This window comes from Pituophis catenifer, unplaced genomic scaffold (genome assembly GCF_029215685.1).
Source record: "Pituophis catenifer annectens isolate HBS135680 unplaced genomic scaffold, rPitCat1.0.hap2 SCAF_2, whole genome shotgun sequence".
NCBI classification, from domain to species: domain Eukaryota; kingdom Metazoa; phylum Chordata; class Lepidosauria; order Squamata; family Colubridae; genus Pituophis; species Pituophis catenifer.
In genome coordinates, this window is record NW_027256882.1 from 90132639 (window position 1) to 90276817 (window position 144179).

At 42.4% G+C, this 144179-nt stretch overlaps 1 protein-coding gene across 1 annotated transcript; it reads right to left on the reverse strand.

Moving 5' to 3' along the window:
* Nucleotides 1-261: 261 nt before the first annotated feature.
* UNC5A (unc-5 netrin receptor A) lies at nt 262-96879 on the reverse strand. Its single transcript, XM_070933796.1, has 16 exons — nt 96777-96879; nt 21890-22111; nt 21494-21637; nt 21137-21240; nt 20582-20762; nt 19722-19889; nt 18768-18932; nt 12720-12908; nt 10170-10469; nt 9695-9782; nt 7277-7445; nt 4972-5205; nt 2972-3121; nt 2257-2421; nt 603-781; nt 262-427 (listed from the first exon to the last, which is right to left on the reverse strand). Exons 1-16 carry the CDS (start codon nt 96877-96879, stop codon nt 262-264), a joined length of 2727 nt encoding a protein of 908 aa, XP_070789897.1.
* Nucleotides 96880-144179: the final 47300 nt, after the last annotated feature.

Here is a 144179-nt window from a genome sequence, read left to right on the forward strand (position 1 = left end):
GCCTACTTGGTAGAAAAACAGACCTACCCCAACCAGTTCCAGAACTGCTTTGGTAGCAGCAGAGTAGGGATTTGGTAGCCTTTTCCATGGCTTCTGGAGACTGAGCCCAGTGTGTTTGCCTTCTGGCTGAATTTGGCACAAGGATCAGATAGGGCACACAGGCATATTCAAAGCAGGACAAGTACAGATGCTGTGACCCTTGAAACTGAGGTGCCCCTCATCATCTCCAGACTGAGGCCTGTGTTGTCCCTGCCTAGGGCTTTAGCACTCAGCTTCTGAAACCATGAAAAGGGAGCTGTCCTGCTTGCCCACTTCAGCCACAGCAGCAGCCAGCTGGTTGAGGTTTCCATTGGGGAAGTGACGTGCCTCCCATAAGTTCAAGATCATGGCTGTTGGGCTTGGTTTTGAAGCAAAGTAGCTGAGATGGCTGTGGAAAGAGGGAAAGAATACAAATAAAAAATGCCAGCATTTCTGTGATTGCAAACCTCCCCAGCTCTCTTATCAGAATTGCACAGCCCACATTACTACCCAGCTCACATATTTCTGTACCAGCAAGTTCCATCTTCCATACTACTACACTTTTATAGAAAGAATCCTTATACCTGTCAAGGTGCAGGTTCTGGGCTAATGCCCTCCAGTCAGCCCCACGGGCCACTGGGGCATCCAGACTACTTATGATTTTCTGGCGGATAAGAAAAGGAATCTTGAAGGCACTGGGGCCCACCAGGGCAGGAGAGCCAGCCTCATTGTCTGGGGGTAGCCAGTCCGAAAACCGTGCATCCTGAGAAAAAGAGACAATTATTAGGTCCTACATATACTCTCTTTGTGGTAAGTATTCTGGGCTGAAAGAAAGAGCTAAAAGTATATAATAACATGGCTGTTTATTCTATTTGGTCAGATACAGGTTTTAAAGAGAATGAGGGTTCCTAACTATAATGTTGTTTCTTTCCAAATATCCTCTAATTTGGCAACTCAGTTGGCTTTCTCAAACAAAAAAAAAATGAAGTTATCCGACCACTCCTCTAGCCATTGAAATTTCAGCAAGCACTAGTCATATGCTTTCAAGCATTTCTCCATATACTCTAGGTTATTAGAAACCTCTTTATATGAAAGATATAAGTTCCCCAGCTTTATAGGTCAGAGTTTATGAAGCTAGGAAGGAGCAAAAAAAGCTATATGGCTCTTCCTTGCACTTCTACTTGTTTGTTGGCTATTAGTGCAGAGATCTGATTTGACCAAATCTATTATTGTGTCTGGCATGGGACTTACTGATTTAAGGTTAATTCACTCTACAGGCTATTAAGTAAAAAAAAAATTAAAATATGGCTGAAATTCTGCATTATAAATCAACACTAAATTGGTGTTCCTTGTTTCTGGCAATACAACAGTGGGTATGGGTTTGGGGCTGCCCTTATCCAGGAACTGAAAATTTCCATCTTTGGTTTTAGATAGGATAGCAGTTTCCCACTTGGACCCAGTGTGCAATTTGGGAGTCCTGTTAAACTCATAGCTTCTGCTTAAAGAACATGTGGCAGCCTTGGTCAGGTCCTTTGTGCATCTAATGTGTTAACTGCACATGTTCCACTCATGCCTTAATCACTTCTTGGCTAAACTACATGGGGCTGCCCTTGAAGACCATGTGGGAGCTGCTGCTAGCTCCCAGTAGGTTTCAAGATGCAATTCAAGATGCTGGTTATCACCTACAAAGTCCTATATGGTACAGGGTAGCCTGTTTCTGGTTCTTTCATTTCACTCCCTATGTTCCAAAAAAGTGGGCATGACACATGAGGAGAAAAGGGACATAATATAGGTGAGAATGCAGTCCTAACAATCAACCTGGTTCATGAACTGTTAACAGGAAGTCAGGAATATTTGCCAGAACAGGTCTGTAATTTATTGTTTTCTGAGCACACGGATGGCTTGGCACTGGCTTTTACAATAAAAAAAAATAACAGGTAGAAGGATTGTATACAAGACAAAATCCTGTGACACAAATCTGCTCTGACGTCTACTCTTAAGTATGTTCAGTAGGACCTCTATGAGATCATACCCAATATTCTAGCTAGAAAGCCACATAAGGAACATGAAAGCTATTCAAAAGCTAGGTAATAGGTACTCAGTAAAATACCTGCTGAGCTCCACTGTATGGTTAACAGGGCTCATCCAATCTAATCCCTCCTCTGCCAGCACAGGAGACCCAGCCAAGAAGTTAACAGAAGTTCTCACAATCTCCATTCATTGTATTCTACCCCTTACCTTGGCAATATTGAAGTCAATATTGAAGCTTTGCCCATCACCCTCCACCTGCCAGATCCAAATTTTGCATGCCAATTGGCATGTGTTGGTGCTGAGTCGCTCCAGTGTGAAGGTACAGTGTAGATAGGGCTGCAGCCCACTCCAAAGATGGTAGAAGGGAATTTCCTATAAGGAGAAAGGCCAGATGCAAATTACAAGATGATGTTTTTCTAAAGGATTGTGAAAAGGCTTCTTGGCTGAAGTTACAAGCAAATGCCAACAGCCTCAGCTGAACCAAATACAGGTTGGTACCAAATAGCAGGTGCATAACTGCTGTCTGTTCCCAAATTGACTAATAACTGGATTGTTCAGCAATGCGGATTCAAAGGGGAATTATGTATGCATTCACATTGCATTTCTAAACAATTATTTGAAGAGGCTGAATCTAATCCAAGAAACAACATGGTTGATTTAAGGAGGGAGTAACAAGTGTGATGTGTGCTGCTCATATATTCCAAATCACTTTTCAAACCACTGCAAAAAAGAGAACAGTCAGATTTTCTTGGCTTCAGAAGTGATATTCCTGGCCTATAGATAGGTTGGTTGTTACAACTCTGTTCAAGTGTTGTAAAGAATATGGGCATAAAAGGGCAAGAGTAACTAGCAATTTCAGACAAAGAACCAGTATTGTCTTGCCTTGGAAAAAAAATAACCCCAGGATTAGTAGAAACCTTGCCTGGTAGCTGACTAGGAGCTTGCTCTTCCACAGTGAACTGGGCACATCATGGATGGAAAGACGCAGATTGTGATAACTGTCCTTGAAGTGCAAGATTCGGGGAGCACCGATCAGCTGTCCACCCATCTGCTTCTCTATTTGTACCACTTCCTGTAATGGTATGAACACAGGGGACATGCCTAACTGAGGGGAATTAAAGAAGCAAATACTATCCTGTGGTTACTAAGCTACAGTTCAGGCCTTCAGGGGGGACAATGTGTGAGAAAATAGTGGTGGTGATGGTGAAAAAAAATGTGTACATGTAAGTGTCTGTGTGATGGCATTCCATGCATGTCTAAATGCAGAGGGATTAAAGTAGTTGTAGATATTATGTGTGGCTCTCAAGGCTGAAATTTTTGCCCAGTGACTGAATAGGCAAGGGATACTAAACCTGAGCCTTCAAAGATGTATCAAAACCCTAGAATCTTTGGATTTTGGAGTTTATTTATTCATAAAATTTATAGATTGCCCAATGACTCAAGTGATTTATAATTAAAAAACTACCCACAAAACACTAAGAGAGCCACAATTAGTCCCAGAGACATTATATAACCCAAGAAAAACCAGCGGAGACTTAACCTTTGTTCTACCTTAGGGCCTCGGATAAATAGCCAAGTTATTTTTGCAATTTTTTCTAGATTTCTTAAAAAGTCCATTCTTAATGGGACCGTAAGTGGAAATTACTAAAAATGGGGAGCAGCTTTATTAATGCAATCAATTTTTATTAAATATAAATATAAAACAAATTACATGCTTTCCTAAACCTGTCTCTTTTCTGTAGTCTGGTCTATAGCATACTACTGCTGAGTCAACCATTGGCTTGAAATACAGGATTCCTAATAGAAATTCACCAGTGGAGCCAAATTCCCCAAGTGATGATGCCCTCTCTTCATTGGATGTTAATGTAGCCATCCATCCATTAGGGATGCTTTAGTCTGGATTCTTGCACTGATTATGGGGTTAGATTGATGAGCTAGAAAGACGCTTCCAGCTCTGTTATGTTGTAGAGTTCAGTAGCTTAACTCTAAACCATGGAGATTCTGCATTGTGGAAACAAAATTCCTGGATTGAAAATATTAGCACACTAGAAGAAGATACTAGGATTATTAAAAGCTTTGGTGGTGCAGCAGACTAAAGCACTGTTAAGTAACACCAGCTGCCTGCAATTACTGCAAGTTCAAATCTCACCAGGCTCAAGGTTGAATCAGCCTTCCATCCTTCCGAGGTAGGTAAAATGAAGACCCGGTTTGTGGGGGCAATAAGCTGACTTTGTATAAAAAAGAACACCGCTGGGGGGGGTAGGCAAAAGCCCTACTAAGCAGATATATACAAAAGTATGAAGGCTATTGCTTAACGCATTGTAAGATGCCCTGAGTCTCCGGAAAAGGGCAGCATATAAATCGAACCAATAAATAAATAAATTATGGGAAAGGCTGAATAATTGCATAGGGAGAAAATAGGCTTCCTGTGTAGGAAAGTGTGGATAATGAACAATTTCCCTTTGTAAATGGCTTCACTATATATTGTCTCTACCATCAAGGTCAGTCAGTTGCCTGAATTAACCAGTCTTCTCGCTAAAAAAAGCTTTGGTGTGTGTTACATATACACTGAAACAACCACTACTAAGGGAAGCAAAAGGCACACTCATTCAAGTACTTAAAAAGCACGGCACCATTATGCTGTGCTGCACTGTTTTCAAAGGGGCTCTCTGCCCCACCACCTGATGAAATGAAGTACTCCACTGAAGATCTGCAGAGCCTTAATCCTGCAATTAGGCTAGGATTGTTTTGTTAAAAGTTGTGCTCTGGCTACGTGATCAAAAGTACTGAAACGACTCAAGTACAAATGAACAAATAATGAGTCCTTGAAAAGTAGTAAAAAACATTGTACTCCAACATATGTGAGATTTAAGGAAGGCGGCTTCAAGGGACTGCACGTGAAAGAGTTTCCTGATGGAGTACCTTAAGTGCATCACGGGTGTCACTGAGGCAATATACACGGACATCATATTCCAGCCCAGTACAAGTTGTGGGTGCAAAGAGAACCAGTTTCAGGCGCTTTGAAGCAGCCATGCTGAGTGATTCTCCCACCAATGCAAAGCGGCCCAATTGCTCTGTGAAGATGTAGCAAGCTTGGGGTTCCAACTGGCAATGGAACAGTTCAGAAGATCCTGGGTCTCCCAACTGCAGTACATCCTAAAAAGGCGGAAAAGGAAGACAATTGCCACATCAGAAAAAGAGAAATGGCAAAAGAGCAGAACATTCACATCAATATCAGAGAGAGGGAGAGAAAGAGAGAGAGAGATTAGGGCAGTGATGGCTAACCTTTTTGCCATCGCGTGCCAAAAGCGGGGGGAGTTGCGTGTGCGCGTGCCCACACCCATAATGCACCCCCCCCGCACATGCATGTGTGACCCTCCGCACTCTCCCCTGCTTTTGGCACACAATGGCTCAGTGGGCCTGCTAGGCCCATTTCTCGCCCTTCCCAGGCTCCAGAGGCTTTCTAGGAGCCTGGGGAGGGTGAAAATGGCCTTCCCCACACACCCCGGAGGCCCTCCGGAGGCCGGAAACAACCCAGTTCCCAAGTTCTGGTGGGACCGGAAGGCCCAAAAATCGGTTGGCCGGCATGCATATGCATGCTGAAGCTGAGCTAGGGCAATGCTCGCATGCCCACAGATATGGCTGTGCGTGCCACCTGTGGCACGCGTGCCATAGGTTCGCCATCACGGGATTCGGGCAAACCCAGAGATAGTGGAAGAGAGCACCCCTAATGAACATGTGACAAAGAATGGCAGGTTGACATATCACTTGGCACAGATGGAGTCACAACAGTGCTTCACCGGTCTATCTAGTAAGGACTGCAACTTAAGCCTGAGTGGAACAGGGTGGTAGTGGTGTTTTTTTTCCAGCATCTCTACTGCTTGCATTCCATTCAGTTGCTCTAAGGGCCCTGGCTGCATCCCAATCCTCACTGCAAGGCACAAAGTAGAACTGCCTCCTCGGAGAAGCCTGTGAGATTCTCTCTTGGTCTTGTGGATCACGCAACCCATTAGATTGAATCAGTAGTGTAACAGGGCTGTGTATATGCTGCAAAAAATCAAAACCATACAGTGGAGCACTTGAGGCAGAATTTAGGTGTTTTTTTTTTTAGAAAAACAAGGCAAAGACCTGGCTTTGGGAATGCGAAAATAGGCTTAAAATTATATCCAAGGAAACCAGACAAATGATTGATTCATGGTATTTGGGGTGGGGGTGGGGGGAGAGTGGGGGGTGTCAGTGCTATTCTTGGTTGTTTACTTAATTTATTTGGATTAGTTCCGAGTATCTCATCACTGGTGTTATCTGGCAGAAGAATAATCATACATACAATGCAAAACGAGAAATCAATGCATAAATAATAACATAGCACTGAAGACAAATCCACTGAAACAATAACACAGAGATTTAGAAAAAAAAAAAACCTCTTGTAGCAAAGCAGGCCAATTATATTAAAGCAATGATTAAATAATTAATATCCACTTGAGGATATTTTGACATTAAATTAAGAAACTTAGAAGAAGAAAAGGACTTCACCTGGTGTGAAGATATATTAATATAGGCCCCAAGCAGCTTTTCCAGGGAGAATTCTGAGCGGCCATTATCGAGAAGGCCCTTACTGTTGTGGCTGCTTTCCAGAGTAAGGAGACTCTTGGATTTTACCATTAGATGAGCCTAGGGCCCAAGTGCTAGGAACTACGTAGAAACAACGTATGTTTTGCAAAGCCAAACAGGACAGGCTGCTGGATTTTAATATATTTTATAGGTTGCTAAAAGTAGTGTATTTGGCATGACATTCATCTGTTTTGCATAAAATACAGGTAGTCCTCGACTTACAATCACAATTGAGCCCAAAAGTTTTGTTGCTAAGTGAGACATTTATTAAGTGAATTTTACCCCAACATATCCACCGCAGTGATATGTTAGTAACCCGGCTCTTAAGTGATTCTGGCTTCCCCATTGACTTTGCTTGTCAGAAGGCCACAAAAGGAGATACCCAGGACACTGCAACAATCATAAATGTGAGTCAGTTGCCAAGCATCTGAATTTTGATCACATGATCGTGGGGATGCTGCAAGTGTGAAAAATGGTCATAAGTCACTTTTTTCAGTGCCATTGTTACTTCGAACGATCACTAAATGAACTGCCGTTAAGTCGAGGACTACCTGTCGTCCGAGTGTTGCGACAACCCGTGAGTTGCTCAACATGTACACTCCAGGCTAGGCCTCACCTCCCATGTGCCCTCACAGGACTGTTTCTTGAGGCGCAGGTTCCAGGTCTCAGGATTTGGCTCCACACAGTGATCTATGGCTAGGATAACAGGTCTGGTGAGCAGCACCCCCGGAGGGCCACAACTAACAATGGGGCTCAGTAAAGTCTGGCAGCCTGCCAGCGGAAGCCTTGGCAAGAGAGAGAAGCATCAGTAATACAAGGAAGGGTCTTAAGAACTCCCCCACCTCCATGATCCAGTCATCGGCTACTTTCTCTTGACCATAATCCCAGTTAAAACAGAAAAGGAACAGGATCTGCAACCCCATTAATTCAGGTGAAGGTGGTGGTGGTGGAGGGACACACAGCATGAAGAAATAGAATGGGATTAATATCAGCAAGTATTATGACAATAATACACCCAGAGATGATTCTTTGGTTTTAGAGATTAGGAGTTATCAAGAAGTGCATCAAAGATCAGCATTAATACAATAATCCTGGCAACAGCAGAACTCTCTCCTGGTTACGGCAAGGGATTATCACTGGGGAATTTCTGCCAAGAAGAAACTCCAGAAGAATTTTGACAATACAGCAACAAATGGCACCATTGAGCATCTTTCTTCCAGCAGAAACTGGGAAGAAAAAAGGGATCGGGGCATGATTAGTAGTTAAGGTCTGGTAGCCAGTTCCTCGACTTTGGGCAGCCTGCAGGGTGCTTTCTGCTGGCAGCTCCACTACCTTTTTTAAACAAGGTGATTATCCTGAATGCTTGAGGGCAGGCCCAATTTAGACATCCCCATCAAATCTATCATCTCTGCCCTTAGACAGCACCAAGGGGATTCTGGGAAGTAAACAAGCCCGCATGGCAGAGGGCGACCTATGCTTGTTGCTGACACAGCCCTGAGCAATGAGAACAAGGAAGAATGAGTTGCAAGGAGCCAGGAGACAAACATTAAAGAAAATAATATTTTTTAAATATCATGGACACTGCAGCATAAATACCTCTAGAAATGGCTTGGTGGTCCTAATAAAGGATGTATCCTCTTTATTATATTATCTTCCCCTATGAGCTTGATGCAGGGAACATTTCCACTTCTTTCAATGAAAACTATTTTCATGCTCTATCTTCAAGACTGCCTCTGTCCCTATGAACTCATAAGTGAATCTACTGTTTACTTTACATCACTATTTATTTCAGGCCATACCATGGTAGGCTTGAGAACACTGCCTGGACCACTGCAATGCTCTCTACATGGGGCTCCCCTTGAGGAGCACCCGGAGGCTCCAGCTGGTCCAGAATGCGGCCGCGTGGGTGGTTATGGGAGCGACGTGGCGCTCCCATGTGACCCCCCTCCTGCGCGAGCTGCACTGGCTCCCGGTGGTCTTCCGGGTGCGCTTCAAGGTTTTGGTTACCACCTTTAGAGCGCTCCATGGCTTAGGACCGGGGTATCTACGAGACCGCCTTCTGCCACCAGTAGCCTCTCACTGACCAGTACGCTCCCATAGAGAGGGGCTTCTTAGGGTGCCGTCGGTCAAACAGTGTCGACTGGTGGCCCCCAGGGGGAAAGCCTTCTCTGTGGGGGCACCCGCCATCTGGAACGAGCTTCCCCCGGAGATACGGAGGATCCCGGATCTGCACGCTTTCCGCCGTGCCCTCAAAACATTCCTATTCCAGCAGGCTGGCCTGGCCTAACCTCTTTTTTAAACTGTTTTTAAATTTTTAAATTTTAAATTTGTCTTATGAATTTGGGGTGTTTTAAATTTTGTTTTCTGGGCCAAATTATTTAAGTGCATTTTAATGGTTTTTTAACATTTGTATTATATGTATTTATCTTTTGGTTGTTCACCGCACTGAGTCCTTCGGGAGTAGAGCGGTATACAAATTCAATAAATAATAAATAATAACACCAACAATACAAAGGGTTGAGAGTAATTACCATTAAAGGAGACAATGTTATCTATATACAGTGGTACCCACTACATCAGCAGAGACAACTCTTGGCATGTCCGTCTGCAGGACTGCAGATTAACAAGACCATGGCATATTATCAGTTGGCAGGTACCCACAACATCCTTTGACCAGGGATGAAATGCTCCCGGATTGGACCGGACCGCCCGATCCGGTAGTGATTTTTCCCTATGGTTCAGCAATCTGGTAGTGATCGCCGCCCAGGTGTCATTACTTCCTGGTTTTAGCACACGCGCGCACATGTGATGCGTGTGCGCTTCCAAACCAGTAAGGAAGGTAAGTAGATTTCACCCCTGCCTTTGACTCTCACAGGGGTATATACATATACCTGGTTTCAAATTAGAGGACAGAAAGGGCATAGGCCTGTAAGGGTTCTCAATGAAGTTTTACAAAAACGGAGATGTAGGAGCACATTGTGGGCATGATAAATGACAGGTAAGTATAGGTAGGTTAAGGAAATGAGCTATGTACCTCACGTCCTCTTGCTTGTGCAGCGTTAGGTAGATTTCATAGATTTTCCCCCGTGGGATGGCATCAGGTGGGATGAGCAAGCTGACACCTAAAAGACAAAGGCGAGATGGCTCAAGGGGTACCACCCACTGCTTGCAGGCAAGCTGCCTTCCAATTTCACAGGCAAGCTGACACTGAAGAACAGGTTTTGGTAAAAGGCTGCTTAGCTAAAAGAGGCAGGGAAGAGGAAATGAGTAATCCCCTCCTCATAAGAAATCCCAGGGGGAAACAATGTATCTTCTTGTGTTCAGTTTATCTATGGAAATGTTTCTTTTCCCATGTAGGAATCCAGCCAGAAAGAAAAACCCTTTCCCTTGGATGCCTGTGCTTAAGTAATGATCCAGAGGAGAACTAGAGCATCAGAAAGCTTTGCTGCTCCCACTGTAGCCACCCTCCACATTGTCAGCCCTATATTTTCCCTACTTGTCAGCCTCACCTGTGTTGGGTATCATTAAACGTCCACCCAAGAAGTTGAATGTTCCATACGCCATGTTGGCACCACCCCTGGGCAAGGAGCGGAAGAAACTCTGGGTAGAGAATCGTGAGACAAAGTCTACCGGATCAGCACTGGGAGAGCTGTGGTGAAGTGTGTGGCGTCCGCTGCCCAGGGGACTAAGCAGGTGCCCATTGCCAATCTGGAACTTGCCCGGCCCATCCTGGCGTGGACACAGTGAGCCTTGGTAGGTCATGGTAGTGGTGCTCAGATCAGGCTGGATGGTCAATAAGTGGGAATTATCTGTGTGAGAGAAAGATGGAGATGATAATGGGATCAGTTGAGGTGGTAAAGACACACATTCTTGTTTCAAAACATTAAAAAAAAATCTTCCTTGGCAGAATGGAAAACCTAGCTCGTTCTTAATATTGCAGAAAGCTAGATTACTTTATAGATGCAAATGCGGATATTTTGAGTCACCTCAGGTATGTAGCAGCCTAATCACAAAACATTATCTCATCAGACAGTATTGCATAAAATACATTAACCAGCAGGGGTAACAGACTGTTGCAATGACCCGAGAAACAAAGATCTTTGTTCAGACCATCATTTTCTGCATTAATAAGGTTATGCATTTTATTTCTCAAAGACAGCTTTTTAAAGATGCAATGTAATCTCCTTTTTTAGACTCAGAGTTTTGGGTTAATAGAGCTTACAGAAACCATCTGTGCAGTCCAAATGTAGATCAACAGAATACACGTGTTGTTTTAATATCTTGTCACTTATCAAACTGTAAAAAGGAATGTTTCTAAGGCCATGAGTCATAATATGGGAGGATGGTGTAATAAAGGGATGCTTCCTTGACCTGAAACTAAACTGTCTATGTGTGTGAACATATGTGCTTGGTTCCATAAGGTCAAATATTTGTCTTGATGGATGTGTGTGTGGGGGGGGGGCATTTTGTATAGAGGACTCTTTGAAATTTCACCTATCTTACAAATACTGGAACATTTGTCTATATTTATTTGATTCCTTCCCTATGGTTTAGTCTGGCATTCACCGAGAGAAAGAAAGGAGTATTTGACTAATCAGCATAAGTGAGATATACCAGAGTCTTACATATGTCATTTCTGCAACTACTTTACACCAGAAGTAAATGTTCCTTATCTAATGGAAAACCAGCTTTCCTAAACTTGTTCTGAAAGACTGGAGTAACATCTAGCATGGTTTTTGGGTGGTGAGCAACCAGAAGAAGGTTCTTGTAGCTTTGCGCAGTGTCCCCTTTAGAGAAACTCTTAGAGACAGCAGGAAACAACTACATCCGTCTTCCCCAGACTAGCAACTCTTAGTGGCAAGGTAATGGCATCTGCAAAAGCTACACCTAAGTCCTTGGAAGACTGTAGACAGGGCATGGCTGCCCCATCCATGATAAAGGCTCCTGACATGCCAACTTCTGAAGTCTTGGTGGTATACCTCCTTGGTAGTTCTGGCTTCCAGCTGGCAAGAATTAGGATAACAGACATTCAAGAGCAGAACAAAAATGGGTGAGGGTTTTTTTCACTCGAAAGCTGCACTTCCATCTGGGTTGTATAAGGAGGCATGTCAAAAAAGTTGGAAAAATTGGTGGGGAAAAAGAAGTTAAAATGGGTAAGCCAAATCAAACTCAGTCCACTTCCGTTTTTCCTTTCCTTCTCACATGTTACCGTGTTTCCCCAAAAATAAGACCCTGTCTTATATTTTCTTGAACCCTGAAATAAGTGCTTGGCCTTATTGCCATGCACTCAAAAAGCCTGATTGGGCTAATTATCAGGGGATGTCTTATTTTGGGGGAAACAGGGTAGGAATGCAGTTTGGATTTATTAAAACCTATCTGCATCATGAACTTTCATAAGTCGTCTAAAGTCACTTCGGTGAGATGCATGGCATGCAAGTTTATTACACAAATAAATAAATGAAAAGGCTTCAAAACTGAGAAGCCTGCATCCCAGCTTGGAAGCTCCTTAAACCATGCTGTTTTAGGCTTAGCTTTTGTTTTAGTTGACTACAGTAAGATACACATGAATTTTGAAGGAGGCAGTGCACCATGCTGAAATTTAACTTATGTAAAGCTTTTCACTTCAGCTATTGGAAGACTTCTTTCAAATCTAATTGGTATAGTTATGATGAAGAAAAAGGTCAGGTGAGCAAAGTCCACCTGTATGCCAGCAATCCTCTACCTTCAACAATTTATCTCTCATCCGCAAAGCAGCTCTTCCTGTATTTATCCTGCACATTTCCACTGCTCATGTTCTTTTTCTACTGATATAATAAAAGTTTAGAGACATGGTCAGAGGCATTGTGGTTACATCTGTCCTTACTGCTACAGAAAGATGAATGAAAGAAAAGCCACCTCTCTAATAAAACCTGACAAATTTACAGAAGTTTTGAATGTGGTTCCAAACTCCATAACTGCTTGCCCAAGTGGTACCCCAAGTGATACATTCCTGAGCCCAAAAGGATTAGTATCTACCATATAGCACTTAGAGAATGTGCCAAGAGCAGATGGATACTCACCTGCTTTGGTGGGCTTGATGCCAACTGGTTGGAAGCCAGCGGTGAGAATAGAAGAGTCAGCTACATCTGAATCCAGCCCTTCCTTCTTCCGGCAGTAGACAAGGGTTACCACTAGAAGCAGCAATACCAAGCACACAGCTACAGCAATCAAGCCAACATACAGAGCCACATCCTCAGAGCCACCAGTTTCTAGAAAGGAAAACAGAGGAAGGGTGCACATTGAATCCAGTGCCAAGTTCTAGTATGCAGTAGGAAATAATTGTGCTTGCTCTAGAAGAATGAACCTAAGACTCATGATGTGCAACATCTGTTATCCATGGATTCTGCCAGGAAATGGAATTTGTAGGGAAGAGATCTGGACTGGAGTTCATTGCTTCTCATTGGGCTGATATATGGCCCATCAAGGGTCTTGCGCTGTACTCTTGTTTTACAGAAGAAATTCCTGGTTGACCGCTGTCAAACTATTTACTAAGTCTGCACTACTATTAATCTTCTCATCGTTCCCATCACCCATCTCCTCCCTCTTATGACTGTATCACTGTAATCTTGTTGCTGGTATCCTTACGATTTACATTGATATTGTTTCCTGGTTGCTTATTTGTGCCCTATGACTATCATTAAGTGTTGTACCTTATGATTCTTGACGAATGTATCTTTTATTTTATGTACACTGAGAGCATATGCACCAAGACAAATTCCTTTTATGTCCAATCACACTTGGCCAATAAAAATTCTATTCTATTCTATTCTATTCTATTCTATTCTATTCTATTCTATTCTATTCTATTCTATTCTATTCTATTCTATTCTATTCTATTCTATTCTATTCTATTCTATTCCTTGCAGCCGTAGGTCTGCAGGACCTCCAGGACCCAAAAGCTTAATTTCAGTTTTCAACTTAGAAAGGTAGGACTATATTTTCAGGAAGGCTCTTAGAGAAATTCAGATGGAAGCTGCAAAACAAGCAGTATATTTTAGGAATATTTGTAATGCTTTCATAATAACTAAAATAATGCTATCAACACAGAAGATGGGGGGTGGGGAGAGAGATTCCCCTATGAAATATATTGTCAACGTATTTAACACATCATCCTATTTAATTATATAGCCTTCCCTAACATGATTCTTTTCAGATGTGCTGCATTTCAACTTACCTTGTTTGGGGAAATGTTGACAGTGAAACCTACCATATCTGAAGGGCAGTAGTGGCTGATTTATAATAGTAACCAATGTTAGTCAGGAATCTGTGTGTCTCAAACAGAATCCTGGATTGGAATGTGAAGCAGGGAAGGCTCCTGCTTCCCTGTTCTCCCCCAACTGTTCCAGCTGAAAAGCTTTTGTGATATTATGAAAATAATGTATATGCAGGCTCTTATTCTCATAGAAACAGATTATATATTAAGGAAAGAATGGAACCACTATACACCAATGCCTTCTACCAGCCTCCTTAGTTGTCCAGGACATCAATATGAGTTACTGAAAGGTCCAATGGGTCTAGGAGAGATGCATAATCTCCATTTAGATACAGATAGATACAGATACAGATAAACAGAGTTGGAAGGGACCTTGTAGATCATCTAGTCCAACCCTCCACCCCCCCGGCCAAGCAGACCCTATACCATTTTTGACAGATGGCAGTCCAGTCTCTTCTTGAAAGCTTCCAGTTATGAAGCTCCCACAATGTCTGAAGGCAAGCTATTCCATTGGCTGATTGTTCTGTCAGAAAATTTCTCCTTATTTCCAGGTTGAATCTCTCCTCAGTTTTCATCCATTATTCCTTGTTTGGCCTTCTGGTGCTTTGGAAAATAGCTTGACTCCCTCCTCTCTGTGGCAGTCCCTCAAATATTGGAACACTGCTATCATGTCTCCCCTGGTCCTTCTCTTCACTAGACTAGCCATGCCCAGTTCCTGAAACCATTCTTCATATGTTTTAGTCTCCAGTCCTGTAATCATCTTGGTTGCTCTTCTCTGCACTCTTTCCAGACTCTCAACATCTTTTTATAGTGTGGTGACCAAAACTGGATGCAGTATTCTAGGTGTGGTCTTACTATGGCTTTATAGAGTGATATTAGTACCTCACTTGATTGTATCTCTCTGTTAATGCAATTTAGGATTGCATTGGCTTTTTTGGCTGCCGCCGCACACTACTGGCTCATATTTAATTGGTTGTCCACTAAGACTCCAAGATCCTGTTAAAGATCAGACATCCCTTCAAGGTAGTCTAGATAGGAACCCAAAACCATGAGTATGATACTACCTTTATTGTAAGATTACAGTAAGTGAAACCCTGTGACTCCTTGTCTAGTTTCTCAAAGTTACTCTTACAGTCCATTACAAGACCACCCACATAAGCAATTAATGCCATTTCCATTCCTGCCCAGAGTTGAAACCTGAGTGAAAAGGGTGCAGGTAATCACTTCCTCTAAAATGCTCTGTACTTGTACACAAGTAGCAGGAGGATAGCAGGAGGATAGCAGGAAGGATAGTTGTCAAGTACTGATGGACCCAGAGAGAACCTCTTAAGGAGGTGGCACACCACAGACTTTGTCAGGTCTGTTGGCATTATCCCCACCTAAAAGGAAGCACATTTTGGAGCCCACATGACATGCTCTCCCATAGGCCATAGGAGGCCACAGGTAAGCTACAGTCACCTGAGACCTAATTAAATATGGTAAGATATTGTCCCAATCGGTCCATCACGTTTTGCCCATGAAAAGTCAAGACTTCAGCAAATCTGAAGTACTTTATGGGAAAAGTGCTGTGCTGTGTTGTGTAAACTGATCACAATGGCCAGCATCATACCCTCCATAAAGGGGTTGTTCATCCTAGATGAAGCCATTAACAGCCTTTCAATGAAATAAGGCAGAAGAAATTGTAACAATTCACCTCAGTTTCTGCCACAAGAAGACTGCAACTTGAGCTTCTACCTGTGCTCAGTAAAAATCACTTTTCATCTTCTTCCACTGGGTGCTTCATGTGTACTTCTGCCGCTTCATCTCCCAGAGCTCCCTGCTATTCAGGATCAGCAAACAAAGAAAGCCTGCTCGGAAGCAATCACAACAAGTGCCTAGTTTTCCTCATGATACTGGTGGCTCACTGCATACTCAGTGGAACTGCCTGCAAGGTCACAGGGAAAACCCCTGTGTCTGGAACTACTCCTGATCTAAGACACGTTGGGATAATCACACTATTCACCCAACATGGACCCAGATGACGGTGTCTGAGATGGCATAAGGCTCAGAGAGGCAAGCTCTGTATTCAGATCACTGCATCGCTGCTTCAGGGCAAAAAGCAAGATTCAACATGTGGCTGTTTATACATGTCAAGCTTGAGATTTCCTTGGACAAACACAAGGTCTTCATGCACACCTAAGCTTCACCTGACACACATCCAAGAGCCTTGAAATTAAAATCACATAACAGGCAGGGAGACTCCAACACTAGTCCCATGAGAGGGTTGTGCAGTTTGGGCAAAGATTCTGTCAGGCAGCAGGGTGACCTTGACATGAGCAAGATCCCTGACTTGTTCCTCTGCCCCAATTTAACATATAAACATTCACACATGGCCACCTCTAAAGTAGAATCCTTGGTCACAAACAAAATCAGCACTGGCTTGGGGGTACACCTGACAGGTGGAAAAGTTTATCCATGAAGATCATAATTCTCACTTCATTGAACCAGGTCTGTCTGCTCATCAACTACCAAGTTGTGGATGAACAAGGTCTTATTGCAAGTTGACTTGGTGTTTATCACCAAGCCAATCTTAATCAGCAATCCTATTCCTGAGGTCCAGATATGAGGTCACAGGCTCAAAGTGGGAATGAGCAGCAAGTTATCAATCACCCTTCTCCTGAAACCATAAACCTGGCGATTCTCATCGTATCACCAGCAATCCATCATATATACCTGTTCACCAAAAACTGAGATTGTCCATATTTCAAAGAAAAGCCTCAGTCATTTCAGCTATAATCACAACCACTTCACAGAACCATATAGTTCTAGATTGCCACAAAATGCAATTTAATCTGCCTATGATGCTTAATGATGCTTAAAATACTATTACTTGAAATCACCAAGTATTCTTAATCATACTGATTATCAAACATCATCCAGGCAAGCCAATTATCTTCAGTTGTGGGTGGAGATATGCCACGCCATATCTCAAGCAGGGGATCATAACAGGCATCACAGCAGAGAATGCCATTAAGGATAGGCAAGTGAAATCGGGTTTAGAGACACAACATCCACTTCCATGCAGTAATTTCTGAGTAAAAGCAGTAAGTCTTTATTTGGGAGAATGGATTATTTGCTCCTTGCCCTTCCCCATGCCCCCTTTTGTTTGGTCATGAAGATGAACCAAATGTTAACTACACAAGAGAAGATGAGTGCAGACTGTCCTTTGAAGCATCCACTGAGAGGCAGACAAACAAAAGAGTAGAAAATAGGGACTATTTGGGAGTGGTGAGCAGGAGGATATATTGTACAAGAAAGCAACATTTCTGTGTTACAGAAACAACCAAATATTCAAATAGCAGTTTATAGTAGTTTAAGAAGCAATGTATGGGAGGGAAGGAAGGAAGGAAGGAAGGAAGGGAGGGAGGGAGGGAGGGAGGGAGGGAGGGAGGGAAGGAAGGAAGGAAGGAAGGAAGGAAGGAAGGAAGGAAGGAAGGAAGGAAGGAAGGAAGGAAGGAATTTATGTGACTTAAATTTTTGCCCTGCTCTCCTTCTAAATTCTGCCCCCATCCCTATCACCAGTTAGGTCAAACATTCAGGATGAGCTGCCCCAGGAGGGAAGATGAACACTGCTTTCACTTCAACTCTGAAAACGTTAATTTTATATAAAAGGAAGAGAAAAGCTCTAGGAGACCTAGCAAGCTCGTTAGTTAATGAGCCAGGATGGGGTCTGTCACTCATTCTTTCTCTCCCTTGTGCCTGCACAGAGCTCTCCCTCCTGCAGTCCAACTGGCTATTCTCTAGGGTGACTAACACACCAGGCTTCAAATAAGGAGCTCATCTGCCTTTTGGGAGGCAATTCTGAACTGTCATCTTGGGAATGAGGGAAGAGAAGGAGGGAAGAGGGAGATGTGCTGGTGTGGCAGGGGTGGCCACAATTAAGGCGGATACTTACTTTATTGCCTGTGGCCACAAGCTCATGTTAAACTAGGCAGCAGAGAATCGGTCTGCACAAGGCAATGAGCTGTTTCTTCCTGCGTGAGTGGGTAGGCGGACTAGAGTTGACAGGCTTGGCTGCCTTGATATCTCAATCTGAATGTCCAGCCACTCAGAGCAAACCTCAGCGGGAGGCCCCGGTCAGCCTTCTGCCTCCTGAAGGGGTTTTTCAACATTCAGAGCACTCCCTGCCTCTATCCAAGAGGGCAGTGTTCTGTTTGAAGGCATCTGCTAGTCTGACTGAGAGGTTGCGCTGCCTGTTTTTAAAGAAGAGGAATGTGGGCCCTTGAAATTTCCCATCAACAATTTGATGATCTATTAATTGCCCATTAGTAATAAGCGTTTGGAAAGTTGGCATACAAATAGTCTGATCGCAGACTTCCCAGGTATGACAAGCTGGTTTTGTGTGTTTAAACTGTAATAATTACTAAATATGTAAGCATACATCAGGGGTGAAATACTCCCGGTTAGGCCCAGTTCGGCTGAACAGGTAGCGATGGCGGCCAGTGGTTCGGAGAACCTGTAGTGATGACGGCATGAGGCTCCGCCCACCCGCCCGGTCATAGTTACTTCCTGGTTTTAACCAGGAAGTAACCTCTTTTTTTTTATCCTCTGCGCATGCGCAAAGGTCCAAGCGTGCACGTGATGCACACACACGCAGGTCGCGTGCATTTCCAAACCGGTTGGGAAGGTAAGTAGATTTTACCCCTGGCATACATATAAATTAGTATAGGCAAGGGTTATGTGGTCTCATCTCTCCTCTCTGATTATGCTTTTTTTTTTCTTGCCAATATGCAAATTGCTACCCTGCTCACCACATCCTTTACATCTCCACTAACAGCAATTGTTCCCAAAGATGAAGAAAGAGGCAGGGACTCACCATGCGTACACAATTCACTGGTGCAGTTGCGGGTCTCCAGTTCAGGCCCCTGGCACTCATCCCCACCATTACGAGGCACTGGATCAGAGCATTCACGGCTGCGCCAATGTGTACAGTCAGCACCACATACTGACCACAAGCTCCAGGCTGACCAACCACCAGGTACTGCCAGTTAGAAAAAAGGAGTATAAATACTTACTAAACAAAATCTAACTCAACAGTTTTCTTACACTCCCCCCCCCCCAGTAAACTCTACATCTTCCCCTTGTTCCACCCTACCCCACCGCATCCCAGCAGGCATCGCTCTAACAATCTCACAATCCATGAGAATGCTCTTGAGCTATGTCTCCTTGGCGGAGAAAGGGCCAGGATTCTACATCTTGGGGCAGCCACCGAAGCTACCCTACTGGGGGGGAAAAAAGAGTTCTACTCAAATTTGTGACGTGCCTCAGAAGAATTACGAAATAGGAGAGGACAAACACAGACACATGGATGGGTTGAAGCAGACAGGTAGAGCAAATGGGAGGGAGAGGAAAGCAAGGCAAGGCAAGGCAAGGCAAGAGCTAAGTGCTTTTGAGCTGTTGCTTCCAAGAGTTGAACACAGGCACACTCAGCATTCTTTCATATTCACAATCAAAACAGCTGGATTTTTGAAATAGGGCAATGGGAGAGAGAAAGTATGGTTGAAGTAGCATAGCATAAGCAGAACTGTGTGAACAGGGAGCACCCCACATCAGGGGATGGTGGTGAAACAGAGAAGAAGTCTAGAACCGTGAGTGAGGAAGATTAGCAGAAGTGGATGGATCAGCTCAAATGATTACAGGCTTCACATATGTTGGCTTCTTAAGCATTTCTCCACTGTTCTGGGCAGGGATTTGGGTGAGGGGCTTGGAGTCTAAGGAGCACAGCAAACTGAACCATGGGAGCAGGCCCATGGGGTGGCAGGGGCAGTACCTGGGCACAGGGTGGCGCAGGAACTTTTCTGCACATTCTGGCCCTCACAGAAGGCCCCCCCGTTGAGTGGCGCTGGGTTGGTGCAGCTCCGGCTCCGCTTCTGCCAGCCCCGTCCACAGCTGGTGCTGCAGGCTGACCAGTCCGTCCACGTCGACCAGCCTCCATTCACTGGGGGGAAGGGACAGCATCAGCTAGAGCTTGCAACGACTGCTCTGGGAGAGCTGGTCGGGAGAGTGAGCTGCCACCCCCATTGGGAGCAGAGTGCTTTTCAGGCCTAGAGGGGTAGCCAAGCCTTTTCATTGTCTTGGGGACAAAATTGCTGGCTCCAGAATTAGGGATTCCTTGGTGTATTTGTGTGTATGAACAGTTTGGGGAGAATACACAAGAAAACATGGGGATATGCAAGGAGGCGTCACAAGCAGAGGGGCAAACACTTAGAGGAACAGGGAAAGGGTCATGTTGCTTTCCTCTGTTGTATTCTGCAAGAGCATAACTTGCTCCTTAGTCATATTTACAATTCAACCTTCCTTCTCCTTGTCTGAGAAGGCACGATCTATGACCCTCATCTGCAGTAGAATTCCTTCCTTCCAAAGCTCTTCTTCACATCCCCAAAACAACTGGGTATAGCATAACCCAAGTAGAAGTAAGGTCTCAATATTTTGGGCACTGTTACCCCACAACCAACAGAAACAAAAAGAAAAGCTGAAAGCGTCCCACCCTATTATCACCCATCTTCCCCCTTCCTCTGCAAACCGAACAAAACTTGGAGCAGGGTGGGATTCATGCACAGGAGAGGTTATAAAACAACATGTGCCCCTTTTTCTCAGGGTCACCCTCCCTATTCCCTGAAGAGGTCCTACCATAGACAGTGACAGCAGCAGGTGAGCTGCGACGGCGAGCCACTATGTTCTTGGCCACGCAGGTATAGTTGCCCGTGTCAGCTAAGCGAGCTTGTTTCACCACCAGGCTATGTTCCAGCGTAATGTAGTAATTGGGGTCTAGTGTTGGGTCCACAAGTTCTTCATTGCGCAGCCACTCCACCTTGAGAAAACACAAGAGTCACACGTGGTTCTGATCTGATTTGGGTCAGAAGCCTTAAAATATAGTGGCTGAAATGTGTTCCAAAAGAAAACATGTACAGACATTGACCAAGGGAGGGACAGAATCAACGCAAGAAAGCTTAAAGAAGAGAAGCTGCAGTCTGTCAAGCAGCAAGTAGGGAATAAGCAAATAGGATGCACACCAAGAACCCAGCCTGGGTCACTGGCAGGAGCTGAAGATGCCAAGGGCAAGAGGAATGGTATGGCATCCTATCTGGTGGTCCCATCCAGCTGCTTGGGATTTATTGTATCAACTGGACTTTCAATAATTTCCTCACATTGGTCAAAAAGAAGAATGTTATGTGCAGTACTCACTTCAGCAGGTGGAATCCCCTCTGGAGGGCGGCAAGGCAGCACAATTCCCTGCTCAAGTGAGACTTCTTTGGCCAGTGGCTCCTGCTCAAAATTCTTCCTCAAGTCTAGAAAAAAAGAAACTCAGAGTGGTGTAATGACAATAATACAGACTTCCCATCATGCCAGGCTGCTTCTTTAGTGGCACGGACTCATCTGGTCCCTGACAATGTCACTGTTGCACCTGTGATCCTTAGTGCACACATACAGTAGCACTTGTGCCATGACTGTTCCTCACTGGAGCCAAAGAGCCCGCTGGCAAATGGATGGAAAGCACCAGGAGAATTGAGGAGAAAGATTCCAGATAGAGAAATCACTCACACGCAATGCGCACAAAGGCCTTCTGGCTTTTGGTGGTGCCGGAGGAACTCCAGGCCACACACTGACACCAGTACTCTTCCAAGCCAAAGATCTTTTCCACTTGCTGCCTTGAGATATCTATCCGTACCTCCATGAGGGGTAGGCCTGCCAAAACATCAAGCAGCAAAAAAAAATTAGGAAGAAAATTTAATTGGTTACAGGGGCTCCAAACAGAGTTAGAGACACATCACAACTCTGCAGAAGTGCAGAAAACAAGAGAAGCTGCTAAATTTAACATATGCTGATACCCAACAGATTTCCTTATGTTACTCAGCTCAACATTTATATGTCCCACCTACAGTAACTATCCTTTTCCTTCTCTTTGATAAACTGTCCCAATGCCCTTTCAGCACTCACCGGTGCTCTTATCCTTGCTGCGCTGTATGATGTGATCACCTTGGTGCACCCATTCACCATTGCATTTGAAATAAATTTGGGTGGCCGGCACGGCCTTGCATGTCAAAGTCACAGGTTTGTTTTTGACAATATAAACATCCTCAGGTTCTAGCAGGAAATGGGGGAGCAGTTCAGAGCCAGAGCCAGGCACAGGAATGGGCACGGTGGCACTTTGTTGAGCATCTGTATTGGGTGAAAGAAACAAAATAATTAGAAACTGGTGTAGAGCAGGTGCTGAAGAATCAGAATTACATCCTGCATGGAGGGAGTTCGTGGTCTTTGTGAGATGTATTCAGAAGCACCAATGAATATTGCTTAGTACAGGTAGTCCTCAAGTTATGACCACAATTGAGCCCAAAATTGATGTTGCTAAGTGAGACATTTGCTAAATGAGTTTTGTCGCATTTTACGACTTTTCTTGCCACAGTTGTTAAGTGAATCATTGGAGTGGTTAAGTTAGTAACACAGTTGTTAAGTGAACTTGGCTTCCTCATTGACTTTGCTTGTTGCAAAAAGGGATCACGTAATCCCGAGACATTGCAACCAGCATAAATATAAACCAGTTGCCAAGCATCCGAATTTTGAAGACGTACAATGGGAATGCTGCAATGATCATAAGTGTGAACAATGGTCATAGGTCAGGTTTTTCAGTGCCATTGTAATTTTGAACAGTCACTAAATGAACGGTTGTAAGTCAAGGACTACCTGTATTCCTCAGAACAGGACCCTAAAGAAAGCTTTGAATACAAAACACGTGGATCAGATATAGAGCTCCATATGTGCCATAGCATGGCAACATCCCTCTACGAAGGTGAAAAAAAGATAGGTATAGGGTGATGCTGATTTTTAGTGATGTGATTTTCCAAAATTGCACACTTCATGTCAATACTTGAGTTTAGTTTGCCCGTGTCCTTCCTCCACCGGATACATCAGCATCTAAAATGAAAGCTCTGTGAAACAAGGTTTCACCTTTTTCAATGTCATCAAAATGACAGCAGCTCTTTAGTGATCTTTGATCAACTACATATTGAACTGCTCTGTGAGAAAAATAAAAGCCACGGCAGCTATCATGTGGTCATCCTGTTGCTGCCTCAGCGAATACAGGTGCTCACACTTCTAAAACAGCCCAACCTCCACCATAGATGCACCCAACTCCACAGACAGCAAAGGGTCGGAAGAAAGACAGTATCGTTTTTTCATTACACAGTCAGCCAGATGTTCAGAAAGGATTTGTCATTTTTGTCCACCTATTGTGGCCTTCCCAAGGATGTGGGATAGGCAGACGTTGATGTTTGATGGTGTGACAGATATCTTATTCCTTTCATCACATGTCAACACTTCTCATTCGCTGATATTTACCAGTAATTCTTAATGGAAAAAGTTAAAAAAAAAAACCCAACACCTAAACTGAAGAGAGATAACAAGCATTTTGAGATGCATCAACAAGGTAAACATATATGATCACTGAACATTACCTGCTTATTATGCATACCAGAGATGGTGTCACAGCTATAATGATTTGGTTATGTTTATGGTTCTATTTACTCTCTTGGCATAGAAATGATGGGATATGCTGTCTGGTACATTTCAATTATTATACCTACTGATATGGATACTTGACAGCAATACTTTCCTAGCAGGAAAGATACTGATGGCATGCTGCTGGTTCAGTTCTGTAAAAATAGATTATGGATACAAGCCTTAGAACAGAAGGCTTCTGAATATGAGTCACCCTTTATCCATCCCATCTCATAGCTTCACTGATGTTCTTAAGAGATTATTAGGATTTTCTTCATGGTGTAAGTCAGTATTGTTGTGATGTGTGGGGGAAAAAAACCCTCTGCCTTAGGGTCAACTCTTTACTTGTAGAGAATTTAAAGTTCCCCCTGATAATAAGCTGAAACCAAGCCATAATGTCATTCACACTGATTTGGGAATGATGAGTTACAACCACCGCTCTGGTTATGAGATTCAGCCATCTCACTAAAGATGATCACATTCCTTCCAACTGATATAAATATTCATTAGATAAAAATAGTTATGCTGATTCTGTACTTGCCATAGGCTTTTCTTGGTCTGGAATACTGGAAACCTATCAAAATAAACTGCATTTTGTAGTCATTGCTGGGCTCTTCAAATCACATAAGAGTCGCTGTGAGTTGAGCAGCCTATAAATTTGATTTATAAACAAACAAAAACTAATGCAAAATTTGTCATGCACAACTAATAAGCAACTTCACTCAGATTTGGTGGTTAATCTCTTTATCACTAATAGAGTTAGCTGCTATGATTCAGACTTGTTGATTACCACTTAAAACTAAAATATTAATTTAGTTTATGTTCCTATATTTATTTAGTTAATTTATTTACCAAAATATATAGCCACTAATTCTGCCACTTTTACCTGGTTTACAGCACAGGAGATTAAACATCAATAAAATAATAAAATCCATTCATATGTCCAATAAAAAATGAAAAATACTAATAATTATAAACAAACCAAAATGAGTTTAAATGCTCTATAAAAGTGTTTTCATCATCTTTCAAATATCATCAAAGTAGGTAACCTCTAATCTTAGAGAGAGAGAAGGAGTGGGGAGCTGTTCCAGAGACAGGGGACCATACTACAGAGAAAGTCATTCCCTCTGTCCCATCCAGAGCTAGTATTCAGCAGGTTCTGACCTGTTCTGGAGAACCGGTAGCGGAAATTTTGAGTAGTTCGGAGAACAGGTAAATAACATCTTTGGCTGGCCCCGCCCCCATCTATTCTCTGCCTCCCGAGTTCCAGCTGATTGGGAGGAAATGGGGATTTTGCAGTATCCTTCCCCTGCCACGCCCACCAAGCTACGCCATGCCACACCCACCAAGCCACACCCACAAAACTGGTAGTAAAAATTTTTGAATCCCACCACTGGTCCCAGCCCCCTACCACATTCTGTCCCCGTTTCTTTCAAGGTGAACTTCCTCTCCCTATTAGATTCAGTAAGTCAGGAAGACGCGTGGTGAAGAAAACAGTCCACCCCGCAAGGCAACAGGCCATAGTGGGAAAGAGCTATATAAGTAAGTATAGGTAGTTCTCAACGTATGACTACAATTGAGCCCAACATTTCTGATGTTAAGTGAGAAATTTGTTAAGTGAATTGTTGCCCCATTTTACGACCTTTCTTGCCTCAGTTTTTATTGGTTCGATTGTATTTATTGGTTCGATTTTATATGCCGCCCTTTTCCGGAGACTCAGGGCAGCTTACAATGCGTTAAGCAATAGCCTTCATTCTTTTGTATATATCTGCTTAGTAGGGCTTTCGGGCCCCCCCAAGCGGTGTTCTTTTTAATACAAAGTCAGCTTATTTCCCCCACAATCCGGGTCCTCATTTTACCTACCTCGGAAGGATGGAAGGCTGAGTCAACCTTGAGCCTGGTGAGATTTGAACTTGCAGTAATTGCAGGCAGCTGGTGTTACTTAACAGTGCTTTAGTCTGCTGCGCCACCAAGGCTCAGCCTTGGTGTTTGGAAGTAAGTCACTGCAGTTGATATGTTAGTAACCCTGATTCTGGCTTCCACGTTGATTTTGCTCGTCAGAAGGTCCCAAAAGGGGATCCCATGATTTTGGGACACAGCAACAGTCATAAATATGAACCAGTCGCCAAGCATCTGAATTTTGATCACATGATCATGGGGGATGTTGCAAAGGTCATAACGGGGAAAAAAAAGTTGTGTCACTTTTTTCAATGCCATTACAACTTTGAACGGTCACTATACAAACTGTTGTTAAGTCGAGGACTGCCCATAATCGCTGACAGCTTGAATTGGGTCCAGAAGCCTACCCAAAACCAGGGCAGATCTTGAAGAACAGGAGTTAGTTTTCTAAATAGGATAATACAGATCAACAAACAAGCCTCTGCCATTTGAACAGCCCTGTATCAAACAAATTGCAGTAGCCATTTGTCTACCCAGTTTATTCTAGTAGGAGCTACTGTTTAGTAGACATATGGGATTATATTATTAAATTCTTGGGCGACAGTCCTACATTTTCTTCCCCATGTATCTGACATTCAGAATACTAATTAAGGAGTGAAACAAAACCCCCAATGGCTCTCCTTTCCTTTCTCAGCAGCCCCAACCAGCAGGACCAACAGTGAGAGAAGCCAGCTGTGGTTCAGCAGTACAGGTAGTCCTCAACTTACGACCACAATTAAGTCCAAAATTTATGTTGCTAAGTGAGAAATTTGTGAGTTTTGCCCCATTTTTACAACTTTTCTTGCCGCATTTGTTAAGTGAATCACTGCAGTTGCTAAATTAGTAACACAGTTGTTAAGCGAATCTGGTTTCCCCATTGACTTTGCTTGTCAGATGGTCGCAAAAAGTGCTCGCAGGACCCCGAGTCACTGCAACCGTCATAAATGCGAGTTATCAAGCATCCAAACGTCAATCAAGTGACCATGGGGATCACTTGATTGACATTTTGGGTTGCTGCAACGTTTGGGGATGCTGCAATGGTCATAAGTGTGAAAAATAGTCGTAAGTCACTTTTTTCGATGCCGTTGTAACTCTGAATGGTCACTAAGTGAAGTGTTGTAAGGTGAGGACTACATGTACAGGGAGGTTTGCAGTTCTATCCCAGGGCCAAGAGAATATGATTTCCGGTTTTTTTTTTTTAAGTGCAGAATATACTGACAAGGTTTTTAGATTCAACCCTGAATTAATGAAAGTGCCAAAAACGATAACCTGCCAGTTATATTTCAAAAACTAGGGCAGCAACTAGCAGAGAGGGATGAAAGTAAATGGACAAATAAGAAACCTATTCCGGAGATACAATGTGTATAATAAACAGTCGTCTCCTCTCCACTCCCCAGACCCCCAATTACAACTGTGACCCCCATCCTTCCATTTTCACCAAGACTTCGAAATATTCGTCGAAGTTAAATTTTCCTCGGCTCTCGTTGCTGCCATCTCCTGGCCGTCCGGGATTTTAATACCGCCCGTTTAATCCTTCCAGAGGGATGTTTCTCGCCGCTCTTTCTCTTCCCCGCTCCTATCTTTGGCGAGGCAGTACCTTTCGGCTGCCCCTCTTCCAGGCTTGCAAGGCCCGGACCGCTGACAACCGGCCCCCGCCCTCCCACCCCACGCCGGCTGCCGGGCCTCCGCTGGGGCTAATCCATCACAGCAGGAAACGCTGCACGGCGCGCGCCCAGTGAACCTGCGCCGATCCCTCATGTCTGCATTTAACTGCTAATGAAAAAGAAATGTAGTGTGACCAATAAGGGACATAGCTCACTTCTCCGGGGGGCCTCGTCTCGTCATGCCACGCTGCACTGATCCCGCTCGCTCGCTCGCTCTTTTGCCCGCGCTTTCCCGCCTCCTGCTAGGCCTGGCGTCTCTGCAGAGCTCCGCTGCAAGGCAGCCACCTGGCGGGGCTAAGCTCTGTCCTGTCCGGATTGCCTGGGATGGCGGTGGGCTAAAAGCAAGGGGAGGGGGACCCACAACGAACGGGCCGAAGACCCTTGGGAAGAGCTTGCTCGGACGCCTAGAGAAGGGGGAGGAGAGCATATTTTGACGGCTAAAGCGACAACGCAACCGCTACCCCTGCAGGGGGCCGAGTGCCGACGGCCCTGCGGCTTCTCAGAGCCACAACATCCGCTCTCCTGTCAAAAGCCCGCAGCTGGTGCTTCTTGTTGACTTCAGCAACGGTTGCTACGACAGCTTCTATCTGCTTTATATTTAAATATTTCTCTCCCTCCTACCTACCTACCCCTTTGCCGTCATTGCTTTCTCTCCAGCAGTGGGAAAACTTGACCTAGTATAGTGCAAGGTTCCTGCATCATCCGATAAATTTAAATAAACAAACAAATAAACAAACTTTTTTGTGGTAATGATATATTGCTGTAGCATGGACAATGCAGTGCAAAACTGCACCAATACTTAAAAGGCCTCCCCCACCTTCCATCACTCAAGAGTAAATCAGTAACTTCTAGGTGTGGTGGTGGCTAGTTCAGACTTTATTCCAGAATAAATTAAAGCAGAGCAATCAGAATGTGTTGCTTCTTTGTTTAGCTGTCTCTCAAAGATGCCCAAAGTAGAGTTTTGTTTTTTTTTTTTAAAAAAAAAGGGGGGGGAGAATAAAAGCAATTCATATAGCAATCAACAATAACACAATTTAGCAGCAAAGAATTTTTTTTTTAGAAATATTCAAAATGCAACAATTAAAACAATAATTCACTTTTAGAAGGCAGTCTTGTCCTGAAAGTGCTTGAATGAACAAGCATGCATTCAAAAGGTATTCAAAACTAAACTGGGATGGAAGGAGGTTCATAATCCGGGCATCAATATAAAGAATGCCTTAACTCAGGTAGAGCATTCATTGGCCATAAGTGGGGTCTTAGTGCCCAAGTAGGTTGGTATTGGGCAAATTAGGTTTTAAGATAGCTGCATTTTTCCCTGGTGATATTTAGAACCTTCTAGCTCCCCTTCAATGGGACTGCAACAATTTTCCACACTGCTATAGAATATTCCTCTAGCCATATTTATAAGACTGATAGTGAAGATCTTTCTTCCAGATGCTCATATGACATGTACATTTTTTTTCTCTCTTTGTAGTGATCAGCACCTTTATATAAGGGGAAAGAAATAGAAAGCAGATAATCTTTTCTTGCAGTGCTGTAGCCAAAGTCCCAATCAGGTATCTCATAGCAAGATTTGGCCTTTAAAAATGGTCACAAGTGATTACAGATTTCCTACCATCATATCTGCTTCAGAAAAAACAGGACACATTCACATTCAGATTCTAGGCATATTGTGTGACCCTGGGCCAGGGCCTCTCCATCAGTCAACCTTATCTTACAGATTTATACTAATTAAAGATTAGAATGAACTGGTCAGTCACCATGATTTTTTGAGAAAAGGCTGAAATAAAAATGTGATAGAAAAAACAACCATTAAAGTTTATGTCATCCATATTTGTAAATGCCTTATGAAATTATTCTTCTTTATCCCAAGTGTGCAAATTAGAAGATGAGGTTTAGAAACAAAAACTTCTTTAAGTTCATGCAGATAATCCACATGCAGAGAATCCACAGTGGAAAGGGATCCTAAAGCTTCTTTGGGCCTGTCAGTCCAGTTCTGATATTATTCTAGGTCTGTACGCTTAAATGTAAGTAAACAATCATTCAGTAGCTATAATTGTTGGTTAAAACTTTATTCTAATTAAGTTGCTGGCTGATTGGTCTGCAGTTAAGAAAGCAGAATTTCTAGCCCAGGAGAATAGGAAATGCAGGGAGAATTAAGATAGCAAGGATAAAGGTTCAGAGGTCATTCCACCTTTTGAGAACACAAAGATTTAAAGATTAGCCAGCATCTAATTGCTCACTACAGGTAATCCTGTACTTGCAACAATTCGTTTAGCACCAGTTTGAAGTTACAATGGCACTGAAAAAAGTGACTTACAATCTGTCCTTTCATTTAAGATTGTCGCAATGTTCCCAATCATGTGATTAAAATTTGGGTGCTTGGCATCTGGCATGTATTTATGAAGATTGCAATGTCCTGGGGCGATTTGATCCCCTTTTGCAACCTTCCCAGTGACTTCCAATAAGCAAAATCAAGGGGGGGGGGGAGAGGAGCCGTATTCATTAATGGCTGCATGATTTACTTAACAGCTGTGACAAAAAAGTTGTAAAATAGGGTGTGACTCACTTAACAAAAGCATTGCTTAGCAATGGAATTTCTGGTCCCAATTGTGTTCATAAATTGAGGATGGACAATATAACCTGCATCAAATGTACTAAAATCGTCATCTCTGTGGCTAATAAAATGAAAAAGAACTTGGAAAATTAGCTTCCTTTTCCTCATTCTGCCTGGTAAACAAAGTGAGTGTAAGAACTGCATTCATGGTGAAACCTTTTTGGCCCCGACTTTCTCTTTAGCAGTAGTGAGTCCACAGTAGCAGTAGCACAGAGCGAATATCAGAGCCAATGTATCTTTTAGATTTGTATCTTTGGCACTGATTGGATTTGAACTTATTCATTTCTGAAGCCATATTTTTGCTCTAGCGTGTTGCTGTCATACAGAATACTATTTGCTGGGCTGTCAGACTGAAGAGAAAGAAACATTAAAGACGGCTTTTTCTTCTAGTGATGAATGGCAGTCGGTTTGTTTATTAAAATGTAAGCAGCTACGCATTTAAAAGAAAGGACACCATTTTTTCATTATCCCCAAAGGCTCTAAAGAGATGCTTTGATCCCACTCAAGACTATTTAATCACTCTGCTTCCAAGTCACAGACATGTTGCCCCCCCCCCCCAAAAAAAATTGGATGTGTTGTCAGAGCAATCCTAGGGCAAGCATATCACACCTTTGCTAAAAAAAAAAACCATATGTGAATGCTGCTTAGAGTTGTTTTTGTAGTTTTATACACTATTTTAATGCTGCATTCAGGTGGTAAATCAGCCAAAGAAATTATTTATGGTAATTTGGAATGGAGAAGCTATGACCAATCCAATTATGAAAATAAAATAAATAATACAAGTGCACTCTTCTACTGGAACATCGTAATTCTACTTTCCTCTCATATGTGGTCTCTGTAATTCTCTGATGAGTTTCCATGTCAAGATGCACAAAAGACATGTAAAGCCACTGCATACATTATCATAAAAGAGAAGTGGAAGGATCAATTTCCTGCTGATAAGTTCCATTAATATCTCTTTCCGGTCCTTCCTTGGCTTTGGGTATTGAAATTTGATTGAAGAGTGCAATTGCAAGGCAATGCTTAGTTGGAGACAAGAGCTGAGACTCTCCATTCAGAGGCCCCTACAATATCCCCCCAATATTTAAACTTCCTTTACAAAGCAATCCTGCAGAGAACCAGATTGATACCAAATCAGATTGTTTGCCCACACAGCTCCCTCCCGCTAATTTTGTCTGCAATGGCACAAGGACTAGTCCCTATCATTGTCCTTCACAGGACTGGTCCAAGATATTTGGCTCCTTGACACAGAGCTCAAATGACATCCTCTTCTCTCCACAAAAGCGAATAGTTGAAAAAGGCTCGTAGTGCTATTCTCATGTAGCAATTCCTGCTTCCCCATTCTCTCTCCCTCCCTCCCTCCCTTTCTGATTTATTTCTTTCCCCACCATCCCCAGAGCTGTTGCCTAAAGTAGCCCACTTCACCTGCAAACCCTGTTCTCTGGAGATTGAAACCTGAAGAGTCTGTCTGCAGAGCAGGTTGCCACAGGCCCAAGTGATGGGTGAAGACTTCATCTCCCACAAAGCCCTGAAGGGATGCCATTACAACCCGAGAACTGATGGATGCTGTTGCTTAGTTTTTCATAGGTGTGGAATGATTAATCTTCCTAAGGGAATTCTCCCGGGGTGACAGAGATTGAAAGTCCCAAAGGAGATAACAGCCTAGGGCAAGATAGAAGGCTGAAGTTCTCTTCCCCACCCAGTCTGAGGGATCGGGCTCTCCCTCCAGAAACAGCTAATAAAGCAGAGTACTAAATAAGCATTTGATTAACAAATGCTAAAGCGGCAATTGTGTCACTGCACGGAGCTGTAATTGCTGCTGATAATTGTCTGCTTAGAATTTAATAAGCAATTAAACAGAATGGAATGCAGGGGAATTAATGCTGAGCATGCTCCCTGCCTGCTCCCCGCCCACCTGCACACTCTCCACCTGCTCCGCACATATCCTGTTCCCTACATGCTCCACACCCACCAGCATGCTTCCCAACAGCTCCTCACACATACTGCCCCTCACGTACAACCTTCCCACGTTCTCTCCTTGTGCCAGAATTCTTACACGCTCCAGAAGTTATTGGAAAGCTAGCAGCAGAGTGATTTCCTCACATTGTCAAGCTTCCGGGTTTTTTCTAGCCACCCACATGCTTCCTCCAGGTTTCCCATGCCAGACTTCTCACATGCCCAATGCAAATATCCCTGATTCACCAGCCTGTTTCTCCCTGCTTTTCTTCCACCAGTCTGCCCATATGTTCCAAAATTCTCTTTATGCATAAACGTCTTTAAGCCCCCTCAGGTGAAGATATTTGGGTTCTTGTTCCTTTTTCGGTTGGCAAAAAATGGTTTTGCTCAACCAGTGAGTTTTTGTCTGTCTCACACTTTTTCCCCTGCCAAATGAATTGGTTTGAGGGTTATTGATCAATGATTGGCAGTTATCTCTGCAAATGTATATACCCATGCTGTAATCACAACAAGGATTTCACACCTATCGATTGTGTCCGTGACAAGCAAAACTTTTTGGGATGTCAGATTTCAACACCATTGGTAGGCAAAAAAAGAAAAGAAAAGAAACAAGAGCTGACATTAGTTCCAACTCCAACTTTTAACGATACATTTCTTAGGCATTCTGATCTCACAATCTTTCTGCACTTTCCCATATCTCTGACTCAGCATATACAAGGTACAAGTTTTTGTCTGATCTCTACACTAGTCTCTGGTTCATGTTTTAGAGGTATTCTTAATAATTATTTAACCATACCCAATTATAGTATAGGACTGATCCTACACTATAATTGGATATAGTTAAATGATTAATTAATTGACTGGAAAGTCTTGGGTTCAAATTAGTGATGGGCAAACTGATTTATTACATGTAGAGAACCACAGAGATGATTTTGGGGAAAGTATATGGGAACTCATAACAAAACATGAATTAAGCCCAGGAAGGGAAGAAAGTACTATTTATTTAAAGTGACCCTGCCTTGAGTTTCTTTGGTATCAGAAGCTTCTGTCAGAGTTTCAAGCTTCTGCTCGAAAGTCCATATCAATAGTAGAGTTCTTGCAGAGTCCGTGTAAACACTGACTTGGCCAACCTCAAAGGGCTAACATTAATTATGAAAGCCTGATTGCATTTCCCTAGCCCTCCCTCTTATATCAAAGAGAGACATAGTGAAATCACTTGCATTTCTCGCTAATTCAGTCTTCCCTTCCTAGGATTCATTCATATTTTTCTAGCAGTCTCTGCATACTTTCCCAAGGCCATCTTTATGGTGCTCTATCTCAGTGGTTCTCAACCTGTGGTCCACGGACCACTCGGGGGGGGCATGATATCACTACAGAGGGTCCACGAAGGCTTGAAGAAATGTTATGATTTTAATCTTGAGTTAAGTCTTGGGGGTCCATGGCCACAAAAGGTCTTTAAAGGGGATCCATTGTGAAGAAAAGGTTGAGAACCACTGCTCTACATTATAGTCTGGAAATCTAATCTGCAGACAAGCACAGAGTTAGCAGTGATGAAGTCAGGGAAGATCTATCTTGTATTACCAGGTTTGGATGCAACGGTGAATTTACATTTATGAGCATCACCAAAATACATCTAGAAAATGTGTTAATTAGAGCAAGATACTGCTTTTCCAAGCTGTGCATTGCATTATGTGTGCTAACACACCATTTTCTGATTGGCCATTGTGCTGGAGGCTGAATCATTCTAAGCATACACAAACTATGGACATTTTTATTATTTTCAGTGAGAATGAAGTAATAATAAGAAAATTTTGGATGTTCTACAAAGATTGTTCAAGCACCAGTACAACATACACTTACCCAGGCACAAAAAAGAGAGACACACTCATAACAATTGTCCAGTAGGAATTTTTTTTTTGATTTTGTTGAATCAAAGTCAGAATGCGAAATACAAATAGGAATTATCAAATGTAGTGGATCATGTCTATAATTTTGATATAATTGAGTTAATCTAGTTTATTGTTATGATCCAAAGATCATCATATAAGACCAACAGAGCTAACACATATATACCGTGTTTTCCCCAAAATAAGACACTGTCTTATATTTTTTTGAACCCTGAAATAAGCGCTTGGCCTTATTGCCATGCACTCGAAAGCCCAATTGGGCTTATTATCAGGGGATGTCTTATTTTTGGGAAACAGGGTATTCAATGTTTATAATTCTACAATAACCTTATAGCCCTAGAACTTTAAAAAGTTTAAAAATAGGATTGAGATCTTTTATAAATCTTAGCTATCTTAAATCTTGCTCTACTGCAGATGAAGCATGAAGCAGTGGCAAATTGCTGAAGGTATTCAACCTTTGGTCTGATGGGAGATAGGATATATAATTCAGACTCTACCTAGAAAATATCTTAAGAGGGACAAAACCAGTATATCATAATGTGTTTATAAAAAGTAGACAATAGAAGAATATTGTTCACTTTTTTCCATTTCATGAGTTTTACAACTTCACTTAAATGCTATTTTTTAATGTTTCCCATAATTATCACTCAAGAAAAAGCACCAAATCAAGCTAGCATAAAAAACCTGTGGCTTTCAGCGCTGTGATATTAGAAGGGTAAAGAAGGGTAAAGCGAAAGCTGTTCTTAGCCAATCTTGCCACAAATTCCTATCCCTTTGCACACTGAATCCTAGGTACATTATCTGACTGTTCTTGTGGACTTTTCAAATCAGCACTGTAATGAATTCTGGAGTTCATACGCAATAGATTTGGATTTCTTCAAAGTTCTCTTCTGTGTAGATCTAAATTTGTCTCCTGCAATTAAATGGGTAAGGCAGCCAATCTGAAATTTTAGCCAAAGATTTAAGAACCAAACCTGCGCTTCCATTAAAACCAGGCATGTCTCCAATTCTAGTATTGCGTTTAATACACATCTGGAACTCCAGGAATCAAACAGAAGATGATTTGGAGCTTGTGTAGCATCAGATAGAGGTATCTTAAGTTGATTCTTTGATAGATCCCTAACCCTCATCATAACCTACTTCATAGATTGTTGTAAAAATAATAAAATACAGGTGGTTCTCGATTTATGACCACAATTGAGCCCAAAATTTATTATTGTTAAGCGAGACGTTTGTTAAATGAGTTCTGCCCCCATTTTATGACCTTTCTTGCCACAGTTGTTAAGTGAACCACTGCAGTTGATAAGTTAGTAACCCGGATGTTAAGTGAGTCTGGCTTCCCCATTGACTTTACTTGCCAAAAGGTTGCAAAAGGTGATTGCATGACCTTGGGACACAGCAATGGTCGTAAATATGAATTAGTTGCCAAGCATCTGAATTTTGATCACATGATCACAGGGATGCTTCAAGGTCATAACTGTGAAAAACGATCATAAGTTCACTTTTTTCAGTGCCGTTGTAACTTTGAACAGTCGCTAAATGAACTGTGGTAAGTTGAGGACTACCTGTAAAACAGTGGAAATTCTATGCTCCTTGGAGGAAAGTGTGTGTGTGTGTGTATGTATGTGTGTAAAGAGACAAACAGAACATTCTTAGAATGACAAGTTATTGTAAGTATAATAAAACGACTGGATTATCTTTTTTAAAATCAGAGGCAATCATCACAAAAATATGAACATGCATATTGCCCTTAAATTCCTAATCCCATACAAACATCCTGCTGTACAGGTTCAGTTCAGTTCAGTTTGTATTCATCTAGTCCTGTGGTTTTCCCTAAGCAGTAAAAAGTTGAGGACAGATTTAATAAAACCTGTTTCTTTTAAAGGTGAATGAACAATTATTTTCAGCCCAATGTTAGTAGTTCCCTTGGAAGACATGCTGAGGAGGTGTGGGGCACTTTAAAAAATGAATATGATACCATTTGATGGTATTTATTTGCACATAAACTAAATTAGTTATTTTAAATACAAATTAACAATAGCTAATGTGATTACTCTCCAATAATATATTTAACTATTTCTTTTCTGTCTATCAGATTAGAAATCATGATTTTGCAACAGCCTCTGGAGGTCTCCAAGGATTTCAGTCAAGGTCTGGAGAGAGACCACATCTGTCCATGGGATCTCTGGTTCAGTACCATAAAGTCAACTCCTGGTGACTTTTTTTTTTTTAATTTGATTTATATGCCGCCCTTCTCCGGAGACTCAGGGCGGCTTACAATGCGTTAAGCAATAGTCTTCATACTTTTGTATATTTATACAAGTCAGTTTATTGCCCCCACAAACTGGGTCCTCATTTTACCTACCTTAGAAAGGATGGAAGGCTGAGTCAACCTTGAGCCTGGTGAGACTCGAACTTACAGTAATTGCAGACAGCTGGTGTTAATCACAATGCTTTTAGTCTGCTGAGCCACCAGGCCCGTCTCTTTAGGGAATGATGTTTTCTTGGCATCAGTAAAGGTTGCCTTCTTCCAGGATGATGGGTTTTTTTCTCTATTCCCAGTCTAATTGGCAGCCCTGTGCAGTAAGCAGGTCCCACCCACTTCATTTTTTCAGGGTCAGCCAAGGTACTAAAGCCTAACAAAAAAACCTGAGGCAAACAGCCATTTCTCATTACACAACAGCATGGTTCATGGGAACAGAGCATAATGATTCACTAGCCTTCTTCTCTTCAGCAAACTGATTTCCAATCATCTCTCTTTGTCTCATCCCATTCTGTTCCAAGCAGAACACAACTGGCTTCTGGCACCTGGTGGCAGAAACAACACCTGAATGAGCCAATCTGTATAAATACACTAACATTTGTTTTAAGTTGTGCTTCCTTGGGCCAGAATTTGAAAGCAGAAGTGGGTGAAGAAGGGGTTGCTGGCAATCATAAACTCTCTGAGAGTGAGCTGAGTCCATTGTCAGAATGATGCTACACTACACAGCTGAGCCCTACAGATCCAACTTCACAGCCACTTCACAGGCATTCAGCCATGCATCCCCCCCCCCAAAATTGCTTTTTTTATTTCTTTGATTTACGTAGTTAACAGGAAATGAGCATCCTGTATCTCTTCCAAGTGAGGGGATTAATTAGAAAGGAAGGGATTCCTTGCAATGAAAAGGGCTAAGTGTTCAGCCTTAGGGTCTGGATTTCTGGAGAAGGACACTGATTTACATTTGAAAATATCATCCAAAGTTCCCCCGAAACTACAAAACCCAGGGCTATTTGAGTGATGTATGCCAAAAGGGTGAGAGTTGTTTATTAAACCTTTTGACAGCAGCAGAAATTGCCCCAGTGAAGGCAAGAAAGTCTATTTGCAACTGAAAACAGACGGTGGAAAATTATGGAGATGCAGAAATGAGCATTTGATGCTCATTGGAAAAGGAAAGAAAGAAAGAGACAGATTAAATATAGAATCATCTGTGAGTAAGTGGAAATTATTTTTGAACTGCTGGAATAATACAACAAAGGGCAAAACCACACATTCATTTTGTTCTCATCGTGAAGAGTAGCCCTGCAGTTCAAACCTTACTGTAGCTCTCCTGTTCTTAATGCTTCATTAGACCTTCTGTTCCAGAGAGAATAACATTTCTAGCTTAGCTCAGACAGTTTAGCCACGGTGACCCGTTCTCTGATAACCACTTATCAGGATGAATGCAATGTCCTTTGTTTTGGGGTGTCCTTGAAAACAACACAGACATTACAACTGTTGTAAAATACAGCTTATAGGATGTTGCTCACAATATCTGTGGGCCAGGGGTGAAATCCATTTTTTCCCCCTACTGGTTCTGTGGGCGTGGCTTGGTGGGCGTGGCAAGGGAAGGATATTGCAAAATCTCAATTCCCACCCCACTCGGGGGCCAGCCAGAGGTGGTATTTGCTGGTTCTCTGAACTACTCAAAATTTCCGCTACCGGTTCTCCAGAACCTATCAGAACCTGCTGGATTTCACCCCAGCTGTGGGCTAACCCTGAGAATGTGCCATTAGTTGCCTAGTTGTTTTTCAGTGCAATTTTTGTGTGCATCTGTGAAAAGACTATACTATGGCTGCAGTCCAAAAAATAGTGGGATAGTGGGTAGGGCTGTTTTGTTTTATTTTGCCATTTAAAATTAAAATTCACACATTTGATATGCTTACCATCCAATCATGTATAAAATAATGTTTAAATTAAGTTTTGAACATTCTGAGAGCCACCTGAACCTTAAAGGATCAAATGTGCCCCTTGGCCTATGTGGTTTGGGACCCAGATGGCTGAACAAATCTCTTTCCGTCCCAGCCTGTTTGTTAAGGACCATGGTATTGCCCCCACTTTTCAGAAGTAGGCTAGATGTCAATAGATGTTAAGGTTTTGGTCCTGAGTTAGGACTAGGACTCTGATTTATCTGGACAATTATGAATGAGTGCTAATACACGCTGTCATGAATGTGGTTAGATTTACTGTTAAGAGTTTGTTTCTTTGCTGACTATATTGGAGTTTTTGATATTTATTATAGGGTGTTAATATTGGCTCTTTTACACTATTGTAAATTATCCTGGACTTTTTTTTATAAAGGCTGGCATGTAGAATGTATTCAAATGAAATAAAGAATCATAAATATATGGCATAAAAAGGACATCATTGATTATTTAGCTTGACCTTCACAATTCTGCAAAAATCCACTAAAGAGGTTCCCAAACATTGCCAATTCACAGTGGCCTTAGTATCTCAGTATTTTTACACAGCACTCTGCTGTCCCAAAATATGCACCCTATATCCCAGAAAGCTCATTGCAGCAAGTTCACTAACCATTCAGTTTATTAAGTAGTAAAATATTCTGGAACATCAGAGCATCAGAGATGAGAGAATCAGAGTTCACACGGAGCACCACAGCACACAATTTGGGAACCACAACATGAAATTATTCCTAGTAAGTGGCCATCAAGACCAGATTTGAAACCTCCAGAGTATTCATTGGGGTATCTACCACTGTGCTCTAGGCAAACTGCTCCTCTGTTTAAAAGCTGTTATCATCAGAAAACTCCTTCTAAAATGCATCCGATTCTCCTTTTCTTTTTTCTTTTTTTAAAAAATCAACCTGTTGGTCTCTATCCTTTCTTAGCCTGAGCAGAGAGAAGTTCTGATCGCTGTTTCATATGTTGGTCTCATAATTACCTCTCAATGTTTTTGTAACCTAAACAAGCTTCTTCAAGCATTCCATGCAGGACTTGTTTTCTAAAATCTTTATCATTCTGGTAATGCTCCCCTGGATTTGCTTGAGCTTCTCCATGTCCCTTTAAAAGGCAGTACCAAGAAATGGGCACAGAGGTCCAAAGGGACTGTGATGAGCTTGCTGTCCGTGATGGAACATAGAACAATAGGTTTGGAAGGGACTTTGGAAGTCCTCTAGTCCAATCCCCTTCAAATGCCAGGAGATCCTACATACCATTCTGGACAAATGGCTGTCGAGTTTCTTCCGGTGATGGACTAGAGTGGGAATAATATTCTTAATCTCCGTAGAACATTTAATCATGAAATCTCATGAGTGAAATTCTTAGGCATCAGTTATTACATTGTCTCTGAAATTCTTATTCATATTTGGTTCTGCCATAAGCCACCGTACAATTGTATCATTTAAAAGTCCCTCTCGCTTCAGTGACAGAGCTTTGCTTGCTTGTTTATCACACTAGAAAACAAACAATGGCTTCTTGGAACAAAAAAACAATGCCACCAAGCTTTGTTGAACCAAGTTTCTTTTGAACCACAAGTGGATTGTCTAGAAAATGATGAGTAATAGTCTAGAGGCACCTATTTCTGCTTGTGATGATCTCAAAAGGATAAATCATGCACGGTGGCATTGTGATATAAGCTCTCCATTTGTGTACCTGTATCACAATAATACCGGCAAATAGAGAAGGGGCAGAACTTGCACCCAAATGTTACAAGATGGTTTATCACTTGAAGGATGTTAACATCATGGGCCCCACTATAATTATGGCTGCAAACATAGGACATTCAAGATCTTATTAGAAATTATTTTCCTCATATTTCACAGCAACTTGGGGGACAGTAATAATTTTAATTTAATCTGATTTATTTAATGTGTAAGGTTGCCCAGTTCAAAACAACTGGCTGATACACAACATTCAAAACAAAAAACAACTGTATCACAAATATGAAATGATTCAGTAGAATTGGCACATCTCTGCAATAAAAAGGGTGTTTTTGTGGGCCTCACCATTCAGGTTAATGCAAGGCCCAGGAGAAAAACAAAACTTTGAGAGCTTTTTTGAGTAAAGTCATAGTATGGGCTAGACAAATCTCAGGTGATATGCTTTTCAGAAGGCTGGAGCAAGGAGCACCTCACTGGCTCTTCAAATATTTATGTGTCCAATCCATGCAAATACATACTAAGTAAACATGTTTTGATGGTAAGGAGAGTAGGGATTACTTTAAATTCTCATAGGAAAGTTCAAATAGGAGACAGAGGGGCTGTGGATCAGTTAGTTTCAGTGTCAGATGCCACACTGGCATTAAAGGTGGAATTTAAACCCTCAAGGAGGATTTGGGGAGGGAGAAGTATGGAGATGAGAATAGATATGGAGCTGATGGCAGTAGCTAAAAGCCTTAAATGAGACAGCAACTAGTCTTTAGTAAACCCAATATGGATTGGTTAATCTGAACTAAATGTATTTGTGGACAGTGGGAAGATTGCCAATTGTGTGGGCACTTCCTGAAGATGAAAATATCATGGCACCTTTTTATACAATGCAGAAAGTGGAAATGAAGATAATAGAAGATATAAGGGGTGGAAGGCACATTAAGAAGATCAAAGGATTGCCTTAATGTGTGATAAAAGAATGTCAGCCAATACAAGCCAATACAACCCCTTTCATAACTCTGAATAGAAATAATTCTGGTATTTAGAAACCCTGGAAGGTGCACATGTTATGTCTATATCAAAACTTGCTTTGAGTTTTCTACAAGTTAAAGAACAGAGAAAACAATCTACCTTTGCATCAGGGTAGTGGTGGTGGTGGTGATGTCAGTTAGGGCAGCAGAAGGAAAGATTTGCAAAACAATATAAAACAATTACCGTATTTTTCGGACTATAAGACAAACCAGTATATAAGACGCACCAAGATTTCGAAGAGGTAAGCAAGGAAAAAAAAGTTCTTGCCCTCCCCAGCCCACAGGAGCACTCTGTCAGCCCCTCAAAGCCTCTGCACACCCCGTTTTTGCAAAAAATAGGCCCGTTTTTTGAAAAAATGGGACGTGCAGGGTGGGAGGCCAAAAATGGCTGTATTCGGTGTATAAGATGCACCAACATTTCCACCCTCTTTTAGTGTGGTGCGGGGGTGGGGAAGGTAGCTGGAAAAGTGGAACTGTTCAAATAAAGCTTGGCTGAACTCGTAGAACTGCCTCTGTTAGTGAATAAAATGAGAAAAAGAAAATGCTGGAAAGCAGTATGGCTCTGATGCCTCTTCAATCAGATTCCTCAACTCCTTAAATACACTCCGTGAGATGGTCCAATCAGTGCAGAATACAGTGGAATTATTTCCTCCTGTGATCTAGATGGAGTACTTCTGTTAATGTAGGGTTAATGTAGCTCAAGACTGCATTTGTCTTTTTCGCTGATACATCACCCTGCTTTTACATGTACAGCTGGTGTTTCACCAGGACTCTAGCTTCTTTTCACAAGCTACTGCCAAACCAAATAATTTCAATCCTATATTTACTCATTTGCTTTTTCAAAGGAACAACATTTCTCAATGCAGAACAAGTTTCTATTGCATTTGGGCTAATGTTCAAGTATACTGAGGTAATTTTAAATCATGATTATGGTATGTCCTGTAAAATGTTAGCTAATCCCTTAATTTGATGTCATCTAAGGTTTGAATAAACATCTTCTACTATAAACAACTTCTGCCGTATTCCATTTTTTAGATCCCGTATAAAGATGTTAAATCATGCAGGATTGAATACAGAACTAGAGGAGACTCCACATGATGCTTCTTTATTTTAAACTCCACATGACATGGTCACTTTCTCTGAAAGTGCTTGATACTTTCAGTCTACTGACCAAGTCCGCTATTGGCCAGGATCAGTGGTGAGATTCAAGTAATTTAACAACCGGTTCTCTGCCCTAATGATTTCTTCCAACAACCAGTTTGTCAAACTGCTCAGAAAGTTAACAACCGGTTCTCCCGAAGTGGTGCGAACTGGCTGAATCCCTTCACCAGCCAGGATTAGGTCAAGAACAGCTCACTCCTCCGCCCATTTCATCTTCTACCTTCTGAAAAATTAAATGGTAAGCAAGAGAGATCAGAAATTTATTGGGCCTCCCACTCTTCAGCTGGCAGCTCACCAGTACTGCTCCCTCACGGCCCATCCTTCTGCCAGTGTTGTCCTCTTATGGCTTACTCACCAGCTATTGATTGCAAACCAACTACTCCCAACTATTTGTCCTCTTTCTAAAGGAGGAATGGACCTGAAACCTGGCTGAAAAATGTGATTCTGTTTATCAAATCGTCACCTGAAGCTGTAAACCTCTCCCCTTGATCCCATACTCAGCAAACAAGCAAACACCTCCCCACTTCCAAATAAGTACATACCTGCAGAATCAGCCAAGCAATCCCCCAACCCCCCCCCCAAAGCCCTCAGCAGATCAGCTCCACACTTCACCAGCAGCCTTGCAAAGTTTAGATTTGCTGATTCTGAATGTGGGTTTCTGATCTTCTTTGTAAAAAGTGCTGGGAAGGAGGGAAGGTGGTGCTAGAGTACAGAATTTGGACTTTTCTCCTTTTAACCTGCCATAAGTTTTCTGGTTTTAATTCAGATATTTTCAGAATTACCAGATCCACCTCTGTGGGAAGAACAACCAGAAAGTCAGCCCACCATCACCAAAAGCATTTGGAGGAACTTTTCTTCCTGCTTCATGGTGATCTTGTCTATAACATTGGAGCTTGTCAATAACTCAGAGGACAGGAGGGAATGCTTCGCCTATTGAAATTTTTGTCCTGAAGATTTCCATCACCATCTTCCCAAACTGAGAGATTTCATCAGCATTATTTTTAAGAGGGAAGAACTGGATTGCTTCCTCTCTGTCCTGCCTGTTTTGAAGATCAACCTCAAACTATTTAGAGGCTCCTTCATGCAGTTTCAGATTAATTCCCTTTGGGATACTTAGCTTTACCTATCTCCTGCCACCTGTGACCTGATAACACCAAGTCTCCTTTATTTTCCTGCTTCTGGTATCATCGTGTATAGATTCAAGTGCAACTAATTCTCAGGGCTGACTGAACCTTGGAACAAAAGTTCCTGCGGGGAGGGGAAAGCCCTCAGATTTCTCCCTGCCACCTGTATTGAGATAGCAATAGCACTTAGACTTATATACCACTTCACAGTGTTTTACAGCCCTCTCGAAGCAGTCTACAAATGTCAGCATATTGCCCCCAGCAATCTGGGTCCTCATTTTACCGACCTCGGAAGGATGGAAGGCTGAGTCAGTCTTGAGCCTGGTGAGATTCAAACTGCCAAACTGCAGGCAGATGGCAGTCAGCAGAAGTAGCCTGCAGTATTGCACTCTAACCACTGCGCCACCGTGACTCATAGCGATTCACATTTCATTTTGTTCCTCCTTTAGCATCCTTTCTTTAATTATTACATTCTACCATTTCTTTGATATTAGTCTAACTCTTGTTCCACAACAAATGGTCCCGCAGCGCATTGGCCATGGCGAGTTGGCCATGGCAATTTGTCCCACAGCGAATTGTCCCCCCTGCTGTGTCTGCTTTCCCACCTGGGCCCTGAGTCTGCTGGATGGGTGAGACTGGCCAGAGACATTTGATTGGAGAAGAAGAGCCAGGAATGAGAAGGCTTTTCCTCTTTCTTTCCTCTTTCCAGGCACTGCACCCTGCTCACGTCTGGTTGTTTCGTGTAGTAAGGTGCTGCAGCTAATTTACGTGGGAAAGATAAATGGCGCCATAACACTCCGGTTATTACCCCTCAGCACTTTTACAGTGTTGCTGGCAATTAATTTAATTAAAACCCCTGTCCTGGATATAAAGACATTTCATAACTCACTGATTTAACAACTTTCAACCCCCAGCCCACTGCCTGGTCCTGCTGTCTGCAGTTTAGATTTTTTTGTGGGGGTGCTTCAGGATTCCTGAAGCACTAGTGCCTAAGTCACTGACACACAGAGCGCTGTGCTTCCCCTCCTTTCAGGCAAAATGTGTAGCAAGCATGCTGTTTTATGTACACACAGTAAGACAGAGATAGACCCCAACACAAAATGTGCAGGTACATATAGTGCTCTTTCAATACACATGTTCACTTCTGACAACCCAAATAGGCAAATAAAAAATTCCCGCTGAGAATCTGTGCTTCTGCAAATGGCGTAAACCTAACATTGGAAAGATTATGATATGCCACGCAATTATTTGGCAAAGTGATACGTCAAATCTTAAAGTACGCTTTAAAATAAACCTACAGCCCCTTCACTTCGTATCAGATACTCTGAGTCCACTTCTGAATTACACAATCTCCCTACATAAATACGCTCTGTACATCTTCTTGATCCATGTAGTGCTGGGCAATTTACCTCAAGGCAAAAACATCATCTTATAGGAAACCACTTTATTTGTTCCATTTACCTTTCTGCTCCCTCCCCTGATACCACATTACGGCAATAATGTACAATATGTCCTTCTCCTCCAGCAAAAAGCCTCATGCATTTGGAACACGGAAACCACGCTTGGCAATGCAAGGCTGGCTTTGCAGAGGCCCGTGCTTTTAATCCTTACATGTGAAATGAATTTAGCAGCCTTTAAAATAGGGCATTCAGCTTTGTCACAAAAGCTAATGCACACAATCTACCATGCTGGCACAAGTAATCATCCCTGTTGAGAAGGACCTCTAAACAGGAGTGTAAAGGCACCGAGGCTACAGAAGTAGATGAGGAGATGTCAAACAGGATGAGGAGGATGAGAAAGCATGAGGGGAATTCACACGTGAACAGCTAAAAAGCAGTTGTAGGCAGGCAGGAAGCATATTGGCAGCATTGCATGTTCTGAATATCCTTGCATACAAGAGACTTGCAAATGGGAACCTGGAGCAGGGGCCATAGAAACATGCTGAAAAGGTCAGGACTGAACATCACTGGCCAAGATACAGAATAGCAGGGAGGGAGGAACTCAAATAACAAGTTGGTGTACAAGTTAGCTGTAAAGGTGCTACAGGAAACTGCATTGCTGGGACGAAGCAGCAGAATATATATTTTATCAGGAGAAAAATGTATTTTCCCTTCAGCTAGTAGATTATTGAACTCCTGCAGAAGTGTGTGACATTTATTGGTTGGACAAGAGAAGTGGCTTTGTCTATCTAGTGAGTCAGGTGGAAAAATGAAGATGTCCGTTTAGTTGGGAATAAAACTTCATATTAGGCAAGCTGGGGACTAAGATGCAAGAAAATGAAGGCATGGAAAGTCTCTAAGCAAAGACCCAAAACTAAGAATCAAAACAGGCAGTTAGCTGAAAAGAAGAAATACAAATGAAGGGTAACTAGAGAGGGAGAAGAGGAAGGAAAACAAAGGGACAAAGGGGCTAATAAGAAATGGTGGTCCAAAGAAATTTCATAGCAATTAATGTCAAGGAAAGTGAAGCCTACAAACTGGAAGGGAGATTGCTCAAAAGTCTCCAGCTCTATATACCCGACATATTTGCCCAGGGCTTCTTTAATTCATCCAATTTTCTGAATTCGCCCAATAGCCTGAACCAGTGGTAGGTTGCTCCCGGTTCGGTCCGGTTCTATAGAACTGGCAGTAAAACCGGTGGGACGCTCCGCCCACCCGCCACGACGTCATCATGGGTGATCCACTGCGAACTGGTAGTAAAGGTAAGTGGAACCCACTCCTGCGGCCTAAATTATAAACTGAATGTACAGACTAGGTTTTGCAAAACATATATATTAGGCCAAAACTCAGTTGACTAGTTCATGGCTCTAATGTTCTGTGCAAACAGAGTCAGAATCTCTAAAGCAGACACAATGGATGCTGCAACAGCACCCAAGCCGTACTCCTCCCCGGTTATCTTCTACTATTTCTACATAAACATAGAAGACAAGAAAACCGAGAATGTAAGCTAGTCACTGTCTGCAAACAGGCATAGAAGGCTGATTTGAAGATTGGAGAATCCAGTCCCGGGAACTCAGTGGCATCAAGGTCTTAGATGTGGGTTCTATATGTTGTCAGCCATCTTGACTACTTGCCAGAAAGAAAGATGGAGGTTTGACAGTTATCATAATATTGGGATTTGGCATAAATCCCTAAGGGAGTGCAAGCGCCAAAAAGTGGGAAGAAAAAAGCAGGGGCTGAATCCATATTTACATGCCAGTCACGTTTGACACATTAATAACCTACAATAAAGAAGTCAAAAACCCAAGTGTATTCTCATATATAACAGCTTCTTCGCCAGGTTGTTACTCTTAACATATCCTAACAAATATGACAATCAGAAATTTCTCCATTAGTTTATTTTAAGATATGGAGCAGCTAAAGCAGAAACAACATTTGCTGCAAGCAGGGAAAAAATATGATCCCGATGTTTCCCTCTCCCCAGAACTGCCATTTACTTTAGGAATGCCTAATCACAAAATTGCTAATTGTGCAATGAGTTTCACCTCTTTTTTGGCCCTTGCCACACAGGTGACTGGTCCAATGGCTATTTATAAATGTGCCATCTTGCACAGAGCACCTGATTGCACTAATCCTGCCGAGTAACAAGCCTTCTGCCCTTCTTTCCTATTTGTAGGAAGAATTTTGCTCACTTCTATATTAACTATCCTTTTTTTTAAAGGAAACTGTCTTTAACGGCTGCCTTCCCCTAGTGTGCTCTTGAACCACTGGTGTGCGCATCTAGTCGCGCATGTGTGTGATTGCACACTTGCATTGCCCTCCCCTTTTTACAGTACTGTCGTTTCAGGGACGTTTTTTGTGAAGGTATATTTTTCCCTTGGCTTCCTTGTTGCCTGTAAGCTCCCCTACTGTGCTCACTCAGCCACCAGAAGAAAAACAAGTAGCAAATTGCAGCAAGGCTTTTGCCCTGCTTGATTATGGGGGGATGAATTATGCCAGTGCTAGAAAAGGACAAATGCAAATATCGCATTACTGGTTTTGACGATGTTGTCCAAAAGGTCTACATTTCTTCAATGTGATAGAAAAATTCGTCCCCGCTACCCCACACTCCAGTCTTTTTCATTAACAGGGATTTTTGAGAGGGGGGAGGAAATCCACTGTCTGTTTTTTTCAGAAAAAATCAGAAAAGCAAAATGGTTCCAAATGTATTACAGGTAGTCCTCAACGTACGACCACAATTGAGCCCAACATTTCTGTTGCTAACTGAGACAGTTGTTAAGTGAATTTTGCCTCATTTTACGACTTTTTTTGGCCACATTTGTTAAGTGAATCATTACAGTTGTAACAGGGTTGTTAAGTGAATCTGGCTTTCCCATTGACTTTGTTTGTTAAAAGACAGCAAAAGGTGATCACAGGATCCCGGGACGTTGCAACCGTCATAAATATGAATCAGATGCTAAGCATCTGAATTTTGATCACATGACTATGGGGATGCTGCAATGGTTGTAAGTGTGAAAAATGATCATGAGTCACTTTTTTCAGTGTTGTTGTATCTTTGAACAGTCATTAAGTGAACTGTTGTAAGTGGAGGACTACCTGTAGTCACTTGAAGTAATAATCAATGGCTGCCAATTATTCCCACAGATTTTTGGTTACATCAGCTAAGGGGTTCAGATACTACAGGGATGGTTATAGATAAAAACAACTAGCAATGCATCTCTCAAAGGTAGGCAAAATCTGAACTTGTATTCCTATTCATGTATGAAACATAATGTGGAATTTGCACGTGTGCTTTTTTCATAGTCCTACTGCATCATCAGCATCATGCAGATTATGCATTGCATACATAATCTAGTTTTTTCATGGATTTATTTCACGTTTGTATAGGTTGCATGTGTGAAAACATCGGAACTTGTCTAATGTTTAATAAAAGGATCTGGCAGTGCAAAGGAGGCAGACAGAACATGGCCTGCAGATTTTCTGCCGAAATCCATTCCCAGATCAATAGATTCCGTAGCATAATTCTACTGCATAGTGGTGATAGCTGTACATCTGGCAGTACATCTCTAGTTGTTGTTTTTTTTAGAATAGCTCTGTAAGCTACATATATGCAAATTCCTGAAAGCAATTAAATTATATATGCATAGAATAATCAAGATTTATATAAGTTATTTCTATTACAGAATGTAGGTTTTTAATCAATGGTAAAGGCCACCCACTCTCCAAGTTGATAGCACTGTAACTAATGGGTTGGCAATAACCCATCCTTTTACAGAACTGACTCTTACCCACTAAAAGAGCCCTCCCTAATCCAATGCCAGCCAAATATGCAGTGCTGGCTGGAGTGCATGTTGTTCTTCCACATATTCTGATGTCATCTGGTTGGATAAAATTGCATTGGAATATTTGCATCAGATACCTCCAGTGACATGCCCCCAAATTATGCGTGAACCGAATTTCAGGAATTTGCAGCACTCCAACCTGTTCTTCTAGGTCTCTCTTAGTCAGTGGCAGTGTAATATATTGGTCTGTTCCTTGTTCTATGAAATGCTAAATCCAGAGCAGCAAGAATTATTTCTGTATGGAACAAATGGGGCTGAGCCCAAACCCTCTGTATGACCCAGGAATTATGTATTGCGCCAGATTGGTCCCCCATTTGTTGCTACTAACACTTTGGCCACTATCTGACCCCTAAGTGATCCAGCAGGCACTATTATTGGTCCTGGGAATCATGTCCTAGGAATGTTAGTATTATTTGTTCATTGTAGGATGGAATGGAGCATCGTTTTGATTCTCACCCTAAATTTTATGCCATCCAACAGAGAAGTCTGGGAGAAGATGTGCCGTGAGTGACCGGCAACTGGAATGGGACAACTTGCCACAGCCAACTCGCCACGGTCAATTTGCTGTGGCCAGCTCATTGTGGTGACTACTCACCATTAATTATTCAAAACAATTTAAAAAATACTTTAACTTTTTTCATTCACATTTTATTTTGTCCCTTCTTTGGCATCCTTTTTAAAAAGATTTTATTCCACTATTTCTTTGATAGTAGTGTAACTCTTGCCCTGTGGCAAGTTGGCCTGCAGCGAGTTGGCCACAGTGAGTTGGCTGTGGTGAGTTGGCTGACTCTGATGATGGGTTAGCAAAAACTCTTCTGAGTCCCTAAATTTGGGGCAAGTGCCTGAAAATACCAAGCCAACACCATCCTTTTGGAAGTTCATGTACAATCTAGTCATTAGCATATCAGAACAACCATATGGAGACATGATTTCAAATCATTGGAAGCCAAAGCGATGGAGAATTTAGGATATGGAAACCAGATGGCCACAAACCACAATGGAACCCATAGCTCAAACTGACTATCAAGTCTGAATCAGGACCATTGTTCTTTTCATTTTGAAGCAGGAAGGAAATGTGCACATGTTGGGTATGAAGCTTAAAACAGACTTTAAAAAAAAATAGCATAAAAGCCAAACTATAAAAATGGTTTTTATAGAGGAAAACAGAATAGCAATAGCCTTTAGACTTATACCATTTCACAGTGCTTTATAGCTCTCTCTAAGTAGTTTACAGAGTCAACATATTGCCCTCAACAATCTAGGTCCTCCTTTTTACCAACCTCGGAAGGATGGAAGGCTGAGTCAACCTTGAGCCAGACAGGATCAAACTGCTGGCAGTTGGCAGTAAGTTAGCCTGCAATACTGCTTTCTAACCATTGTGCCACCACAGCAGGGATTTGGACTAGACCTCCACTGCCATTCCATTCCATTCCCCTTCCCTTTCTTCTACATAATTTCCCACCCATAATTTTCTCACCCACTAATAACCCACCCCGTCCCAATGTCTCAATGTCTGAAAGGTGCCCCCCTTGCATCAGGGAGCTAGAATAGGACTTGAAGAAACCAGGTTCAAATACTGTTCTAGCCACAGAGCTAAGTAGGAACATTGTGAATATCTGTTGAGACACTTGCCAGCTACGATGAGTAATTTGAAGAGTGTGTGGAATTTTAAAAGGTAATAAATACATTGCTTCTCATTCTTCAGAAGACATTTAATTTCTTTAGCAACCTCCCCTCCCCCTGCCCCACAGAAATAAATGAATAAATGGTCCCCAACTTGATTGAAACTAGGGGATTTTTATCCAATCTTACCCACACATCAGGGCTAGAGCAAAGCGTAGCCCTGATTTCATTCTGGGAAACAACTAGGCAGCTTCCCTGGAGCTAAATGACTCAGGGGGATGCATAGCCACCTAAAGCCCCTTTTGAGGTAGGCCCCATGTTCCCCTGCTTTATCATTCCCAGTAGAGCTGGTGGGGGAAAGTCCCTTGTGACAGCCCCCACCTGTTGGAACTAATTAGCCCTCAACCCATTTAATTGCCCGCTGTCCTTGTAATTACCATCTTGTTTCTCTCTATGAGCACAACAGGAGCTTGGGGGCTGCCTTGATTTTTGTGTTTCCTTGTCAGCTCATTATCTTTCCAGCCCCTTTAATAGTTGGGGATGTGGCTGGGAGGAGTGTGTGTGTGTGTGTGTACTGGAGGGAAAGAGGGAAGGGCTGGCAGGAAAGCAAATCTCTCTGTTTTAGGAGTTTACAGCATCCTGATCAGGATGCTGTTGTTGTTGCTGCTGCCTTTCCTTATGGTAATTGGTACAGGAGGCAGGAGTTTCTTTTCTGCCTCTCAGCAGTGGCCTGGGGAATTGAACTCACAGTAGACACAGGTGAAAAATCTAAGCCAATATTACAAAGTTATTGTAAGATTACAATAACAATACTCAGAGTTGGAAGGGGACTTGGAGATCTTCAAGTCCAACTCCCTGCTCAAGCCAGAGACCCTATACCGCTTCAACCTCTTCTGAAAAACCTCCAATGTTGGAGCACCCACAACTTCTGGAGGCAAGCTGTTCCACTGATTAATTGTTCTAATTGTTTCTCCTTAGTTCTAGGTTGGCTCTCTCCTTGATTAGTTTCCATCCATTGCTTCTAGTTCTGCCTTCAGCTGCTTTGGAAACTAGAGGTAGAACCCTCTGCTTTGTGGCAGCCCCTGAGATATTAGAATACTGCTATCATGTCACCCCTCGTCCTTCTTTTCATTAAACGAGACATATTCAATTCCTGCAACCGTTCTTCATGTGTTTTAACTTCCAGCCCCCATCTTTGTTGAACTCTGAACACTTCCTAGAGCCTCAATATTTTTTTATATTGTGAGCAAAACTGGATTTAACATTCCAAGTGTGGTCTTACTAAGGCATTATAAAGCAGTACTAACATTTTACGTGATCTTGATTCTGTCCCTCTGTTAATGCAGCCTAGGACTGCATTGGCTTTTTTGGCAGCTGCAGCACATTGCTGGTACATATTTACAGTAAGTGATTGTCCACTAGGACTCCAAGATCCCTCTCACTGTTACTATTATTGAGCCAGGTACCACCTATTCTATACTTGTGTATTTGGTTTTTCTTGCCTAAATATGGAATCTTACTTTTCTCACCATTTAATTTCATTTTGTTAGATAGGGTCCAGTGTTCAAGTCTGTCAATATTTTTCTGTATCTTCTGTATCTTTTGGAGTGTTGTCTATTCCTGCCAGCTTCGTTTTGTCTGCAAATTTGAGGAACTCCCCTCCTCAATCTTGCCAAGCTGGAAGCACTTCCTCTTCCCTTTTCTTCCTTCTCCCTTCCTTTTTTCTAGAGAACTAAGGAGGGTCCTTACTAGGACGCTTTCTCCACCTCTGTCTCTCTCTTGGATTCAGATTTAGTTTGTCTACTCTAGACAGCTGCTTTTCTGTCTCCCAGGTTATTCACACAGCCCATTACAGCCAACCATCTGCATCAGAACCACCTGTGATAGTTAAGCAGCTGCTGTGTTAAGAGGAAAGATGGACTATATGGGAAAGACACATGGATAGGGAAACAACAGATAGCATGGTCTTGAGAAGCAAGCGTACCTAACATATGCCTTATTTTGCACTTAATTCAAAGTGTTTCATGGGAAACAGACAACTTACTTAAATTTTTCACAAAGAGGTGACCTTCTGTATCTCTGGTGTGATTTTTGCTGTTCTGATTATATCTCTTTTCAGTCAGTGTCTACTGAGGAATAGGGATTTTAGCTTTGAGTCTGGATCATTCAGGCACTCTAGCTAGTTGGATGCAGCATTGCCCTTCTCTTAAAAGAGGCTGATACTTAGGCTTTTTTGTTTTGTTTTGTTGAAGGCTTGCCTTCTTTCAGTCAGGAATGAGAACAGAGACTCAAGCAGAGACACAGAGGAAGATGGGAGAGAGCTCCATTTGAAAACAACACAGGACAAATGATGGCAAAAGATCCTGAGGTAAAACCAGAAGCCAAACAGAATAGCCTATTAAACCGTATAGGTGAGTATTCTGAGGTGATAGAAAGAAGTCACCTCATATGAGGTAGGATCTCAGCAGTAGTGAAAAATTCAGATTCTAAAATTGCATATTTGGAGGTTTAAACATAAAATGCACTTCTATTTTAAAACCAAGGAATTCTTGGCAGCAATGAGAAGTTTAGGAAAGATTTCTCTACTTTTATATCTTATGTCGTGCCTAATATAATCCTTTTGCATATTATTCCAACATCTTGACAACCTCCTTAAATAAAATGGTCCAATACCATTATCCTCTATTTCAGGCAGCCAGGGAGAGGGAATGGTAGAGACCATAAAGACTGGACATTTGAACAATTTATTTTACTTTGTATGTACTTGATTTATATCTCTTTCCCTCGCAATATTTTTTTTTCATAGCGTTGTCCCACATTTTCCACTTTTTTCCCCCTTTGGATCAACCAAATATTGATCCATTGGTTGTGACAGGAATTGACTGACCAGCTAGTCACCCGAGCTTGATGTCGTGGGCTGAGAGGGAATGACTGGCCAAGGTCACCCAGCCGGCTTTCCTCCCTAAGGCAGGAATAGAAGCCCCAGTCTCCTGGTTTCTAGTTTTGATGCTTTCACCACTACACCAAACTGGCACTCTCACTTTTCCTCTCAGGATGATACTATTAAAATGATAGATATGAAAAGTTCCAAGTTGAAGAAAACTCCTCTACAATATAAAGAAAACACGAGCCTGCTTGCCCCAGTAAGTAAACTGGAGCTGATGCAGAACGAGCCTCCAGCTTCCCAATATGAGTGTGTATCTGTCCCTGAAGGAACCCCATTTTTGAAAGGAGTGGAACTTGAAATTGGCTACCACAGAGCTAGAAAATGCACCACCTAACCAAGAGTAGGGAAAAACACAGGTGTGTTGGTTTAAAAGTAGACATTGAAATGTTAAAATACTTATTATATGCTAAATATAAAACCTCTCATCATGAGGGGAGGGAAGCTGCGCTGGAGGTGCCTGTTGTGTCTGTCTGGGCCTATTAATGATGACTGGGCATCTTTGGGACCCTTCCGATTATTCCTCAGCTCTAAACCAGGCTTGGGCTGGACAGATATTCACACCGCAAGTCCTGCCCATGGAGGACCATAACGGAGAAAGCCAGTATTGCCACGCAGCTGCCCTCTTGCCTTTGCTGCCCCATTCACCTGCTTCAAGATTGTCATGGAAACAGGCTCGGTGTTTTTCAAGTCACCTAGGTGACGAATCTGAGCTCCATTTCCCAGGCGAGAGGGAGACGCAGAGGGGCTTGGAGGGAGGGCAAGGTGAAGGGCGGAGGGAGGAGCCAGGCAGGAACTGGATCCAGCAAGGCTTTTCTGAATGGATGTCCGCATCTCCCACCCGAACCCAGCAAGGATGTGCCTGCCTGCAGCTGCGCCTGGATGGTATATTTATGAGCACTGAGCAGCAGTATATAACCATGGGGATGGGGCTGATTGAGCAGCCTGTTATCTCGGCAGCTAAATGGGTAATTGGGAGCAGGAGACGCTATCGGCGGCGGCGATAAATCCCCCAGCAAAGCCAGTGCATTAACCAGGGCTTTAATATCAATTATCCCTCCCAGCAGTGCAGAATGGAGGAAACGATGTATTTAAGCACAGCAAGGGTTTTCTTGGGCTGCCCCAACCCAGACACTAAGAAAAGAAAGAAAGAAAAAGCAAGATTGGGGAGTGGCTGGAGTGGCAGATCTGAACTACAGTAATCCCGTTTGCAAGGAGTGGGGGAAGCGCTGCTGGCTTCTAAAATAGGCCTATGGAAACGGGAGAGGAGGAAGCCAAAGCACCTTGTCAGCAAGGATGGAGGATCTTTCCCTGGTCACCAAGTGCCCATAATCAGAACAGACACAGTTGGCATCATGGACAGTAGTAGGCTTAGTAGGTGTAACTTTCAAATAGGCTTTTCACTTTTTGAAAGATCAAATGGTCTCCTTAAAGCTTCCTATTCAACTAGCACCTGGAGAGCCAACTGAATAGATACTGATGCCATTATGTCACCACTGAGGTGACATATATTTGGCTTCTAGTTCCTAGAAACTGTTCCTAAATCCACATCTTTAGGTATATGTTAGCGGGCACAAACTATATAAATCAATGTGCCCCCTACCTATGCATATGCTGCTGAGATTTTGTGATTAAATCTTAGTTTAGTTCCTCTTCACATTGTTCACTTCAGAGTGTCCTGAACTTCCCATTCATTATTCTAATAATTGCCCTAGGATATTATGATTAATATATTCATGATTCTATGTTCTTTCTCCACTACAAAACCTCCACGCTGCCTATTTTTTTCTCCTATCTCCTGTAAAATAGACTGGCTTGTCATAAGGTGATAATTACTGATACAGCTTGTTTGTGATTCAGTTGGTTTATTATTTACATTCTGCCTACATCTGATGACTTATGGTTTATTCAAACTGTGATTAAACCATGATTATTACAGGAACGTAGCTATGGCAAAAAGCTTGTAAAGCACAACTGACAAATGGGCATATTATGAGAACTTTATCCTTCCCCCCTTCAGAGTTTCAGCAAGTACTTTGTGCTTTCTATCTGTCTTACGGATTGCTCATTGCTGCAATCAATGAGCAGTTAGGTAAAACTTCAGAAAACAATATCAGAATGTTGGATTTCCCAGTAAAAGCAATATGTAGCAGTTCTTACACAAGCAGAGTGGTTTGTTAGAAAGCAAAACAATACACAGAAATACTGTCCAAAAACATTCCACTTAGATGTTGGCTGCTATGGCAAGCCAAGGAGACTTGCTTGGCAGTGTCATAAATAATATGAGATAAAAGATAAACAGAGTAGGAGATCAACATTCTTTGAAAAACAGACCTCAAGAGTATGAAAGCAAACTTTTCTCAGGGCAATTTATGCACAGTTTTGACTGGTAATATATCATAACTCATCTTGTTCAGTGGGAGAACAATGTTTTCTTCCAGATTCAATTTCTGGCATTTCTAGGTAAGTCTGAAATCTTAGGCCTTTCCTCCAGATGCATTTTCCAAATAGCAATAATGAGAGTTCTGTGGTCCAATACCCCCCCCACCCAAAAAATCAGGTTCACCACAAAAGTGAGATGGATGGACTCACAGTTTGACTTACAATATAGGGCAACATCCCCTGCTCCAATACTTCCTTGGCGCCCGGTGAGGTAGAAGTAGTGAAACTAATTATCTCAAGAATGAAAATTCAAATTAATATGCAAATTTCAGGTAAGCACATCTGCTAAAACTCTACTTCTTTTGTACAAGTGGATATCTGAGGGGGTTGGTTACAGATGAGATAGGAAATGGGAGATGGGCTAACTTTCCCATTAAGGATCTTCTTTGACAATTCATCTGAGTACAAAAATTCCTTATTAGGCTTAGAACAGTTGATAGCTCCTTCTACAATAATTGATGCCACTGGTTCTTACAGATTCCATTGAAGTAAATCTCAATTAATATGCAAATTTGGGGTAAGCACATCTTCTAAAATCCATTTCCTTGGTATAAGTTCATCACCTCTTGACTTTTTTCTGGTTATCAAATGACAAAATGGTTTTGGACCACAAATTCAGACAATTTTTTTTTTTCAACAAAAGAAGGATGACAAATGATATAAACATCTAAGCTAAACCACATTAAAGCTATCTTATTTTCATAAAGGCCTTCTGCAAGATAGAGACTTAATCTCATTCCTGCTACATCATACCATAAATATATTTTGCAAATTCTCCAAATAGCAAGGTTCAGTACATTTTATTGCAATTTAACCACATCTGCTGGATAAAATTCCCATTTCAAGCAACTGTTCATCCTTCCTTTATGTAGCTGCTTCTTTCTTCACGTCATTTTGTGTTCTCATAGATCGTACCCTTCTTTACTTACTACAATCAGCCATTTTGAAGAAACTTACACTTCAAAAGTAACTATAGAGGTTTATCAAAATTTAACTTACCCCCAGAGCAGTCATAACACCACATGGTAAAAATGAGACATAACCACTAAGGACTTCAATCCAGGAAGCAAAATAAAGAAGTAACTAAAGTCAATTTCAATCACAGTGATTAAAATCTAAAAAAGGAGCACATCAGATTTTGGACTTTAAAAATAATAGTGGCTATCATTGATGTGTGTGTGTGAACACACACATGTATGTATGCACATGCACACATGCATATTCGCACACACAGACATTTTATGCATGTATGATATTTGCAGATATCACTTTTGTATAAAATATGGAGTAAGTAGGGACCTTCAATTCTGGCTCAAGACAACATTTTGGCTTGTCTTAGCAATGAAAGAAAACAATCATGTATATCTCAGACAAAAAGGCTGACTTTCCACACAAAGAGAGTAAAGAAACTATGTCTTGCTCCTTTTCTTCTAAATGGAAAATCTATTGGAAAGTAGAAGAGATGATTCGGGGAGGAAGCTTCTTACTCTGTGATACGATTTGATCCATCTAAATTGGTGGTGGACAGTCCAATCTTTAGACCAGATCCCGTGCCTTTTCTCCCCTCTAAAATAAAGCCTTACTCTGCCTGAATCCACAGGAATGCAAGGCTCTTTTTCAAGAACACAACTCACCAAATCATCTGGTTCTTCGAATAATTAATTCATTTCTGTGTGCCAGCAGGAAATAATCACCAATGATCTGGTCAATTGTGTAACAGCCATTTTCTGTGTACTTTCAGCTACCACAGAAGAGGCTGGAAGAATATGGCTTTGTGATTCCCCCCCCTTTTTTTTTCCACTCCAGAAACTAAAAGGAGACAAAAATAAAAGCTCCTGGAGAAGCACATTTTCATAAGATGATTCTCTCTCTTGGAAAGAAGAAATTAACTGTGAAGTGCATTGACAGATGCAGCTGATTGCACAATGTAGACAGAGAGCTTGTTCATCCCCAAAAAGGCCAAGGACTATTTCAGTCAACTCCTTCTTGACTTAGTTGTTTGGGATTTGCATGACAGTCCCCCATCCCTTGATCCAGTTAAGTGTGCCATGAAAACAGATCTAGAATGCATCCCTTCCACTGCTGAAATAAAGGCTCATCCTTAATTTAGATCATCAGCTTGAAAGAACCCATCCATGTGTGTCTTGTGTGAATGTTGCTGATAATTCCATGGTTATAAACCTAGTCAAGTGGGTGGATTTCTCATGTCTGGAAGTCTCACAGCTGTCTCGGCTGGCAACTTCACTGAGTCACTAGAATTCTTTGAGGTTATTTGAGGGATGTCAGCTCCTGGCATCTCCCATCACTCAAACAAAAAGAGAAGTTTCCTGGCCCCTCAGCCCTTGGGACAAAATTCTGCCTGAGTATATCTCCCAGAGGATGGGCAACTCAAAGAGGCCGACTAGCATTAATTTGTGCATTTAATTTACAGAGGTGGTGTTGGATTCAAGCTAGTACATTAAATCAGGCTTCTTCTGTTTCTATTGCCCTAATACCGGGGTCAGCAACCCGTGGCTCTGGAGCTGCATGTGGCTCTTTCATCCCTCTGCTGCAGCTCTCTGTCATCGGTCGGCTCCACGATTGATAGGGCTTTTGGTTGAGACAGTTAGAGGAAATAGGATGCCGCACTAGGAGACTTTATGGTGGTGGAACCGGACTTCCGGTTGGTTCCAGAATTGAATGGGGGACTTCTGGTTAGGACTTTTGTGGCTCTTTGAGTGTTTAAGGTTGCTGACCCTTGGTCTAATATATTATTCTTCCTTTACTTTGCAATCTGCAAAGTAATGTCCCCTCAACTCACCAATATATCTCACAAGAAGGACCATTGTATGATAATGGTTAGAGCACTGGAGTCCAGGTGACTTCCCACTCAGCTATGATCAGATGCAGTGAGGTCTGGGACTGATAAATGCCTTTTACAGATACAGCTGATTGTGCAACGTAGGCAGAGAGAGCATTCATTCCCCAAAAGGCCCAGGACTCTTTCAACTCCTTCTTCCCTTAGTTGCCTGGGTTAGAGAGTCACATAATGCACCCCCCCCATGCGCCCATTACTATTAGTCCAAATAAACTAGTTTCCCCTAATAAGACGGTTTTCAAAGTTATTGGGATTGTAACTCCCCCAAATCCCTGGCAGTTAAACAGATGACAGGCTTGTTTTGTATCGAGATCATGACTTCACATCATTTGGGGAAGCCAACAGCACTTTCTCCTTGCAATCCATTCAGCCCTACATGCCCCTGCAAGCTTACCCCTTCCTCATATGCAGTGTAAAGGTAAAGGTAAAGGTTCCCCTCGCACATATGTGCTAGTCGTTCTCGACTCTAGGGGGTGGTGCTCATCTCCGTTTCAAAGCTGAATAGCCAGCGCTGTCCCAAGACATCTCTGTGATCATGTGGCCAGCATGACTAAATGCCAAAGGTGCATGGAATGCTGTTACCTTCCCACCAAAGGTGGCCCCTATTTTTTCTACTTGTATTTTTTATGTGCTTTCGAACTGCTAGGTTGGCAGAAGCTGGGACAAGTAACCCCGTTACGTGGCACTAGGGATTCAAACCGCTGAACTGCGGTCGAACGATCGACAAGCTCAGCGTCTTAGCCACTGAGCCACCGTGTCCCTCCATAGGCAGTGTATGAAGAAAATGAATGATCTGCAGTGACAATCAAGCCTGCTGCCTGTTCTTGAGACAGACAGCTTATTGGTAGGTCCAGCCTAGAGTCAAAACTGATGGCAGAAGATCTAAGCAGGCCTGCAGTTTCCTCTGCCCACCATAATGGCAAGCTGTCAGGGACCGGCCATCTGATAGGGTGTTTTTGCATCGTCTCTTCCTCCCCCCCGCCCCACTCCCACCTTACTATGAAGTAGGAAAGCAAAGGCAAGGCTTTTGTACTGGGCTATCTGGGTGGCTTTGGACGGTGGGTGGACGCATTGAGGAGGGGGTTGCATGGGGGGAAGGTTACTAGGATGGCTCTCCTCCCAGCAGCAGTTCAGCTCTGCCTGCAAGGCTGTGAGCCAACTCAGGTTTAGCTTGACAGTCTAACAACATGGTGCTAAGTAGGTTCCCTTCCACTATACACAGATAGTGGGGGAAGGGAAAATAAACAGTGAATGGTTTTTGTAGCTATTGTATACTGAGTGCACTGGAGCTCTGCTCCAGGAATTGGGATGGGGTGTCCAAGAAGACAGCAAATAAGTGTGACCTACCTATTTTTGCCCTCAGGATTGCCCAGGCACAAAATCCTCAGGGACTGCTAGCTCTCCTGCCATTCAGGCACTATTTTGCATGCTATTTTGGGTTATGGTAATGTATGTGTATGCACAAGGCAGATTCTGAGACGATCCAAAAACTCACCTCTTCTCAGACTGGTTAGTTATTATTACCGACCTGACAAGGGGAGAGAACTGCCAAACAGAGTGTGAGCTCATTTAGGGAAATGGATGCATTGTGAGAGGCATGAATATTATGTGCAGTTACACACTGTAGGGGGGCACTGCCAGGCACGCACATTCGCACACAATCCCTCTGACAGAGATGGAAATGAAAGGAAAGTGTGTTTGTCATGGTAGGGAGGGATTTGGGCCAGTAATGGGTTCCACTTACCTTCGCTACTGGTTCAGAATCAGGAGCGTGTGTGGCACTTCTGCGCATGCACAGAACCTTTTGCACATATGCAGAGCGTCTGTGATGACGTCTGGGTGGGTGGGCAGAGCCTCCCACCACCGCCACTACCAGTTCGCCTGAACCAGGGCGAACTGGTAGAAACCCACCACTGATTTGGGCCCTACTTAGAAATAGCACCTCTTCTCCAGATAAGGGCTGCTGCTCTGGGATTTGTGCATGTCACCCACTGCAGGGGGGCAGGTGAGTGACAGGAGAGCAGCATTTGCTGAAAGTCACAGTAAGGGATTAAATGGAATTGTGGGGAGGCATTTAATAATAGCTCAGGGGCTCAAGGCCCACAGCACCGCTACGGTTCTTCAGACAATCTCCCCTCTTAATCTGGGTTCCAGATAACTCTCCAATGCTAGGGATTTTAAAAAAAGCTTCCGCTGGGAAAAAATAGGGTGAGAATATGAATATCTGTGACCCAGTCACTACATCACTTTGTTCTTCTCCCTGACTAAATTCCATCAAACTATGCTGATAGGATTTTACAAATGCAACATAATAATATCGACATCCCAGAATAATGTTCTTGAACAACTGAAATCAAGATCCATAGGCCTTCGGTCCTTGGTTTCAGCACTCTCGACAGTAGAGCCTAAGAGAATATGCTGCTCTTCATATATCTATTTGTGATGCAGCAGTGAGCAGTCGCTTATTAGCCAGTTAACTGTGGCTCAATGTTCTGAGAATTGTAGTCCAAACCCTTTGGGGGCAGGGAAAAAGCTGGGGAAAGATTTTTCAATCAGCAGCACTACAGAGTCTCTTTGTCTCAGTTTACTACAAAGATAGTGATCCCAGGTATAGACCTTGTATATAAATAGATCTAAAATTGCGCTAACTTTAGCAACAAGGGCAAGCATACTGCACACATAATGTTTCTCCAAAGACACTAGTGCTCGAAAATGGTGATCTTTCTTTTCTTTTCTTTTTCCATCCTAAAGTGACCTCTGAATTATCCACTTAAAATCTGGGCAGAAAATATATTTCTTCAATCTATGTACAGAATTGTTCATTTGTCCAAAACTCTCACCTGCACCATGGCCCCAAATGGAATCACTGTCAGAGCTGAGTCTTTCTTTCTATCTAGAGAATTCAGTGTCCATGAAAAGTCAATATAGGAACTCTCTCACTGATCTGATAAGAGCAGAAGATCTCACCAACACACCTCTTCATCTAAGGGGAGTAGAAAGAAAGCAGCAGAAATTAATATAACAAGTGCTATATATTCCCTGAGCATGGATTCCAAGTCCTGCTCAGGTAGGACTTGGAAATTATTCCCAATTTTTTTTAAAGAATCACAAACAATCTTCATCTAGCTGGTTCCAATCCTCTTCATGCTCTAATAGAAAGAGCTGTTTGTATGTGTAGCTTAAGGTCACCATGAACAAGAATTCTGGGACTTTTTCTAAGCAAATCGTAACAAGATTCAGATTTCCTCAACAGAGGAAGATTGTGAGGCTCCTGAGAGAAGACAGATCGTGGCATCATGTTGGACTTTGCATTGAACGGTGAGATCAGGATCCCAGGGAAGCATGTCTACTTTAGTGACAACATTGGCACACATAGTTAAGTGAGTCTGACACAGGCCATTTATCAGGCGGTTTCTGCTAGAAGCAACATCCAGTGATAATGTTTTGCATGGAACTCTGAGCTGGCCAAGAGAGCAGAGCCTTTGTTTCTCCTGCCAATGTTCTGTTCTATGGTCATATTGGCACATGTGTACAACAAAGAGTATCTGCCCTGAGACCTGAGCAAATTGTCTTGTTTTATGGAAATGTGTCATTGTTTTGATTAAGACATCACACTGATCACTCATTCCAAAATCAAAGTGCAGATTTTCCTGGTTTGCTAAAGACTGTCCATGTGTCTAAACATCTCTATCTCTGTCTAAGAAGGGAATCAGAAAACTCTGGTGTTATTATTTATTTTGAAGACAAAAACACCCCCTCTGACTTCCTCAAAGCCTGCCCGCAATATAAATGGCAGTAGGACTACTTCTAGATTTTTCAGACCATGACACACGGCCATCAGTCACTCCAGTTATTGTCCTTTCAGACGTCTAACAAAAGATCAGGCCTGGAACGCACTGCTGTCTTCCACTGCTGAGCCTAATTAAGCACTGTGGGAATGTCCCATTTATGAACGGAAGGCAATTCCTTGTTCACTACCTTTGATATACAGAATGGAAGAAATTTGTTAGGATCATCTGTATCTCATGATCTAGCTTACAGAGGGATGGGTAAGGAACTGAATGGAAGGAACAAAGAAGAATTTTGGCTACTACACATACTCCTGATGACACATGCTATTATTCAATTCTAGAAAGAAGATACCACCCAGGTTGCAAGGCCATCTAAGCAAAGTAGCAGTTATTCTTAATTTCCCAAGAGAGACTTTCTGGGCAGTAAGGCATATTCTAAATTGCATAAAGGCAAACAACAAGTTAATCAGTCTACTTTAGGGTTAAAGCATAAGCCTATATAGAAGGGAAAAATGGGTGGGAGAACACAAGCATTCCATGCCACATAAATTCTAACTCTATGTCACAAACAGCTGAGTTTGGCAGCCGGTATCAGTTATGCAAACTAGGTAAATTTCCATTGTCACTTACTTTGCATAATTCATTTTGCCTCTGTTTGTCTTGAGTTGTCATGGAAGGACATTGAAGTCTTATCTCTGATGACTAGAGATCCTATAAACCATCTTCTGATTCCTTAGAGTTCTCCAGACTTTTCCCATAGTTTAAGGGATTAGATTTTTATTCTCCCCCCCCAATTTATATGCAGTTTGTTGACCTTTTCCTTTTACAAATGAAAACTGTGGCTTCCAGGATGCTATTTTCTGTGCTCAACCTTAATTTTTGCCCTTCTAGAATAGAACCAAGCACATGCAGAATTCAAATAACTGTGGGCACGGAGCTGCTTTTTTAAAATTCTTTGTTGCTAGAGTTCTTCCTTGAAACATCTCTTTCTCACTATAATTCTTACATGATGTAACACTTGGTTCTCTGTCTTAAAATCACCCTTGACTGCTTAAGATGATGATTTCCCCAGTCAGGGAAAAGGGACCTTGGTACTCTCCTGCCATGGGCAACAGAGTGTGAAAGTGTTTGCAGAGCATCGTTTCTTCTGAAGAGCTCAGTAAGGCTTCTTTCGTGATTTTCTTTCTTGCTTTCTGATTTCCAGTGAATTGCAACACACAATAATTTTAAAAAAAACAAAAACCAATAGCGTTTTGATATGTAGTACACCCAGCACTATCTACCCTGAACATTGTTCTACAGCAGGCGACTCCAATTCTCGTAGCCTCCAGATGTGTAGAACAATTAACTCTATCTTTCCCAGCCAACATGAGATTGCTGATGATAACAGAAGTTATAAACCAGTAAATCTGGAGACATTAAATTGGAAAAGGCTGCCCAAGAAACAATGAAATAAGTTACAGACATGATAGCCTTCTCCATCATGAATGCTTTGGAAATTCCCAAAATTCTCATATGTAGATTGGAGAATTTTGGAAGCTGAAGGCACATACATGGGCACATTTTAGTTGGGAAAGATTTGGATATGGCAAATTCAAATTTTGTTCGTCTCTTTGGCAACCTTAGTGTATATGCAGTGATCTGTCCATGGTGCTGACGTAGCTCTGCCCTGACCACAGACAAATTCTCTGTGACTCAGAAAATCTCTGAATCGATGTAACTAAACTTAACTTGGCAAAGGAACTGCTTCTACAATATGGTATTCCCTTCAATGCACCCTTTCTTCAGACTCCATGTCTTTCAGTTATACTCTGAATTTATTGACAAAAGAAGATAAAACACATTTGCTCTAAAAGAAGGCAGAAATATTAACTGGAGGGCAATTGCCCCCAACAGACTCATTGGGTCTAGCAGCATATAGCTCTACACAGCATTCCTGTGATTGGACCATTGTCCACTAAATAGCCGGCTGAAGTCTCTAGATCCCCAGCACACAACTCAACTCTAATGACAACAGAAGCATCCAACTGAACATGTACAATAAGCCTAGCCAAGAACACACAGAGGGAATGTCCCGCTAGGTTATAGCTTTGGCCTGCTGGCTGAACACCAGGTAAAGCATCCAAGTCATTTCCCTACGGGCTTGATTCAAGCTGTTAGCATCTGAATGTTAAAGCATGAGTGAGAATGCTAAGAAGTAAACAAAAGAAAACTCTCTATAATAATGCCCATAATTGGTATTCATCTTCCTGGGGAAAAAAAATCCCCATATGGATTGCATATGAACTGCCAAAGCAGAAAGTGGGTGAGATAGAAGGAAGCTCCTGAATATATAGCATCCAAAATTCAAGAAAAATTGCGAGGGGCGGGGGAGGGACAAATGTGTGATGACACAAACTGCCTATTCAAAAGAACAACTAGTGACTCAAAGTTTAAAAGGTTTCTTTTCTGCAATGACGCAGGAAACAAATGAAAAGATTGATCAATATAATGAAGAGATCTCAATTAGACCACCTCCCACTCCTGTAATCATACATAGACAAGAAAAGGGAGAACTCAAAATCTATAAGGATGAGAAAAAAGAATGTACAGTAGCATTGCCTGAAAGATGTCTACACTCCTCAAAATGGTGAGGGAACAGGAATGGAGGAAACATAGGGTATATGGAGAGCTGAAAACTGGAAACTATATAGTCATAAGGTTTAAAACATCTCTAAGAAGCAGGAATGTGGTCCCACAGAATATTTGGTAATATGTAAGATCTGAGATTGGTGCCAGCTATAAATATTTTATTGCTGGGCTGAAATGCTAAAACCTCTTCCCAGGTCCAGCTCAGGGAAGTGCTGCTTTTGGGCTACCTCTCCTTCTCTGTAACTGACATTTCATGGACTTCCACTTTTATCAGTCTGCTTTTGCAGTTGTTCTTTTCTAGAAAGACCCCTGACTCTCCTGTCCTCAGGAAAATGGTGAACTTTTCTCTCCCCCCACCATATTTTAGAAGAACAGCCATGTTAAGTCAACGGTGGCAAAAAATCAGGAATCTTTTCCCTACTAACTCTAGATACATCCAATGAAATGAACTGCATCTCACAACAGTTTATGCTTTTTAATGGATTCTGTAAATTAGAAAAGGTTCTACCAGATTCCTGATTTTTTTTATACCTGCCCCCAGTAAATTCCTATTCTATCTTCTCTTGAGCAGCTTGCCTTACATACTGCAGAACTCTCTCTTTGCCTATGTGTGTGGGCATATGTGTGTGAGTGTGGGGTAAACCTAGATGGGAAGGAATACACCAAGCATTTTTCTGGGTGGACTCTTATACACAGTTTTCACTAGTCCCATGAGAAGTGTATGGTGCCATAATATTTAGGAAGATGATGAAATTTTTGGGAAACTAGAGAGTGCTGCCTGGATACATTGCTGAATATGGACACTTTCCCAAGTTGAAAGACAGGCCAATCAAGTTATTTTGGCACCCGTGGCAGAACATTCATTTTTTTCCTCCAGGCTGGCAGTATAATGCGATGATTTAAATAGCCAACAATCTGCTCTCTTTTGATGACCCCCTTCACAACAAGAAGCCAAGGCTTGAACAGGCCCTAAGTCCATCTGCTCTGGCCCCACTTCTTGGTGTGCTCCTTCCGCCATGCCAACTCTCTTTCAGAAAAGGGAGTCCTTAATGCAACTGGAAGATGAGCAGGGATTATCATTTCCACCAGTACCTCACACATCCAGCTCACTTTCTCTTCTCTTTCTCCCTCCCCCTCGCCCCCCTCCATCCCCTGAGAACAAATGGTTCTCAGTCTAGACGGGCACGTGGCTGCCCCGCACCCTGTTGGCACGTGGCTTTCTGCTTGAAAGCACACAAAGGGAGGAGAGAGCAGAGTCTACAGCATTTAGGCCTCCTGCTGCTCCAAGACTTTAAGTGGCGTCGGTCACACGCGGAGAGAGCCTTTGAGGAAGGGAGGGCGGCAGCAAAAGCGTAGTAAGAGATCAGAAACAGAAGCGCACAGCCCTGCCACTTATCCCCTAAGCTTCTCTTCTCCCTTTGCAAATGCAGTCGGTTGCCTGAACCAGGGCCATCCGGGTAGATATTCTTTTGTCCGCCCGTCCGCCGCCCACGATCCGCTCCCGGTACTCCACAGCGTGAAAAGAGGAAGGAAAACGACCACCCCATAAAGGGAGCAGCGGATCCCAGCTTCCGAAACTGATTTCACTCTTTACTTTCTCCTTTTCCTCTCCCGGGCTGCCCCATTTCTCCCTCTTCCCACGCGCCTCGTGCACATTTGCTCAACTGCCGCTCCCCTCTCGCTTTGCCAGGACAATTTCCAAAAATGTTTAAAATCAACCGGAGAGTCTAGCAGGTTGCTGGTAACACGAGACTCAGCAAGATTCCGACGCCACCTGCGAGGAGGGAGGAAGAAGGGAAGGGAGGGGAACCCAAGCAGCATCTTTCCCTTGCGGTGCTAACGCGACCCTTATCCTGCGCATAGGCTGGAGAAAAAGGAACTGTGAACCCTTTTCGCTCAGCCACACAGCCTCTCAGCGAGGCCCAAGGCTATTTCTTCTCTCCCTCCCTGGACACGGCTCCCTCGGGGACACTTTCCTCCTCACCCATCGCGTCCTTTCTTCCCTGCTAGAGAAACGCTTTAATTAATTGCCCCCTAACAAGCAGAATCTATTAGCGATCTGAAAAGTGTCAGGTGGCAGAAGAGTGATGGGGAGGGAGGGAGGGAGGGAAGGAAGGAAGGAAGGAAGGAAGGAAGGAAGGAAGGAAGGAAGGAAGGAAGGAATGAAGGAAGGGATTTACGAAGGACATCTATCTCCAGATGAAGAGGCAGGTTTGAGGGACCTGCCTTGCTTCTTCTGAACTGAGACTGTGCTTTTGACTTTGAAAGATGGGGAATGTATGCTGACCTATATTTCAGGAACTAGAAGTACATTTGGGGTGGGGTGGGGACCTAGTCTCTAAACAGAACCACCCATCCACCCCCACCCCCCACAAGCTTTTTCTGGACTTCAGACCCCTTAGGAATCCTGAGCATTAGCAGAAGGCTGGAACACTTGCACAGAGACAATCTGCTTCATATAATTTCTGTTCTTTGGATTAAAAGGCATTCCGAGGACAAGTCAAGGCAAAATTTAAGATCCATGCTTGACCTATTATTACATCTAATTCTGGAAAAAGTCCATATGGAAAATATCAATGTAAATTTTAAATCAACAACGGCTTATTGGCATGGACCCAGAAAGTGTGTTTTATTGCACATATGTGTTTGCCAAAGTAAAAGCAGAGAATGTGGAAGTTGCATAGCCAGATGCTTGTCAGTTGTTTTTAAATGATTAAATTGTATCTGTAGTTGTAAGTCTATTTTTTTCAACTTATTATATCTAATAGCTTTAAGGAAAGACTTCAATTCTAATAATTAAAGATGATGGTGGGTTTTTTGGAGATTAATTTGTTGATTTAATTGTAATCTCTATTTGAAGCAAATGAACTATTCTACGCTTCCCATTTATCAGTCATAATTTGCATAAGCACATAATCTCTTTATTTCACTTATTTATTTATTTTTAAATTTGATTTATATGCCGCCCTTCTCCGGAGACTCAGGGCGGCTTACAATGCGCTAAGCAATTTTGACAACATTGTAAGGTAGGTCTCCTCAATTCTGGCTTCCATCTTCAAATTTCAGATAAATATTTTAGCCATTTGAATTTAGGGAGATGCTAAAGCTACTTTATGGGCTTTGAAAATCAGGACTGCCACTAGATGCTAGTAAAGAATTTTCTGAATATCTTTGCTGTCATCTTGTGGCCACCCAGAATTTTGCAGCCCTAAGCCTGTAGCCTTAGATGATAAATGTCCTCAACCATTTCCTCCCTCCTTTTCTGTTTCTGGTTTCCATAAAGACAACACTGAGCAGAGAAACCTTTATTTGTTATTAATTGAAATCTGAAGGTGTGAAAAATAACAAAACTACTAACTTTAAATACTACTGTGAATTCTCAGCAACTGTAGCTTAATTCTAAAATGTACTGTACTTGTTTATAAAGTTAAATAATGATATACAGGAGATGCCACTGTTTTTGGAAACTAATGATTTACAATTAATGCATTAATATATGAATTTAAGTATTCAAAACGTTAAGAATGGAAATATATAGAAAACAAACACAGAGCCAGTCTCCAAAAACCCGAAAGCAGCTAGAAATCTCAAAGCTTCAAGACCCATAGCATCAGAGATGGTATTATTGCTTCTTTGTTCACTGACCCCAAAAACTGGTTGCAAAACAGTCAGAGCAGTGCATTGTTCATAGCCACTTTCTCTTGGTATGACAATATGCAGGTTTTTGAGCTGCACAGAACTTTTAATAAATGGACTAGTGTACTATAAATTATTTCAGTTTGAGGCTATGCCTGTAATTACAGAATCACAATAGACTGGGGGGGGAGGGGGGATCTGTCTGAGGAAGAACTAAATAGTCTGCACTTGTTTGTACCAATAGATATGTACAAAAATATATTAATGTGTTGTGCTGCTGTATTGCATGCTTATGTCTCCAGATAGCATATATGTATTGACCAAGTACAGGGATGCCTCACATTGCAATGTATTGCTTTGACAAAGTATTTTGTCAGTTCTGATTTTCAGCTTTGCAAAACTTTCTAATTTTAGCCCTATTTCTCTTGCGTTGTTAATATAAAGTGAGCACAACCCACATAAATAACAAAATACTGTCATTATCATGCAACTCAGGAACCATGAGGGAGCTTCCTCTGAGTCTAGCTCAGCTTTTAGAGGATGAAAAGAAGAACATCTAAATTCCCACAACTTGGGATATTGGTTCTGGCAACCAATCTGAGTTGGGTTGTCAGAACCATGTCCTGCTTCAGGTGAAGAAGAGTGGTCTGTCTGTCTGTCTGTCTGTCTGTCTATCTATCTATCTATCTATCTATCTATCTCTATCTATGCCTGCCTGCCTGCCTGCCTCTGTTTTATGGAGATGAACCCTTTAGATTTATTGCCACAGAATTTGATCAGGTCCTTCTTTTTACACCCCTCTACTACATTAAAGGAACCTCTCCCACCGTCTACAGTCTACCTTTTCCAGGTAGGACCTGGAACAGCAACTATCCTGACCCAGTTTGAGCAGCATGAAATGGCAACGCATTAATTTAATTTATTGCTTTATTCTCTTGCTATGAAGTAGGCGAAGTGTTTTTTTTTTCTGGGAGCGGAATGCCTTGAGGCAGTTCTGCTTCATAGGGAAGACTCCTATTGACTACTAGAGCCTCTCCCAGTGCGAGGATGTAAAACATTAAAAACAAAACAAAACATAGTTGTAGCCCTTCTTAAGGGTGAAACAAAATGGTTTTTGCACAGGCTGGTTTGAGAACGGAAGGGTGCTGCTTCCCTGGCCTTCTCTAACCATTTCCGTGGGGCACCCTCTACACCAGGGGTGGGCAAATATGGCCCTTTTACAACCTGTGGACTTCAACTCCCAGAATTCCTGAGACAGCTTGCCCACCCCTGCTTCTACACCCATCCCCATCTCGAAACCCCTTCGCTTCACGTTAAACCAAGCCAACTATTCCCCCTCCCTCCCACCTCCCCACCCCCACCAACCCCCGGGCACTCCACTCCTTCTCCCTCCGAACTGCTCTGCCTTCTCCTCCCGGGGGTCCTTTTTAGGAACGGAGGAATTTGACGACGGAGTTAAAGATGCCATCTGGAGCCTTATAAATCGAGTCCGCGCCGCGGGACCAGCACTCCATTACAATGAAAGATTTTAGCGCACTTTTACAACCTTCCTGGTCCCCGCCGACAGCAGGTAATTAAAGCCATAATCGCGTCTGATGATGGCGCTTCCTAAACGAGGAAACTTTTGGCGTGAACTCCGCCGAGAGGAAAACCTGGGGAAACGGCGGTGGGGCTATTGTGGTGGAGGGTGGGCGATTTAGGAACAGGGGCGTCTGATGCTGCCCAGCTTCCCCTGAACCCCTGCCGGGAGGAGAAAGTGATTGCAAGATAGTCCGGACTCAACGATTTCAACGGACCGAGCGCTGCTGCTCCTGCAACAGCGTCGTCGTATGTTGCTTTATGTTTCCCGCGCTTGAGCAGTTTTGTTTGAAGGTCGCTGTCGAAGGCCGGTCCAATGGCTCGCACGCACGAGAGAAGATCAGAATCGGTGCACATCCCAGGAAGCTAGGAATAGATACCAGTCACTTTCCAGCCCTCCGCATAGCGAGAAAGGAGCATGCTTAAAATGAATGCATGAAATTGATATCACTGATGCCCAAGATTTCTAAAGCGGGCTGATTTATGTGAGACTATTTGCTTGGGTTGAGAAATCTGGCTTTATTTAAAAAAAAAAAGGGGGGGGGGTGTTTTAATTTTACTTTTCCACCAAAGGGTTCTGGTGCGGGATGTGGTTCCTCCCTCTTCATTCTCAAGCCAATTCTGTAGGATAAGAGAAAGCGACTGGCCCAAAGTCACCCAGGGACCTACAGCCATGCGTTGGCACTGAAGCCTAAAAGATGTTTCCAGGGGGTTTCTCCCCACTGTAGCTTCATCGCTAAAATACAAGTCTCCAGGTAGCCTGGAGTGCAAGGGCTTCAGGTGGTGCTGCATCCCATCATGGACTTAACTGTGCCAGACTGATGTTGAGAATTACATTATTTATACAGGTAATGGGTTATTGTCTGCAGTAAGGCAGTCCTGGGTTTTATGGTCTTGGTCAAATCCCAATTATCCAGTTAAAAGTGTGATTAATATGCTATACCGAAACAATACATCTGAACAAATTCATGCGCAGATTTGTTTACTGCAGGGAGCATTTAAAAATGTCAGTGTGGAAAAACAGTTTTGCCTAAGATCTGACAGATGGAGCTGGCACAGGGAATGGTGAGATAATAGGTTACCAATTCCCCCCTCCCCACCCACGCCCACACAAATACTATTGCCTCTAACACAGCTTCATTTACAGACATCAGAAAAGCCCAGAGCTTTCTGTGTGTCATAAGAAAGTTCTTGTGCTCATTTGTAGACCAAACTGTTACAAAAGGTACAAGAGTAGGCCTTTTTTTGCTCACTTGGCAACCCTAGGACAATAGCAATAGGGCAACAGGATTCCACTCTGTGTCTTTTATCTGTTTTAAGTTTGCTTCAGCCATATGCTCTATTTTTATTTTATTTTTTTGCTGAAACATTCCTCCTCCTTCAAAGCCTTGAATCATGAATTTGAGCAAATACAAATCCCAGATATTTTCAGCAAGTGGGTTTGTGAACCTTTTCCGTTAGCAACTGTTAACATCGTTCAGCCGTTGCTGTTTTATCGTAATGCAACTTGTTTTCTTGGCCAGCTAATGAAATGTATTATCTTGATGGATAGTGGATGGGGAATATTTTGAAGAGGCCGGTTGGCTGATGAACACATTGGATGATTAATACCTTCTAAGATAGAATCACTTCCTCTTGAATCTGCCACAGACCAATCAGGACTGAGTTGATCTCATGAACGCACCTTCCCAAATCTCTAGAAAAGAGGAAGTTCAATCAATTTTACACATTTTGCTCTGTGGCTGATTAACCAGAAACAACTGGCTATTTGCTAGAGCTCAAGGGGTTAGCCGGAGACTATTAAAAATTTGGATTCGAAACAAGTGCAGCATTCTGTAATCATGGGGAAACTACTCAGGCTGGCAGAGAATTTTGGTGCCAAGCTAAACAGTGAATTAAAGAATATGCATGTGTATCAGTTTAAAAGTTCTATCAAATAAATAGCAGGTAAACTCAGTCTGCAGGGGCATCTTAAATTAGTAACACTCAGCTGCTTGCTGCAGAGTTCGGTTGTAGTTTAGATTAGAACATACTGTAGTACAGCATAAAATCACAAACCCTGATATCAGTGGTGAAATCTGAACCGGTGTACTACCGGTTCACTGGCTGCACATGTGCAGTGTGCACCACGCACCAAATACGAGGCGCGCACGGGCAGTGAATGCCAAAAGGAGGCATGTAGTAAGTAGAACAGTGCGTGAGGGGGAGTGATCAACTGTGGCCCACAATCTCTTTTTTTTTTACTTTTAAAAGCATTGCTTTTAAAAGTAAAAAAAAAAGTCTCTGATGATTGCATGGCTCAGCTGGGCATGTGGGGGGGGGGGGGCAGGGATTTTTGCTACCAGTTCTCCGAATCACCTGCCGCCATTGCTACCGGATCGGGCGATCTGGCCCGAACCGGGAGCATTTCACCCCTGCCTGATACCTGCCAAAAGGAAACAGGCATACTAATGGTGACTCGTACATAGAAGACTATAGAAGGAGCAAAGAATTGGGAGCATGAAGATTCACACCTAAGTAATAGGCATTGGGCTAAGGGGAATAAGAACTGACATCAGTGAGAATAATCAGACTCCCCAGCAAAGGCAATTCTCTTTCTAGTCTTCCCTGGGTCTTCCAAATTTATGGACTACAATTCTATAATCCTTATTCAGCAATAACTAATCTAGAGGGCAGCAGATTGGGGAAGTCTGTTCAGTTTCCCCAAACTGCTGTTTTACTAAAAGGGAGATATAGTCTTGCTCAGATCTATTTCAATCCTAAATGACTACACCATTGTCTTCTGCTGGGATTCCAGAGCTGAGATCCCTCAAGGTTTTCCTACCCTAACGCTAACCATACATGCCACACTTAATTTTTTTTTTTTTTGCCAAGGTTGGCAAGATACTGTCACCAGTTGTACTGTAATCTAGTGTGGAGCATAGGTCCCCTATTTCTTTAAAACATTAAAAAAATGTGTACCACAGTGGATTATGTTTACAAACATCATAAATCAAAACCAAGATGGAAAGGACATTTTGGCTTAGCTCAGTGCATGAATCCAGTAGTGAATTAGCCTCAACAGATGATGATCAGAAAATGTAGATGTTTAATCAGCTATTATTGAAGAGGAGTCTAAATCACACCCATCATATATGAATATTTTGAGTAGTTCGTGTTTGTTTTCTTTTGTTCACATTGTTTTCTGTCCACTTTGGACAAGATTTAAGGAATGTTTCGAATAGAAGAGGCTGAGACAAAACCTGGTCTAGTCCAGGGGTAGGAACCCAATTTCAGTGTAGGGCCACTTTCCCTGTGGAGAAATTGTCCAAAGCCAGTTGCCAATCCCATGCAGAATTAAAGCCCCAAGTGGAAAACTTTTTGCAATAGTTTTCCCATCTCCTTCTTTCTCTGGGTTGGCTGCCTAGAGGGAGAGATCAGTCTAACCAGAATGTGAACTTATTTCCAAGGCTTTTAAAATTGGGGCAAGAGCAACAAGTGTCCAGGCCCTGCTTAACTCCAACATACATAGCTCTTCTAAGTTGGTGAGATAAACAGTTATATAAATTAGATAAATAAGTAAATAAAATACTCAAAAGTTGCTCTCAAGCATACATTAACTTCCAGTAGCCTCCTTTTGATGCAAACTGAGGAGAAAAAGTATGGCACTTAGAGTCTGTTAAATTGTAGCTCTCCTAACCTAATAACTAATAACACTCTCTCATGTTCTTTCTCTATAATTGCTCATAGCTCAGGCAGGGCAGATCTAGGAAATCCCCACCCCCATCCCAACTCTTCTTCCAAATAGCTGAACAGAATCAAGGAAGGAAAGGAACTTCAAGGATTAACTCACTTTTTGCTTTGATCATTGTTCAGGTGTAGGAGACTAATATATACGTATTTCATGGTAACCATTAAATCTTCTGGCACATTTAATACGTTTGTCATAGGATAAACTTTTGAGGATTATAGTCCACTTTATCAAGTGCAAAATTACTCTGATCTTCTGGCCCATGGTGTTCGTTGTTTTACTAACTAGACATACTCAATCTTAATCCAATCCATTCTATTTGATTGGCATTTATTTACCCCAGTTCTAAAGTTATAAATGAAGACAATTACAGTATGTGACTTTTTATGCAGCGAATAAAAGTTCCATTGTATCTTCAGGCATACAATTCAATTGTCCAATACCCATTGCATTTTCCCTAACAGTTGACTTAAATCTACTGTCCTACTGCTTAAACCTATTTCTTTTCTATGTAGTCTTTCAAATATTTAAAAATAGTTATCATTTGGCTGATCTTCTTTCTTTAAACTTCTTCAATATTTCCTTATTCATCCTGCATTACAAACCATCTATCATCTCAGTTATGTCTAGTCCATCTTGTCTCCCATTTTCTGCTAATCTTGTTAAAGTAATTGTGAATGGACATAGAATGTTGCAGCTGCAATTAATCCAGTGCCAAATCAGTTATTTGGGAATAATAGCAACCCACATGACATTTTCTTTGTGTCCTCAGATCTACTAAAATTTGCATGTTTATCCTTTCCCCTGTGTTATCTTCCAATGAACATATTCCTTGATGAACTTCTGGACATCTGAGAGTTCAGATACATTCAGCTTTTGATGTTGGCTCAACATCTGACTAGTCTTCAAAGGACAGAGATTTCTGTAAACAAGGCAGGCAAACAACTAAGCTTTACCTGAGCTGCTTCTTGCACACTTTGGTGCACCGTGACACCCAACTGAGCCCAAATTGCTCCTGTCACTTCAGTAAGTCCTTTAGCTCCCTGAGAGATCTTTAACATATTTCAGTGTTGATACAATAATCTGTAAACACCACCACCATTCAGAAGACTATTTTTGCTGTGCTCTTAGCTCTCTTTCATGTCCTCTCTCCCCATTGTCATCAAGTGATGACCCACCAATCCACCAATGAAAATATTGAACAGTCTCCCCATCCTCAAATGCTTGAATCAATATGCCAGTTCAGTGTGTTATATTAATTAAAGTTACTAATGGACATATTATTGGTTTGCCTAATGAAGTCAAGACTTGGAAGAAGTAAAAACCCCACCTTTAAGAGAGGATCCTTCACACTTGCTTCTCTAACTTCCAAGAACTGAGCCACATAATCCCACAAGCAAAGAACAGCACAAAAAGGGGGACACCAGCAGTTGTAATAGGCATTTGCTTTCATTCGTAAAGGATTGGTGGGGGATAACCAGCTAGGTTTGCCATTCAAGAAAACTAAATTACTGCTTTAGACTACTGCTGTAAAAATGGTGAGTGTTTCACCCCTCTAGCAAGTGTGTAAAAATTCTTTCAAATTGCACAAGACAGGGGGAGAAAGCAATGTTACTATCTCATTTTTATGTCATCTTTCTCAGAGTACTGAAGGCAACATACAGGGAGATCAATCCTTGTTTTATTCCCATAACAACTTCCAATCTACCTGTGAGATGGATTAGGTTGAGAGAGAATGCCTGGCTGCTTAAAGATATTTACAGATTTGATATTGCTTTCCATAATGTGTAGTGAAGCTAAAATCTTAAGGTTGGAAGAAGCAAGAAATCTTTTATGAGGAGTCTAAGAGAATATATAGGCACCTGATAAACTCCCCCCTTTTTTTGTCTAATGATTAAAACATGAGACTAGAAGCTAGGAGACCGTGAGTTCTAGTCCTGCCCTAGGTGTGAAAGAGTCAGTCACTCTTTCTCAGCCCAACTCATCTCACAGGTTTGTTGTGGGGAAAGTATGAGGAGGAAGGAATATTGCAGGTGTTCACTGCCTTGAGTTATTTATAATGATGATGGTGACCATGACACAATATAAATAAATAAATTTCAATCTGAATTTTCCACCTTAAGCAGTTAACAATATCACCATAACTACTTAATATAATGGATGATTTTAATATTCACATAGCCACATTCCATATTGCACCCATAATAATATAAGCCCAGGGCAGAGTCTCTGTCAAGTACTTGAATGACCCTTACATGACAGTCAAGAAATACATTCTTGACATATCATAGTGACAGTAAATAAGTCTTACTCATTATTGCTAATGACACTGGAATGCAGTATTGATGGGCATCCAGCTGGGCAAATACTAGAACCCTGTGGTGGGGATATGCCAGCTGGAATTGTCAAGCACCAATTCTACCTGGGCAGAGTTCCAGTGACTTAGCAGCCAAAGACCGACTGGGCCTGGCAAGCTGTGACTGGTGTCTCTTAGCCACAGGGAACTGAGGTTAGCTAAAGCTGGATGAATTGGCTAACTTTTCACAGGATGTTAGCCCAATACTCCCCAGCCTAGTACCTTCCTAACTGCATTAGGATGACAAAGTGTGAAAGGGGTTGAGGAAACTCTTTTAGTAATGCCTCCCTAGTAAAAGCAAAGTGTGATCAAATAGTTAAAAGCACAAGGCAGAGGACTTGAGGAAAATAAACAAACTTTCCTAGCCAGTGCAGTCCTAGACCGCATTAAGAGAGGGATAGAATCAAGATCACATGAAGTGTTGATAACACTTTCTAATTCCTTGGTAAGACCACGCTTGGAATACTGCATCCAGTTTTGGTTGCCATGATGTAAAAAAGATGTCGAGACTCTAGAAAGAGTGCAGAGAAGAGCAACAAAGATAGAGGATAAAACATATGAAGAACGGTTGCTGGAATTGGGTATGTCTAGTTTAATGAAAAGCAGAACTAGGGGTGATATGACAGCAATGTTCCAATATCTAAGGGGCTGCCATAAAGAAGAGGGATCAACCTATTTTCTAAAGTACCAGAAGGCAAGACAAGAAACAATGGAGGGAAACTAATTGAGAAGCAACTTAGAACTAAGGAGAAATTTCCTGACAATTAGAACAATTATTCAGTGCAACAACTTATCTCCAAAAGTTGTGGATGCTCCAACACTGGAAGTTTTTAAGAAGAGATTGGACAACCATTTGTCTGAAAAGGTATAGCGTTTTCTGCCTAAGCAAGGGGTTGGACTAGAAGACCTCCAAGGTCCCTTCCAATTTTATTCTGTTATTCCTAGAAATGGTGGTGAGGAAGTGGAATTATTATTCCCAATTTGGTTGCAAGGCTACCAACAGTTATAGAAATGTACAGTCTCACACTCAGTTTATTACTTAAGTACTCAACCTCTCTCTCAGCTGTTCAGACTATTGAGGGATGCTTGATTGAATGCTCTATCCTTCACTTAAAAATATATCAGGGAGAAGATTCTAGATCAGCCTTCTTCCTCTCACATTCTTCTCTGCAAAGAGTTTCATTCATTCATTTTCATGAAGTAGCATTGACGTATAATCCACGCCTGAAGTGATATAGTCCGGGCACAGATAGATCACCTCTGTGAAAGGAGACTGATGTTTTATTTACAATGGGGCCCCATAGAAAGTGGCATTTGAACAGCTACAGCACAGAAGTGGGGCTTTCTCCATTCAAGATCTTTGAAGTATCTTAATAAAAGCCCTCTTATGGCTTAAGTATTAGGTGGAAGATAAAAATACTGAATAAGTTTTCTATAAAAGCCTTAGCATTTCTGTGGGAGAGACAGGCTGACTCAGCCAAGAGGTAGAGCAAGGGCTGATTACAGCCTTCCACAAAATTAGAATGCATTTCCCATTATCCATGTTGGCAATGCTAGCTGAGATAGTGGGAGTTATAATCTACTTCATTGGGAGGAACCAAATTGGGTAGGACTATGCTACATTTTCCATCTTAAACTAGAGTGAGGCAGGCAATAGAGTTTAGAATCTTTCTGCCAAAATACACAGCATGAACAAATGAGACAAAACTCACAGGAGATAAAGGAAGCGAAAAACAAGATTGGAATCTTCTCTCCATCTGCTAATTTTAATCAGTCTCTACCCAGGAAAAGAAACCAGGTGTTCTAACACCTACTCCCCATTGGACTAACCTCTGGAAAGATTTTGTATTTATGCATTTTTTTTAAAAAAAGGTGTTTGGTATACATAACAAATAAAAAACAAACTACTGAACTCTGCAGGAAAAAAAAACATTTTTAGAAGTGAGATAAAGCCCAGGAGAGGTCTTTACTTAGCTATAGTTTAGTGGACCACTCTAATGAAATGCCTAACTAGATAGTAGTAGATGCCAGTTTGAAGTCCTTCCTTCATTGTGCAGTGGTGCTAGAAGTTTGCCCTAGATGCGGCTGTGGTGTTAAAAGGGTAGCACTGAACCAAAGGAATCCTTAAATATTCCAGACTCATTGAAATGCAGTGGGATGGACTTGCTTTAATTGGCAGGTAGTAAACTACTATAACCTTGTTTTACTTTGAACTATACTGCCAAATCAAGAGTTGAAGCTCTAGAAAAAAAGGCAGATACAATAATAGTTTTCTTAGCATTTGGCCAATGGTTGTTTCGGCCACATTTTGGTGACACCAGAGGACAGGACAGGGAATTTACATCCATATGGGAGTTAAGAGGATAAATATTGTCTGAATGAAAGAATTAGGAATCTGGGTAGCCCGTACACACCCACCCAATGATTTTCGAGAAGGCCTTAAAGACATGGCAGCCTTCAGCCCTGGTTAAGGTGGTTGGATTGCCTTACTGGATTCACCATCTTGTTATCTGTTTTATGTTATACTTTATTCATTCAAAACATTTGTATAGCTGTCCATCTTATACTTTCAATCATTTTCTATTTGGGTGGTGTCCAAATTAATAGAGAAAAACACCTTGAAATATTTTTAATGCTCACTGTTGGGAAGGGACAGGTCTTTGGGCTGAAAGAGTGTTCGATAGCATATGGTGTAGAGTTTAGGACTAGATGATTTTATGCCTGAATCTGAAAAGAGAAAGACCAACAGAAGTACAAACGTTGCGAGGAAGTATAGCTCACCAAGGAAGACTATTCAGTGTTATCCCACCACTGTAGAATTGATGCTAAAAAGACTAAATCATAGAATGAGCTGGAATTGGCAAGTAATGCTAACAACAACAAAAAGAGCTTCTTTAGATATGTTCAAAAGAAAACAAGCAATGCATTGGTTACTGAGGTAAGGTGGCAAAATGCTAGCAGGTAACAAAGGAATCCACTATTTTGGTTCAATCTTCTCAGTGTACAGGATATAACTGCCATCAGGGAGTTGAGATGATTAGGCTAAAGAGGTGGGATTGAAGAATTATGATCAAGGAATAACTATTTACTTTGAATAAATTTAAGTCTCTGGCAGCAGGTAAACTGCATCCTAGTATGCTGAAAGAGGTTGCTCAGAGTTTTGCCAAACCTTTACATAATCCTGGAGAACAAGCAATGCCAACCTTACCAAGTCATCCTTGTTTAACAAAAGGAGGAACCAGGGAAACAATAGACCAATCAACCTGATATAGATACCTGTGAACAGGACAGCAAGAGCCCTTCAACAATGGATTTAATTACTAGAAAGGTAGTGAGGCTGGGCAGCCATCTGCTGGGATGCTTTAACTTGGATTCCTAGCCAGAGCAATATTTGAGTAAATGACCTTTCCTTTGCTATAATTTTGTGTAAATGCCTTTGTGTAAAAATATTTTTTTTAAAAAAATTATCAGCATCTTCCTACCCATGCGAGTTCTCCCCAGTCCTTTCATGAGGCAAACTTTGCTCTAGAGCTTCTATGCACTGTGTATGATCCAGCCACATCTATCATACCTGGACTAAACTGATCTGGCAGGGGATCCTGGCTGGCAGAGCTGGAGATGAGCCCACTAGTCTGACTGAAGCCAAAAGCAGCAAAGGGGTGGGACAATAAATCAACCATGAAGAGTTTTATTGAAGCTGCTCATTTTTACACAGATTAATCATTTTGGGCTTGAAGCAATCGTCTGGAATTCTGCACCAAGCAACTTATGAAATACCTAAGGAATATTACTTTCCCCCCCTTCACTAGGAAGCACAATTCACATTAACTTTCTTCTACTTGCTGCCCTCCTGGTGTACTGGACTGCAACATTCAGTTACAGGAATTAAAGTCCAAGAAATGTGTGGGTCACCAGGTTGGGGAGCACTGATTTACATGCCGCTGTGTTATGGTTTCTATCACAAAGCTGCTTTCTTCTCACTGACATCTGTAATGTGTTAAAACTGTTTTTAAAAAGAACAAAGTCTTACACCAACATCATCAGCATTGGTAAATGTGAACAACAGTATGTGAAATCCCCATGCGATTTGGTCAGATGGGAACAAGTGAACAGCAATGTTCATGCAAGAACGTCATCTATACATCAAACTAGATATAAAATTCTTGTCAAGCGATTCAGGAGCTTGGATGAGCTGGGTGAGAGGAGAAACGGTACAATTTCTATGTTATCTTCCCCGTGAGAGCCTATTGAGAAGGTGTACAATCTACTGAGGATAAAAACAGGGGCCTTGTTTCATAATGAGATATGTCAGGGCTGAAGCCCCTTTACTGAGAGTGTGGGATAAATTAGGATACCTGCAGTGAGAGAAAGGCACTTTCTTCATGCTCAGGAGATGTTCATTATTAATTTTCAGGATTTACCATCTTCCTGGGGGCTGAGCCTTGGCAGAAATATAGAGCATTTTTCTGATTCATTTCTGACCATTTCTCCACTGACATATATTTATTATTGAATAGTATTTTTATTTACTATACATACACCTCAGTGCAGTACAAAAATGTTACTGTATGTCTGTGTGTGTAGGGATCCATGCACATACAAACTTACACACACACACACATACTGTTAACACATGCATATAAACATACATAACTTTCATTACTTGGGATACTGGCAACTTTGTTAAAGGAGGCATCTTTTCTCAATGCTCTACTGCTTCACACCAGCAGGAATGCCTTGGAGCTCTCTCGTTCAACAGTCGTAAATAAACTGCTTGCCCTCTTCTGTCTCTCTTACTCCTCATACTCACATACACACACCCATTCCCTGCTGCCAAAGAGTAGGTTGAGGAAGCCAAGCACAGCTGTCCTCCGGAGGCTGAAGTGGGTTCCCAGTTTCCAGCCTCATGCTGTACTCACAATAAATGATAGGGCCAAGTGCTGATTAAGTCTGCGATTGTTATAAATGAATTTGTCAGTGGCAGTTTTGCATCACAATGGAATTTAGCTAATTAAGTATTTCAGCTGATAACACTTCTGCCATTACATGCAATTAAGGAAGCACTAGACGCTGCAAAGATCTGTTTTATCACCCTTCCTGCCAAATGTGGATTCCCAGAGGTGAGGTGGGACCATAGAAGACCACCCAAGATCCCAACCTGGAACTGTGTTCAGTTTGGTGCCTTTAACCTAATTCAAAACACCCCATTTCCAGGGGAAGGACATGTATCCTTATGAAGAAATGCACCATTATTATTATTATTATTATTTATTGGTTAATCTTTAGTGAGATTCACAGCCTTTGAGGCTGGTTAATAGCTCAGCAGCTCGAGTCCTAACCAAGGACCTAGGAACTGTTAAGGTATCGTCGGAGGATGTAAGCTGTTCCGAGTAAGGTGGTTTTTTGTAGAGTCAAAATTATTATAATTATAATATTATTATTATTATTATTATTATTATTATTATTATTATTATTATTATTATTATTTGAATTTCTATACCGCCCTTCTCCCAAAGGACTCAGGGCAGTGAACAGAATAAGATTTCATATAATATATAATATATATATATATATATATATGTGTGTGTGTGTGTGTGTGTGTGTGTGTGTGTGTGTGTATGTTTTTCCTCAAGCCAGGTTTTTCCTACGTAACCAAAGTTTTTCTGCAGCCTTGGTTATGTAGGAAAAACCTGGCTAGATGTTTATGCTAGCCCTGCTTGTTGAAACAGAAAGGTCTTCAGGGCGCGTCGGAAAGTGTGAAGATCTGGGATTATTCGTATTCCAGGGGGTATTTTATTCCAAAGAGTAGGTGCCCCCACAGAGAAGGCTCTCTCCCTTGGAACTACTAGACGACATTGTTTTAATGATGGTACTATGAGTAGGCCTACTCTGTGAGAGCGTATTGGTTGGTGGGAGTTTATCGGTTGCAGCAGATGGTCTCGTAAGTACTCAGGTCCTAAGTGTACCATTGGGCACACAGGAGCGAAAATTGTTTCATCATCCCTAAATGGGGAAGGAGTGACTGATCTTCTGATTGGAAGAACTACTTGGAGTCTGTGGAACATGCAAGCAAGATGTTCCCAAATTTAGGCCAGGGAAGAGTAGTCAAATGTAGTGTCTGTGCCACTTAAACTGGAGAAGCAATGGATTCATTTTGGACAAAAACCTTCTTGATATAGAGTTCTTGTTGCTCTCTGAGCTTGCTTGTTTACTTGCAGACATTTCATTACCCAACAAAGTAACATCAGTGCACTGATTACGTTACCTAGTTGAGTAATGAAATGTCTGCAAGCAAATACCCAAGCTCAGAGAGCAACAAGAACTCCACACTTCAGCCCTGAGCTATAGATATTCTATTTTATCTCCTTGATATGTTTCTGTTTTATATACGGAGCCTGTTTATGAAGAAAATGCAATTATGAAATATCTCACCTGTGGTATGAAGTAAGAAATTCTATGTGTCATTTTTACCTGCATTCATTTTCAGATCTATTCCATCCTGTTTATGTACTAATAAGGAGAAAATTCTGCACAAAAGTCTAACTGGGGAAGAGTTGCTAATGTGAAGATTGCTTTTCAAGATGTACTTTATTTTTTTTAAAAAATAATAATTGTTTCAAATAGCTAGAAAGTGTAGCAACACCATGCCACAAAACATTAAAAATGGGATACACAATACTCAACATATGATGGCTTGTGGCTTTTTCCTTGTACAATGTTCCTGGGAACAATCCTGCTTCCCAGTCATTTGGTGCAGTGATTGCCGTTACTTTGAGGGATTTTAGAAACGCAGAGACAGTTTTACACTGATTACATAAATAATAAAAAGAATATAAAATTTAAAAGGCAGTCTCAGAACATTTCTTAGGCTGATCCCTAAAGAGAATCATGTTCTGGCCCTACACAATAATCCAAAATGTGCTTATTTGGGAGGGAAGAATGCAGTACATCTTTTAAGTATTCTTAATCTGAAATGGCACAAGCATAATAGACATTTTGCCACCTGAGAGCTCCAAAATATTTATGCCCCAAAGGGAGCCATATTCCAGTTTCTGTTGTTGTTTCTTACTGACCTTCCTTAAACCAATTTGTTATTAACATGGTCTGGACTGCATGATGAAAAACTTCAGTGGATAGATTTACATGATTATTTTCTTACAAAAATACATCCTGTGCATGGAAAAACTGTCAAGGCAAACAATCTGCTATGCCTCTTGTAGCTGCATGGCCACTAACTATAATTATCCCTGCCTGGACTTCTTACATTTCATTTTCCTCTGATTACTCCATCTACATTTTTCTTAGGTCTAATCTCAGGATGATACTCCATGCCTCTGATCTAGTCCACTATGCCATAATATAAGATGATACAAGACTTTTTCCCTTGGTTTTGTTCCAATAATCTAACATGACTGTCCTGCAGAAACTAATTTTTCAGGGAATAAAGATAATTTCTAAAGAGATGCAACCTCTACCCAAGATAAAAAGCAAGCCTCAGCTAAGATGCCATTTCTCTGCAAAATGATAAGACAGCAATATGGAAGAGATTATACTTCAGTATGTATGAATAGTATGTGTGAATCCTGGATAGAGTACCGTAAATAGCAAAAGAAGCAGAGTAAAAACAGTAGGAAGCATGAAAGCCAAGATCCCAGATCTCAAGGAACAGGCTCCCTCCAGATGATAACCGATTAAAGTTCTCACTGGCTGTACCAGGTAGGGCTGATGGGCATCAGAATGCAAGCTTTTTTGGCCGGCGATGGGGGGAAGGGACAAAAGCCCACCTCCCACTGCCAGCTCAGCTCCCTCATTTGGCACAAGAGTCCTGTGGTTCAACAGAGACGCAGAGCAGGCCTTAAAGCTCAGCGGCTGGTAGGAACTTAACACAACTCCTCAGTTGTCGGAGGGCGGGTGGGGGGGGGGAAGAAAGCTGCTTCTTAAAAGGCCAGGCGGAGCTCACTTTGGTAACATCAACACAGAGGGAGAAAGGGCACTGGGCTAATTGGAGAACCGGCAGCTAAGACTCCAGTGAGTTCAGCACACAAGCCATTAACAACTTCCCAACACACAAGCTCGGAACTGGGAGCCGTGAGGCGCGCGCGGTCTGTCGGGTATTCAGTCCTCTTGCCTCGCTCCCGGGCGCGCGCGCGGATTCGCGCGCTTTGCCCTTGTTACCACAATTGCTCATTACGGGCAGGCCGCCCTCGCTAATTGCTGATCTGCACCCTGAATCCAGTCTTGAGAGACCCACTTATTGCCCTGATTAATGGCAGATGCTTCCCGGTCGTCAGGCATCAGCCGCGCTGCCGTAGCAACCACTCACCTCAGCAACCATTTGCTACAGCCACTTCCACCTGTCCCAGATTTAGGGCCGCGGGCAGATTAGGTGGAGAATGAGGGGGTGGATGTGGGACTTGCCGTCAGGGAGAGGAAAAGCAAACCTGCCGCTGGCCCGAGAGCCCGGCCAAGAGAGGAGCGAGCGAGTTCAGGTGGTTGCCAGCCTGTTTGGGCACCGGGGAGAGGGGGGGGGGTTATGAGCAAGTCATGGAGGGACCGGGGTGACGGGTAGAAGGGCTACGGCTTGCAGTGTCCCAAAATGCAAGCCGTCCCCGGCGCCCCTGTGAAGTAGTACTGCAGCAGGAGCAGCTCCAGGAGGCCGAGCACATTCTCTGCCTCTCCTTTAATTGCGGCTGAGGATCAAACGCTGGAATTCAGGAGTCTGGAGTCTCAAGGTCACCCTGAGTCCTGGGCTCTTCAGCTGCAGCTAGGAAGGGGAAGGAAAGTGAGGAGATTGGGGGGTGTTGGGGGGTGTTGTTTTGCCCCATATGTGGACTAGCACAAGGAAGAAAAGACCCCTCTTTTTCTCATACTGTCCATCTCACCCTAATAGTGCCCCTATGTAATCTCAGAGTCACATTAAACAGACTTGGGGTGATGTAGATCTGGAAGACTGTTGTGTTCCCCCAGACCTATCCCCCCCCACTTCCCCTAGCCTAGATTTAACAACCCAGAGGGCATAGGCTGCTAATCTGTTAACTATTTGCAGAGCCTCTTTCTTTTGTCACTCAGCTTCCTTAAAGGACATTCATGCAAACCGATGCCACAGTTATGCAAAGAAGATATTTGTGACAGTAGGGTTAATGCATAATTAAGATGTCCCTTAGTTGTTTTCTTCATATCCCTCACAATCTTTAAAACATAGCTGTCATCTTCGCAATGAATGTATATTCCAAACAACAATGACTATGGACAGTTCATATTCTAATGAAGCTCTGGACCTGGTCAAATCTGCCACAGAGCTCTATTTTAATGATTCTTGCTCACATCTACATAAACATAAGTCACACATGTGCACCAATAGCACACTAATGATTTTTAGTATGATTTAGAGAAGACTCTCTGACCTGAAGACTGAATAGAAAATAGGGGTTAGACTTCTGTATCTCTCTGTTGCCATCATGAGATTGTCCAGATATTTCTAACCCTAATGAGAACCACATGACTGGTTACTTAACAACCATTGCTCCCTTCCTTGCATTGGCTATCTTGCTGGCCTGATAGTCCAAGAGAACTAATTATAGTCACAGGGGGATGACCATAGGTGATGTTTATTATTCCCCTTTCCATACACCTGCTTCTTTATACTCACAAATTGTGTCTCAACCTTCTCCATATAGCTCAATCAAAAGAAACATGATAGAATCAAAAGCTTATAAATACTCATTAGATCAGCTTTGCCAACATGCTAGATGTGTTGGGAGATATGTTGGGAGTAAACCTCTGTCCTAGGTTTATTCTGCAGATTAGGGCTCCCAGATCTGGGCTGCAAAATTCCAGACAAAGAGCAGATGGCAGCAAAGAGTTAGATTTCTGTGTCTCTTTGCTCACATGTTGCGGTTGTCCAAATTTTTGCAGCCCAGACCTGATAGCCTTAGTGAAGATGGCAGAACATGGAGTGTCTGTGTTTCTATGATAATGCAAGCAAACCATGAAGCGTTATGTCTCCTGGAACCTTTGGCCACTTCTCAATTTGAATCTGCCACTCGTGATTTCATTATGGGTGGATTTTCAGCATTATGTACTAATCAGAAATCTAGCCCATATGCAAACATAGTCTGCTTTAGACTATCCTCTCCAGCCCTTATTAATACAGAATTGATCCCTTTTGTTCTGGCATTGGTAAATGCCCAAACTCTACAAATGGTCTTTTTCAGCCCAGAGCATTCTGGCTCAGCTTTAGATTCTCACGCTGACATTTATACCGAAAATGCCAGTGGGCAGCCAGGGTGACTGGAGATCTTCCCTTTCAGAACCCTCTTTAGCCTGCATCTGGATGTGCCATGTCATTTCTATGAGTAAGCAGCAAATCTGCTCTCAGATCACTCCAAGGAAGTTTTGGATACTTTTGGCTATCTTACATCCCCCTCCCCTTTTCTGTCCATAATGCAAACCACATACCCTTTGGGAATAGTTCTGTAATGCAGGGACAAATGAAAGAAAATCCAAGATTCAAACAGGATTAGCACTTGAAAGGCCCTCAGGCAGTCAGATCGATTCAAGCCAAGAAGATGGAGGAAAGTTCAAAAGAGAGCTACACATGTTTGGAAACCTCACGTGATGCTTCTGTCTGGGAATGCATCATGTCAGATTGCTTGTGGGAGATCATTTAAGTGAATACTCTCCAGTACACATAGTTACATACATAGTTTAAAAGTAGCATGTCATAAAGGTTTCTGCTATTTCCCTGGCCCTGAAAGCAAAGAATATTGAAATAAACTAGACAATCCATGCCCCACTGGGTCATTGTTTCAGAGATACTTCCTTACCTAAACAGAAAAACAAAATGACAAAGGGAAGGCAAAAAAAAGCATGGGAGCAGGGATGAATCCTGACTTCCTGCTGGCTTCCCCAATGAGTTTCCTTGTGGAAATCTGGCAGAGAGCATCGGAAATCTCCCTTCCCAGCTGGTAGGAAGTATCTTGAAAATGAAGGTCATGTGTCCACAGCAACAGAAGCATTGATGTAGCTATAATTTCCCCAAATTTAATTCTTTCTGTAGTCATGGGTCCTGAATTTTGGAAACATTCTGTAAGTTTTAGCCCATTTAAGTTCAAAAAGTGTTGCCTTATGATGCACTTTTTGGCCCAGTTAAAGGTAATGACAATGAAAGTTTTAGTAGAATATAGATGAGGAAAAGATGCAGCCTTCACAGTCTGCTTAGAGCCTTAGTTGAACTGGCTGTTGTTTGAATACTGTTGTCTGATTCATCACCAGTATTTTTATCTATACTCTTCTGTTCTAATCTTCCATATGCAAAGGGGTTTGTTTTCTGGGAACACTGAGACATAATATTACTGAACATATTACTGATTAGTTTGATCTGTGATACAGATCTCTACGTGGTTGAGTTGACAAACAGCCTAGATTCCAAACTGGAGTTGAAAAATCACAGTTGTGTTCATATAATTTGCCTAAGTAAGTATTGCTTAACATAATGGGCTACATACAACATTTTTTTTTTAATTTGATTTATATGCCGCCCTTCTCCGAAGACTCAGGGCGGCTTACAATGTGCTCAGCAATTATCTTAGCAACATGCTAAGATAATGGCTGTATTCCCAAAATACCAGTGGTGAAATCCTCCACGGTTCGCTGCCCGCGCATGTGCGGTTCGCGCCAAATTCATGCTGCGTGCGCATGCACAGTGTTCACCAAACATGCACTTCGCATGGAAAAAGGACTCTTAAGGTAAGTAGAACAGTGAGGGGGGGAGCAGCTGTACTGCGTGATTTAGATTCGCTAGAAAGCAGGATTTCTTGCTTTCTAGCGAATATAAATTGCGTGGCACAGCTGATCATTGGAAATGCCAGTTTAGATTGGTAGCTTTTTTTTTACTACCAGTTTGCTGAACTGGTAGCTTTTATCACTACTGGTTCGCGCAAACTGTTGTGAACTGGTAGGATTTCACCACTGCAAAATACTCTAGACATAACTCCACTTTAGCCTATGCTAATTAAAGTATATAAGCCAAACCACCATGTAGACCTATCAATAAATTGAATGATGAGCCTAGATTAGCATTCATTAGGTAAAATCTTTCCCCAAACTGAATGTGTGATATGTCTGTGTAAACATATGTATGTATAGTTGAGGTCATAAATGTTCTTAACATTGACTGGTAGTTAAGATATTTTCCAACAGTTTTTGTTAGCTGCTTGATCTAGATGTAGGCTAGTGAGCTGCTTCATTAGCATAATTGGCAAAGAGAATCTGGGAATTGTGACATTTTAAAGAAAATAATAATGAAGAAAAGTTTTTTAGATTACTAAAATTGACTAAAGAAGTACATGAAATATTTTTAAGTTAAGAATAGTATTAGGAAATTTATAGAACTGATCTATCCCTTCCCTTTTCAAAATAGCGAATTCTTTATTCATCCAGATTAAATTATTGGCAAGTAGAGTGGGTAGTTAAGATATTTTATCTATGCATGTTATAATTAGCATATGAAATTTACTGTTCCTGTATGTGGTGATGACCAATGACTTTAAAAGACAATTAGATAACAGAGGGTAAGTCTATCAACAAATATTAGCTACAAGAAAGGAAGTCTGTAACAACAGGCAATTTATTTCCAACTGTCATGTGCCTGAAAAAAACAAATCTCTATCATGGCTTGTTTGTAAGCATCTTATAGCTACAGCATTTCCAGTTTAGAGAGGTTGGATTTTTGATTGGGGCAATAATTCTTATATTTTTATGTTGATATTTGCAATGATTCAGATCTAGGATAGCAGGAGTAGGTGAACAACACAATTTACTATTGGTACATTCTTAAAAGGCTGTAGAAAAATAACAGTTATGAGTGAAGATTAGGGTTGGAGAATGTTAAGTAAGATCAGAATGGAAGAATCCTGGTCATACAATATCAGCAGGCTCTAGCTAAGAACTAAAGCGACTGGCCAAATGAAATTTAGGTGTGCTTTCTGTGAAATAGGACAGATGCATTTGCTGCTGATATTATTCACTCAGTGTTATCCCATTTTTCTTTATAAGGAAGCTTGTGTGAAATACAGCTCCTGCCTCAGTATTTTGATGAAATGGTGGGAAAAACTCCTGACTGAAAACTTGAAGAGCTGCTTGTAGAATATTTAGACCATAGTGAACAGCTAGACTTAACATAAGGCTTCTTCCTACGTTCTAGTGTTCCTACTGTCTTAGGTCATTTATAGATCACAATCTTTGCAGGGAACTCTACACATTGCTATCTTCTGTAAACCAGAGGGGGGAAAACTCATTTATGTTTACACTCTCCTCCACCCCAACATCTCTCTTCTGCTTATGATTCAGTTGCTAAAAAAAAAAATACAAGAATCGATGAACAAAGATAATGAATTGTTATCCTAAAGCTGCCTCTGACCCAAAGAATGTAAGATTGGAAGGTATTCACAGCTTCCTCATGGTGTTTATGATGTCCTGACATATATGGATGACACTCAATTGTAGTAGCAGAACTAAAGAACACAAATTTGTCCATTATCCATAAAAATAATTGTGTGGATTATGGAGAGGAAGTGAAAGGAAGTCTTTAGCTTCACTAAAATTTCTGATTTTGGAGACTCCACTAGTTGGGATGGCTGTGCGAGAATGGAAAGGGAAGAGCTGCAAATTTGATTCTGAACCCCAAAGTAGCATTTGCTGCTGCTACTACACCAAAAGTCCAAAAATCATAGAACAGACAGAACATGGCGAAACAAAGTGGCTCCTGGTTGGCAAAGGAGTGAAATAAGGCTGCACACTTTCACCTGATTTATTCAACTTATATGCTAAATATATATTAAGGGAAGATGAACTGGAAAATTAGCATGGTTTTAAAACTGAGGAAGAAACATAAACAATCTGCATTATGCTGATGACACTACTCTGATAGCTGAAAATGCAAAGATTTGCAAGGTCTAGTAATAAAAGTCAAGAAGCGCAATAAAAATGGGAATAAAATTAAATATAAATAAGCCAAAGCTACCGACAGTAGGTACACCAACTAGCCTTAGAATTGACAATTAAGATATTGAAGTGCCTTTTAGGATCCATCATCAGCAATAAAGGAACAGGTAATCAAGAAATATGCTGCAAGACTAGCACTTGGTAGATTAGCCATGAATGTTTTAGAAAAGATATTCAGATGTTATGATATGTCTATATGTATAAGCATCAGAATCATGCAATAAATAGTATTCTTCATGGCATTTTATGGTAGCAAAGTTGAACTTTGAAGAAGCATGATAGAAAGAGTATTGAACTTTTGAACTTTGGTGGTGGAAGAAGACACCTGAGAATACCATGGACAGTCAAGAAAAGAAACAAATGGATCATTCAATAAATCTACTCAGAGTTCTCACTTGAGAGACAAATGATCAGGCTCAATTATCCTAATTTGGTCACATTATGCAAAGATGATTCTTCTATTCCCAGCATAGAGCCTTCTGCAGAAAGCTAGTTCTACAGAAGGCTCTATGCTGGGAATAGAAGAAGCAGATGACCAACAGTAAGCTGGATGGACTCAGTTACAATTTCAATGAGTGCACCACTGAGAGACCTGAAAAAGAAGTTTGGGGACAGATCATTCATGAAGAAAATTTATTTGTGGTCATTAGGCATCCAACTGAAATCCTGGGAATTATGTATGAAAAACCTATATTAGAAGTACCCATTTTAAGTTTCCACATATGCTTGTAGAAATCTTAGCATACAACTACTGGAAGTGTCTGCTTGCTTTTCAGCTCTGCTTCACAGTAACTATCTGTCTCCTAGAAGAAAAGATACAACTGGCCTTTTTATTTCCTTACTTCTGCATGCTTTTGAGGGGAGGTGCAGCTGACCCCAGCATGAACCAAAAAGAGCCACAAATTGGCTCAGTAGTAGTTATCTAGTTGATGCTATCCCAAAGTCACCAGATGGTCTTTGGTTTTCATGTATGTTGGAAAGTAGGGCTAATGAAAGATCTTACAGAGCCTTTGTTCTGACAGAAGTTTCTGTTATGAAAGAAGGCTTTATTGAATAAAGCAACAATTCTGTAGTCAAGTTACTTCAGTGGTTACTTTCCTCTCTTTTGGTGCTAAGAGGGTACAGCATATTGGCAACTAATTTCTTGGCTTAATTTGTTGGCCATCGGTCTTCAGCCACGGGGCTCTCCTTCTGCCTTTGTTTGCTGCATTAATGTGCCAACTAGCATCAGAATTCTCTTTCTGTACCATGTAGATATTTAGAGATTGTGATCAAGTCACTCTTTAACCTTCTCTTAGAGATACTAAACAGATTGAATTGCTTTGGTAACATTCCCAGCCCTCGAGTCATTCTTACAGAGTCTCTACATCTCCTCTGATTTATCAACACTTTTTCCCCCTCACCAATACATTCCCCCATTCATCCCCATCCCCTGCAGTACTGTATAAGCACATCTTCTGGATGCAGTTTTTAGCAATGGTCTTTAATGACAGCCAATCTGGTCTAGTGGTTAAGGCACCAGGCTAGAAAGCAGGGACCATGAGTTCAAAGCTAGCTGGGGTGACCTTGAGCCAGTCAGTCTCTCTCAGCTCAATTCACCTTGCAGTATTGTTGATGTGAGGAAAATAGGAGAGGACGTTATTGCTGGATATGTTCATCATCTTATTTGGAAAAATTAATAAAGGTGGGAAACAAGTAATTTAAAACTTCACTTTGCTATTCCTGATGTACAAGTCCTTGTTTATTTAAGGGATTGTTTCAGAGATAATACAGGGCTTTACAAAGTTTAAATACATTTAACAGCTCTATTATCAGAATTCTTGTTTCTCTTCCAAAGACTATTCCAAGAATCAAATAGTGATTGCAATACCTGTTGATGTCTCTAAGGAACATTCTAGGTTAATTAGTCCACCATCAAAGATGCAGATTAGATTAGAATTAGAAAAACATTGCCTGGAACATTGAAGAGTGAGTGAGGAATGATCCATCAAACTGTGTTTAGCCCATGTAATTATGGAAACAAAGAGCGAGTAACATAGTAGAAGGTGATTCTATTCCTTGCGGAGGATTTGGATTAACAATTAAAACAGGCTGTTTTACGAACAGTATAACTCCTAAATTCCACCTGTATTTTTCACAACTGACCCTTAGAGAACTCTCAAATAAGCCCAGATGCTTACCTTCCCTTTCTTTATGTATTTTTAAAGAATGGGAACCATCATATTCAACTTTCAGTTTTAATAGGCTGGCTGATTTTATATCAGTTTCAGAAGAGACTGAAAGGGTATGTGCTGGTTGTCCCCCAAAATGAGATGCCTAATCCAAGACACATTTGGCCCTTCAAGGCAGTGGGAGAGAGACAATATTACAGTACAAGATAACCCTGTTTACACCCATCCTATTGGTGGATTACTTCAGATAAATTTGTACTAATGAGCCCATTCTCAAACTATAAACCCCACCCCACCCTTTCTGTGATGCTGTTAGAGCTGAAGCTCTCTAAGGAAATACTATAACTTGTACTTCTTAATGTTGCCTATGTTCTTTTGGCACATTGAACAAAGGATGTTCCCTGTCTTCACAGGGCATTCTCTGCCTAGATGCTAACTTTCCATTAGGGTAGCCTTCTTCCACCTTCTACCTTCTAGATGTTCTGTAATGTTGTTTCCAAATATGTAGGTCTTGTTATTAATACTTCAAGGCTAGTGTTAGATAAGGGGAAACTACTTTTGGCATGCCTCCTTATTTCTGGGATGCTGGCACATGGAGAACCTTGAAAGGTAAGCTGAAATGGGACCATCATGAAGGTAGGTGGAGCTGAAGAAAGACCTGCCTGGCACTTTTTTGTCTATCTATAGCAGTGGTTCTCAACCCTCCTAATGCTGCGACCCTTTAATACAGTTCCTCATGTTGGGGTGACCCCCAACCATAAAATTATCCCTAAAACCATTGAAAATATGTGTTTTCCGATGGTCTTAGGTGACCCCTGTGAAAAGGTCATTCGACCCCCAACCCACAGGTTGAGAACCACTGATCTATAGGATTGTGAATGCTTTTCGTATAGTATTTGACTATGAGGTGTCCTTGGTGCTGTCCAAGCTTGGTTGTTTTCTTGTAGATGTTCTATTATCCAAACTAGATAACATCATCAGCGCTCAAGCACCAAGGAGCCTTCATTTCAATCCTGAGTTACAAATATTCTCTTCTGTTAGTATTTGACTCTATTTGGGGTGTGTGTGTGTGTGTAGCTGGATCCTTAGCAAGAATTCTATAATAATGACAATGTGATCAGGGATGGAGAATACAGCTTCAGAGTTTTTCTCCCCAATTCTTCAAGTCTTGGCCTTCTCCTTTCCTACCCAGAGAATAAATTTCCACTCAAACACCCTCACCCATTGCTCTTTGACCAGAAAGAGGTTAGATTCAAAGATTTTTCTGACCATAACATTTCTCCATAGGTGACTAAGAAAGGATGCTCACTCTGTGCCTGCCTGGGTTGTGAGAAATTTATGTCAGACATCTTCCTTGGGATTTAGAACAAGGAAATGAAGGCAAGGCTCCATGTTACCAGATGTCACATATTTTTAAATATATATTCAGTGTCTACTTAACAGTGCATCCTTCTTTGGAAGACATCAAGAGCCCCGCTTGGGCTTTCAGTTAATAGTATGGCTCCTTCCCAGAACTTTGCACAACACTGCATTAACAGGCCAGCAGTGGAGCAATTCTGTTGTTTTCCCTACTTTGCAGGAAAAGTGAGGCTCAATATTGCTTAACTTACAGCTAACTTAAGATGCTGGGAGATGTGCTGGAGGAATGCAAAGGCAGCAGACAGTGTCTTGTTCTGTCTCACTGTTGATGGAGAGGACAAGTCAAGCTGAATCAAGAAACATTTCAGGAATATGCCAATTAAATTACAAGATCCTGGCTTCCCCTTGCATGCCACACAGGGCTACCTTCCTAGAAGTTACCCCAGGAACAACTCAGGCATCCTTCTTTTTCTCCAGCTGTTGCCTTAGGACACTTTCCATTTAAAATGAGGTTGCCAATCAAAGCTACCTCTGTCTGGTGCTCCTTTACTCTAAGGCCACTACATCCAAGATCAATACCAAGACAAATCAATCACTCTTGAATATCCTTTAATCTATCGGTCAGGGCAGCTTAAAGGAAACAAGGAGGATTGGGGGAGGGTGGAGTCTGAGGCATGCTTGAATGATAAAGAGGAGTTTAATTCATTTTAGTAACTATGTCCTGAGTGCCAAATATTCTGGATTAAAAAGAATGAGGTATTGTATTATGTTAGTGATTGGGTTTCTCAGTTCCACGAACATGCCTTGGTGACAGAATTGGGAAGGAGACTGGAATTAAGAGAGTGAAGAGTCATTGATTTCAATAAAGGGCTGTTGGTCTATGGAGCCAAAGAGAAAACTGGAGACAAGGACAAAGCACATATGAGACCAAGGAGCAGTTATGAGCATCCAAGGAAAGGGGCACTTGGGGCTACAGAGAAGTGGAATGAAAAGGAATTAGTCCTTTAGCAATTTGGAGAGCTTATTTCAACTCCTACACTGTGCCTGGCTATGGCTGGCACTGTGACTCTCAGAATAGCACAATAATTTGGGGAGGGGGAGGAGGGCGAGGGGATGGTAGGGAGGCATTTTCATTGGCCTAGATTCCTGTGAATTTGGAATAAAGCACAACTAGGTGGCTATATTCTGCTGCTGCCCACCCCACTGTGTAAATCGGTTAAATCGCCCTTCCCCAAAGGGATAGGCCTCACATCCTGCCAGGGAGTCCAATCCACAGGCTCCTGGCAGGTTAGACACTGGCTGCCTTCAGCAGGGAACTAACCCTTTCCACAGCCTTCCTTGGGTGATTGTGTCTCTGTGCTGGCAGGCTTCTACCCCCTCCCCACCTCCCACTTTGCTGGAGAGTTGGCTGGCTCCCTGCAGGCTGGCACTGCGATCAGTGGGAAAGAATGAAAAGACAAACAGTATCCACTTATGCTCCTCTCAGCTGCCAGATCCTGTCCTCATCCTTCAAAGCAGCCTGTGGCATGTGAAGAGTTTGAAAAGAACCACTATACGGCTGTAAACTGTAATGGGGAGGGGGCTGTTTTTTGCAGTTGGTGCTCTGTAGAGAGTGCCTGTTTTTACTGCCAGATGTTCTGCCTATGTACAGAGTTGAATGTTTCTATGGCATGCAAGTCTGTGAGCCATGTGGGACTGGAGGCATGTTGCCTAAAAAGTGTTAATTATTTCTGGGAATATTTGCAAGATATGTGGGTGTCTGTGTACTGTGTGTCTGCGTACACTGGTATCTGTGTGTAATCTTATGTGCATGCATGAACATTTCATTATCATGCAATAGTCATATGTATAAATTACATTTTTCTTGTGTGAAGATCTGTGCATGCCAATGCCATGTGTGGTACATGAGGTCTCGCTGTATGCTGTCTCAGTCCCTGTATGCATGTATGCATGCATGCATGGGCGTAAAGTCACTTAATTTTTGAAACATCCATTTAACCATCAAAAAAGCTTATGAAGCAATCTTTCCACCTGATGGTGTCTGATTGTGCTGCAATAAACAAATCCCAGGATTCTTATTCAATGTGGCCAGTGGGTATTATGGGACTTGCAGTCGAAGATAGCTGGAGATCACCTGTCTGATCTGTTAGAAAGCGTGTTCAAGAATGTATGTGAGCTACAATATGACCTTGCTGCATTATGATGGAATTAATAGGATTGTCATTTGGAAATCTTTCAGCTTTTGAGGCTTTCCAAGCAATGCCAGAGAGTACAACTTGTGTCTCTTGTTAATTCTTTGGGACCCTGCTTGGAGAAAAAAAAAAGGAGGCAGAAGAGCTGCGTTGCCCCTGACCTGCTGGTTGACCTTGCAAAATCTCCACAATTTGGGATCCTGAGTCTGCCATCTCCCTTCTCAGAATGAAATCTTTGACTGGATTCCCATGGATTGTGCAGCTGCTTTATTTTTACTAGAGGCTGCGCTGCTGCTAGAACTAGAAACTGCATCGGAGTCTGGTCATACCATGGCCGACACCATGGGTGTCATTGTTATGGGCAGATTGTGGAGAGCTTCTTAGCAAAGCTTTGAAGGAGATTCTGTTGCCCTAATAATACCTACACCTCCCCCCCCATCAGCTGCACCTCTTCCCATAATCTTACATCCAGGACCCAGGATAGGAAATGTCATCATTTGGGGGACTCCATCCCAGAAATCAGTCATTCAGGCTAAGCACTTGTACCTTTCTGATTCTTTGCCTTCTCTTACATCCCACCCCCCCATGCAACTGCCCTAAGAACTGCTGAAGTTCTGCTTCCATATTTTGCCTCTCCAGAGGTTCCAGTCACTCTGCCGAGATCAGAGTGGCCGTGAAAACTTTGGTTTGCCTCTTTCCACAAAATCCTTCAGTCACCTTGCAGAAAATAATCGTCTCCGAGTTCTGTGAGAGGCAGGCCCCAGAGTCAGGTTATTCTACTGAAGGCAAAGAAGCTGAGGGGCTAGGGGAGGGGGGGCATCAGATAGGCACGGGGTGGGGATGGGAGGTGGGCTTCTCTCTGGAGTTCTGATTTTGGACTCAGTGGAAGGACAGGAGCAATGGGCAGAAACACCAAGCAAGGCCTTCGCACACAGCGCTGCTGCAGCAGCAGCAGCAGCAACAACAAAAGCAGAGTCTTTGGCACTCCCAGGGCAACGGAGGCGGCATCCATATGCCATTGAACCCAATGGCTCCTTTATGCAGAGCAAGAATACAGCCAAGCTGAAACTTTGTTGCTGCACTTTGTGATGCCAAGTGCTCTCCGGTCGAGTCCAGGGTTCCCGAAAGAGCTGGCTTCCCTCGCACCAAGCGTCTCGCCTAACAACGCGACGCCCCCGGCGCATCTCAAAACCGCCGCATCCTTTCCAAACTCAGGTTCTCTTTTTCCTTTTCCACTTTCAACCCGTCCCTCGAAAGGAGATCCCGGTCCGGTTCCGTTGCCTCCGCTGGGCACCGTCGTCTCCGTCGAGCCTCATCGCCCTCCCGCCCGCCCGCCGTCCCTCCCACGAGGCTCCCCGGCAAGAGTGCCACGACCGTGGCTGTCCACCGAGACCGCCGCCGCCGCCGCCGCGCGTGAAAGCCGCTCTGACTCACCGTTGGGATGGATGTGGCTGGTGAGGATGGTGCCGGCCAGCAGAACCTGCCACAGCCCTGTGCCCACGCGGGCACTGGCGCCGAGCTGCAGCCATCGAGCCATTCCTCGGCAGGAGGCGCGGGGACGGCAGGAGGACGGGACGAGACCCGGTCCGGAGGAAGGAGGGGAGGGGAGCGGGCGGGAGCCGTCTGTCCCAGCTGGAGTCCGCCCGGCGCTGCCCCCCGCAAGAACTCAGGGCACTTCAGGGCCGCTCAGCACCCAAGCCCGCCGCGGGCTCCCCGCCTGCCCCATCTGCGGCTCATGGCCCGACGGACCCGCCGCCGGGGCTCGGAGGGCGAGCTGCGGGGAAGCGAGGGCGTCGGGCGGAGAAGGGGGCTCGCTCCGGCAGCCAGCGCTGGAGAGCCCGCGCCGGCCAGCCGCATAGACCCCCCTCGCCGGCCGAGCGCCGCGGCGCGACTGTGCGTGTGCGTGTCTCTCGCTCTCGCTCTCGCCCCGGTCCTTCCCTGCCAGGCAGCGCTGGGCTGGCGGCGAGCACCTTGTCCGCGGCAATGCAGAAGAGAAAGAAGAAAGAGCCAGCGAGGGGCTGCAAAACCCGGACTGGAATCCGCCACGGGAAGGGACGGAGCAACAGCTGGTTCCAGACTGACAAGCTCCGGAGACGCAAACAAGCTCTCCGCTGGGAGGGAGCGGGAGCTGCAGCCGCCAGGCGGAGCCGCGCGCAATTGCCTCCCGTGCTTGGCTCCCGGCAAAAGCGGGTTGCGAAAACCTGCCCGCGGAGCCTCGGGGAAAGGGGGCGGGCGCGCTGGTGCCCGCACCTGCCTTTTTTCTCCGCGAGGGAAGGGGAAGCTGGACACCAGCCCGTAGGCAAATCTGGGGCTGTGTGGGGAGACGCCCTCCCCCCCACCCCCATTGCAAGCGTACTTTCCCCTCCTCCGGTCCCTGTCAAAGCAGCCCGTCCGTCCAACAGGTCCGCGGCTCCACTCCCTCCACCGCCCTCCCTCCTTCGCGGCACTCGCGAATTCAGCCCCGAGGGGAGCCTCCGGGACCCTCTGATCTCCGAGCGGCCTTCCCAAGAGAGAGCGCCAAGAGTTGCCCAGCCGGTCGCGCCCTCCACCTTCCACCCAGGAAGGGGGCCAAGGTCAATGAGCCCACAGCGACACGCCCCCTCCCCGCCCGTCTTTTGACAGTCGCTGCTTTTTAGGAGGCATCGCCTCTTCTTTTCACTCGCCCAGGAACTCGCGCATATGTTGCAGAAGGAAAGAGAGCGAGGAAGGACCGGGGGGGGGGGGCGCGGAAGGGACCCCGCTGATTTGGGAGATTCAGCCATGCGGAGCGAGCCTTCTCTGCAGGGAAGGCTCGCTCCTCTTCCTCCACTCTCCACCTTAGCAGAGGAGCCAGAACTCCCAAGGGATTCCAAAGTCCCGTCTGCTTCCGAGTCCAGGCCTGCGCTTCTCTGGTGCAGGCCAGGGGCTGCCAATCACCGGCATTTCTGTTCTGGACAAATGTCCCCTGAGGAGCTGCCTGGAATCCCTGCGCTGTCCCTGGGCCCCTTCTGCTGCAGAGGAAGGGCACAAATGACTCCGCCACTGCCCCGAGTGAGGACAGGATTTAGGCCAGGAGGCTGACCTGATGCAAAAAGACACCTGCATCTGTTCTGGCGCAGAGACCCGCAGCCAGCAGAAAGAGACACAAAAGATGGGACAAAATAGGCAGAGAACAATACAGGCAGGCTGAGGCACATAAGCAAACAATAGGTACACTGAATCGCACAAAAAGGCACACCGAGCAACATTCGGGAATGCAAACATGCATGCACATACATCACCTGCACGCACCCACCCAGGAAAGCATAGCAAACCCAGAGACATGGAAAAATGAGGGAGGAAGGGAAGGTATAGAGACAAAGCAGCACAAAGAATAACAGGCTATTCTGTAGTCCAGCCTTCCCTTACCTGGTCTCTGGCAGATTTGCTAGTGTAGCACTTCCATCGCCAGGCACCCCAGGGGTGTGTTGGCTAGGGATTATGAGAGGAGTAGTCAGTGCATCTAGCAGGCATCAAGGAACCAAGAAAAAGACCAATCCAAAGGGAAGGAGACCCTGAAAATGTAACACTAATTTATATGCAATGTACCTATACAGTACAGCTTATGTGGGGGTTTAGATCCCAAGTCAACAAAGCAGACTCCGCACATGTAGGGCCTGGGGGGGAAACAAGACCCTTCCCTCACACACTCTCTTCACCCACCCTTTAAAGTCTCTTACTGGTATGGGTTCGGCTGAGTGCAATACATGTACATGGTGTGGAACTGGAAGGAGGGCCAATCTCCCTCAAGGACTCTTTGGGAAAAAAAATAATTGCTTGAATCTAGGACAGCAAAATGCCCCTAAGGCAGCTGCTTAAGAGCCTCCCATCACAGAACTTTTGCCACTCCTTTGCAGGCACACTTAGCTCTCCTGCAGCGAGCAATATGCTGGGCAGCTGTAGCCATCCATAATGCTGCCGCCTACTCCTTCCAAGGCCCCAAACCAAGATAGGTCAGAGCTGAGGCGGAGGCAACCTCCCTTCTAAGTTCTTCTGAAGCAGTATGGGATTCTGAAGACCTATTTGTGGGTAGGTATAAAATGGATTCATTTGATATTCAGAAACTACCAGTCCAGGATATTGTGGATGGAGTGGCAGCCCCCCCCCCCTTTTAAAACACTTACTTAGCAGACACAATCCCCCTGGGGCAATAAATGCATCAAGGTTTTTGAATGGAATTGTCTGCTTCAGAGCTTACATAAATCTGCCTCTGCTCCCTTCCTACTGATTTCTCCAGCACTGTGCTTATTTTAGGAACTTTTGACTTGCTGGACTGGGCCCTTAGTGCCCCAACTTTCCCTCGGAGGACAGTGTCCCTGTCAGAAACTAGTGAAACCTCAGACCTGACTGTCAGAAAGAGGACAAGTGGCCAGGCAAGTGTCAGAGAAAAGGGGTGGATGTGCTTAGGGGACACTGCCCCTGACAGCCACGGCCGGCTGGGGTTGTACGAGACAAAGTCTCAGCAATGACATCACTGCCCAGCCTTGGGGTTTCCATAGAAACCCCCTTTCAAGCACACATTGACCTGAGCATGGGGGAAGGGGGAGGGGAAGATCTGGCTGCCTGTCAGCAGGTGTTCCTCAACCCCTGAATGCTTTTCAGGAGGGAGAGGTATTTAGAGGTGCTGTCCTGCATTGAGGAAATGGGGATGCACAGCTGATCTTTGCTTGTGAGTATGTTGCAAAGATTCAGCTGCACTCCTGACACCTATGGAAAGTGAGAGTCAGTGCTCTCCAGAAGAACTGATAGGTGCCTCTCCACTTCCCATTCTGACAATGTCAGAAGCAACCCAAGGGATGCACAAAAGCTTGCATATACATGCAGATTGTCATGCAAAAGAGGGAGCAGGTTGGCATTCATTGTTCTGGGCAACAGTCAGGTGGGCATAATGACAGTTGCCAGAATCAGAGGAAATGTATCTTGTCGCTTAAGAGGAAAGCCACGTATCAAAATTAATCAGTGCTTCAAAGTCAGGCTGCTGAGTTTAGGCTCAGCCGTTGCTGACTGCAGTAGTTTCACCCTTGAAGCCAATAAATGCACATTGGGAATCTGGTATGGAATTTAATTTTCAGAGAATCTTTTGAGAGGTGGATTTGGAGCAAGGACTTTTTGTCCTCCAGGCTCTGGGATCATTTTAGATGGAGTGGGTTTCCCTGAGATTTCAGTAACCAAAAAGAAACTTGACCAGGGGCCTCATGGACCCCCCCCCATTTTCAACTCCAGACCTATGTCCCCCCCCCTCTACTTTCTTGCTTTTTTCCCCTCCCTGTTGCTTTCTAAAATATTCCAAATATTGCAGAATACCCTATGATGGGACTAAGACCGAATGTCACGCAGCAAACAAAATGCCTGCTGTGAAAGCAGCATTTCTCAAGAATGCCCTTCATGAGCACCTTTATCAGCAAAAAATATGATCATGGAATTTGGCATTGTCTGTGCTGCTTCAAGTCACGGAAGTCAATAAAATCCCAGATGTGTTGGATATTAATCCTCAATGGCTATGTGCTTGGGAATTACAGATATTCAACACACCAAGTTGGGGAAGGCTATTATATCTGCCTGTGACCCATAATACAAAGATGGAACAACTCACTTTTTTGGTCCCGTCCCCCCATCTCCAGAAATGTTTCTTGAGCCAATCACTGCCCAAACCTTTCTCTCCCTCCATTCCAATCTTGAACATTATCTCCTATTCGCCCATGCCTTAAGCAGAAGGCTGGAGTCCCAGCAGAGACCCTGCTGTTCTGGAGCTTTTTGATGATTGATGAGGGAGGACAAAACAGCTTGGCAGCAGAGAGTAGTTAAGTTCTTCTATTTTCATGAAAGGCATAAATAGGTCTAATGCACAGATGCTTGGGTCACATATGAGGTCTTTCTTAGTAATATTTGTGCCGCTTTCAGGCTGGGACCCATTTATATTAGTTATACCACTGCCTGTGCCAAGGAATAGCAATGGCCCAATTGGCAGCTGATCTCAGGTTCACTGCAGCTAAGGAGATCCGAAAATCACTGGCTCCTCATTTGTGTTGTGTGAGGTCTTGGTTGGCAACACCAAGTTTACACCAACAAAACAGATGACATCCCAGCGTTCCATTTGCACCATGGAACGACAGATCTCTGCTTGCCTGTTTTAATTTCGAAGCAGCCAACAAGAGGCCTAGAGGATTTCCAAATAAAGCTTTGGTTGTGCCTTATCTGCATGCAGAGGGATAGGTCTAAAGTAGTCTCTCCCCCCAGCTTGAATAATACAGTAGTAATGGCTAGATAAAATTAGGACTGTCCTCCCCCTCATATTACATTGATGGCTACTATCGGTGCCAGTTTGGAGGATTGTTGTCAAAGCAAATAATTTTAATCTGGAGCATATTGGAGGCAGAAGGCTAAAGCTTCCCTCTGTCCAGAGCAGTTCTGATCCAAAGAAGGTTTTCTGTTACTCCGTTTGCAAATGGTTTTGCCCTTCCTTTTCCTGCTTTAATCATATATCTGATTATATTGTTCCTTTAAAAGTGAACTCCAGCGTTAAGCCTGCAAAATGAACCCAGTTGCAGGAGATGTAGGAGAGAAAGGAGCTCCTTAATGGTGACTTGAAGGAATAGCAATCTTGGTACAGACCTGGAGTGCCAAACCAGCACCAAATCCTCAAGAAAAAGGTCTCAAGCTCTGCTAAGATTGAGCGAACCAGAACACACGTTCTTAGAGACTGCAGGAAGGCAGCAGCAGGGCCAGTCTTTTCTCACCCACTTCAGTTCTTAAAGGCCTTTGAGCATCTTGTTAATGGTTCATTCCCTGGAGATGCAAAAGAAATTAGCTCTGCAGTGCATAGAGGCATGTGCAAGAAAGAAACTGCATCCCATCACTCTGAGACCAATGTCTCCTCAATCACTCCTTGTCTGTCCTGACCCGATTTCCTTAACCTTTCTATTATTTCCTCTTGCTTAGCCCTGGCAAAAGACTATAGAAACAGGACAACAATCGGGCTGGTAAAAGATAAGCAACTACCGAGGACCTGTCCCTTTGGAGAGGAGAAAACAGAGCATAACAAGATTGTGAGTTTCAATGGGAGGACTATCATCATAAATCAGTTGCTTGTGCACTTATCAAGTGATGGATTGATTTTCAGGAAATCCCGAGTTTTATCAAAAGGCTCCGGATGAGATCAGTTGTGTTGTTTAAGTTTCCCTGAAATACCACTTCCATAGTGTTTTCTTCTATAGGAAGTTAGCACCCACCCGTCTCCTAGTAAAATGAGATATTTTAGGAAATATTAAAAGGACAGAATATTTCCCCTAAAAGGGAGGCAGAAACTCAACCCTCCACCTTTGTCAATGGGCCATTAAGGCCTGGGCCAGTCTATTCTACATAACAAAGATCTACCTCCTTCAGGCAGAACCATAGTAGGAATTGCCTAAAGCCCGTTCATTACATCATCACCCAGCAAGAGTCAACCAAGTCTGGAACTCAAAAGACAACCTACAGAGTTACCCCTGCATGGCCCCATGGGAGTCTGACAACCAATCAGAACACAAGCTCAAATTCAAAGCCCAACAGAGGGTATAAATCTCTCTCTCTCTCTCACCCATGTGCCTTTTTTGCCAAGGACCTCAAACCATGTGGTCCTGTCCACTTTAAAAACCATCTTTCCAATCAGCCACCATGTTTCCAGTGTCTTTCTCCCCACTTGGAACTGAACCCAGATGGACATTTCTTCCAACATTTCTGTTAACACAAAGCTTTTGGAGAATTTTAACGGCGTAGAGTCCATGCTGAATTCACACAGGACCATTGCCAGGTCCAATAGCTCCTCACAAAACGATTTTGCACCCTAAGGCAGCTTTCTTTCGACTGTGCTGGACTTCATAAATCTCTCAGGTGGCTAGATTTTGGCAAGAGGATGCTGCTGTGTATGTGAGCCCAGGATAGACTGGCAATGACTCCAGAGAATCTAGGCAGATCTCTTTTGTAGCCCTACCTATCCATGCTGCCATGCTGCTAGGAACCTGGAATTGTTGGCGTGCAAAGTATATACTTTCCCATGGAGCTTTTCTACATATCCTAAGGGGTTCATGACGTAAACACAGGGGAACCCAGCTGATGTGGAAGATCCATGCAGACAAGCTTTTCCCAAGAATGCATATTTTAAAACCAAGTTGGTTTTAGTTTGTGATTTGGAAACCAAAAAGTCTTGCATGTTGTTAATGTTTCTGCTGGCATTAAAGTGCTATCTAACATGGTTAGCTATGCTAGCCCATGGGTTGATAGATACCAAGTCCTAACTGGGCTTGCTGCCCCCAAAAGAGCAGGATTTTCTTCCAAATCCGGGTATTTTACACCAGCAATCTGGATTTGAGGCAGATTTCTATCCCATCCTTGCTTCTTTTATTTTTTTTTTCCCCCAAGTCCTTTGGGATCCTTATCATTACAACCAATTTTGACTCTTTCAGATTCTTGTACCTAAAGTTGTTTTGTCTACTACACAGCAGCTCAGCTAGAATTTATAGTACATCATCAGTAAAGTTATTAAGGAAGATTCAAAGTAAATTGAGAGATGGGTGATAGCTGTACAGAAATAAAACACCTAGCATTTTCTAATTTAAGCTCCAGATTCCTAATTTCTCTGCAATTCTCTTGGGCACTGCCTCACACTGCTACCAAGGAATTGGCAGCTTGTTGGAAGGAGACTAACATATGCATAGCTCTTGATCAGCCCTTCTATGGCTTCCTATGGGATCTCCTTGTTCTTTGTCCAAAACACCAGAAATTCCCAAGGACATTCCTCCCTCAGCTAGTCTTTAATTCTGTGATGAGAAGTCAGTTATCTTTTGGAATGGATACAAAAGAAGGATGAAATGCACGGACCTCCCCCCCCCCCCATGATTATTGGGTTTGCTATTGTTGCTGCTTCTATGAGCTCTTCAGCCAAATCAAAAATGCAACTTTTTTTTTTTTGCTGCATTTGTTCCATGAAATCATATTATGATGTGTACTTGCAGAGAAGGAAGAGTTCTTTTTGCTGTCAAGTTGTTGTAATAAGTACTCTGCATAAGTGAAAAGTATTCCAGATAGATGGCTCCTAGCGCTACTCATATTTACAAAAAGTCCCTGGGCTTCCAGCGGTGACGTCATTGTGAAGCGGGCAAGGGAATGGAGCTCCGTACCCGCAACCCAAAATTTCTCTGCCAGGAGCCCTTTAAGGGCACAGTCGGTCCCGGAGAGGATAAAGAGGACATTCTGAAGATGTTGAGGTGAAAGCAATCCCCTGAACAGATAGGAGGAAATCTCTTAAAACCGGCAGAGAAGAAATCAGCCATATTGGCCAATCTGGAGTGGTGACAGCCTGGCTAAAGAGAAATACATATGTATGTATGTATGTATATATATCGAAATATCACCAGAAAGCAGGTGAGGATTGTTTGTGGATTGGTGAAGCGGAAAGAGACTCTAAGGAAAAGGGCAGATTTTTGCCTGGAAGGCAGCGGCGACCAAAGAGCAGAGTAGAGCGGAGCTGCGGAGTTAAATGGTGACAGCGCAAGGAAGTGAAGACCTAGGATTTCAGATTTAAATAACTTGGTAAAGGAATAAAGCAAAACCTTACAGGATTTTAAGGAGCCTGGGAGCTTCAGAGTTCTGCACAGTAATCTTAGCTATTCCTAGCACTGCACTGTTCTGGACAGAGAAAGTTCTGATGTTGCTCCTAGGATCTCCTGGAGCCACTTTTCCAGTTTAAGAGTCACAGCCCAAAGGGCTCCTACCATCACTTAGACTACTTTGGCCTTTACTTTCCACATCTTCTGTAGTTTTTCCTTCAGGCCCTCTTATTAGCCACGGTGGCACAGTGGTTAAAGTGCAGTACTGCAAGCTACTTCTGCGGACTGCCGGCTGCCTGCAATTTGGCAGTTCAAATCTCACCAGGCTGAAGGTTGACTCAGCCTTCCATCCTTCTGAGTAAAATGAGGACCCAGATTGTTGGGGGAAATATGCTGATTCTGTAAACCACTTAGAGAGGGCGGTAAAGCATTGTGAAACAGTATATAAGTTTAAGTGCTATTGTTATTTCTCCAACTTCTCATATTCCTTCCCTGATGTTGCTGTCATCTTGCACCACTACATCAATCACCACCACAGTCTTCTGGTCTACTACTACAATGTCTGGTTGATTGGCCAGTACCTGTTGGTCTATCTAGATCTGGAAGCCCCAGAGAATCTTAGCCCTGTTATTCTCCACAATCTTCTATATGGAATGTTTGATCTGGACTTGGGAAGGTCTAGCTCTAGCTCATATGCTCTGTAGATGTTTCTGTACACAATGGCAGCTACTTGGTTGTGCCGTGCAGTGCATCCTGTTCTTGCCTACCTCTTACAGCCTGCTACTAAACGTTGGACTATCTCTAAGGCCTCTCTTCATAATCCGAACCTCAGGTCCTGTCTAGCGTGGTAGGTAGAGCCCTGCTTCTATGAATCTCGTGCTTATTACCTGTTCTTGTGCTATTGTGACTAGTGCCTCAATGCTGTTTTTTAATTTCAGACATTGATAGTATTTTCCAATATCAGTCACTTAACCTTAATGTAGAAGGTACATCCCTTGCACAGTCTTGTCTGGTATGGCACTTCTGTTTGATCTTCCTCCCATGCCTGATGTTGTCTATGACATTCCTTCGGCCATTTATTTTTGGGTGACATCTTACTGATGTACTCCTGGATACTCTGGGTTTCATCCAAGACAGTGGCTTTGACATGGTGTGTGGCTGACACACACTCTTTCTGGTTGACATACAGTGTCTGAATGCTGGATTTTGGGTGGAAACCTTCATACATTATAAGGAGCTTTGGAGTCTTTGTGTACTGTTTTGGACAGCTGACAGTCTCCACGTACTATTTTGGCCAGCTGACTATACTGGCAATGTGTCTGATGGTTGGCAGTACATACATGATGATGGCATGGATCTTGTTCTTCTCATTGAGCTGTTTCTTCAGCACCTGTCTTGTTCTTTGGTGGTATTTGGATGTTCTTGTCTTCTTTGCCTCCACATTGTGATTTCCATGTGATTATGGGATACCATAACTGATCTGTATGTCTGCTATGTGGTCCACTGATAGTGGTTCCGCCCATCAGTTTTAACTATCTTCTCTGCCTTGACTATTGTTTGGTCACACTTCTCCAGTCCGAATGATATCCCAACGATCACACTGTAGGTCTGTATCTGTATATACAACTTGAATCCAGATTTTAACAGCAGGTTTATTAGATGAAGTGACAGCATTGGACCTAATCCTTTAATAACACCAAGATGTCCTATTCCTTCTGCTTCAACAAATATGACTACTTTTCTGGGCATTACATCAGTCTCTAAAATTAAATCACAACCAGAGACTCTGTGTAGCTGACTTCAGCTAATGTCAAAATGCTATCCTGTTTCCCCCAAAATAAGACATCCCCTGATAATAAACCCAATTGGGCTTTTGAGTGCATGGCAATAAGGCCAAGCGCTTATTTCAGGGTTCAAAAAAATATAAGACAGGGTCTTATTTTGGGGAAAACACGGTATGTAGGGTTAGATAACACAGTACCTGGGAGACAACTGTGAAAACTCAGCATTGCAGATTAGACTACTATGGATTAGACAGCAAAAACAAAACATAATGGAAGAAGACAATAACAAAGTAAGAAAAAATATGGAAACGTTCATGTGCTCTTCAGGAACTGAACTCCATTCGTGGCAGATGACATCACCATCACTATCACTTAAATTTCATCACAGCAATGAAAACTACCATTTTTGGAGTTCTAAATTGACTGTGCTTGACCAAGGAAAGGAACTTGAGGTTATAGCAGATTGCTTTGTGAAAATGTTATTTTAGTAAGCATCATCTGAAAAAAACTAGGGGCAGGCTAAGAATCATGAAATGGATCAAAATAAAAATGCCATTGCCTTGATACAAACGTAAGGCATGACTGGTATTTGTAATGCTGCATATTATTCTAATTGCTACAAATAAAAAAATAAATTTGTTAGCTGGAAAAGATACAGAAAAGGGCAAGGAAAATAGTCCCTGACAAAGGGGTTTTATGCCTTTACACATTAGGATTACATTTATCCCCAGAATATTTTTTTAAAAAAATGTTTTCTAAACTGTTCTTTGTGAATAACTACTTTTGCACGTACATGATTATGCCTGTTGTTCATTTCTTCAGAAACTACAGTGGTGCTTGGCAATAGATAATGCCTTTCTTATCTAAAGAGCTTAGGAATAATTAGAAAATGATTAATTTCGCCATGAGACCAAGACCCTCCAAAATTAGTGACCTATCTTCAATTCACCCGTTCATTTACCACTCCATACTCTGCCCCTCCTTTAGAGTAAACCAAAAAGACAGAGAAGTTTTTCACTGTGCCTCATTCCTACTGAGCCTTGTGGTTCATGAATCAAGCTCGGGCTACTCATTATTTCTCAGCCTGAATACCTCAGAGGTTCATTGCAAGGAAATACCTATACCAACCTGGGGAAAAAGGTAGAATCCAGATTTTAATAGCAGGGTTTATTGACAGGCCAAATTGGCTGGTCTAGGTGAATAAAGAGAGGAGGGAATGGTTCAATTGCAAGCAAACTAAATGGAAATTAACTCTTGTTTGCAGGACACACATAACAAGGTCAGGAAAGAACAGCAAGGATGGAAGTTCTTGTACAACATCTAAAGTTGGTTGATTTTAACCTTATTTATTGTTCTGTGGCCTCCGTATTGTGTGTGCCTAATTATTTGGGACAATCTAAGGTTCAAAAAATTGTATGAACCCAGATATGAATTATCTCAGTAACTGGGAAAAAGCTCGTGCCCAGATTTCTTTAGTTTACAGGTACAACACTTATCAGAGTGGGAAAGATGGAGTCAGCCTTTTATGATATAATTGTCTTCCCAGCAACTATTTCAGATGAAAAGAGCTGCTTTGATTTCTTGTCTTGATTTCTTGGTTTAGAGTCAAATATCCTTTGTTGTTTCTTCCTTGAAGTTGAAATCCTCCTCCCCCAATATCATCTGGCTCCCCTTTCACCCAGGCTATTCATTTCAGATGAAATCCTTCCTATTTTAAAACACTGAAGGGTAACCTAATGGACTTATTAAGGGTGAGGTTGCAGAAGACAGAAGGATGTCTTGTCTCTACATCCTGAGCCGAACCTTTGTGTATTGGGGAGGGACCTACAATCCAATCATGTTTTGACATAAGGCAGAGAAATGTAGGAAGAAAAATGTAGGAAGCCTGACTGCTGGAGCCTGGAGAAGGGCTGGTCCAACTCTGCAAATGAAGAGGATTCTTGTTCTTGTTGAGTTCAGAGGCAGCAGAAAATAAAACTGAAAAGCATTTTTACGGTAGGGATGCTGTTGCCATTGTAACAATTACTGGCAGCTTGTGTGTGTGCATGTGTGTGTGTGTATGCGCGCACACTCCCACTTGTGTTTGTGTACATACGTGCATTAGTGTTGACTCTGGGAGAACTGCCTAATCTAGTCTTTGCCATTTTGGGGACTAGTCCCTAAGATGGGGCTGGAACCCACAGTCTCCTGGTTTCTAGCTTGTGCCTTAACCAGTACACCAAATTGGCTCTCTCAACTGAAAATTCAACCACAAATATTACTAACGATGTTACCGTTAATATTGCATCATAGCCAAAATTATTTGCTTATGTTTGTAGGTGGGCATGTGTAAGCGTCCTTGGCTGAACTGGCAAAAAGAATATTCTTTTTCTTTCCTTTTAAATACTACGTATTCCCAGAAAACGCAGCTTCATCGTTATTTATCTGACCTTTCTGATTAAAAAAGTTCACTTGTGTATGGGAGATGCTCGAGGTGCCACATCCTCATCAGATTTAACAAATTCAGAAATACTGAAGTCCTCCTCCTGTTTTTTGTTTTTTAAATTCACCTTCAAAATTTGTGGGTCTGCTTTTGCACAGGGCTCTGTCCTTTACGCTCACACAAAATTCTATTTTGCAGCTCAGGAGGGGCACTACAATCGCGATGACCCACAAGTATCTTGAGAGGTCTCTTCTCAGAACCAAAGACAGTTCCAATCAAGACTCACTTGGCCTTTGCTCAGCTTCTTGTGCCTTTCTTCTGGCAAAGTGAAGACCTGCAGCATTGATTAACAGATATGTTCAGATTACCACCAATTCCTGAGAGACAGCATGTGCGCATACCCCAACATATCCTGATTGAACAAAATGGGAATACTCCACTTAAAATTAGCTAGGGAGAGGCAATTATTACATGAACGTTGCTAGCAATGCCTCCTTCTTGAGAGAATTGAATAGCTTCTCTGACACCGGGTCAGGCGCAATAGATCTCATATCTGATTTTAATAACCAGGAGAGATTATTAAGCTTTCCTGAAATTATCTGATCACAGTACCCCTCAGGTTAAAAAATGAATAAAGCTTCTTCCAAGTTTTAAAAGCCGAGGGTATTTTGTATGTTGAACCTCAAGCAGCCGTGGGGAAGAATGTCATATTTTCCCCAAAAACCAATAAAAGGAAGGCCTTCTGGCTTCAGGCTAATCTGACAGGTATGCCACAATTCTGTCAATTTTCTTCATGGGAAGGTTTGTTTGCACCATCCTGATTGCAGCTTGATTGTCTAGCGATTACCTTCTTAAAAAAAATAAAATAAAGAAGTAGTTTCTGTTTCCCTCCCCTACATATGGAGCAACTTAAAAAAATTTTTTTTGCTCACGTACACATACTGTATCATGCATGTAGAGAAAAACAACTTTCCTGGTACACTCTTCCCTCCACATTTTTGTTTAAAAAAATATTACTCATTTGCATAAAAACAGGATGTTTTGCTACTCTTAGTTCCATCTGTTCCTGCTGAAGTCACAGCTCTTGCACATGAGCTCACTGCAGGTTGCCATGGAGATGACTGTGATCTCACATAGACTGGGGGAAGAGACGAGTAGTGGCAGCTAGCTAGAAGGACTGGGCAGCTCAGAGAATTGCGCCCATGACCTTAGAAGCCAAAGGAAGAGCTGGGCTTATGCAGGCTGGATGGTTTCTCTACTTTCTGTTTTTCAATTTCCATCAGGAAATCCAGCAGGTTCTGACAGGTTCTGGAGAACCGGTAGTGGAAATTTTGAGTAGTTCGGAGAACGGGCAAATATCACCTCTGTCTGGCCCCAGAGTAGGATGGGAATGGAGATTTTGCAATATCCTTCCCCTGCTATGCCCACCAAGCCACATCACACCCACCAAGCCACGCCCACAGAACCGGTAGTAAAAAAAATTGGACTTCATCACTGTTTTCCATGGTCAGTGAAAGCCTCAGCATCTCCATATGAACCATGCAGGAGACACTTTGGTAGCATCAGCACCCAAGCTGTGGGACTCCCTACCCAGTGAAGCTGCTTTGTCCCTTCATTCTTAGATATGGAAGGTCACACCACTTTTTTTTTTTTCAGGGTTGGGTGCTGTACTTAGGCCCTGCTGGGATAGGCCTTGCATTATTCTAATTCAGGGGTATCAAACTAGTAGTCCGCAGGCCGGATGCGTCATGCGCAGGCCACGCCCACCCCAGCTCCGTGAATGGGAAAAACGTTGTGAGACATCACGCGACGGCAATGTGACGCGGCGAGTTTGACACCCGTGTTCCAATCGCTATAGCTGCTGGTGGTGTGGGGAGAGAAAGGTGTTTACTGCCTCTTGTGACTTGTAACAAAGTTTATGTTGTGAAGCATCTACTTTTCCTGGCTTCTCTCTCTCTCTCTCTCTCTCTCTCTCTCTCTCTCTCTCTCTCTCTCTCTCTCTCTCTCTTTCTCCAATCTTTTTGCATCACCTTCTTAAACCATTTAGTCAAAGGCCCTGCTTTAAAAGATGCTAGGGAACCTGAAGATGAAACTCCATTGCTGTCTTTGAGCACAGAAGGTGCACAGGGAGGCAGCTGGCCTTATGGCTTGGTCCCCACTGAGCACAGCTTTGGAAAAACATCATCAAAGGTGACTGAACTGAGGAAAAGGGGGAGGAAGCAGTTCAGCGAATCAGCTCCTGTAAAAAATCCTACAGGTGGCTCTGGAAACCGAGTCCAGAAGCCTGGATGCTGGTAGAACACAAACAATGAGCGGCTTCATCCAGGGGAACCCTGAGGTGCTGTGTAATGACAAGCCAAACTGCACCGGATACCAACAGCTGCAAGGAAACAGCAGAGTCTCATTGCTTTCTTTCTTCACTAGGGGGCAGCAGGGAACACAGCAATGGAATAGATTTCCTGGTGAAGGCACATCAAATGCAGACATAAAAGGACAAAACAGAAGCAGGCTTTGCATGTAGACTTATCAAAGCTTTGCACACACATGCCCAAAGTGCAAACTTTGCATGCAAATATCAGATTCCTAGCACACACATGCTTTCACTTCCATCCTCTACCTACATGCACACAAATTACAGAGAGTGGGGCTATCTTAGGGCAAAACACTGTAGTGTACATCTCCTTCGCTGAAACGGCCAGCACACGAAATTTCCATCTGTTCTTCCCTCTGTTATTATTCTATCTTTTCCCCCATTCAGGATAGTCTCCAGAGCTGGCTTCTGGCGCTGCCAATTTGATGCCAGGAAAAATACACCCATCTTAAGAGTAAAGCTGGCCAAACGCCCCCACAGAAGGAAGATGGGAGGAGGGAGGAGTGTTGGGAAGAGAGACTTGCCTACACCTAATCTGTGGCTTTCTTTAGTATGGGGAAGGGGGAGGGAAAGAACTCAAGTAATTATTAACCTTATTTGCAAATGTTTCAGTTTGGAACCCTTGCAAATGATCATAACTCTTTTAACATCCTGGGTTTGAGGAAACAGAACTTCATTTTCTGGCTCAGGATGCCGGAATAGTCAGTCCAAGAACCTAACGAGAAAGCTGGGCTTTCGCATTGAGATGTTCATATGAAAAGTCAACTTCAAATGTTTTGAAGTTTCACTTATCCGTTTCATCTTGGAGAGTAGTGGCATTCAGAGCTTGAGATGATACCTCTGTCTGGGCGGCACTGGTATGTCCTACTAAGCGACACGGCCTTTCTCCGTGGCTCCCCTCAAATGTTTTTCACCCCTTTTCAAATCGTTAGGAATTCATAACAAGCAGGAGGACAATTGCGGTTCCTATTGCCAAACCCCTTCCTGCCCTATTGCTTTTATTTCAAGTCACTGCAGCCACCTGAGTGAATACACAGGTAATGAGTGATAAAACCTAACAGGTTTTGCCCTTCTCAAAGCTTCCCTTTGTTGGATGGTAGCAGAATAAAGGAGAAAATTCTGTTTAATACTAATGCCACTGAGAATGATTAAAGGATGAGATGGAAGCAACATTATGGGGAGGTTTTTAAGAAGAGACTAGAGAGTCACTTATCTGAAATGGTGTAGGTTCTCCTGCTTGAACAAGGGGCTGGATTAAAAGACCTCCAAGGTCTTATTCTATTCTATTCTGTGCTGTGCTGTGCGGTGCTGTGCTAGGCTAGCCTAGCCTATTCTCATAGCAGAACAAAGAGATTGCTTGGGGATGCTTGTAAGTGGGAAATGCCCACCCTGTAGTCAGTTTTAACTCTGGTTTGTTGCACATGCTACAAGGAACCAGAGTCAACCTGCAGATGACATGCATACCAATAGTTATTCAGTTTTTCAATTTTGGTTCATTTTTTTACCTGTGTATTTTGTAAATCAACTGATCATAATAATCAGGAAAAAAAACTAGGAATTCAGAAACATGCCAGGCATCTCATCCAACCTCATCAAATGCTCCATTGTGGCTTAGTATGAACTTCTCTTATCCAACAATGGTGAATTTAAAGAAACATGCTCAGGCAAAAAAAAAAAAAATGGCATCTCCTTTTAGCCTTCCACTGTCTAGTTTCACTCTATCCTTGTTGCCCAGGCAACCATTAAATCCAAACCAAAGACCTTCATCCCAATATTCAGGCCAAGTTGGAGCACTTCGTAACCACTTAACATCTGGTTTCATCCTTGGAAGGAATGCTGTAAAGCTGTAGCAAAAAAAAAAAAAAAAGATGGAAAGATCTGAAAATCCTGAAGTCCTTTGCTGGACCCCAGGCAACTGAGTATTGTGCTGCTGGGAGATCTTTTGTAAATAAAAGAGCAGTCTGGAACGCCCACCTGCACAAAATACTGGAGCTCACTTTTGATTCAGTGTGAAACATTTTTGCTCCAGATTTTGCTCCTCTACTCCCACTTCAATCCAATGGTTTAATCTTGTGCTGCCCCAAATCTTGTAGGACTCCAGCTTCTAATAGGCAGAGCCATCAGGGATGATGGGAACAGCCATCTGATATGACTTTGGACAAAACATATTGGAAGGACCTGTATACACTGGGAGCTCATTCATATTTTCCAAGATGTCACGTTTCTTGCATTTCTGTTCCTATACACTTCTTACGTACATCCTGATGTGGTCTTGGTTTGTTTACTTTATTGAGGAAAGAGATGTCAGGAGATAGAAATAAACCCGGGTTTACAGGTAGTCCTTGATTTACAATTGTAATGGAGCCTGAAATTTCTGTCATAAGTCATGATTTATGATGGTCATAAATCAAAGCACTCACATGACAAGACTCTTTCTGCAGCAGTTGTTACGCTATGGTTGTTAAATGAATCCATGTACAGGTAGTCCTCAACATACGACCATAACTGAGCCCAACATTTATGTTGTTAAGTGAGACATTTGTTAAGTGAATTTTACCCCATTTTACAACTTTTCTTGCCACAGTTAAGTGAGTCACTGCAGTTGATAAATTAGTAATCTGGTTGTTAAGTGAATCTACCTTCCCCATTGATGTTGCTTGTCAGAAGGTCACAAAAAGTGATCACATGACCTTGGGACACAGCAACGGTCATAAGTATGAAGCAGTTGCCAAGTGTCTGAATTTTGATCACATGACCATGGAGAAAGGTCATAATTGAAAAATGGACACTTATAAGTCACATTTTTCAGTGCCATTGTAACTTTGAGAGGTCACTAAACGAATTGTTGTAAGTCGAGGACTATCTGTATTCCTATGGGCTGAAAGACTGGAAAGTGGTGAAAAATGTCACAACTGTGTCATGTGACTGCAGAACGCTGACAGCCAATTGCCAAGCACCAGAAATATAGTCTGATGACCATTGGCCATTGGAACTCCAGAACCAGATTCTAAATAGCTTTTATCAGTGGTGCTGGGCTCTATTGTAACTTCGAATGGGTCGCTAAGCAACTGGTTAGGTGAGGACTACTCAGTACAGGTACTACTCCTCGATTTACGACCACAATCAATCCCCAAATTTCTGTTGCTAAGCGAAACATTTGTTAAGTTAATTTTGTCCCATTTTATGACCTTTCTTGCCACAAAGCGAATCATCCCAGTTTGTTACATTAGCAACTCGGTGGTTAAGTGAAACTGGCTTCCCCATTGATTTAGTTTGTAAGAAGGTCGCAAAACGTGATCAGGTGACCCCCAGGACACTGCAACCATCATAAATACGAATCAGTTGCCAAGCTTCGGAATTTCGATCACGTGGCCGCGGAGATGCTGCAACGGTCCTAAGTGTGAATAACGGTCATAAGTCACTTTATTCAGGGCCGTGGTAACTTTGAACGGTCACTAAATGAACTGTTGTAATTCAAGGACAACCTGCACCCAGTTTCTTCACTTCCTTTTGCCCTATTACAGGCTGGTTCCATAGTCCTGCTTTGAGCAAAAACACCAACAGTCTACCTGGCTTAGCTCCTCTTTTTTTTTTTTTTTTGTTCCAAGAGATGATGCTGGCAGTTCTCTTCATGGATGAAGTGGCCCATGCAGCTGCCTGTGTGCGCTCTGATGAGTTAATAGACTCTAATTAATACAGATTGGGGCAATCACTTTCAATTTCCCTGGCTCTCCCTCTTACTGAAGAGCTGCAAACGATGCGAGCTGCAAAGTCTACAGAGGCACAGACCACAAAAGCCTGGCCCCCACAGAGCTGCATGAGAAGGTTGCATTCCTACTGTATCATTTGCATTCAAGCCACTTTGATGTCACCATCCTGGCCAAAGTAATGGATCCCAAGTTTGGAGTGACCTGGAATTACAAGCCATTTCAGTCAAGGTCAATAGGGGATCAATTTCAATATGCAAAACCTTCAGAAAATTGAGTCAAGTTCAACTCCTACTGATTTCATGGACATGCCTGTGTAGTTTCCCTATCGTAATACATTACCTTCTTCCAATATTTTTTTTTTCAACTTTCCAGTCCAGCCTATACCCCCAATATTGCCCATAAATCTCCCATCCAAATCTTAGCCAGGCTTGATTCTCCTTACCTTACCAATGCAGAGAAGGTAAGACAAGTTCTGTTACCTGCTAAGATAAGCTAACTTTCTAGGGAAAAATTCTTGTATTCTTCTTTCAAACTTTAATAAAACTTTTGGTTGAACCTCTTTTGTTGCTATTATCCAGAAATGAAACCCAAACTGAAAATAAACATATATTGCATAATGTAGATCCAGCCTCTGATTTGGCCCAAGAGTAATTTTTAAAGCAATGGCAGCATTTTCATACACAGGGGCATCATTAAAAAGAAATACTCTTGGCTATATTCTCATTTCCAGTGTGCTTGGTTAACTAAGCTCTGAACTGATTTCACTTTAAACAGTGGAATAAAAGTACCAATATAAACAGGAACTGACTAGATCAGAAGTCCAAATCAGCATCTACCAATCTGATTCTTTTTACATGTGTTGGTTGGATTATAACTTCCATCACTCCCAGGCTAGTCTAACGACTTCATTCTCACTGAATAACCAAAGTTTTCTCTTCCACCCATCATCCAGCTTTGTTAAATAAACCAGAATGCTTATATCTTTCACAACGCAAATTTGTAAATATCTAGAGGCAAAGCAGGTAGTCTGACATTCATAACCTCTGTCTTAAAAATAACACAAATTCAAGAATTAAAGGAAATATAACATTGCATATTTCCCCCTAATATTCTGTCATATTTTAGATGTTAATATTTAAGCGATAGGATAGGCATATGTAAAGCTATGAATACTGGTACATCACAAAAACACGCCTCTTACACAATAAATATCTTCAGGGCTTTTCTTCATTTATGGAAACAGCATCACTGAGCGTGCAGGTTATGATTTTTCATAAACTCAAATACTGCATACAATTGGGTAATACAAAAAATGTAATCAGCAATGATATCTTCGTTTTACTTTCATGGGTGGGGATTATGTAGAATTGTAGATGTATGGATCTGGAAGGCCCCATTGTGTGTGTTGTGGGGGGGGGACTTAACTATGCTAGCTAGTTAAGCACCACTTCTGTTTGGACAAAAGCCTGCCTTAAATTCTTTGGCTTTGTGCAGTGCCTGGCACAGTGCCAGCACTTTGATCATCCCCATCAAATTCCAATTTGTTTCCTCTCTCTGCTTCTGTTCTTAACAACCACATTCTTGTCAAAGATTAGCAGATTGCAGTTATATTCCCAGCAGAAAAATAAGTGGAGAGTCCCTTCTCTGGATCTAATGCCAGGAACCAGATGGACCCTTGATGGCAGAGCTCCATTGTGGATATCCAATTAATGAACATGACCACAAAGTGTGGGACAGAGTGGCTGATAAACAATCCGCATTCCTATATTACTATCTTCCTTTCTCTGTTGTCCTCCAAATACACAGATCTACAACTTCCAGAACTCCCAATAGGCAAAAGGCCATACTCTACCATGAGAACGTTTCACTCAGGATCTGGCACACAGTATATTAAAAAATTCTTGAGTAGCTCCCAGTGGATGCAACAGTTCAACTCAAGATTGATCCATCAAGTGTTTTTATTTCTTCTGCTAAATTTGTCTCCTAGTGATACCTTCCCCTTAAGACACAGTTGGTGCCACTTTAACTATAGTAGGATCTTTATGTAAAGAAAGAGTTTGCAATTCATAAGTAGGGAAGTAAAAGTGAGAGCAGGTTTGGTGCAGTAATTAAAGCCCACGGCTAGAAACCAGGAAACTTGAGTTCTAGTTCTGCCATAGGCATAATATCCAGGCAGTCGGAACTCTAACTTGAAAACATCTCTCCATACACCCCCAAAAAGGGCAGTATTTACAGTATATATTACTGTGAGTATGTTTAAAGCATCATATGGACCATTTCTAAAATTCTAAGAACCAAAACCAAACTTAATAACTTGTCAGATTGCTAAGAGACAGAAAATTAAGATGGAATCCTGGCACGTCCGACCCCTTTTAGATGGGGAGACGGATGGATTTCGGAACAGAGGACTTTGCACGCACTCCAAAAACAGGGGAACATGGTTTGAAAATGCTCCTAAAATCAGTGGGAGCTCAACACTACCTCCGTGCCCAAAAATGCTGATTACTAGTTTTAGCTGATGATATACCAACCATACCTTTCCTAGGCAGATTCAACCTAACTACTTGCTATTCATGCACTGCTAACCTTATGTTGAGATTGTTTATTGTACAGCTCTGCTTCCAGTTGTTCCAGAAACTGCTACTGGTGCAGGATACAGTAGCCAGAACTGCTGAGTATAACTCTTGGCAAAACAAGTGTGATACCTTTGTTGAAGGAACTGCATTAGCTGCTACTTAGCTACTAAGCTAAGTTGAAGGTTTTGCTGAAGACCTTTAAAACCCTACAAAATTTGGGACTAGGAAAAGAGAGAAAACTACAGTTTTCTCTACAGACCTTACAGATCACTGGAATAATCAGGGGGAGTTCTGCTACAGTTATATACAGAGTGCCATCTTATAGTTCCTTCGTTGCCTGAATTTTGGAAAGCTTCTCTCTCTGAAATTGTGTACCGCACAACTTTTAGATGTCTCTCGAAGACCTCTCTCTTCATCTGTGTCTTCCCCATATGAATGTTGTATGAAGAGTTCTCTTTGGTTTTCTTCCACCCTCCCTTTTTAATGAATATGTTATTTTATATTGCTTTTGTTTACTCCCTTTATTACTGCATTGCAATTGTTAACTGCTTCTGGATACCATTGTAAAGGAAGTGGTATATAAATTTACAAACTGACAGGAAATCTAAGACTGCATATATCCCATAGGATTAGGGCTGGTTTCATCAGATCTGAGTCATAGAAAGCTTTAGAACAGAAATGGAGGAGCTGGTGGAGCCACTGAAGGGCTAACCAGACATTTGGATGGCAACAAGAGACACAGATAACACTTCTTCCTGCCAGTGGTACTTACCCAGAGTTTTGCTGCTTCACTGGTGTCATTACCTAAGGATTATTAAGAGGTTTCTCCTGGTTCAGAGCACAGGGTGGGGTGGGGTGGGGGTGTAGAACTCAATTTACATGGGGGGGGAGTGACTTCCTTGATTTGTTTCTCACCTACTCAGCTTGTATTCAAGCACAAAAATGCTCTTTTAGAATATCTTCTCACAAGAAAAATAAAATAGTCCTGAACTTGGATCTTCATAAACCAGGAAAAAGGGAGACATAAAATCTTAATTGGAGGGAGGGAGGGGGTAGGAAAGGAGGGGAAAGGAGAGGAGGGGAGGGAAGGGGAGGAGAGGAGGAGAGAGGAGGGGAAGGGAAAGGAGAGGAGAGGAGGGAAGGGGAGGAGAGGAAAGGAGGAGAGAGGAGAGAGGAGAGGAAGGGAAAGGAAAGGAGGGGAGGGGAGAGGAGGGAAAAGGAGGGGAGGAAAGGAGAGAAGGGGAGGGGAAAGGAAATCCCCTAATATTCCTGTGACATCTAGCAGTGCATGCTTTTTCCTGCACTAAAGTTAAATTTTAATCCTAGATAAGATGGTTATTTGAGATCCTATACCTTAAACAGAAAACTCCAGTTGGCCTTGCTAAACAAAGAACATTGTCAGCTATCTCTTCCATTAGGCCCAATTCAGCTGTCAAATTGTTTTTGTCATATTATTTTGTATACATAGCAGATTGTCTTTGCCACCTGTACCAAATGAGCACTCTAATGGTTCTGTACAAGGAAAAAAAGAGTAATGCATGATCACCTGCTGCTTGACAGCAACATTTTGCCATTTGAATAACTTGTTATTATGGCTTTGGATTTGCTTTCTCTAAAAGGTGTGCACGCTCTCGGTATATAATACAGGAGTGCACATTTCACCAGATTTTAAACGACAGCAAATAGGATTTTTTCCCCTTGACCTTGGCTCAGATGAACCTTTTAACATACATTATGTACTATTCATGATAGTAATTTCACCGCACGTCCAGATATTGTGCTCATCCTTTAATTGTCATATTTTTTTCCCAAGTCTTTTTCATTCTTTATTTCCTTTTAACTGGAATAATCTGCTTGGGCAAAAAAGATCCAAAATTGTAGCTCAAATCCCAGAGATGTGGATATTCCATAGCGCTTTGCTTCCAGAACTCTTGGTTTCATGTCTTTTCTTCCAATGCTTCTCTTGTTGAATGCCATATGTAAACCCAACAGTTTTTTTAGAAATGATTTTTAAAATGGTGAAATCCATAATGTCAAAATAGTATAATTTCACCTTTTATGGTATCTTACTTCCATCTTTGTATTAGAGAAACTACATAATGTGGATGAAACAAATTATTTTCCTGCACAGGCAAGCACACCCACTCACAGGCCTGATCTGCAAAGCCACCTTTCCCTGGCCTGAGGACCTTAGCTTACTATGCACAGAGGACATGCTGTCACAGCAGGGCCATCTCTTTGTCAACCCGCTGCTGAGATGAGCTAGAAGCCTGTACAAGCTTTAAAGATGTATCCCCACCCCCACCCGGGAGATTTTCTGAGCAAAGCTTCAAGCACCGGTGGAGGAGGTGGAGTAGGAGTTTGCAGGAGTCCATTTGGCCAGCTGAAAGAGCGCCCCCTGCGGGCTTCTTTTTGGCTCAGCAGAGGCATTTACTGTGTCTGCCTGAGCCTCCGGACGTGGCAGTAGCCCAGCCTGTGACTTCTTTTGGGATACCGTCTTTATATAGAGGGTCATCATCCATACGTCTTCCAGAAAGCTAATATTGTTGGAAAGCTAATAGATCCTGCGCCATAAGGAAGGCTGAGCGCCAAAGAATTGAGGCCTTTGAACTATGGGTGTTGGACAGAGGTGAAATTCAGCCAGTTCTATCCGGCTCAGGCGAACTGGTAGCAGCGGCTGCGGGAGGCTCCGCCCACTCACGCGGACATCATGATGTTGCTTTTTTGTGACAATTTTAAGCAGAAGGTGCAGAAGGTTTTGTGCATGCGCAGACATCGTGCGTGAGCAAAGTGAGCATGCGGGCAGCATGGACACATTTGCGAACCGGTAGGGAAGGTAAGTGGTGTCCCTGGTGCTAGAGAAGACTCCTGCGAGTCCCTTGGATTGCAAGGCGATCCAACCGGTCAGTCCTAGAGGAGATCAACCCTGACTGCTTTTTAGAAGGCCAGATCCTGAAGATGAAACTCAAATACTTTGGCCACCAGATGAGAAGGAAGGACTCACTGGAGAAGAGCCTAATGCTGGGAACGGTTGAGGGTAAAAGAAGAAGGGAACGACAGAGAATGAGGTGGCTAGATGGAGTCACTGAAGCAGTAGGCGTTAGCTTAAATGGACTCCAGAGGATGGTAGAGGACAGGAAGGCCCTGGAGGAACATTGTTCATGGGGTTGCGATGGGTCGGATACAACTTCGCGACTAACAACAATAGATCCTGCAGAGACTTGCTGAAAGTCTAGCAGAACACCTAAGTATTCCCGACTTCACAAAGAATGTCACTGCAGAAGCTTGTCACTCTCTGGTTTCTGCAAGCTGGTTTTTTGCCATTTCTTTATGAGAAGGCAGCCCCACTTCTGCCCCTTGAAACAGAAATTATATTCTTTGGGTATTAAACGAAGGGCTTTTGTAGAGGGCGGGATTCCAGCTGGGAGGTACAGCCCAACAGTAGTAAAAAAAACATGGGCCCCAGAGCTTCATCCATTTTCTACCAGTGTTGTGCCTGTTTCACAAAAAGAGGGCAGATGGTTTTTGCATCTTGACTTTGCGATGCTTCTTCTTGCAACTTAGCACCTGAGCTTGCATTGGGAACATACTGAACGAAGCTGAGCCTCCCTTGTCCTCCTGCCTGCTTTTTCAAAAATGACAAGAAGTAGCAGAGTAGTAGCCCCATAGCAAGTTCCAGTCTGGTGATGCAGGCATAAAATGCCTGGCCATTAGCCCCCCCAACCCCCCTCGCTCTCCTTGTGAGAAGAGCAGCTAGCTAGCAGATTGAGGCTCTCAGCAGAGAAATTAAATGCCTTGACAATACTGTTAATGCACAAGAGGAGGAAAGGAGGGGAGGGTAATGATATGTGAGAATGACCTTGGGAGAAAGGAGGAAAAGCTGTAGTCTAGGCAATGGTCCCATGAAATCCGATGGAGAAAACATCTCAGAATGGACCTCCATAGTTTTCTGAGAGTAAAAGTAAGTAAGTAAGTAAGTAAGTAAGGAAGGAAGGAAGGAAGGAAGGAAGGAAGGAAGGAAGGAGAGAAGTACTTTCAGACTGGCAAGATTCTGATAGTGTAACATTACAATTAAGGTAACATTAGTACTCATTATGCTTCTTGCCTGGATTACCTCAAAGGGCTGACAGGGAGGGAGGTAACAGTAACAGTAACAGAGTTGGAAGGGACCTTGGAGGTCAAATGGTCCAACCCCCTGCTCACGCAGGAGACCTATACTAGGGATTCGAACTGCTGAACTGCCAACCTTTCTGATCGACAAGCTTGGCGTCTTAGTCACTGAGGGAGGGAGGGAGGGAGGGAGGGAGGGAGGGAGGGAGAGGAAGGAAGGAAGGAAGGAAGGAAGGAAGGAAGGAAGGAAGGAAGGAAGGAAGGAAGGAAGGAAGGAAGGAAGGAAGGGATTGAGGCATTCCCTTTTCACCAACCAGTCATTGATGGTGGGGGAGAGGGGTAGAATGAAATCTCTGCTAAATATCTATGGAGATTTGCAGTCATCCAGGTCAGGTTGTCCCAAAAGTGCTTTCTCAAGAGCATCAGTGTGCCTACTGTCCCTGTCCTAGTGTTTCCTTCAATTGTATTCATTTTATGTATTCAATTCATGCTTAAACTTGTATATACTATATGTACTCGACTAATATGTACTTGACAAAATAAAATAAAAAATAAAAAAATAAAAATTGGACTTTCTGGTTTTTCTTTGAAGACGTTTCACTTCCCATCCAAGCAGCCTTTTCAGCTTCTTGGATGAGAAGTGAAACGTCTTCAAAGAAAAAACAGAAAGTCCTGTTGCCTCTTGAAAAAGCACTTTTGGGACAATGAAATCTCTGCTCTTCTCTGCAGCTCAAGGCTCCATCCTTACTATTTGTCCAGAGCTGTGCTTTCCAGGTCAGAGTAAAACAGTGGAAGGGCTGCTTCTCCATACATGGATGTCTTTTTGGAAGAACTAGTCACAACCAGGTTACTTCTTCTGAGGGCAGCAACACCTCAGCCAGCCTCATTCCTGAGGTGTGATAAAAGGTTGGCTGTGACTACACATCATACTTTTTCCTCCTGTCTCAGGTGTAGAGGGAAAGCACATCAATATGGCTACATGGATGAGACCTCGTGCCTGCATATATTCTGTAGATAAAAACAATTTTATGTACCTTATAACAATGTGATTCTGAGGAAGGGAAATGGCGTGTAAAGTAATCACCAACTTTCTAGCAAACGATATTCAAACCATTGCTCTCCAGGGACAATTTGTTTACCCATTAATCTTCCTTACCTGACCTTCTGAATCCCGTTATTAAAGATTTTGTTGCAAGTAACAGATTTTTTTTATTGTTTAAAAATAGAGAAATACAACTTTTATGAGATTTTAATACGGGGAATTCAGCCCGTATTTTTTAAATTCTGGAATCTTGGTTTTTAAGAAAGAAAAGATACATAAGATGTCTGTGCACTCTCATATCCTGTTCTGTCTTTTCAGGAGTTAACAAGGTGAATGAGAAACTGTTTTAGGAGTGAGCTAGTAATTAGGTTTATTATTAGCTAGGGAAATCGTTATTAGCTAGTGAAGGCAAGTGATGGATATGCTGACAGTGATGCTGATCCTGATATTAGAGAAAGAAGGAACTTCAGTGGGAAAATGTGTGGAATAAGCAGGAAATTGTGTAGGTGAAAGAGAAGGAAAAGGAAACAATGGGCCTGGCTGAGAACTGGATACTTGGGCTAGGTGAGAGATTACAGTGGCAAAGTCTTCAGTATTGGGGGACGTAAGCAGTGTGTGTGATGGTGAGAAACCAGGTTTCTTGGCTTCTGTGTTTTTAGCCATCACAGGTGAAACTGGTTATACCAGCTGACATTGCCTGCCGAGATGGGTTGCCACTTGGAGCCTTGCCAAAATCCATTGTCTAAGGCAGAAACACAGGCAGAAAACTACTGTAGCTTGTCCACCACTGGAGCTCAGATCACAATACAGACGAAAGGAAAACATTGTACAAGAAACCGTGACAGTGATTGATGCGATAAATCCAAGGCTTTGGAGCTGAAGTGTAGCAGTACAAAATGGACTGGAGGGCTTGTGATGCAGCAGCAGTTTTAGTGGAGGTGGTGATAGTAAAAGTGATTGAAGGAACAAACTGAGACAAATAGAAGAACATTGGTGGGGTTTTTTTTTCTGGGCAGAGACGGAAGTCTTGGTACTGCTATATAATCCCTGGGAAGGAGCAAGATTGAGGTGGAAAGCAGGGAAGGATATAGAAAGGAAGGCACAATTACTATAATGACAAAAGAGAAGATCTGTAAGAAATTAAAGTATCCATTATGGAAAAAAGGAGACTGGGAATTTTTGACCAATTCCCATTCTGATCATTTGTTCTCAGATTAAGAACCACAAGTCTGAATTAATTGAATCCTTCAATTTACACCGATGTTATTAAATACCTGATCATTCTGCATTAAATCTTTCCTTGTCCTTGATTTACTCAAGGACAAGAGGCCATTTTTAGAACGTATCAGGAAAACATGTCTGGGCAAGGATGGGGACTTTCTTCTACTCAACATACATCCAGTAAGGGTGTAGCATCTAATTGATGGGTGCTACATCAATCTTGACCCCCAAGGTATGGAGGAGGTGCAGCAGGGATCAAGTACAAGAACCCCAGGTAATTTGGATGTAAGTTCTTGTTTGTGATGTTCAAGCCTAAGAACAAGCTAAGGTACTGCTATTGTACTGTCTTCTCTGATGCATGGAAGCATTTCTACCCAGGCTGTTTGATTTCCCCCCTGGGTTTGTAGTAGATTCAGCCCGTCTTTTATTGCTGGGTGTTTTCCACCTACTTTCTCCAAGAGTAGAATCAGATACAGTCCAGGATTTCATGACTGTTATGATAACCATTGAACTGTTCCAGGTCATCATGAGTTCAGTGCACAATGGAAACTACACTGGAGCAGCTGACATCTGATCAGGTGATGGGAGACACAAAAAATCATGTTAGGAAGAGATACAGTATTCTTCTAGTAGTAACCATGGAGATAACCAGCACCATGAACCTTCATATGGTAAACGGACTGATTAGAATGGTCCACCCATAAGCCTTATGGATACATTGGATTCCAGAAGGCATTCAGGAGTTAACTGGTGACCTGGAGTAGACATAATGAACACAGAGGAATCAGCACATTGGATATGGTTGCACCCAAGTAGCTGCCTATCCTGGAAGAGTGCCTTAGTTTATTGAGGTAAACTTAGTTTACTGAGGTATGTAGCAGATGAAGTAACGAGATGCTGGAGAAATCCTGGTAAAAAACAAGGAACAAATAGTGGGATGCAGGTATGATCTCAGCTTCTAGTCTACACCATGGCAGGAAGGGTGGTGAAGCTTTCTTATTTCTTTATCTTCATTATACTTGTGGAATATAGTCCAGGAGCACTTTTTCAAGTGACCCAGGTACTGTTAGGGAATGAGTGGCTGAGAAAGCCAATCCACAATAATTCTTTTGTCAGAATTATTTCTTGGTAACATCACTCAGATTGGTCTGGATTTGGCAGCGGGCTAGATAACATCCAAACAGTTGATGGGAATGATATATTACAATATCGTCTGTGATACGTTTGAACTTCCAAATCCTGAAGAAAAGAGCAAGTTCCTTTATGAAGCAAATCTCGCAATCTGTGGACCTGATTCTTGTTCCACCTGGCTAGTTTGAGAGGACACACCTGCCTGGGTTTGACTGTGATAAATGCCTCTTTTTGGCAGGGGGAGATGTTCCCAGGGGTGAAATCCAGCAGGTTCTGACAGGTTCCGGAGAACCAGTAACGAAAATTTTGAGCAGTTTGGAGAACTGGCAAATGCCACCTCTGGCTGGCCCCAGATTGGGGTGGGAATGGAGATTTTGCAGTATCCTTCCCCTGCCATGCCCACCAAGCCACACCACGCCCACCAAGCCACGCCCACAGAACCAGTAGTAAAAAAAATTGGATTTCACCACTGGATGTTATCATCTTTGAAAGAGGAATTCGTATTCTCAAGAGGTTGACCCAAGATTAAGCCATATTAGACAACTACTGTCTTGTCTCCGACCTCCATTTCTGAAAAAGATAGTGGAGAAGATGAGTTAGTTTCAAAGGTTTCTGGAAGAAGTGGGTTATGTGAACCCTTTTTGGTTAGGATTCTGAAAAAAGAAACTGCTCTTAATGGTTGCTGTTATAGGTGACCCATGGCAGGACTTTTATAGGGAAGCACAAGCCTCTTTGTCTTCTGGAGCCCATCAGTTGCCTATAAATGCTCTTACTTGCTATCTCTTTTGGGACCTCCTGCAAATATTTTCAGTCCTGCTTGATTAACAATTCTATTTGATGTGTGTAGGGATGAAGAGTATGAGTGCTCAAACATGCCAGTATGGGATGCTCTAGTTGTTGACCCTCCTGTACCCTCCTGTACCCTCCTGTAACACCTACATGAAGCCATCAGGAGAGCTCATCCATAAGCATCAGATGAGGGATCATCAATATGCTGATGATACCATTATGTATCTCTGCTCTGGGCTGAGAAGCAGATGCTGTAAAAGTCTTGACTGGCACCTTGAGACTGTAAGGATGGAAGGAGGAAAAACAAACCAAGTTCAACATAAGCAAGATAAAATAGTTGTTGATTTAGATATTGGCTCTAGGCTCTAGGGGGGATTGTGCCCTTCCCAAAAATGTAAGCTCACACCCTGGGGGTGCGCCTGAATTAAGGTTCAGGTTCAGGTTGGAAGCGCAGGCTAAAGCTATGTCTAAGAAAACTTTAGCTAGCATGTCCATTGTGGCCTTTTCTGGAATAGAAGGCACTGACTATGATCATTTGTGTCCATCTCTTCTCCCCACAGAACTACTGTGACTTAATCCAGAGATGGCTACTATTGAAGACTACCCAGATGTTTCAACTGGTATAAAACATGGCTGACCATCTGATAATGGGGAAGCCCATTATTGTATTATACCTCTATTATAAAGGTTGTTGCTTTGCTCCGAAATCAGTGGTGGGTTTCAAAATTTTTTACTACCGGTTCTGTGGGTGTGGCTTGGTGGATGTGGCATGGCTTGGTGGGTGTGGCTTGGGGAGCATGGCAGGGGAAATCTCCATTCCCATCCCACTCCAGGGGAAGGTTACTGGAAAATCTCCATTTCCTCCCAATCAGCTGGGACTTGGGAGGCAGAGAATAGATGGGGGCGGGGCCAGTCAGAATTTTTACTACCGGTTCTCCGAACTACTCAAAATTTCTGCTACCGGTTCTCCAGAACTGGTCAGAACCTGCAGAAACCCACCTCTGTCCCAAATGCAGAAACTGGTTATCACATATGTATCTTTATATAGTTTACAACCTGGCTGTGTTCTAGACTGTCTACTTCAGGCAAAATCTACCCACCCAATACATCCGTGCGGAGAATGTGTGCCATGCGTTCCCATCCCTTGTGAGATATGTCAGGAGGGAACTATAAAACAAGGATTCTCCTCCAGGGCTTCTTTCCCCAGCTAGAACAACTTAATCTCCCACATGAAATCAAAGACTTCCATTGTAGCATTTCAGAAATTAGTGGTGTCTGGTTATCCAGAGAACCTTTGCTGATGTCTGGGTGCAATTACTATGGTCGGTTGAGTATAGTGCCCTGGTATCCTGTAAATTTCCTTGCAATAAAACATTAACAGAAACAAATTGTGGACGTTACACTACAATTCCGCAGGCAAGGGAAAATAAAAAAGCAACAACATTATGAGAAAGAAGGCTCATATTTGAACACAGCCTCATTATGTTTAGGATGACAAGCGTGCTGGTAACAGATTTGGGGCTTCTATCGTAGCACTAATTAAGAAATCGCTCCCAGCTAATATCCCCCCCCTCCTCAAGGTGTGTATATTAGTCTTCTGAATCAATAGCCATTCCTCCCTGGCTCTGGAAGTTTTTAATATGGGAAAGAGCATAGAGTGACTTCAAATTAAGACTTCCCTCTTCTCCTCTGATTACCCAATTAATCCACTCAGGCTGGCAGACCAGCCTGCTTTTTACCGTCCTCGTCCATTGGCTTGTCGCAAGATTTGTCTCTGCCACAATATGCATCATTCTAATCTGTGAGCTTCCTGGGAGGACCAGATGGTGGTTCTGTGCAGCAAACCAGAGTGAGGATGACGGGAAGGACAAGCCTGCTGTGCCACCCAAGATGACAGCTTCTTGGCCATGATCAACTCTGCTCCTGAATGTTCATGCTAATAATTGGGCTAGATAGAACAACTGCCAAACACGTTTTAAAATTCATTAGAAAAATATGTTTTGCTCAATAGATAGGTACCTGCAATTAGAGCTCTTATGCTCTTAGGGAAATGTTCTTTTGTTAACTGATTGTTTTTTAATAGGAAGAATTTTTGAATGTTGCCCAACAAGAGCTAACGACCGGAGAGATTGCCTTGAAGAGTGCGACCCCATTTCCCTGCATTGTGGTTGGATAACATTTGAACTGTTTGCAACGTGTGTTTCGGAGCAAGACTGAACTGTAGGTAGTCCTCGACTTATGGCCACAGTTGAGGCCAAAGTTTCTGTTGCTAGGTGAGGCAGTTGTTAAATGAGTTTTGCCCCACTTTACAATCCTTCTTGCCACATTTGTTAAGTGAATCACTGGAGTTGTTAAGTTAGTAAAAATAACAGTTGTTGTAAGTGAATCTGACTTCCCCACTGACTTTGCTTGTCAGAGGATCAGTAGTGGTATTTAGCTGGTTCTATCCGGTTCAGGCGAACCAATAGTGGCAGCTGTAGGAGGCTCCACCCACCCTGCCCAGACATAATAATGTCCCATTTATCCACGTTTTTGACCCTCTGTGCATGTACAGAAGGCCTTCACCCTCTGCACATGCGCGTGCACTCACATTTACGAACCGGTAGCAAAGGTAAGTGAATACCACCCCTGCAGAAGACCCCAAAAGGTGATCACGTGACCCCAGGACACTGCAACCGTCATAAATCTGAGATAGTTGCCAAGCATACAGATTTTGATCACCTGATTGTGGGGATGCTGCAATGGTTGTAACTGTGAAAAGTGGCCCTAAATCAATTTTTTCAGTATCACTGTAACTTTGAATAGTCACTAAAGGAATGGTTGTAAGTCAGGGACTACCTGAACAGTGCCCATTATAAAATTTAGGATAAGAATAAAAGAATCAAGCTAAGACTTATTTTAGTGTAGCATTTTGTTTCTTTCATTTTGTTTATAATGGCCAGTTGTCAGAGGGGAACTCTCAACAAAAACTGAAACATATTGTTCTCTCCCTTTTACTCCCTTACAGCTGGCAGTCAGAGGCATGCTGCCCCCAGCCCAGAAGTAACATGGAGTCCTTAGGAATAATAGGCCTTGATACAAATGGCCCTTAACTTATGATCATAATTGAGTCCCAAAATGACAGTCATAAGCCATGCTGGTCGCTAAGTGGATCACCATATGACCATGCCTAACTTAATGACTTTTTGCCACCATTGTTAAATGAATCACATGGTTGTTAAGCAAACACTGCAGTCAGTAAGCAAACACAGCAGCTTCTAAGTGAATCCACGGTCCACAATGGCTGTTTTTTTTTTTACTGGAAACTGGAAATAAATGCTGGTTTCCAGCAAAAACTGTTGCCAATTGCAGTCATGTGACTGCAGAATGCTGCAAATGCTCATAAATAAATTGGCTGAAATTCAGTGGCTGAATGCCCAAAATGTAATAATGTGACCGGGGGAGGGGAGGGGGGATGGGACGACAGCTATCAGAACTTCAAAATCATGTTGTAAGTAACCCAGGGAAGGTCTGGAGATTTTATTGAGAAACATAAGACTATTGACATTGGAGGGACATGATTTACAACTAGGTTGGCATGCTTTCCTATGGTATGGGAAACAAAGGATACATGGATATTTCCAGAGACATTATGTAAGAAATGGTTTGTTATCTGTGGGAGAGAGTAAAAGAAAAACATTATTTGAACATACCAATGTGGCTTTCAACAATAGAAGCTTTAACATATACAAATCAGGGGTGGGTTCTAAATTTTTTTTACTGTGGGCGTGGCTTATTTTGTGGGCATGGTTTGATGGTCATGTGACAATTCTTTAGGATTTAGCAGAGGTACTAGTCTACCAGGCTTTTAACTGCTTGCAGAGCTGTACCGGTCCAGTGGTGAAATCTAAAATTTGTTACTACCAGTTCTGTGGATGTGGCTTGGGGGGTGGGGTAATGTGACTGGATGGGTGTGGCCAATTTTTTTTTTTTTTACTTTTAAAACCATTTTTTCTACAACCTCTTCACCGAAGAGGTTGTAAAAAAATGCTTTCAAAAGGCTCTGACGATCCCAGCTGAGTTGCCTGATTGGCAGAGGTTTTTTAAAAAGCCTCTGCCGATCAGGCAACTCAGCTTGGATCATCAGAGGCATTTAAAAGAAAAAAAGGAGTTTTTTCTTTTAAAAGCCTTTGACGATCCCAGCTGAGTCGCGCGATCATCAGAGGCTTTTTTTTTTTACTTTTAAAAGCATTTTTTGGCCAAAGAGGTTGTAGAAAAAATGCTTTTAAAAGTAAAAAAAAAGCTTCTGATGATTGTACGGCTCAGCTGGGCATGTGGGGCGGGGCAGGAATTTTTGCTACCGGTTCTCCGAACCACCCGCCTCCATCGCTACCGGATCGGGCGATCCGGTCCAAACCGGGAGCATTTCACCCCTGTACAGGTCTACCCATTTGTTCTTGGAGTGTTCCGGTCTACCCATTTGTTTTTGGAGGCACCGGTCTACCCATTTGTTTTTGGAGGCACTGGTCTACTCATTTGTTTTTGGAGGCACCGGACTACCCATTTGTTTTTGGAGGCAGCGGTCTACTCATTTGTTTTTGGAGGCACCGGTCTACCCATTTGTTTTTCGAGCATACTGGTCTACCACCACACTGCCTTTTAATACTGATCAGCTGTAGGGCGACCCTTTGAACCTCCGCGGCAAGAGTTTAAACTGGTTTTTTCCTTCTAGCCGATCAGCTGGGACTCAGGAGGCAGCGAATAGATTGGGGGCGAGAATAATGTGGGGGGTGGGGTGGGAGGGCCCAGCTCCTGAACAAAGAGAACTGGTTCGGTGATGTCATATCGTCACCACTACCGGCTCGGCCAAACCGGGCCGAACCGGGAGGAACCCACCACTGATACAAATATTGTAAATATGGGGAATATTGTTAGGTACAAGGATATTTTAACAGAACAGGGAGAATTGAAGCGAAAGCAAGAGTTAGAAAAGCAAGGGATTGAGATAGATTGGTATACAAGATTGCAAATATAATCAAGATTTGAAGCAGATCGTAGACAGTATGGTTTTAATTTGGGGATATCAGAATTGGATGAGATACTGACAGGAACAGAAGAAAAAATGATTAAGAAATTACACAATTATTGTGAATTGAATTAGAAGATGAAGAAGTAAAAGAAACAATGACAGCATGGGCAAAAAACTTTGGTTATACTATTGAATTGGAGAAATGGCAACAATTATGGGAGAGAAATTATAAATTAACAATGGCAACAGCATATAAAGAAAATTTGTATAAGATGTTTTATAGATATGCCACCAGAAAGATTAGCTAAAATGTTCAAAGATAAATCAGCTAAATGTTGGAAATGTCATCAACTGCCGGGATCATATTACCATATGTGGTGGACATGTAAAGAAGCAAAGAACTATTGGGTTAAAATGCAGATATGGGTTAGAGGAAATGCTACAGCAACGTATAGAGCTAAGACCAGAGATATTCTTATTGGGAATACTACCAGAGAAATATAGCAGAGAAGATATATATTTGATCATTCACATAATAACAGCGGCTAGAATAGTATTTGCAAAAAACTGGAAAGCAGACAAAATCCTGTCGGAAGGAGAGATAATAAAGAAAATTTTAGAATGTGCAGAAATGAATAGATTAACATTGAGAATAAAAGATGAAGAGGAATCAATGTATTTCAAGACATGGGGAAGTTTTTATGATTGGTTAGAAAAGAAATAAAATAAAGATAGAGAAAGGAAGTGGCTAGGGAAAAGACAAATAAAAGAAAAGACAATAAAAAGAATAGAAACTCAGATGACGCCTAGGTAAAGGGAAAAGGGGGAAGGGGGAGAAAGAGAAAAAGTGTTACTATAAAAGTGTACATGAATGATAAAACAGATGTAATTATTAAACAAAAAAGAATTTGAAATGAAGATATATGTAAATAGAAAATCAGGGCTGCTCGAATACCATTCTAGATTAAATTGAAAATGGATACAACAAAGGAGTGGGAAAAGAGAGAGGAGGAGAGAGAGGGAAGGAGGGGAGAAGAGAGGAAAGGAGAGAGAGGGATAGAAGAGAGGGGAAAGGAGAGGAAGAAAAGGGAAGGGAAAGAAGAGTAGGAGAGAGGGTTAAAAAGGGAGGAAGAAGAGAGAAGTGGGGGGAAGGGGAGGGGAAGTAGAAGGGGAGGAGAGGAAGAATGAACAAAGTAGAAAAGGACAGAAGAAGAAAGAGGAGGGAAGAAGAAGAGGAAAAGTTGTGGTAAAACAAAGAAGAGGAAATGGTAAAAGAGCAGCCCTGAACAAGTAAAAATGAAAGTTAAAGGATAAGATGAATGATCAATGATTAATGATGGATAAGAGACTGTACACTTAAATATGTTTATGTTTATGAGAAATAAAAATAAAAAAATATATGCAAAAAAAAAAAAGAACTTCAAATCCATGTTGTAGGTAACCCAGGGAAGCTCTGGAGTAACTAAGTGACCAGTCGTAAATTAAGGACTACCTGTATTTCTACATAAATCTATCTAATCCCTTTATAGAGCTATCTAAGTTAGTGCCTATGACCCCACCTTATGAATTCTGTAGGTAATGAATTCTGCAGGAAAATTATGTGCCGTGTGAAGAAGTATTCACTGTTATCTACTCTGAATCTCCTTCTAATCAGTTGCAATGACCTATGAACCCAATGTTTTTTTTAAAAATTGTGCATTTTCTCCAGACCATGTACGATTGTATACACCTCAAATATTTCCTTTCCTTGGTCAGCTTTTTTTCTGCATTAAAGAATTCCAAACATTCTAACCTTTTCTTCTAGGGAAAAGAAAACCCTGCGATAATTTTGTTTCCATCCTCTGCACTTTTATTAGCTCTATTAAATCCTTCTTCTAATGGAGTGACCAGAACCATACACATATTACAGATGCATGCCTGCTACAATTTATAAAGGAGCAGTACAATGTTGGCGGTTTTATTTTCAATGCCTCTCTTAATGATCCTTAGCATGGAATTTCCCTTTTTCACAGCTGTCACACAGAGTTCACGTCTTCATTGGGCTCTCCACTATGACTCCGAGATCCTTTTTTTCTGGTTAGTTACAAGCAGCTGAGGCCCCATCAAGGTATAGTAGGTGAATTTGGGCTTTCTGCCTCAATGTGAAGCATTTTATACATCCTCAAATTGAATTGTATTTGCCATAGGGTTGAACAGTCACCAAGTTTAAACAGATCTTTCTGGAGCTCCTCACAATTACTTTTGTTTTTCATCACCCTGAATCAATAATAGGACAAATGTCTCCAAATAATGAGCAAGCTTGCAAAGTCTTGGAGAACTTTGATTGAAAAATACGTGAGTTTAGCAAGCCTGGGAGAGATCTCTGATGCAACTGCAGAGATAGTCTGTACTCTAGTTTTGGTTCTATAGTAAGTTCACCTGCTATGTTGACTGTGGTAGGCTCTTATTTGCTCCAGAATGTATGTTGCTTGCAAATAGAACAGAGATGTCAAAGATAGGATAAAGAATTGCTCTGTCAGCCAACAGAAACAAAATTTTGACCTACTGGCCCTGGACTTCTCACCACTTGGTGAGATGATACTAATGCATTTTCTGTGTTTGAGTGCTCATCCAGGCAGCAGCAATACTGTAATGTGCTTTCCTCAAGTCAATGATGTGACACAAAAGTATGCCACATTAATTTGCTCTCTCCCTGTGGAATCCAGGTGAAATATTGGCCCAACTATAATGCTCATGGAGGGCAATGCCCACATTGCCCAGTGACTGGAGGAAGGGAAGGAAGTTCGCTGTCCATTGCAGTTGGAAGTGGCCAATAGGAGCTGGAGGGTTTCCACCTCCTAACCATCTTGTCATCAAGTTCGCATAAAGCAAGGCAGTGTTGGGAGAACACCACTTTAATATCAGATCAATTAAATATAAAGTCATGTGTTTTCAATAATAGGCTGGAAATGGGATAGTATCATGACAACATATTTTTTAAAGAATGGTTACTTACTACCATTTGGGTCATGGCAAAGACAGTTTAGTTGAGCTGCTTAATGCCAGAAAGTTACTAATTGAAAGTCATAACCATGCAATCCAAAGGATCTAATCAATGGCTCCAATCTCTCTCAGGGCTCATGACAACAATGCCCTCTGATTAATTCGGCCTGTCAGCTGACAAGGTTATTAGTCACATGACTCTGACCCTTCAGAGCAATGCAATGCATGTGCTGACTGCATTGCTCTGTGTAAATGGATTACTACTCTGAGTAATTAAGATGGAATTAAACATTAATTCTTTTCTACAGAACGATTGCATTTCAAGGGATAAGCTGGATGTTACAGCCTTTGTGTGATTTTTCCTCTAAATTAAATTGGATTGTGTTGGGCGGGGGAGATTGTGATGGGGATTACTGCTTGTTAAATGAGTTGCATGAGAAATGAGCACAGACTGAGATGTCTTGGTTTGATGAGCTACTCAAAGGAACCTCCTTTAGCTGGTTAGCTGGCACCTTTTCCTTGTCTTCATCCTCTATTTGGCTCAAGTGGTATTTGCACCTAGATAATATATTCCACTAAACCTTGTTTGATGAAACTAAAGATCAAAGATGCCAAAGTCTTTTTGAGAAGAGCAAATAGATTTTTTAATGGATATAAAAATATATTGAACAGAAGTTCCATGACTTCCACTCTTTTAGCAGTTCTCTGCAAAAGATTACTCAGTCATGAACAAATTGGACTATTCAGTGACGTGCATAGTTCTTTCCTCCGTTTTGTTGGAAAGAAATCTACCCAGGTAAGCAAATCTTAATTGATCTAGATCTGCAGAATGTGAAGAGTTTGCAGAAATTAGGGTTTTTTCAACCAGAATTTTGATGGAGCCATCGAGGGTCTGAATGAATATCTTGTACTTAGTTGCATACCAAAATACCTGAAAGGAGAGAGGCCTGTAGGAAATTCATTCTATATACACAGACTCAGTACTCGGAGAAAAGGAAGGAGGTTTCTAGTATCCCAATTCACCCAACTCACAAAATCCAATGATGAATCTATAGTTGACTATGAATTTAAACTCAGCCATCCACAGACAAAATCCAACACACTATCCAGGGGATCACACCACTTCTCATGTGCTGGGTTCACACAGCACACTAAACCCGGGTTAATAAAACTCAATTTCAAATCAATTAATAGTATCATGGTTTACAATGATGGCCTGGTGCCCACAACACGTGACAACAATGCCTAAGTTTCTACCACCGTTTCCACTGCTTCATTTTTTATCTAGCGCAAACCCAGTGGTAGCAGGTGCTCCCTCATCAAAAGGCAGAAACACCATTATTAGTATTTCTAGTCTGAGAGAAAGTTGAAAGAAATTAGGTAAAGGGCTGCAGACTCTGCCCATCTGTCATTTTGTCAGCAGACGGGCTAGTTGCAGGACCAAACTTGGTGTGATGGGAGATGCTGACAAAAGAAAGAAAACAGGCTGCATCTGGCTGGCAGTTGCAGAGAAAAACATTCTCGCTATATATTCCGATGGGAGAAGCAGTTGGGCAGCATCTCAGAATGACGTTAACTCTTCCATTCCAATCCCTCTCTCTTCTTGGTCCTTGGCACGTAACCCAGAGCAGAGAGTATGTGGCCTGCCCCTGCTTCCTAATGCACACATTGATACAAACCTATACAGATGGGACGCGATGAGGAAGCAGAAGCATATGCAGAAAAGCATGTTGCTTTGTTACAATGGAAGAAAATACGGCTACTTCCTATAAAGAAAGCAAAGGAGTTGGAAAGTGTTCGGAACCCATGCTCTAAAATGGTAACTTTATTGTAGGTTAATTTTTTTTGTTTATTATAAATTTATTAAATTTATATGCCGCCCATCTCACTATCCAAAGTGAATGAAGAATGTATCACCAACCATGCTGATGTTTTTCAGGGTCAATGTGGAAACTATCAATTTCTTTCTCTTTCTTAGCCAAAGTACTTCACAATGGCCAGTGAGATAAAAAGAAAGATTCAGCAACATTTACCCCTCTGAACTTCTTGCAGGAAGGGTAGAATAAAAATAGTAAAAAGCTGGATCTTTAAATGAAGAGTATCGGCTCTAAATAATTTCTGATATGAATTATTTTCTGGATATTTATCCTGCATTGTCTCTAGAGGCTCAAGATGACTTACATTTGGATGTGCCTATTTTCTACTTATGAGATAGCCCTGTGAGGTAGGGTGGACTTGAACATGGCTTTCTCAGGTTCTAGATCAGTATCTTCACTCTTCACTACATTGTTTCCACAGTTTTGTAATGTTCCAGGTGGCAAAACTCTCATATTGGTGAAATTCTGACACCTCTCTTTGGTTCCATTGAACCAGTGCAGCAAAATATTCCCTGACCTAATGTCAGAATATTGCTGTTGTTTGGTGTCTATGGAGATTCTCAGTCATCCAGGTCATGATTGTCCCAAAGGTGCTTTTTCAAGAGGCAACTGGACTTTCAGGGGGGGGGGGGTTGGAGACCTTTCGTTTCTCATCCAAGAAGCTTTTTCAGCTCTGTTGTTTGGTGTGGCTTATATGACTATTTACATATTGAAGCAGAATGAGGTTTGCCTTTAAAGGCTCAATCTGACTTCATTAGTTTATCTGGTGTTGTTTCTTCCTTTTGGCATTTTCTTTGCCTATACAATTCTTAATTTGCAAAGAAGGAAGTTAGATTCTGTAGAAACAACATTCATTTCCATAATTTGCAGAACCATGTGGACTATATAGACATTGCTTACAACTTTCAAGTTACAAACTTTTGCCGATATGAAGACCCCTGGCTGCAATTCCAACCTAAAGTGGGCCAGAAGTTAGGAAAAGATTAATTTACAGTGCACAATATACATATACTTGTTTGGACTTGGGAGCAAAGTAGACGCATGAACAGCCTCTCAACCTATTTGTAAGTAAAACAATGTATGGTGAAAAGCTGTGGCAGAGTTGGGACAAGACTGGTTCAGAGGTGGCACAGCTGCCACCAATAGCAAATGTTAGGGAGAAGAAGCAAATTTGAATCCTCCCAGCTGCTTCTCATAAAAGTCTTAGACTGCTTCTTGCATTGGGCAGAATAATAGCATACATGTTATCCTCCCCGCCCCCGAAGGTGCTTTTTTTTACTTCAAGAGGCAACTGGACTTTCTCTTTGCTTTTCTTTGAAGACATTTTGCTTCTCATCTAAGAAGTTTCTTCAGCTCTGATTGTCAGAGAGCCAAGGTGGCGCAGTGGTTAGAGTGCAGCACTGCAGGCTACTTCATCTGATTGCTAGCTGCAATTTGGCAGTTCTAATCTCACCAGGCTCAAGGTTGACTCAGCCTTCCATCCTTCCGAGGTGGGTAAAATGAGGAGCCAGATTGTTGGGGGCAATAGGCTGACTGCGTAAACCGCTTAGAGAGGGCTGTAAAAGCACTATGAAATGTATACAAGTCTAAGTGCTATTGCTATTGCTATTACCTGGATGACTGAGAATATCCATAGACGCTCCCCCCTGAAAGTAGTCTGTATCCTCAAGGGGATTAACACTATTCCACTGTCGGTATTTTTTTTTTTTAATTTTGATTTATATGCCGCCCTTCTCCGGAGACTCAGGGCAGCTTACAGTACATTTGAGTAAGATTCCTGAGCCTGTCTGGTTTCTGTCCTTGAATAAGGGTAGGAAAGTGACAATATGCCAACTTTTGGAAGGAATACACATAGAGTCTCCTGCTTGGTCAGGGGGGTTGGACTAGATGACCTACAAGGTCCCTTCCAACTCTGTTAATCTGTTATATCTCAAGACATCTCTGTAGCAATCATTTATCTTCATTCTGTAACATGGTGCCTAGATGGCACATATTTGTCCATTTAGAATCTCCCATTGTGTTTTTGCCCTTATGAACAAGTCCCACTTGTAAAGAAAGAGACACGTGTTTGATCTCTGACCCAGCATTTTATTAGACCATTATAAGAAAGTTGGAAAGACTGAACTCAATTCTGGCCAAGACAGCACCAAGGGAGGCAAGCATAGATACAGTACTTTGTTCACCTCCACTGCTTGTGATCTTGCCTTTGCACTCTGTTACTCGGACCGCTCTGCCAATTATTGCTGGGTGGCCTGGGGTGCAGATGTCTTATGGAGGTAGCTTCATGGCCTGTAGAGTCATAATCAGAAAGAGCCTGAAGTGTATCAAAGTTTTTCTGAACTGTCATCAAATATTTAACTAGATGTAGCTGAGCTCATGTACAATGAATGGTTGGTTCCCATGATTCTGTCTGTTGCTCACTTGGAGTGTTTAAGTAAGTAGGAGATCATTATTAAATGCTGTTGCATTAGCCAAGCTACCGCAGGCTGCCAAATAAAGCACAGGAAGACATGGATTAATAAACAATGCATGATGTCTGCACATAAGCTGGCCACCAGCACTGCTGTTCTCCCCAAAGCATCAGGAGGCCCAAGCAGGCAGGTGCTGCCAAAATGCAGATTTTGTGTGAGAGTTGCTTTCTTTTTCCTTCTTCTTGCCAAGTTTCTATCTCCATTTCAGGAGTTGACTTGACAGGCACCTAACTATTACGAAGTTTCATGAAAACCCGTTGAAATTCCATGGAATTAAGATTCATCACCCTCGCTTCACCAGAATCTTTGGAATATTGTCTGGCCCAGTAGAGTGAACATTTTCACTTAAGAAACAGCAAGAAATAAACAATTAAATCAAATCTCTTTTTTTAATCGTGTATCGTATTAACTTGGGGTTCCTTCACACCGCAGCATTAACTACTGTTACTCAGTGTGGGAGCTAGCAGAAAGGTATGCCAGCTTAAAGAAGGGATGATGACATTTCCAGCCCCTTTTTGCTTTGGCAATAAATCAGAGCCACAGTCTGTCTGCACAAGAACAGGGAAAGGGAGAAGGGCGAGGTGGGGAAAACTTAATTTGGTGTAGGAACTGGCAGCTGGTCTTTATTGTTGCCAGTTCTTTGATCCCATAGCATGATGACAGGATGGGCACCGAAGGACCTATTCACTGCCTCCTCTCTCCCCCTACTCCTTTCATTCAGGGCAATATAGTTCTACCATCTACGGAAAGAAATGCAACATATGGGGGAGGGGAGGGAGAAGAGAGGGTGCAAGACCTCTGCTGTTAATTCTTAGATCATACAGTAAGAATTATGTAGGGTAAGAATTGCTGGATTCGAGAACTGGCAGCAAAGGAGCTATTTTCTCTAATACCATACAGATGTCAGGAAAAATAGAAGATCAGGAGGGAAAGAAGTTCCCCTGGGACCCCCAAAGACCTGATTTCTCCATAGAAAATCCCCTTTCCTTCCTTGGGGGGTAGGGGGAACTCCTCTGTACCTGGCATCACTATAGTAATGTTATCATTAAGTAATGAGATGCTCCTAGCTGAAAAGCTGCTTCCACCCCTCTTCCCTTTCCATGTGGGAAGTAGGAAGCTCAGCCCTTCAGATGTCACTCTGTGAGAGGAAGTGGAGGATTTAGATTGGCAAGAGAAATGTGAAAGATGCCTTTCTGGTCTTGAAGGTGTTCATCCTTTCCTGCTACCAAATTGGAAAATGGCTCTGAAAACCAGTGGCCAGACCCAGGGAAGGGGTGTGCCCACTACAGTGTTTGGTGGCCAATGAGAGCGGGGCAGACTCCCCATTTCTTATTTAAAACATTTATATGGCTGCCCATCTTAAGCAATTCTGGATGGTTCACAATAAACACAATAAATAGAATAATCATAAAACGGTAACACAATAAAAGGAAAACACTGTGCTATAATTGTCCCCGTGGGATGCCCTACAGCAGGCTCAAATTCCCTCTTTCCATATTATCTGCATTGGTCGGGATGGAGTTGAACATGACACTGTCTCTTCATGGCCATTAAATCCATTTTTGGTAGCATCATTGGACCATGAATAGACGATTGTGCAGAAATGTTCTAAAATTTTCTATGGTTTTTCCAACCAGGAAAATAGCCAAGACCAAAGGATGCGAGGGAATTGTATGTTTTTAACTAGTACTGGCTAGTACTTTCCTGGTATATAAAGAGCTAGTTTATTGTACTGGTTAAGGTGCTAGCCTAGAAATCAGGAGAATCTGAGTTCTAGTCCTGCCTCAGACATGAAAGCCGGCTGAGTGATTTTGGACCAGGCACTTTTTCTCAGCCGAACCCACCTCACAGGGGGGTTGTTGTGCAGAAAATATGAAGAAGGAATATCAGATACGTTTGCTGCCTTGAATTATTTTTAAAAATAATAAAAGCAGAATAAAAATAAAAATGTTCTTCACCTGTGTAAACTTTGTGAACTTGACAATTTCCATTCTGCATGAAACCTGAAAAACAGTGCAAGTTGGAAATAATACAGGAAAGGTTTATAAGTCTGAATTACGTTGAGCTCTTCATTACGCTAAATATTCAACCAAGGAAAGGTTCTGTCAGCTTCAAAAACCCATTCTTTATGCTGGGTACCCAATATAAATACTCAAAACTTTAATTTGTTCTGACTGGCAGGAACCCTCCAAGGATTTCAAGAGAAGAAATATTCCAGCTCTTGCTGTCAGTCTTTATAGACTGAAACGATGTTAAAGACTCTTAGCAAACTACGGTAAGTGTTCCACTGCTAAGTAAGTAGTAATGTTTCTTCTCTCATTCAAGATGTGCTCTCCTAAATTCGTTTAAGAGTTTAGGTTAAGCTTGCTAATACTCAAACTGTTATGCCCATATCAACAAGATGGACATATATGTCTCACATTGAAAAGCTTATTATACTGAGAAACTCAGTATAATATGAAGTTATTTATCCATATTTTATGAACTTTCATTACAATCCTATCCATGTTTGCTCAGAAATTGTATTGCTTTCAATGGAGCTTCTGCTAACAGGCATTAGTCTAACTTGTATCGATTTCTATTATAACTTCAAAAAGGTCACCTGTGAAGTAAAGTAAATTCAGTGACAAAAGATTATATCCAGTGTAGATCAGTCATCTGGCCATCAATCTGTTGACTGTCTACTCAGCATATTATTTCAGTGAGGTATCACCTACCACCTGCCCTAATCTCCAAGAAATGTATCAAAGATGAATCTGTATTTATTTTGCCGTACTTCTCTTGGTTTTCTCAGCTTGCATCCTTGCTTTTAATTTACCATTTAAATGTGGCTGGACTCCTTGCGATAAAGCAGGAAAATCCTCCAAAATAACAACTTATTATTGTTTCGTGAAATGATAACAGTTGGTTTCTTGTGCATATGAAACCGAGAGTAAATCCCATTGTGATATAATGTAAACATAGATGATTAGGATTTCGCTGGAAAACAAAAATCACATGCTGGTGGAATGTGACTTATTATGGAGGGAGCATTGCCAGCATGAGCATCTTAAAAATTAGATTCCAGTTCACTTGGCTAGATAAAGTCTGTATATGCCAGCCATTTGGGTGAGACATACCTTATTAGTCAGAAAAGAATCTTGTTAATAAGTGGAGGCGCTGAGATATATTTTATTGTGAGGGTTCCCGCTCTGTCCTCCTTTTCTCTGTAACCATCTGTTTCCAAGATTTCCTTTGGTGCTAGTGGAATCTTATTCAAAGGCCTTGTTAAATAAGCTTCTGCTTATTATACATACACATCTAGGGGTTGTGCGGTTTTGTAAAAAAAAAAAAATAAATCAGTTGTGAAAGTAAGGTCAAGGTTTTCTTGGAAACAGCCACCTGTCAGTACTGAAGGCACCGGGAAGGTGGGAAAACATCAGTTCTGTTCTACAATTGTAGTCTCCGGGAATAATAATGACAGACTTGCCTTTAAATTAGCAGGGTGGCTTAAGGTATTCTGGTGCCTAAGGCAGAAAAATCTATCTGGACCCCCTAGATAACTCAGGGTAGGTTTAGTGTGCAGTTGCCAAGCCTCATGTACATAATATTTCAGAAGGATACAAATGCAACATTTCAAAGTTTTATTACAAAAATAAACACAAAGAGGAAGAAATGGTTGAGCTGCACAACATCCTTTTGTTATACTGGGAGCAGAGCATCTGGAAGTGCTTATAGAGCTGCTCTGGATACCAGTTGTCCTGGGATTGGAGAAGAGAAATAAAATTATAGTACCGTATTTTCCGGCGTATAAGATGACTTTTTAACACATGAAAATCTTCTCAAAAGTCAGGGGTCATCTTATACGCCTGGTGTCATTCTCCTGTAACCGGGCAGACCAGCCCGAAAGGCTCTGACGAGCCTTAAATGGCTCTGGCGATCCAAGCTCTGACGATCCCAGCTTTGCCTGCTAATCAGGCAACTCAGCTGGGATCGCCAGAGCCATGTAAAAGGAAAAAAACTTTTTCCTTTTTACATGGCTCAGGCCATCCAAACTCTGATGATCCCAGCTGCGTTGCCTGCTAATCAGGCAATGCAGCTGGGATCGCCAGAGCCATGTAAAAGGAAAAAACTTTTTTTCCTTTGCTCTGGTGATCCAAGCTCTGATGATCCCAGCTGAGTTGCCTGCTAATCAGGCAACGCGGCTGGGATCGCCAGAGCCATGTAAAAGGAAAAAAGTTTTCCCCCTCCAGCTTGCTTACCTTAGCTGCTAGTCGCAACACTTGCCTTGCTTCGCTTGCCTGAATCCATTCCATCAGCAAGCCACTCCCTGCCTGCAATCAAGCAGGCAGGGAGTTGTGGACTTCAACTCCCAGAATTTCTCAGCCAGCAAAACAAAGCTGGCTGAGGAATTCTGGGAGTTGAAGTCTACAAGTCTTAAAGTTGCCAAGGTTGGAGACCCCTGTTCTATTGGGTAAGTTTTTTTCCCCTTTGGGAGCTTTAAAAAAAATAGTTAATTGGGTTTTTTTTTTTTAGTTGTTCTTTTTTAGACTTAGCCATTTAAAGTTTAGGAAGTTTTAAATTTAGTTTTCATATAAAAATAAAATAAAATAAAATAATATTTGTGCAGCTTTCTGAGATTTAGTGTGTTTCTGTAGTGTTTCACTCTAACTATGCAAACACACAAAATCTCACAAAGCTGTATGTGGAATTTTGTGTATGTAAAGTGTGAAAGTTGTTTTTTTGGGCTTTTTGTGAGGTTCCTGCTTGTTTTAGGGGCCATTTTGGGTCTAGCACAGCTGCTTTTACATTGTGGGTGAGCCTGTTGTGTTGTGTTGTGTGTTTGTAAAGTGTGAAAGTTGTTTTTTTGGGGGCTTTTTGTGGCTGTGTGAGGTTCCTGCTTGTTGGAGGGGCCATTTTGGGTCTAGCACAGCTGCTTTTACATTGTGGGTGGGCCAGTTGATGTTTTTTAATTTTTATTTGGTGTGCATTGGAAGAGGGGTAGTCTTATACGGCAAGTATAGCCCAAACTCTATATTTTAACAGGAAAAGTCGGGGGTCGTCTTATACGCCGGAAAATACGGTAGTTTCATTCACTGGTCAAGAGAATTAAAAGGCCAGACAAGGAAGTTTTACACCCTGCCTTCCCAGAAAAATATGACAAAGGAAAAAATAAAGTGCTCCATCCATCAGCCAAAAACAGAGACACAATAAGATATTTGCTTTCTGTAACCCTACCAATAAGAGCAACTGAACCTGGCTGCCAGTTGCCTACAGAACCAAGGGGATGAAAATAAACTTTGACTGGATCAGTAAGAGTTGCCGAGGGGTGTGTATGTGTGTGTGTGTGGGGGGAGAGAGAGAGAGAGAGAGAATGAATGAATGAGAATTCTTTTTACTTTTAAACTTCCCTTGGTAAACATTTTGTTGAAAGAGGGGGGATATGTGTTTTCAAAATAAAGAATGATATACACGCATAGGACATGATCTACTGGAGTTTATTGGGAGCCACATTGAATGGGGAATGCATAGCATTAAGCATGAGATATGTTTAACTTCAAGCTGATTTTATGTACAAAAAAACCCTCTTTACATATAATGCTTTTGGTGTCACATTGGACAGCCATTCTGCCATTACTAAATTCATATGGTTCTATCATATCTCAAGACCTAAAATGGACACCTAACATCAAAAACGTCATCAGAAAAAAACAACAGAGAATGTTCTTTCTGCGCCAACTCAGGAAGCTCAAATTGTCCAA

Excerpts from the sequence above, each read along its gene's own strand:
- UNC5A (XM_070933796.1), bottom strand. The coding sequence starts at position 96,879 with ATGGCTCGATGGCTGCAGCTCGGCGCCAGTGCCCGCGTGGGCACAGGG. Across the intron at positions 9,783-10,169 it reads TTTAATGATACCCAACACAG|GTGTCAGCTTGCTCATCCCA; the intron begins GTGAGGCTGACA and ends TTTGTCTTTTAG. Across the intron at positions 5,206-7,276 it reads CCTGTGAGGGCACATGGGAG|GATGTACTGCAGTTGGGAGA; the intron begins GTGAGGCCTAGC and ends CCGCCTTTTTAG.